Source organism: Vitis vinifera, chromosome 3 (genome assembly GCF_030704535.1).
Source record: "Vitis vinifera cultivar Pinot Noir 40024 chromosome 3, ASM3070453v1".
Lineage (NCBI taxonomy): Eukaryota > Viridiplantae > Streptophyta > Magnoliopsida > Vitales > Vitaceae > Vitis > Vitis vinifera.
In genome coordinates, this window is record NC_081807.1 from 14,915,767 (window position 1) to 15,059,945 (window position 144,179).

General features: G+C 34.9%; 4 protein-coding genes and 1 pseudogene across 6 annotated transcripts; 3 read left to right on the plus strand and 2 right to left on the minus strand.

Annotated features, from left to right (window-relative positions):
• Window positions 1-12,197: 12,197 nt before the first annotated feature.
• Window positions 12,198-12,945, minus strand: LOC100852758 (copper transporter 3). Its single transcript, XM_003631673.4, has one exon. It carries the CDS (start codon window positions 12,831-12,833, stop codon window positions 12,453-12,455), a length of 381 nt encoding a protein of 126 aa, XP_003631721.1. The 5' UTR covers window positions 12,834-12,945; the 3' UTR covers window positions 12,198-12,452.
• A 6,010-nt stretch (window positions 12,946-18,955) lies between these two features.
• On the minus strand, window positions 18,956-29,883 carry LOC100265262 (phenylacetaldehyde reductase). Of its 3 annotated transcripts, XM_010649811.3 has the most exons (7): window positions 29,713-29,882; window positions 26,370-26,539; window positions 24,968-25,159; window positions 24,079-24,241; window positions 23,401-23,587; window positions 22,253-22,413; window positions 18,956-19,862 (listed from the first exon to the last, which is right to left on the minus strand). In XM_010649811.3, the coding sequence occupies exons 1-6, from the start codon at window positions 29,828-29,830 to the stop codon at window positions 22,269-22,271; spliced, it is 975 nt and encodes a 324-aa protein (XP_010648113.1). In that variant the 5' UTR covers window positions 29,831-29,882; the 3' UTR covers window positions 18,956-19,862; window positions 22,253-22,268. The 3 variants fall into 3 exon arrangements, with proteins under 3 accessions (XP_010648113.1, XP_059592012.1, XP_059592013.1); XM_059736029.1 differs by lacking the exon at window positions 18,956-19,862 and having other exon boundaries at window positions 22,031-22,413; XM_059736030.1 differs by lacking the exons at window positions 18,956-19,862; window positions 22,253-22,413 and adding an exon at window positions 22,869-23,049 and having other exon boundaries at window positions 29,713-29,883.
• Window positions 29,884-31,034: 1,151 nt separating this feature from the next.
• Window positions 31,035-66,579, plus strand: LOC100241134 (uncharacterized; annotated as a pseudogene).
• Window positions 66,580-87,633: 21,054 nt separating this feature from the next.
• LOC104878898 (copper transporter 4) lies at window positions 87,634-88,372 on the plus strand. Its single transcript, XM_010649810.3, has one exon. It carries the CDS (start codon window positions 87,645-87,647, stop codon window positions 88,170-88,172), a length of 528 nt encoding a protein of 175 aa, XP_010648112.2. The 5' UTR covers window positions 87,634-87,644; the 3' UTR covers window positions 88,173-88,372.
• Window positions 88,373-107,336: 18,964 nt separating this feature from the next.
• On the plus strand, window positions 107,337-107,747 carry LOC104878906 (copper transporter 4). Its single transcript, XM_010649820.1, has one exon. It carries the CDS (start codon window positions 107,337-107,339, stop codon window positions 107,745-107,747), a length of 411 nt encoding a protein of 136 aa, XP_010648122.1.
• The last annotated feature ends 36,432 nt before the right edge of the window (window positions 107,748-144,179 follow it).

Sequence of the window (144,179 nt, forward strand, 5' to 3'; positions counted from 1 at the left end):
GTACATATAAAAATTTAAATTTTATATGAGAGTATTTTATCCCAAAAAAAATGATAAAATATCCATTCTCAAATTTTAAAATCTAATTTCATAAAAATAATCTCCTTGTTCACACAATTCCAATTAATAAATATTTTGTCTAAGAAATATTTTCAAAGTAATTTATTTCCATCAAATTACTAAACCTCTTTGGTAATAACCTTTAATGATAAATTTTTTCTAATGAAATTTCCTAAAAAAAATTTTATTTTCCAAATTGGAAGCTTTAGCGTAATAAGGAAACTTCCAATTTATGAAATTTTGAAACTTTGATAACAGCTTATCCAAATACAAGAACTTGAGTTCTCATATTTAAAATTTCTCATAAATTTTATTTCTTTATTCCCACACCTTTCCAATTTAATAAATATTCTTAGCCATGGAATTCAATTTCCATAATAATTTATTCCATTAAAGTTACCAACAACATAACCTTAAGAAATTTCATTAATGGATAAAATATTATATATGAAAACTTCCAAAAATATTTATTTCCTAAAGAGAATTATGTTAGGAAAGATGCATACCCTAGCCTTATAGTGCATTCACCCAAGTGCCCACAACATTCTAACACAAGAGGAGCTTATGGACGTTGTCAACCCTTTGATCTGCCAACAATCTCTCTCTCTCTCTCTCTCTCTCTCTCTCTCCCCCCCCCCCCCCCTCCCCCCCCCCCCCCCCCCCCGTCTCCCCAGTGACACCCCTAGGGTTCGAACCCCATTTTCTTTCATAAGTTCCCATGGTGTTTTAAGGGAAAAAAAAGATTCTTGGAAATTCTTGATTTTAGATCCTTAGCAACCTAATTTCATCATTTTAAACTTAAAATCGAGATGGCCTACCATGATATTTTTGGGGAAAACCATATATGGTTTTGAATCTTAGGAAGTCATGAACCCAACGCTTCAAATGGATCGCAATTCAGAGTTGAAACATAGGAGTTATAGCTAATTGAAGCTAGGTTGTGCAAAGAACATGGCAGCACAGTGATGCTAACTTCAACTCAAAATAGGGGCTACCTCCCGTGAGTTTTTTTAAGTAAACCACATATGGTTTTGAATCTTAGGAAGTTAGAAATTCAGTGCTTCAAACGGATTGCAATTCAAAGTTGAAACAAGGGAGGTATGGTTGAGTGAAGCAAGGCTGCACAAAGGGCATGCAATTAAGAGATTGAGTTAAGACCAAATTGTTTTTGGTTGTTTGGGTTCAATTTTTGGGCCTCTTTTTGGGTTCTTTTTGTGGAAATTGGGCCCATTAGGTTTTTCTTTTTTCACTAACCCTACGTTTGGTTGCAAGGCTATTTTGGTAATTTGGATTTTATCCAAGTTTTAGTTACACAATTTGCAACAAGATCCCCAAGGCCATGAGAATTATTTATTTAATTTTCTTTCATGTCTTTTATGCTTTTTTATTTTTGGCATAGAATATATTTTGATATTCTTAAGTTAATGAATTTTCATTTTTTTTCCCTTTTTTAGATAATTTATTAAATTGGAATGTGCTAGGAATTAGGAAATTTTTATTTTAGGTAAAGACAAGTTGGAAAGAAATAAGGAACTTACTTCATTTTCAAAATTAAACTCTTAGAGATTTTTTTAAAAAAAAAATCTTTTTATATTTTAAATCTCTAAGAATCTTTTTATTTTAAGGAAGAAGTTTTATTTTTCCAAGTCTTTATAAAATAAAATATTTCCTATTTAACACAAAATTCTAATTTAAAGAAATAAATTATTTTTGAAAAAAAAATTGAAAAAATATATGATGGATAATTCATGATTAAGATAGCTTACCAAGATATTATAATTTTGGATTTTCTTAAAAGAATAAATTTTCATGAGTTTTATTTCCACTGTTATTTATTTAAGAAATTGGTTGTTGTCATTTGGAATTTCAAATTCCTTTTGGGACTTACCTTTATTTGGGTTAGATAGTTCTCCAAGCTCCCCCTCCCCCCAATAAAAGGATGAAACCATTTAGCTTGAAAAAGAAAGTTCAAGGATAAGAAATATGAAAGATATCCTTATTTGGCACAGGAGTCCAAATTCAAGTAATAAATAAAAGTTTTGGAAAATCTCACGATAGATAATTTATTTTAAGATAGTTACCAAAATTATCTTAAAATCTCTCTTCCAAAATATTAAGTGGGAACGGGCCATAGGCATAGCCTCCAAGATTGAGCCCATCTTGATTTTGGGCTCATCACCATCCATAAGATGGGGTGGCCCAAGGAATCAAGGGATATGGACTATCATTTATGGAAAAGACTATATATGTTTGTAGTGGGAGTGGTCAATCCTAAAGATGGAACTCTTCACTTGGTAACGTTGATGTCAAGGATCGTGGTTACACAGTTAACTTAGACATGAAGTGGTAGAATCACCTAAAGTGGTCCCACTTGCATAGGCTAAGGGCTAAACATAAAGGTAGGTTGATCAATGCCTTAGGATAACCATTATAGGTTTAAGGCAAGTTGATTAATTAGAGAGTCCCTGCCTAGTAATAAGAGTCATGACTTGCCTAAAGTAGGCTTTATTCTTATGATACTAGAATACCTTGTATGGATATATGTAGTTTGAGAACACTACATTTTTGCTAAATTAATTACTAACTTGCCTTGAATGCTCAATTTCTTTTTATTAATACATGGAATCATTATTTTTATTACAGATATCATGTCTTTAACCTATCACCAATTATCTTTTGCTTAAATTGAATCTAATTATATACTGAAAATAATCTGGATATAGTATTAATTGCATAGAAGCTTATTTTGGTAGAGTTTTTTATTTCCTTTGAACAAACCTATCATAAAGTAAGAGAAACATATCGGAGGTGGCATAAGACGAATCAAAAGACTAAGTCGCTCATACTTGGGTCTTTAGATAAAGTGTTGCAAAAGCAACACATGTCTATTGCCATAGTGATATGCTTTTTAAAGTTGTAAGGGTTATTTGGTGATAGGGGAAAATCAACTAAACAAGTTGCCCTTAAGACTATTATGAACACCAGGATTCATGTTATCTTAAGGATCTTACTAGATTCCTTTGGGATGGGTAAGAAGATTCTCAAATAGTAGAAAGGGTGTTCATATGGAAGTCAAGGTTCTTCAAGCTCAAGAAGAAGAACAACACCAAATAAAAAAAGTTTAAGAAAATAAATAAGAGAACAAACTCATGGCCATTAATTCTTTTGGGACCTTTTAAGACACTAGAAAAGGAATGCTCAGAGTGCCTAAGGATAGGCAAGTACACATCATATTCTCATTGTTAAATAAATAGTGGTGGATTTCACCAATTGTGGTAGATAGATTCCTGCCCCCACTATTTGTAGTTCTTTATAAGGCTTTCAACAAGTGAAAAGATCACATGATGGGATTATTCTTACCTTAACTTCAGTTGTAAGGTTAGTTGTGAAAGCTAGTGGGAGGTATTACTTTTTTTTATGTGAGACTTTATTATCATTTTTCCAAGTAAGGAGAATAGTCAGATCTCATTAAAAGAAAGAACCTAACACTAATCAAACATTTGGCTTCTAACGTCTAGGTCATATTAATCTATATAGGATCCAAAGACTAATTAAGTTTGGACCTTCTTAATCCAGAAAATCTTTCATTCTATGAATCCTATATAGATGGTAAAATGACTAAGAGGCCCCATTATTTTTAAAGGACCATAACCAAGGAATGTTTGGAGTTAGTGCATACTCACGTGTATGAACCCTTTTGGATTTATATATGGAAAGTATGAGTATTTGATCATTTTATTGATAAATACTCTAGGTTTGGATATGTAGATAGGAAATTTGATACCTTAGATAAACTCATTGAATTTAAGGCAAAATCGGATAACCTATGGAGTAAACATATCAAGGTAGTTCGATTAGATCGAGGTGGTTTGTCTAGTAGGTTCGATCCTTTCCATATGGAGCATGAGATGATATCCCAGTTGTGTGCACCAAAGACTCCATTTCAAAATGGAGTAATGGAAAGAAGATATTAAACTTTGATAGACAAAGTGGGATTGGTGATTGGTTTCTCATTACTTCCCATATTCTTTGGGGATATGTCTTAAAGACTGTAATACCTCTTATTTTTCGAAAGAGATGTATCAATTTAGACGATTTCAGGATTATTACTTTATAGTCAGGATTATCATAACGTGCTTGTTGCTACAAATACCATATTTCTGATGTAGAATATATGATATGCAATAAGGCAAATGATGATATAGATTGGAGAATATAGAAGTAGTCCCATTATACACAAGATACTATGGATCCAATACCAAACATTCCCATTTCTAGTACACTGATGCCTCATCGTGGTGGGAGGGTTGTTAAGCAACCAGACCGATTCATGTATTTGGGAAAGTCTTTCGAGGCCATTCTAAAAGAACATGAGATTGATCCCATAGATTACAATGAAGCAATGATCGATGTGAATTCACATCTTTGGCAAAAAACTATGAAGGCAGAGTTAGAATCCTTTTTATTCTAATTTAGTCTGGGTTCTTATAGAAGCACCTAAAGGGATAAAACCCATAGGTGTAAGTTGGTCTACATGAGGAACAAAGAAGTAGATGGAAAAAGTTGAGTTTTATGTGGCTAGGTTGTAGCTAAAGGTTATAGTTTGAAACATTGTTATGAATATAGGAAACCTTTTCACCAGTAGCCATATTTAGATCCATTAGAGTACTCCTACCCTTTGTGGTGTATCTTATTTATGAGATATTATAATAGGATGTCAAGATAGTGTTCTTAAACGATTATCTTGATATTATCATCTATATGATGTAACCAAATATTTTCATAGCAAAGGGTCTTGTGTGTACAAGAAGGCGCAAGGAAGAACGGTGGTCTTTATGATCTTGTATGTTGATCACATTCTACTCATTGATAATGATGTAAAGGTATTGTCATCAATCAAGATTTGGTTGTCTACTCAGTTCTCAATGAAGGATCTAGAGAAGCATGGTATACTCTTGGGATTAAGGTCCTTAGGGACTGCAAGAATAAGAAACTAGCATTATCTCAAGCTACCTACATAGATAAGCTTTTGGTCAAGTATGTGATGTAGGATTCCAAGAAAGGTTTGTTATCTTTTAAGCATAGAATTCCATTTTCTCTAGATTAGTGTCCTAAAACACCTTATGAGAAAGAGCGCATGCAATTAGTACCCTATGCCTTTGTAGTGGGTAGTCTTATGTATGTGATGCTATGTACTAGGCTAGATATTTACTTTACAGTGGGTATGGTGATTAGATATTAGTTTAATCCAAGTCCAGAACACTAGATTGTTGTCAATCATATACTCAAGTATCTTAGGAGAATAAGGGATTATGTGCTTGTGCTCTAAAGTGTTGAGATAGTTTAGAGGGTGACATGATGGTTGACAAGCTATCTTTTGTGGAGACCCTGGTGGATCCCTTCACCAAGACATTGACAGGGAGAGTCTTTGTTGGTCACAAGGATAACATAGGTTTCAAATGAGTATCTATTCTGCTTTATAGGCATGGTGCTTTAAGGGCTAGTAGGAGAATGTTAGGATAGAGCCCTTAAAAGCATGACATGACGAAATAAATTTGGAATTCATTATTTATTTAATGATGCTCTAGTTTCACTTTTATCTATCCTTATTATGTGTATTATACTGTATGAGCATTCTTGTCTTCATCTTTTGCATTATACATAACTTAAGTGCATTAGGAGTTGCATAGAAGATCTAAGTCATGGGTTCCTTACAAATAGATGACTTGTTCACCAACAATTCATGGACCTAGGCAATCCATTAGAGGTTGTAGTGCACCACATCCTAATTGGAGGGATGGCTGGTCTTGGCTATTAGGATGGGTTTCCCATGGTGAGTGCACTAGTGTGTATGGTTACACATTAGATAGGACCTACGGTGAGTCATGACTTAAGGTTATCAAGTAGTCATAACCTCATCAAGTTGCTTCATTGTGTTGTCTCTCAACCTTAAAAGAATATTGAGTTTGTGCTAAAGTTAGCAATGACTTTATCCCACATGTGAAATCATAAGTTGATCATCCCTATGGATTGGGTCATTGTTGATGGAAACCAATACCAATAGGTATTCTCAATAGAGGCACTATGATATCTCTTAGGATTGAGACAATGTGTCCTCTTGGGTGATCCTAAGGAAGTGTGTTCATAGAAACTATAGTCATAGTAGTTCCTTAAGTGGAACTCGACATAAACTTTTTGAGAGCTAAGATATGTCAATTGAACACACAATAGGAGGATCTGTAACTCAAGGATGGTAGAGGCAGTCTTGAAAGGTTGATAGCTTTCACTTTGTTAGACTATGGACACCAATTAATGGGGAGACTGAACATAATAGATAGCAGGTCACGGACTCGAGCATTGGGTGTCTCGATGTTACTTACATAGGATACTAGAGTTCAGTTGATTCTCTATAGTGGGATGTTGAATTAACTTTAGAATTGAATTCTAAGGGAGTCAATATTCCTATGGGTCCCAATGGTCCCCGCTCTGAACTCATATACCTTATTACCATGGGTTATGAGGGTCGGATTGACTCTAGGTTCACTTTTGTGCATAAGGGTATTTTTGGTAATTACATAAGGTTGCATAGAGGTACGTGAACAAGGTCTTTGGATTGGGCTAATTGATTAATTAGTTGGCCCTATTAGGATAATTAATCAATTAAGACCCATTTTAGGCTAGATTAAGTGACCCAAGCCCATGTGGCCTCAAGTCACTTAAGCCCACTTAGGAACCTTATAAATACCCCCTAGGGGTTAGGGTTTCCATAGTTTTTTCTTCCACCATCCAGAGAGATAGAGAGTCATAGCCTCCATCTTTTTTTCCTTCCCACTGGAAGTGTGTCAAGATCAAGGTTCAAGTCATCAAGCGGAAGACTTTATGAGACTTCTACGATTTCGATCTTCATGTTTACCATGTGAATTTTATTCGAAAACATCATAATCTAAGGTAAGGTTTTCGTTAGCACTTTTTGAATCGCTTTAAACTATAAAATTGTTAATTTTCCATTGTGCATAAGATTTAGAAAAAAACCTAGGATAGTTATGCATGTTCCTAACCTGATCTAGGCTTGGGAAACAGAAAGATCCAAGTTTTTCCCATCAAATTAAAAAATCTATTTTAGAATATTTCACCTTTCTGAGTTGTTTCAAGTGCTTTGAGTTTTCGTTTCTTTGATTCTTGAGGTCAATTTGTTTAGTTTTTCACATTTTCATTCGTATAGTATTGTTCTACACCTCATTTTTAATATTCCTAATGGTTTAGTTTTCTTTCGGATTTTTATATGTTATTCTTGATTTTAGTGTCCTTTCATATCATTTATGGCTAATCGTAGACGTCCACATGAGATGACTCCTCCTAGGTTACCTAAGCCTATCTAGGGCATTGTGTTCTAGGTTCCTTTTGAACTAGGAGCTCTTATAGTGGAGTGTTTCCACTATTAAGAGGCACAAGCCCAATTCTACGCCTCTTTTTGTGACCGATGAGTTGAGGTCAAGCGCTTAGTCAATCTCATAGCCTTCTAAGACACTCCTCTCCCTCCTATCATTAGAGAGCAAGGATGGGAGACGTTATTCTCTCTTCAAGGGACTTACTACCTTGATCTTGTTCACATGTTCTATGCGAACATGCATTTTGTTGTCGTCAGAGTCACCTTTCGGGTGACTATGTATGACTAGCATGTCATGACTTAAGTCCTGTCTTCCGTCTTTCTCTTCTAAGGTTCAAGCTCTCACAAGAGGTGAGATTGATACCATCTCTACCTCTCTTTTCAGTGTTCCTCACCATCTTCCATTGTATATTTCGATTGTTAGCTTCTCCAAGCCAGCATGGCCACTTGGTACCTTTTTCACCTACTCTTACCCTTCTACTCACCATACCTAGATTTGCCAATTGTCTACTCGTTTTATTCATGTCATACTCTCTGGCCAGCAGTTTTATCTCTTGTTTTCTTTCCAATGGTTATAATTCATATACTTTGCCATTTTTTGTGACAAAAAGGGGGGATCATTAACCATATTTAAGACCATATTTAACTCACTTAAATAAAGGGAGCATAGGCATAGAGATAATTGAAAAAAGTTAAAGCAACTCCTTGACAAATAGAGTTAGTAGTAATTTTTGAATTCTTGAATTTAATTCATTCTTTTATTCATTTAATTCTTGAGGGAAAATAATTGAAATATTAGATGAAATTAAACCTGAGATACTGGGGTAGATTAAATCAACTGTTGAAAAATACCTAACACGGATGTTTCTTGTAAGATATTTCTATTTGAATTGTTTGTCTTTCTAAAACTATTTTGAGTCATAAAAGCTTCTTCCCATGGTTTTCTCTACCTATTTTCTATTTAAAGGTAGAATTCTAGACTTTATTATTGATCTATTATGTTTTATCAATCTTCTGTTATGTTTGGTTGATTTGTGTGGATCTAGATTTCTCTCAAACTTTACCTCATACTTTGGTGTCTCTACAAGGATTTGTTCCTCTTTCATGCTTTCAATGCATCAAGCAAAATCTCCAATTATCCTATTCTGATTTCTTGATCATATTTTATCCCACTCATTACTTTACTTTTAGTATAGTTTTCTGTATGTGTGCAAGTTACAGGATTGGAAGATAAGTACCTTAAGATTGTGAAAAATATTCCCTTATTTTCTTTTTAATTGAGCATTAATGTGTTTTATGTAAACTCCTTTATGAGAGTACATGTGAGTTTATGTAATGATGTTTTGTCACAAAATTGCCAAAGAAGGAGATTTTTAGGACATTGAGTCTTGATTATTTGTTAGCAATTTTGGTCCTTTTTATGTTTGGCCATAGAAGTCTTTTTAGATAGTGACTTGCTCTCCATTGAAGATCATGGGTTGTTGTTCACCCAACCGAGAAGTCAAAAGTACATCTAAAAAGGTTTGACTTGTGGCAAGTTAGACTTCTAAAAAGTATAAAGAAAATCGGTTTTGTTTTGAACTTAAAAAGATTTAAAATTAACTTTTTGAAGAAGGCAAGACCGCTCAAGGGGCCTGAAGCACTCAAGTGCTAAGGATTGCTCAAGTGCCCAAGGTGCTCAAGTGATGAGTTAGTTGGCTCGAGCGGTCATGTTATTTATGCCAAGAATTTTTCACACAAAATTCAATTGAGAAATCTCCCAAAACCAAAACTCTTCAGCTTAGTTGCCTATATATACCTCATTATAACCCCTAGAAGGTTAGAGATTGGAAAGAGATTAGAAACTCTTTTAGAGAGTTTCATTGAGGAAAAGCCTAATGAGCCACACCATTCTCGATCTCTCATTCGAAAGATTAAAGTGTTGAATCTAAAATTGAAGACTTGTATTCCTTTAGTGAAACTGAGGTGTATTCACTAGAGCAATCGGAGGTTGTTGTGTCTCAGACGTGGATCAAGTTGTAAGTACTGGAGAGTTGGTCTTTAGAGTAAAATGACTAGGTAAATTTGTGTAACTTGATCTCATATAGTGGATTTAGATTAGCAGTCTCAGATCTCATGGTTTTTTCTTCACAATTAGTGTGGGGTGTCCACGTAAAAATCTCTTGTGCCTCATTGCTTATCATTTGATGTCTTGTTTGAATTGCTTGCAATTAAAAGAATTGATATACCCCAATATCTCTTAGGATAAAAATTGGGTATAACATTTATATCTTTATTTAAATTTTTTAATACACCCATTCATCCCCTCTCTGGGGGGACCATTGGACTTAGGGCTTTTTCAATATTATACTTATAAAGTATAATGCATGAATTAAAGATAGATAAAATTGAAGTTAGAATATCAGTAAAGGAATAATGTATTCCAAATTTATCACATCATGTCATACTTTTAAGAACTTCATCCTAATATCATGTCATTTTAGAATAGTTTTGGTTCCTCAATTTTACATTAATTGACCTGATTTTTGAGTCCCAATTTATTTCTAAAAATTGTTACACTTATAAATCAATTGAATGTGTTAAGTCATGCTTGATTTTGGAGTCTATTTTTACCCAATAGAAAATTTTGGGGAATTTAAGAGAAATTTATGAGAAGCTAGTTGTAATTATACTTAGGAAGGGTGAAATTAGACACACATAAAATAAATTTCAAATATAATTAAAATAAATAAATAAAATAAGTCCATCACCCTTTGTTTATGGGTGTACTACCTCTTTTTCACATGTAATGTTACTTCCATGCTCTGACTATTGAATGCTCTTTGTAAACTCTCAATGGGTTAGCTAATTTCTCCAAATTTTCTCACTTTTTAAATGGATCACAAATCAAGAAAAAATATATACAATAAATTCATTAATTATTCTAGTAATTTAAAAAAAAAAATTTCAAACACAGAAATTGATCTAAGTAGTATAACATTTTCAAACAAATATATAAGATGTTGTTAGACTAATATCATAGGATGTATTTTTTTATTGTTCTAACTAGATAAACAAATTTTAGATTAAAACACATATATGTATCAGATCATTATTAATTCTAATAATTTTAAATAATAATTTAGAATTCAAAAAATAAGCTAATTAATATCAAAAAATTGCGGACCAAATTAAACTAGTCCAAAATTACTAGACTTAATACTAGAATTCATAGTAGTTTGGTTTGGAAAAATTTTGATATTAATTGGCTTGAATTTTAGTTTTAAATTATTTTTATAAATTATTAGGCTAATTAATAAATTCAAACATTAAGCTTATATGGAATTTGTTTGCCCAGTAAAACTAGACGAAAAAAAAAATTGTAAACAAGAAACTAACATAGCTATTTTTAATGGAAAATTTGGATCCATTTTTTACTATCAACTTATTTTTGAAAATTTGTAGAATTGCTAACAAATATAATCCATATTTTATTTTGAAAATTTTTTACTGATCAAAAAATTTAGAAAAAATAGCAATTTATTGACGGATCGATTACAATGAGCATTCAATGGTCAAGGTATTACATTCCTACCCATGGGATAGGCTTAGATAGGTTGTATATGAAATGGAGTTAAAATAGATCATAAGTACTTTCTCAAAATAGTGATCATTACGAAGTTTGTTCTCTCATTTTATTTTCCAGTGAAACAAACAACTCCAAGGATTATAAGAAACGAAAAAGTGCTTAAATTCATTAAATTCCGAGTTTTAATAAAATTGCTATATATTTATTATTTAAATAAAATATTTTTTTCAACTAATGAAACACCAAATATTCAATCCATCTAATCAAATACTTGATCAAAGGACTATTAGATGACTCCTTAAATGTCAACATACAAGTCCAGATTTTTTAAGAAAATGGTATTAAAAAAGCTTGAGAGTTTGTTAACAAATTTAAAAAAAAAAATCATATTTAAAAGAACCTTTCAAAGAACTAGTTGAGAAAAGAAAATATTTTGTTTTATAATTGAGAAAAAAATAATAATTAAGGGTTTGTTTGTTCGTGTTATTTAAAAATAGTTTTTTATTTTTAAAAATAAAACCTATTTTAAAAAATTTTAACACTATTGGATTGTTATTCTTTGAAAACAATTTTTAAAAAACAAAGTAAGATAAAAAAAATAATTTTTAGAAAACAAATGAGAGTTGTTTTCGCTGATTTTTAAAAACAAGTTTAAGAAAACATGACTAAACGGTTTTTAAATTTTCTTTTTAAGGTTAGAATTTGTGTTGAAAGGATTCTATGAATCTTTGAAGTAAAACAAGTAATTAAGCTGACTTTGAAGGCAAAATAAATTATTAGGATGATTTTTCCATATTTTTAGACAAATGATTATAAGGATGAATTTTATAGATGAAGCGACTGTCTGCATATGATGAGATTTTCATTTCCAAAGTATACTTAGTACCGGTGAACTTAAAACCTTTGTCCCTTCCCTATTATTTATATATTTATATATTTTATACCAAAATGCACCATGGCATAATTTTGCTGGAAAGGAAAAGTATGGGTAGATCAGACTTGACATTGAAGAACCGATATATGTCTCTCGACTTTGATTCAATTCCTTTCTGCCTTGGGAATATTGTGGGAAATATGACACTCATGCAGCTTGGCTGTGGTACAAAAATGCAGGTTTGGGATAGAAATAATGAACTCTTTAAAGTAAACAACAGCTAGTCATACAATATATTGAGACATAGATTCGGAACAAAGAACTATATTTTTATTAACTAACACACTTAAAAGCATCAGTAGCATGTTCCAATTTCAACCAAAAAAAAAAAGTATAAGAGTAACAATAACCTGTGAATGCGCACACTACAGCTTAGTCTGTAATGGAGGAATAGAGACCTCTACTCTCAAGTCACCTCCCCATATAAATAGATAAGTATATAAATAAACGAAGTAGCCATCAGAATAAGTACTGATACGGAAACTCGGTGGCTAGAGGGTTCGTCAGGCTTTTTCATCGTTATCCGGGGCATCAGCGACGGGGGCCGGGAAGTGATAGTGGATGTACATTGTGAGAGCTACGTAGCCGCCTACGTGGCCCAGGAGTACTGTGATTAAGACTCCAAGGTTGAAGGTGATGACACAGAGGAGGACCAAGAAGTTGATGAAAGTACGAAAGCAATGGAGGGCGGCGTGCTGGATGAGACTCTTAGGAACCATCTTGGGGGAGGTCATGGGAGTCATTGCATACATCTGGGCGCACATCGACAGCATGAACACGAGGACTAGGGCCATGTAGAAATGGAAGTGGCCATGACCAGAAGGCCATCCAGCGAACAGGATGTCCACATCCGCACCAAACCAGAACCCTCCGTGCTGGGCCATGTTTTTGTTTTTGTTTTTCTTTTTTTCAAGTGATAAAACGAGATAAAAGAGTAATGGCCGTGGTGGCGCCTACAGATATAGATTGTAGGATGCACTTGCTGAGGTTCTGAGGTTTCTGCTCTCCCTATATATATACACCCAAAAGAGAGCGAGAATGAAGAAGTAGCCCATTACCCAAATGACATGACAACCAATATTGTGTTGCACCTCGGGAGACGGAGACGGGGCTTCACACAACGTGACAAAACTTCACTCAGCCCCCTCAACTTTTTCAAGATTAGGAAAGAAAGTTAAAAAAATAATAAGACCTTTAATTTTGAATGGCATAATGATATCACTAATTAAATAATTTGTCATCGAGAAGAAGGTGAGATTGAAAATGCATTTAATAATTTGATCATTTATTCAGGAAGAGAATTTGGCTACAAGGATGGATAATTTGGGGTGGAAGAATCAGACCGTGACTGTTGGTTTAACACTCACGTCCTATTCTTGGAACTTTCCTGAAACTCTTGGGGCGTATTCCTGGAAATTTCCTTAAATCATTTGGACTGTTTTAATTGAATAAACTGCCAGAAATTATTATTACTTCTTATTGTTGGATTGTTGGAATGGAAGAGAAACTTGATGTATGATTATTTGGTTTATGCTTGGTGCGGTATGGCTTGGGTCAAGTAGGAAACTGGCTTTGCTCTTGTATATCGTGCAATGGGTAGGTGCACGCCACAGATTTCTGTCTCCTTTTACTCCATGATTTGGACACTTCACCGTTTATTTCACTCTAGCGCTATTTCCGTAGTCGCTTTACACGGCAATCATGCCCACTTCTACTTTTCTTTCATTGTGATTTGTGACAACAAAAAGAATAATATCTATCCATCCCTTTTTATTAAGGTTATCTTTTGGTTACCGAGTAAAATGGCATGAAAAGAAAATAAAGGAGAAAGGTAATATATAAATTTTTTAATTATTTTAATTATATTTGACTTTTTTTATTTTTTATAACAAATCCAAACACGAGAAAATCATTTTTCCTAAAAAAAATTTTCCTAATATTTTCTAAAAATCAAACATAGTCTAACTGTTCTGAATAATTAATAACATTAATTTAGAGGAATGCAAGCATTTGGAGCACATATGATGTAGTCTATAATTCATTATCTATATTTGTTAATTAAATTAATTGAATCCATTTAAAGTTTTAAAATTTTCAACTCTAAGAATGCGTTTGATAGTGATTTTAAGAAGTATTTCCAATATTTTTAATACTTGAAAAATAAAACTTTTCAACTATTAGAAATGGCAGAAGCACTTTTTAAAATCACTATTAAACGCATTCTTAATTAAAGAAGCACGTGTTCTTTGGAATCAAGTTTAAGGGCTTGTTTGGTGGTTGTTTTTTAAAAACTGTTTCAAGAAAAAAAAAATTGTGTTTGGAAACTGAATTCTGGAAACAGATTTTGTTCTCCAAAAAAAAAAAAAACAAATGTTTGGTTGAGTTAATAAAAAAAAATAGAACAAGCAAAACAAAAAAATATGTTAAGAAGTTGTATTTTTTCAATTAATAAAGTATTTTTTTCAATTAACTTGACGTTATAAATATATAAATAATTTTTATATTCACACTTCATTTAAATTATAAAAAAAATTTCATTTTGAAATTTTACACCAGTTATAATTTTCTTAAACAAAAGATCACTTTTTGTAACTATGTGTAACTATATTAATTTCAATAATATTATATTTGTACATATGGTAAACTCCATATAGGCATAAATTTGGCATCCTAATTAATAAATTTGGCAGAATGCAACTAGTCTTTATGGGTAGCAATCTCTAGTTTTTTTTCCTAACCATTTCAATTTTACTCTCTAGTTTCGATTAGTTTTTTTTTTTTTCCTTAAGTTACAAACAAAAAAACACATGAGAGTATTTTTGGGATGCAATCTCTAGGAACTGGAAACACCAGCTTCATTCAGCTCATGCATTGTAATGTCATCATTGATATAGATTAGCAGTCTTATAATTTGAATCATAAACATCTTTATCCAATGGTACAAGTAAGTTATTTCCTTGATTTTGTAATCAATCAGAACAAACAGAGTTTAACCCGTCAATATGAAAGTCTTATAACTATTTGCTCAATTATTACAACACTGACTGCAACATTTACAAATTTCTTATCCAAAAGAATGCACTAAACAAAATAACAATTCAAACATAATTTGATTGTTCAACAATTCATAGGGCACCCCATCAAAATCACCTTTAACTCTAATTTAAATTGTTATGTGACAAAGTTTTAACCTCAGAGAAGAAGTTGAAGGAGGAAAAGGCATTACAAAATATAAATTACTAAATTAAAAATATATGAAAATTCAAAAAACCAATAAATATTCAATAAACAAGAAAGTGGACATAGGATTTCAAAATGCATAAAATCAATCCAAAATTATCAAACAAACAACGAAATAAACAAAAATCAGAAAATTCCTCCATTTTCACTTAACCAAAATAAAGGTCCAACAGCATCCTCACTCCGCCCTATCAGTGAAACAAAAATTTTCAAACTTGCAAACAGAGAGCAAGGAAGAATACTCTATTTCGTTCCCTTGAACAAAACAACCCAAGAAAAATCCTACTCTTATCAAATTCTTTTCCTTCTCTTTTCTCAGTTTTCTCAGCATCCAAATGGAAAAAACAAAAAACTCCTGATTGAATAAATAAATAAAAAAAACTCAAATCCCATTTGAATAACAAAACTGAGAAATGATTCCCATAATCCCATTTCAAACAAAAAAAAAATCAGATTTCAAAAAAAGAAAAAAAAGAAAAAAAAAAAAAAAGGGTTTCATTTTGGAGAAGAAACCACAGGTAAGGAAATGTGAGAATAGGGAGAAGAAAACATGGATAACAGTTGTTCTCTGATACCTTTTTTTTCTTTAAACAGTCAAAAAATAAGGAAAACAACATTTTTTTTCTCTAAAAAGATTCATTTTGAGAACACAAGGAGCAATAAAAACAAAAACTACTCCCTTTATCAAACATGTTTTTTGTGTTTTTTATTTTCAAGAACAAAAAATAGTTCTTGAAAACAACAATCAAACAAGCCTTAAGCCACTTCAATAAATGAATTTTATCCTTTTTGTTTTCAGCATATGATATAAATACAATAACCGTGAGTAATAATTGTGGACCCCGCACTTTTCACGTGCGTTCCCACTCGACGACTTGACTTGCTTTTTATTTATTTTGTGAAAATTTGATTTTTTTTTTTTTTTAAAAAAAAAAAGACTTGGAGTTGCCACTTATTTTTGTTTTATTTTTTGAAGAGAAAAAAAAAATAAGAAAGAAAAACCCTAAGTGTGAGTCCTAAAGGAAAAACAGGTCTGTGAAAAACCGAATCTAGGTCCGAGGGTCAGGTTACTTCCTCTAAGCCCTATAATAAGGTCTCTACTAAATAAGGTAAAGCAAGTGTGACAAGTGATAAGAAAAGTAATGGATACCAATGAAATGATTAAATAATAAAATGAATCATGCATAAGAATAAGCAAAGTGGGAGTAAGATCGTACCTTATCAGCAAGTAATAGTGTGATATCATGGAAATAAGGTTAGCTCAAGTACAAAATTATTGCATGTATATCAAATAGCAAACCAAAGATCAAGTAATATCCATTAAACATGACAATCGGCGGTCAAAAAAGAAAAACTCATATATAGGGCCCCCACCAAAGCCTAATTGATCTTACATGAATTAATCCCACAAATTTCATTGTCTTGGAATCATAAAAATTATCTTCATGCTTATTAAAAATCAAGGAAAACGGAAAATTATTTTAAAATCAAAGAAAATTTGTGAAAGTGCTCAATTGAAAGGAAAGTAGCAAGTTTATTAAAAACGAGATAAAATCCTAATAAAGAATGAAAAGTTGTAGGATTAATGAAAACTGGAGTGGACTTAAAATTATTTGAAAGAAAACTAAAACTTTGAAAATTGAAATTTTGAAGATTGGAATTTTCGGAAATTAGATTTGAAAGAAATTGGAAATTTGGAAATGGAAGTTTTGAAAATTGGAATTTTGGAAAATTATTTGAAGATTAAAGTTTTGAAATTTGGAAATTTGGAAAATTATTTGAAAATGGAAGTTTTGAAAATTAAATAAATAAAAAAACTAGAATTTTGAAGATTTATTTGAAGATGGAATTTTTAAAAATAAATAAATAAAATAATAACAAAAATAATAATGAATAAATAAATGTGAAAAATGGAATTTTGAAAATTGGAAATTAAATTTGGAAATCGGAATTTTGGAGAATTATTTAGAGATAGAATTTTTTTTAAATAAATAAATGGAATAATAATAATAACGAATAAATAAATAAAATAATAGTAATAACGAAAATACTAATGATTAAATAAATAAATATGAAAATTGGAATTTTGGAAATTGGAAATTAAATTTGAAAATTGGAATTTTGAAGAATTATTTAAAGATGGAATTTTAAAAATAAATAAAATAATAATAATAACAAAAATAATAATAATTAAAGGAATAAATGTGAAAATTGGAATTTTGGAAATTGAAAATTAAATTTGGAAATCGGAATTTTGAATAATTATTTAAAGATGGAATTTTAAAAATAAATAAATAAATAAATATAATCTAACGAAAATAATAATGATTAAATAAATAAATGTGAAAATTGGAATTTTGGAAATTGGAAATTAAATTTGGAAATCAGAATTTTAAAGAATTACTTAAAAATGGAATTTTAAAAAATAAATAAATAAATAAAATAATGATTAAATAAATAAATGTGAAAAATGGAATTTTTGAAATTGAAAATTAAATTTGGAAATCGGAATTTTGGAGAATTATTTAGAGATAGAATTTTTAAAATAAATAAATAAATAAATGGAATAATAATAATAATAACGAAAATAATAATGATTAAATAAATAAATGTGAAAATTGAAATTTTGGAAATGGGAATCTTGAAAAAATATTTGAAAATGGAACTTTTGAAAATTGAATTCGAAAATAATTAAGGTTTAGAAAATTAAACTAAAAAAAAGGAGTTTTAAAAACTTAAAGTAAAAAATTGGAGTTTTGGGAATTTATTTGAAAGTGGAAGTTTGGAAAGCTAAAGTTTTGAAAATTAAACTGAAAAAAAAAAAATAGTTTTGAAGTTAAACTTAAAAAATTGGAGTTTTGGGAATTTAATAAAATATCAAGAAACAAAAAGATGATAAGTGGCTATGCAAAGTTGGATCACTTAGGGGTGGGCCTAAGGTGGAGAGAAGCTTTTAAATAAAATTCATGGGCCTTGAGCATCATGGCAACCCAAAACAAACAAAAAGAAAAGAATTGCAACCTATACAACATGCCTACAAGCATGCAATTTACATATGTGGCTCCACCATTAGTATCCTATATCCTATTGGACTCTTGATTCAACTGTAGTGCAGTGGAAGACAATTACTCTATGAATGATGGATAACAGGTGGCCTTCAAACTTTTCATCAAACCCCATGATCCAAGTGCCATAGCAGGTGTTGCACAGATTCCAGCATAGAGCTACCCATCAGCAGCATGCTTCTTTACCACGCTTTCCAGAACACCACGATTTCTGAGAGCGGCATCACCTGGCATTCTTCCTAGCAGTGAAACAAGATCGAAACCAGTTCAAAGGCACAACATTGGGTTCGGAGAAGAAACGGAGGTCGGGGCTTGATGATGGATCCAATGGATATGAAGGATGGAAACATGAAAGTGGCCATGCTTGTTGAACTCCATGAACGTGGGAAGAAGATGGAAATGAACCTAAAACGAGCTAGGTGGTGGGTTTGGGAAGGTGATGAGCTGAATGCATCGTGATGATTTGGTTTGATGGATATGAATTATGGAAACCAGTGGGTATGAAAGGTGTGGGTTATAGTGGTGGAATGGTGATGGGTACAGTTTAATGTGGTCGTGCATGGCCATGCGAAGGAGAGGGAGATGCTGGCTTCATTAGCATTCATGATACCCAACACTCCAAACACATCAAAAAAAAAAAAAAAAAAAAAAAGTAGGAATAAAAACAAAGACAGGAATTAGAGTGAACACTGAGAGTAGAGTAAATAGAAGAACATGCGACCCATAAATGTGTAGGGCCCTATTTCAAGTGACGTCCATGGGCTCAAAATAGGTGAGATTAACAAAGAAAATAAGCACGAGTCTCACATGTCAAGTTCAGAAACAAATTCATGCGTCAATCTTGTACGGGGAAAGGAAAAGAAAACCCAAAAACAGAGCATGCACACAGAAGATTGGGTTCAACAAAAACAAACAAATAGCTCTTCTATCCACACTAAAACAGAAAATTGATGCTCGGAAAGATAGCTGAAAATGAGAATAAAGCAGTGTAAAAATGAGAAAACAAGAAGCTATAGTAGTCATAACTGAAAACATGTTTACTTTATATTGTAAAACATGTTAGTCGGCTGGTGGTAGAGTGGTATTGTAAGATTATAATTTTTTACATATAATGATATTAAAAACATTATAAAATAAAATGAAAATTTTATTTTATACATATAATGATATTAAAAACATTACAAAAAAAAATTATGATTATAATTTTTATATTTTTGGTAAAATAAAATGAAATTTTTTTATTTAATTATAAAATAATTATAATTAATTTATTCTCTAAAATATTCTTTTAAGATTTTGTTTATATGTTGACTTTTAATATATATATGTTTAGAACAATATAATTAAGAAAGGGCAAACCTGCCCTAGTGGTAGGCTATGCCTTTTGTTTGGGGTCTGGATCCCCTTATCTGTTGCAAAAAATTGAAGGCATGAGCAGGGGCGCACTTTGACTGGAGCTGGAGCAGGGAGCAGGGAGCGCTTTGACCGGAGCTGTAGCAGGGGCGCGCTTTGACGGCCGGAGGACGAATTTGGGCGATTTTTCGCAGAAATTTGTCGGTTTTTTCTGATAAATCGCCTCTCCGACGTATCAACCCTCCGTTACAATACCTTCAAGTAATGAAGTTGAAAATGATAAGTCCTTGCATTGAAAATGATACTAAATTTATTGGAGAGATAATTGATAAAAATATCACAATTTTTAAAAGAATAATACCATCTTAATATTGCATCAAGTTGGAAAGCAATTTATGTTGGTGTTAGATTTATTTATTGCATATTACATATTGTAAGGTTTCAAGTTCCTTTAGAAATATAAACCAGAATGAAGAGTTAAAAATTTTGAAACATTAAATATATAGTTAAAGCTATGTTTAGATAGTTGAAATCCCTAAAAAGTAAATAAATAAAATAAAAATAAAAACAATTAAAGAAGTTCAAATTTTCTTTGATTATCTTAAAAATATGAAGGAAAAAAAATTAAATATAATAAAAATTATTTAGAGTTTTATATACTTTTTAATATTTATTCTTCATAGAAAAGAAACACAAATAAATTTTTGTGAGTTTTTTTGAAAAACATTAAACTTAGTTTTTTTTTTCTCTTGATTTTTCATTCCTTCCATAATTTTCCTTTTTGATCTTTGCCACTTTCTCCAAACGTTCCAAGGTCTAAATTTTATTCATGTTTCCTCTTCTTTTTAATTAAAAAGTTCTAAATTTTCCAATTCAAATTTCAAGAAAGGGTAATAAAACCTTAAAATTAACATTACATCTTAAACGAATTTGATCAGTTTGGTAACCAACTCCAACCAAACCTTATACTAAGAAACATTCAACCATAACCCAACCAAATATAACCTTTAACATGAGGTAATTAGTTCAAACTCAACTCCAACTCATTTCTATAAATTAAAGTTGTTAGGCTTTAAATTGACTTCATTATATCCTTAGTTGAGTTGAGTTGCTTAGGTTGTATGATCATAACTAGGTTTGGTAAGATTGAGTTAAGGTGAACCTCTTCATAACTTTTTTTATATCATAATTTAAATAGTAAATAGGATAATATTTAAGCATAATAACAAATAAATAAATTAATAAATAAATAAATTTATGTATCTTTCTAACAAAAATAAAATAATGTAATTAAAAATTAATATTTTTCTTTAAAAACTAAAAAAACACAAAATAAATATTATTATATAAATTAAATTAAATTAAAAATACTATAAAAATATAAAATTTGGGTTTAGGTTAGCTTGGGTTTTGCAAACCTTAGCCTATGTCAATCTAAAATTTAGCTTAGCTATTAAAAAGAAAGGCACTAATGATTCATTTATACATATATGTGTGATGAGTGTTTGCTACTTGTAAAAAGTAGCAAACGTTTTTGCTAATTTTTTGTATAGAAATTAATAAAAAGAAAAAGAAATAAAATGTTTTCAAAAATATTAAATGCATAACTAAAGGTTTTTATTCTTTGTAATTTAGAGTTGTCTCATTCATATTTTAAGGTAAACTAATAGAACATGAAACTTCCTAGTAATTTATGCATCTACATTTTATCATCATTTTATCTTATATCATATCATAATGATTTGGAAAATCAATCTTATCATAGTTATATTTATTTTTTAGGTAAGAAAAATTTATTTATATGTTAGAAAATATTGAATAGATGTTATTTTTTAATGCTAATTAATAATTTTTATTTTAATCTTCAAAACATTAATGTATAAATTCTAGCAATTATGACACATTGGTCAATATCTTTTAATATTTTGAACATTAATACATAGATTTAACCTTAAAATGATGATTTAGAGTACATTTGTCAGTAATTCTAAAAAGCGTTTTTAACTTTTCTAATACTTGAAAGATTAAAATTTTCAAGCATTAAATATGTTAAAAACACTTCATAGAATCACTATCAAATGTACTCTTAAACTAAATAAAATTACTAAAATCCGAGTTTGATCGATTAAGAATGATATAAAAAAAGAAAAAAAGAAAAAAAAAAAAGAAAACCATTTTTATCACATGATTACTTTTCATTAACTTATCACTTTTCGATATGGAATCGAAAAACTCATTTTAATACCATAAAATGATCAGAAAAATAATGATGGTACTACGATTTTAATCGCGTCTCTCTTCAAACGATGGATTAATATAGATTGACAATATACTCTTTTCTACATAAAAATAGAAAGAGTAACTTTCACATATGCTTCTCCAAGTTTATTTCTTATTTCTAATCATGCATAAACAATAAGAAGTGCAAAAATATATAAATTTCTAAATTTGTAGTATTTTAGTTTTGTCATATTTTCCATACTAAACCCAATAAGAAATTTTAGATTGTTACTATTTCTTTTTCTTTTTGTTGGGATTTTCCATGATCCAAACGAAGTCTTATAGAACCAATTAAGTCTGCCTTCAATTACAAGGATAAGAAACTTGAAGAGAACATGTGTATAATTAAGTTGAAGGACTCGTACCATTAAACTCCAAGAGTCAGAGACTGAAGAACTTCTTTTCCTTCAAGCTTTCAACAGTGTCATTGAAGCTCACCTCCACAGGAATGAAGTTGATGCCCAAGCTTCTTGCTCTCTCCTGGGACACCTGGTAGGTTGGCTCGAAAGGCTTGTCATCTGCACATCTGCAATACATGAAACACAAATGTAGATATTCTCTAGAATCACTCGTGAAACTGCCAATAGGGAAAAAAATAAAAAATATAGAAAACAGGTTCATTAGTTTATTTTGGTATCTTCGAAGTTCTTAGAGCAGTGTAAACTTAAAAGGTACCCCCTTTTGAGACCTTCATTTACTGTAGCTTCATCCAGAAAACATAGTGCAAGGATGCCAATATACCAAAAATAATTTTCCAGACTTAATCCATCAATAAGCAAATTTTCAATAGCCTGGATAACCCAAGTTCAGCACCAGCTCGATTTATTCTGATTGGGTTGAGTTGGATCAGTTTTCAGGTAGACCAACTTATTCTTCAGTTCAAGCTTTCCTCCATCGGGCCCAAGCTCACAAAGTTGCATCCTTACCCCTTAACTTGGGCAAACCTATCCTTGATTGGAACCAAAAAAAGTGGAGCTAAAGTAGTCCAATAATGAAGTGCCATAATTATGTGCAGCCAAATACTAGTAGTAATAATAGGATTACAAAAAATTTGGCTTAACCAAATCAGTTCGGGATTTTTGAAAAGTCAACATTGTCCATTTTTTGTAGACATGGGGACCGGGATAAGAAGTAACAAATCATCCTCAAATTCAGCTATCTCCTGTTGTATTACAAATTTCAAGCACAGAAAACAAATTCCCTCAGTGACATAACCATGTACAACAAGCATGACATTTTTCTGAAATGAAATTGACAGCTAATATGCTGATACCAACTACTAAGATGTTTAGCTACTTGGGAAATTGGAATAGAAAGAACTCACTTAAAATAATAATAATAAAAAAAAGAAGTTAATAATTGAAATAATAGCATGGCCTGACATATAATACTAAAATGTGGCAAGAGGCCTCATTTCTATTGATGACACTAACAAAATTTGATGGGATCTATTAAGGGCACTAGATACTACATGCACTACATTAGAAATTTGAAAGGGAAAAAGGGAATTTACTTGTCAGGAAGATTGGATGTGGGGTAGAGCTCATGTAAAATCTTCACAACCTCAGAACAATGTGTAACTCTGGAAACTAAACAATATCTTCCATTAGCTGAAGGAACCTCAAATGCTTGGATATGTGCATTGGCAACATCTCTAACATCAACCCATCTATAAGTTATATTAGGAAATGTTTGTGTACCTGCATCAAATAAGCCCAACCGCTTGAATCAGAAGCATTGATGCGCGAGGGTCATAAGGATGAGTTAAGAAGGAGAAGGATTACTTTTATTGGGCATTCAATTCAACATTCCATGTGCTTGATCCTAATTCCTACCCAATTTCTGAGCTAAAAAAATCCTCTGTTGAACTTTATGTAACTTTGGAGAGCAGAGACTCTAATTTTGAAGACTTGCTTACTCACACCTTTGCATATATCACTCTGTTTCTACATTTTCTTCCTCAAGGTGCTTTTTATTTGGTTTGAATTTTTTAGGGTGCTCTCCCTTCTTTGCATATAATCAAGGGATCCAAATTGCAACCCTTTTTTGGTATCTTTTTATTGGATCTTACTTTGCTTATAAGAATAAAAACAAATGCAAAAAGAGAAAGCAGAAACTAAAATTTTTTTTAGTGATATTGATGCACAATGACAAAACATAGGCATTGTACTAACTATTTGCTAAGCATTACCATTTATTAGTTTCAGAACAGGCTCCACACTTGTATTGAGAGTTGGCTGTAAGAGAGGACCAATCACCAGCCCTGGATTTATGGCAACAAGGTCAATCTTGTTCTCTTTTGCAAATTTCCAGGCAGCCTCCTCGGCCAAGGTCTTTGAAAGCATATACCAAAGCTGGTAGAATCAACATTTACTAAACAGATAAGAGAAACCATCTCAACAATTGTTCTTGATACATATCATATTTTCAAGCATATATATCTTTGTTTATTCTCTTTTTCTTTCCCTCACTTTTGAGCTTGGGATTCCAAATTGCAAACATAGGAATATAACCTATAAATTTTTTATTTATAGAAAGAATCAAGTTCAAAGTGCTTGCTAAGAAAGTCAAAGGCAACCATATTACCTTGACATATAACAATCAAAGAAAAGTGTGAAAAGGCCAAACTTGTATTTGGTTCAATGAAGAATATGTTGAAACAACTTCATTACAATGAAAAATGAATATAGAAATACTCTTTTTTTCATTCTCTTATGGCAAGAAGTAAGACTCAAAGATTCCAAGAACATGAACATGAGTATGCTCATGAAGAAATATTTGAAGATTGACAACCTGAAAGCTACTTTTGCATTGTAAAGGAAGAAAAAAGTTAAAGAGGAAAAAAATGGAAATAAAAAAATGATGGTTCACATGTTTTATGAACAATACCCTATCCATTCCAAGTTCCAGGTTCTACGCTCAAGCTCAAATACATGCTAAAATCTTGAGGACATGAATTATATTATATCATCTTCCTAGTAACCTTATCCTTTAACTGCTAAATTTTTTGCATGCAAAAGTTGAAAAAAGGAAAACTTGCAAAGGAGACAACACCCAAAGAAAAGAGCAAAAACACACACCTTCAGTTTCTCACAAACTGCAGGATCAGAAAACCAAGTTTCATCAACTACCACATCAGGAGTTAAAGTTTGTCCAGTGAAAGCAACAGCTGCCATAGAAGATGTTACGACAACTCTTCTGATAGATGGAACTTTTGCACATGATCTGAGAACATTGAGGGTTCCCTTCACTGCAGGGTCAATTAATTCCACCTGAGATATGAAACACAGTTGAAAGGAGCCCTTATAGAAAGTTCTGAGAATGCAACTGATAAAAGAACTTATAATGCTATAGGATAGTGGATGAAATTCAATCATGATATTAAAAGGAAAAATCTCAGCCAACAACAAATTTATTAATATATTCACGACTACTCTTCAATTGTTGTTTGGAAAACAAGCTGCCACCAAAAGGATCTTGAAAGATTACGTGCCACTGGTGGTCTGCAATGAACACATTAGGAGAAAATGGAGTAGCAATTGGAAATATTTGAGCCAAAACACTCCCCCTACACATGGAGTGCTATGCAATTGTTTACTTTGAAGTTGGAAAAAATATTTGGTCCAATGAAAAGTTACCTCTATTTTGATCATGGAGGTTTAGACCACAGAAAAAACCAACACAAGCTAGCTACATGGCAAATAAAGTGGTTGTACAAACTAAAAGAGTATAACTTCATGGAGATTTTATATTAGAGCAACTGAACAACACAAGCTAAATCCTTGACACAAAAAATGCACTCACAAATTACAAAAGTACAACATCAATAATTATTCAGCATAAGGTGGGAATTTTAGGATTAAGTGGCTGATCCTTTAAGTCAGAAAACCATCTTCTTCACTACTTTTGAGGCAGAAGTCCAACAATTTGAACCTTTGAAAGATCTGAACTGACAGACTTAGAAGGTCCCAGGGATAGTTAATTGTGCTTGAAAGGTTTCTGCTGGAAGTCAGCAAGCTGACAATTCCTGACACTTTTGCAGTGTGGGCCTAAAAAACTCCCTGAGTGAGATAAATCATATAGCCAAGCGCATGCTTACTGAATGGACCTTTAGATTTTGCTACCTCTGCCAGGAAGAGGTCCTATCCCTTCATTTGAAGCCAAGATGTAGATTTAATTTCGATAATAATTTACAATTGTGTAGAATAATTTTGTGTAATAGAAAAACATTGTATGGTAGTCACATGGTCAATTTATTTTTCAAAGCAAGTGTATAATCACACAATGTTCATAGGACTATTAGCTATAGATTGAGGTTCAAGGTTTGATAGTCAGTTTTGGGTGGATTTCTAGATGAAGATAATAATTTGGTTGCAACTTTATGGTCCCATAACTGCCAAATGGATGGTTAAACAAAAAGCCAATAACAAAAGCTTGGATAACATATTTACAATAAAGCGAAAGAAGTGATGTAGGACGAACCTGTGGATTAGAGACAGTGTGATAAAATGGAGATGCTGTGTGGAAAACACCTTCACATCCATCAACCATAGAATCAAAAGCTCCTTCTTCCAGTAAGTTGGCTTTAAATAAATGAAGCCTCTCTTTAGCTCCATCAAGTGCGAGTAAGTGTTCTGTCTTCGTTGGATCATCTGTGGCGTTGATCAATAGAACAAATAAATTGTACAGAAAATCAATGAGAAAAAGGGCCTGTTGATCATGAAGAAAGCTTAATGGTACATGTTTCCAAGAAATAAAATTGAATTGCATGACATTCTGAGTCCATCCAAAACAAGATACATACAGCTTGCTGAATTTATTGGTAAGACAATAACATAGACGGTGTTCCTCTGCCTAAGCCATTTCATGACATGTAGAATGTTACTTCTTGTTTCCAAAACATGAATCCAAATGCAGGACTGTCAAACAAACAGAACAAACCTCAAAGGAGTATCACACCGACAGATTTTGGTGTTTTGTTCATGAAAGATGGTGTTGCTATAGAAATTATGCAATATCAGTCTTAGTAAAAGTTTTCACCAGATAGCATATTTGGGCAGTTTCAAAAACATGGCACATTGACCATTGGAAAGCTTGTAGAAAATGCTGTCTAAGGAACCTATGTTGCTTTTGCTAAGATAAGATGCAAAAGTGATGATTACCCCTACCTAAAAAATGGGAAATTCCTTATATTTTAATCATATGATTACAGATATATGATGATCATATTGAACTTCAAAATAAAATCCTTATATCTTTCTACACAACTTTGTTGACCAAATTATCCTTCTAAGATTTGGTAATAAAATATATTTGAGAATATATCCTCTATCACTTGGGCATAAAATCAAACTCATTTCTTAAAGTAATGAGTGATTCCACAAATATACCCATATAGTATTTATGGCTTTAATGGATAATGCGTGCCAAAGGCAGCATCAAAATCTTACCATATTTCTTAACTTCACATTTATGATTTATCCCAATCATTTCCACTCCCACTACTCATTTCATATCGTGTAACAATTGAGGGTTGAAAAAGGGAAAAGAATGTTACTTTATCAAACTTTTATTTAATTTATTTGTTTTTTATTATTGAATAGTTAATTTTTAATTTAGACCTTTATAATCGAGGAATTTTTCATAACCAAGTCCTTAGAACTCTCTATGAGGACCCAAATCTCGGGGTGCTGGTCTCTATTACTAAGAAATAAATCAAAAATAAAGATTGAAATATTGTGATTCATTCACATTTATTTTTATTCATATTCTTACTTATAAAGTGCATGCTAAATGGAAAAGAAAAGCATAGTGGAATGATAAAAGTGGTGTTGCAATTGGAAAATTAGACAAAAAAAGAAAAAAAAAATGGAGGTGGGAGGTGAGAAAAATACATGAATAAAGTAATAAAAAGAAGAGAAGTGAGAGCATGAATCTCTGATGTGAATGAAAGAGCATACATGGTAAGATTGATATGAGAGAAAGGGGGTGAGAAGCAATGAATTTGGGCTTAAAAGATCATAAGATGTCTTGAGTTGCTTGGTTTGATGTGGACAAAAGGTATACCATTTCTTTTTTAAGAAACTTCTGGACTTTCCCTTTTTTTTTTCTTTTTTTTTTGACCTTTTGATACATTGTCTGGTGATCAAACCCTAAAGCCACTCATCTGGTGTAAAGGGAAATCAAAGAAAATCCAACACCAATTGTTTTGGTAGCCCATCATCTACACTAACATGCACATGCGCCGCCTCACTTGACATTTTCCGCCTACAAAGTTTTGCCTTTTAATCCATTGTATTTTTAAGATGAAAACTTAATGTATACACATCCGTTATATAATATTTCAAAAAAGTTTAATAAAATTTTTTATAATTATTGATCTAGGATTATGATAGGATCGGATTTTTTTATAGAATTAATTAGATGAAAGGGGTGGAATGATCCCTCAATTTGCAAATCTAACTATTCATATGTTTTGACTTGAAAAATAACTCATTTTTGACATAAATGCTTTTACCATTTCAAATATGTACATGTGGGGTTTAAAAGCGAGAGTGATTTTTAGAAGAAAATAATAAGGACATTTTTGTCCAAATGAGATCAAAATAAGATGAAAGGTTAAATTTTAAAATTTGGGTCTTCAGTAACCCTTTTAATCAAATAATCATTTTTTATATGTGGTTCATAATTTCTAATTACCCTTTTAAGTTAAAAGGTCAAATTTTATTAATGAGAAGTTGAAGATGTAAGAGCATGTGCTAGCATTATTTTTGTGGTATTGATTTGGCATTTAAAGGTGGGAAATTCATGAAAGAATGCTGAAGCAAAGTTTGTGACTTATACACATGATTCCTAATCTCCCTTGCCCCATGAGAATATATCCTCTACAATTTAGCTGTGCATGATACAAATTCGAACTATTTATATAACAGAATGATGAAAGGACTTAATGCATGATAGACTATTCAATCTCTAAAAATTGAACCCAGCCATGATCAAGCTGGGCTAACTAACGGGTTCAAAAACCAAAATGAACCCAATCTCTCGTTCATAGTCATTATAAACCAGTATCAAAACTACTAGAATCGTAACATTGTCATGTTGTTGTGAGTCCCACATAAAAAAAATACGCCTTCAATGTCCATCCCTCAAGCATTCACCAAAAATTTAGCCAAATCACTAATTCACATGCATTTTCAATTTGGTCACTGCAATTAAATCCTAAAAATCATAAGAACAATAAATTGTTAACAGATCAAAATCAGGACTAATCAGTTAAATTTGAATCATGGGTTATTCATGATTTGGTCAAAAGACTTAAAACACAGAAAATGTCTCATTTACATCGCTTATCCTTTAGTTTCTTGGCATCAAAACATTATCCATTAAAATTGGGATCATACAGAGAAGTTTACAATAATAAAAGTAATTAACACTTGGGTTCTGTCTGTGATTAAAAATTTGAATCATGGGTTATTCATCATGTGGTCAAAAAACTCCAAGCACAGAAACCCCCTCCTTTACTTTGGCATTTCCTTCATATTCTTAGATCAAAATTGGAATTGCACTGCCAAAAATTGAAATTTGAACTAAATTAACAATAATAAATCCCTTTTTACCATGTTTGGATGCTGAAGTAGTGATAAAAAGAAAAGAAGCTAGATATTGAATCTTGGGTTACTCATTATTCCGGTTAAAAGACTCAAAACATGGAAACTAAACCCCTCTTTACCGCAATTTCCAAGGTTTTCTCGGCGGCCAAACACAGAGTATTTGATATAGATAGACAGAAATATGGGAATTGTAGGAAAGATTGGATACATACCTGGGTCGCGAACTGAAGCATTGACGGTGTAGCCGCGTTGGAGCAGGAGCTTGACCAGCCATGAAGCTATGTACCCAGAAGCCCCTGTAACGCACACCACTTTCTCAGCTCCACTCATTCTCGCTTTTCACTTTTGCCTCCTCTCTCTATCAGTGACCAAGAAGCATGAGAAGCGAAATAACAAAAATTTATCATATTGTATTGAATAATTTTTTTACATTTTTTATTTTCTCAATTTAACTCTTTTTAAAAACATGTATCAAAAATTGTTTGTTTCGGCTTTGTACGTAAACTAACCTTAGAGCTCATATTTAATTTTTGTCACTTCCTTATGTATATTTTTTTCATGTCGTAACAAATAGTCATTTAAGGGTTCTACTACTTGAAATAACATAATTCTCTTTAAATTAATATTCATTTATTAATAAATTAATAAATATTTATCTATCAATAAGTTAATAAATTATTTATTTATTGATAAGTCATAAGTCAATAACCTTTGTAAGATAATAATTTCTTTTAATCCTAAGAGTATTGAGCTATAATAACTTTTCGGTGTAGTGGAAACTTTTCCCTCTAGTTAATATGTAGAAATTGACGTTTTTTTTTAAGGATAAAAGTTAAGGGCATGTTTGGTAATTATTTTTAAAATAATTTAAAAAAAATATAAAATAAAAGTCGGTTTAGAAATTTAAAATATTTTTAATATATATTAAAAATAATTTTTATATATGTTATTTTATTTTTAATATTTTTATATATTTGTATAATTATTTTTTAAAATAACTCATAGAAAATAAGTTAAAACAATTAAAAAGTATTATTTGAGAACATTTTTTTTTTTTGAAAGCAGAAAACAAAAAATAGGTTTGTTTTTTTAATTTTTAATTTTAAAGAATTAAAACCGTTTTCGAAACAATTACCAAATAGGTGCTAAGAGATGACATTGTATCCATAGCCAACCTACGGGAGGAAGTAAAAAAGTCTGGGCATCAACTTAATTTATTTTATAATATTTTCATAGCTCATAAATAATAATTTAATTTGAAAATTCATTAAGTAATATTTAAATTAAAAAAATGAACCCGGCCTGAAGCCAGAGCCCAAAGCAAGGTTTGGGAAACTCAGTCCAGCCTGGCTTCGCCCAAATTCTCATCTTTGAAGTCCAAAATGCCCGCCTGAAGCCCGAAGCTTCGGGTTGGGCCGGGCGGGCAGGTGGAATGGAGACCCCCTGACCTGACCCTTGATATAAAATACAATAAATTTCTCCATAAATCAAATAAAACATAAATATTACAACAGTACTGGGAAGAGAGCGAGGGATGAGTGGGCAAGGCAAGGTGGTGTGCGTGGCTGGAGGTTCTGGCTACGTCGCCTCATGGCTGGTGAGGCTTCTGCTCCAACGCATCTACACCATCAAAGCCACAGTTCGAGACCCAAGTCAGTTCTCTTCCCAATTACAAAACTTCTCATTCCCAAACCCCAATTGCTATTTGTTGAGGAAATTTAATAATTTGCACGTGAGTTGTCCTAGTCTTTAGTGTGTTTGTTTACCTAGTCATAGGAGTTTGGTTTTAATGTGGGATAGTGTCTATTTTCATGTTGCTCACAGTTATGTATTAGCCTATTTACAGGCAATTTGTTTATCAATAAAATGTGCAAAAAGCAAGCATATCCTCTACTTACCATTGTTAGAGTGAAAAACGTTGTGTTTGTTGTTTGTTTATATCAGTGGCATCAGAGCAGGGTTGCGAGGAGAGTAAAAGTGAAATTAATGGCTTCCGAAAGTTTTGTACAGTTCGCCATTCCACGCTTTGATGGTCACTATGACCATTGGAGCATGCTAATGGAGAACTTCTTGAGGTCCAAAGAATATTGGACAGTTGTTGTTTCTGTAGTAGCAAAACCAACAGAAGATGTTGTCCTGACAGATGCACAAAAGACAGAGCTTGAAGAGCTAAAGTTAAAGGACCTTAAAGCAAAGAATTATATTTTCCAAGCTATTGATCGCTCAATCTTGGAAACCATTCTTTGTAAGGACATCGTCAAGCATATTTGGGATTCCATGAAGAAGAAGTACCAAGGTACAACAAGAGCTAAGAGGCGGCAGCTTCAAGCACTTCGTTCAGAGTTCGAAATGCTGCGAATGAAGTCAAGAGAATCAGTTACGGACTATTTTTCAAGAACAATGGCAATCGTTAACAAGATGCGGATCCATGGCGACAAGACAGAGGATGTTCTCATTGTTGAGAAGATTCTTCGATCTTTAACACTAAACTTTAATTTTATTGTCTGTTTTATAGAAGAAGCTAATGATGTTGGTTTATTGTCAATTGATGAATTACAAAGTTCTTTGTTGGTTCATGAGCAAAAAATTAACCAACAGGAAAAAGAAGAACAAACATTGAAGGCTTTATCAGAAAATCATTCTACACCCAATAGAGCTGATAAGAGGACGAGGAAGAGGCAGGGGTCGAGGTAGAGAAGGCAGAAATAACAATGATCGTGGGAACCAACAACAAAATCATTGTCATCAAGAGAGTCAATTTCAAGGAAGAGGCAGAAGACGTGGAGGCCAACATTCAACAACTTATAGATCAAAGTCAACAGACAAGTCCAATGTTGAATGTTATAGATGTCATAGGTATGACCATTATAAATCAGAATGTCAAACTGATTTGAATAAACAAAGTGGAGATCAAACTAACTTTGCAAAAAAGGAAGAAGAGGTGTCTCTTTTGATGGTATGTCACATGAAGGAAGAAACTCAACAAAACATGTGGTATTTAGATACTGGCTATAGCAACCACATGTGTGGAGAAAAGAAGGCATTCTCTGACTTGGATGAATCATTTTGCAACTCTGTTAAGTTTGGTGACAACTCTACAATTTCTGTTATGGGAAAAGGAAAGGTAACAATCCAAACCAAAGGAAATTCCACTCACACTATCGCCAATGTTTTTTTTGTTTTTTTTTTTGTGCCAGATTTAAAGACCAATTTGCTTAGTGTGGGTGAATTACAAGAAAAAGGATACGAGATTTTTATCAAATATGGAGTATGTCAGATTCAAGATGCAAAGTTGGGCTTAATTGCTCAAGTTAACATGACGGCGAATCGTATGCTCCCACTTTATCTCCACAACACTGCTCATTTGTGCTTCTTAGCAAAATTAAAAGATGAGGCATAGCTATGGCACTTTTGCTATGGGCATCTGAATTTTGGCGGATTGAAAACACTACAACAAAAGAACAGGGTGACAGGGCTTCCTCAAATTACAACTTCTTCTCAATTTTGTGAAGAATGTGTTGTTAGAAAACAACATCGTAATCAATTCCCATAAGGAAAATCTTGAAGAGCGAAGAAGGCGTTGGAGCTTGTTCATTATGACTTTTGTGGGCCAATAATACCACATTCTAATGGAGGTAAAAGATATATAATTACCTTCATTGATGATTATAGTCATAAGATATGGGTTTATTTTTTGCAAGAAAAATCTGAAGCCTTTGAAGCTTTTAAAAGCTATAAAGCACTTGTTGAGAAAGAAGTTGGCAACCCAATAAAAGTTCTTCGCACGGATCGCGGTGGAGAATATAACTCACATGAATTTGAAAATTTTTGTGAGAACCATGGAATCAAGAGACAACTTACAACAGCTTATACACCCCAACAGAATGGTGTATGCGAGAGGAAGAACCACACTATTATGAATATGGTGCGAAGCCTTTTGACAACAAGTGGCATTCCAAAAAGTTTCTGGCCTGAAGCAGTTAATTGGAGCATTCATATATTGAATAGAAGTCCCACACTTGCTATTCAAAATATGAAACCGGAGGAAGCATGAAGCGGAAGGAAACCTGTTGTAGATCATTTCCGGATTTTTGGGTGTATTGCCTATGCCCATATTCTAGATGAGAAGAGAAGGAAGCTAGATAACAAGGGAGAAAAATGCATTTTTCTTAGTGTTAGTGATAAGTCAAAAGCTTATAAACTATACAATCCTAGCACCATGAAAATTGTCATCAGCCGTGATGTGGTATTTGATGAAAAAGGTACCTGGTCATGGAAACAAAATGGTGTTAAAGAAAATATTCCAGTAGATTTTGATGATGATGAGAAAGGGCAGCAACCTATGGAGAATGAGCAAGAAGAGGAAGGCACTCAAAATGTTCTAATAGCTAATCAAAGCCCACTTGCAGCTGAGTCACAAAGGCCTCAACGTGTTCGAAGAAGACCAACATGGATGACTAATTATGAGGTAACTAGAGTTGATCAAGGTGATAACCCACTTACATATTTTGCTCTGTTTTTTTTATTGTGATCCTACCATTTTCGAAGTGTCTGTCAAAGAACTTAAATGGAGAAAGGCTATGGATGCTGAAATTACAGCCATTAAAAGAAATGATACATGGGAGCTATGTGATCTTCCAAAAGGGTAGAAGACAATTGGTGTAAAGTGGGTTTACAAGACAAAGTTGAAGGAGAATGGTGAGGTTGACAAGCACAAGGCACGCTTGGTAGCTAAGGGCTACAAACAGGAGTTTGGTGTTGATTATAAAGAAGTCTTTGCTCCGACTGCAAGACATGATACAATCAGATTGGTGATTGCAATGGCAGCTCAAAACTCATGGCTTATCTTCTAGTTGGACGTGAAATCAGCATTCCTCCATGGAGATTTGAAAGAAGAGGTATTTATCGATCAACCTCCTGGTTATGCAAAACTTGGCAATGAGCATAAAGTGTATAAGTTAAAGAAAGCTCTATATGGATTAAAACAAGCTCCACGGGCTTGGTATAATCATATAGAAACTTATTTTTTGATGGAAGGATTTCAAAAATGTCCTTATGAACATACACTTTTTATAAAGATTGAAGATGGAGGAAAAATGCTCATTGTTTTCTTATATGTAGATGATTTAATCTACACGGGAAACAATACAACCATGTTTGGAAGTTTTAAGAAATCCATGATGATTGAATTTGAGATGTCTAATCTTGGAATGATGCATTATTTTCTTGGCATTGAAGTGATGGAGTCTTCTACTTGAATTTTTATTTCTCAAAAGAAGTATGTGCGACAAATCTTGGACATGTTTTAGATGAAAGATTGTAATCCTGTAAATACTCCATCTGAGTTTGGTATGAATCTAAACAAAGATAATGGAGGAAATAAGGTTGATGACACTCTTTACAAACAAATAGTGGGGAGTTTATTGTATTTGACGACAACAAGACCTGATATAATGCATGTTGTAAGTGTGATTAGCAGATACATGGAATGTCATATAGAGATTCATCTCTTGGCTGCAAAAAGAATTTTTCGGTACTTGCAAGGTACTAAGGAGTTTGGGCTGTTCTACAAGAATGGAGAAAAATCAGATTTGTTTGGCTTTACAGATAGTGATTATGCAGGAGATCTAGATGATAAAAAAAAGCACATCTGGGTACATTTTCATGATGGGGACTGGAGCTGTTTCATGGTCATCAAAGAAGCAACCTATTGTCACATTATCATCCACTGAAGCTGAATTTGTTGCTGCAATAGCTTGTGCTTTTCAAGCTATTTGGTTAAAGAAAATCCTTAAAGAGCTGCATTTAATAAGGATGGACCTACTTAGATTTATTGTGACAATAGTTCAGCAATAAAGCTTTCAAAAAATCAAGTTTTACATGATCGAAGCAAACATATAGATGTAAAGTATCATTTCTTAAGGGATCTCACGAATGATGGAGTCATTAATCTTATCTATTGCAAAAGTGAAGATTAGATTGCTGATATTCTAACCAAGTCTCTCAAGTTTCCTACATTTCAGAAGTTCAGGAAGCTACTTGGTGTTTGTACTTCAAATATTTGAATTTGAGGGATGGAGCTTTAAAGTTTATCTCTTATTAAACTGGATGTTATGTCTAGAACATCAATTTAAGGGAGGGATTGTTGAGGAAATTTAATAATTTGCACGTGAGTTGTCCTAGTCTTTAGTGTGTTTGTTTACCCAGTCATAGGAGTTTATTTTTTAACGCGGGATAGGGCCTATTTTCATATTGCTTTCAGTTATGTATTAGCCTATTTACAAGCTATTTGTTTATCAATAAAATGTGCAAAAAGCATATCCTCTACTTACCATTGTTAGAGTGAAAAACATTGTGTTTGTTGTTTGTTTATATCACTATTACCCCCAATTTTCTTCTTTCTTTATTGTTTTGGTACTTTTCAATCATAATGTTGGTTTTATGCATGTGGTTGGGCGGTTATTTAGTAGTTTGAAGCTTAGATTGAGTGGTATTTTGATGGGTCTTTGTCCCTTTTCCTTTTTCCGAAGTTCAATCTATGATAGAAAGACAATATTCAATGCTTAGTTCTTTGTGTTGTCCTACTTTTCTTGGAATTGTACTCTCTATATGGTTCTACAGGACAAATTGATAAAGTTTATGCTGTTAAAAATGATTTGAGATACTTTCAGAATCAATTCATCTCAGATTCTTCTTGTGTTCCTTCTTAATTACTACTATTATTGTAAAATTTTTTGCATTTAATTAAAGGCTTCTTTGATCAAACGATGTTACAAGACACTGAGGAGGTCTCAAAAACAAAAGGAAAGAAAATGATTTTCCTTCAGCCATACCATATTGTTTTTGAACCAAAAACTCTAAATATAAGCCTTTGTTCTTTTTGGAAGCCTATTCCTGAAAATATTTTCAGAGAAACGAACCAAACTGGCCATATATTCTAATTACTATTTTGCTTCCCTAGCAGAAAATCAACAAATTTTTGTACGATTATTTGGCTTTATTACAAGGTTTTGTTGTTCTACAAACAAGACAATAAGACAGTTTGGGCCTTAATTTTGTTTCTTCGGTTTCCTCTTGAATGCCTTTAGCTCTATCCTCTTGTTAGTATTTCAAGAACTTGTCCATCACTACTGAAGTTTCTTGCACTTAAAAATTCCAATTATCTTGCATAAATGATCCAAAAGCTTTCATTTGCTGTTGAGAAAATGACTACTCTACATGCCTCATCCATTTTACTTCAATCCTCATTCTTCTAAGGGGAGCATTATTGAACTTCTTAATATTCTAGTGATGCTTCCATTTTGGCCTTTTTTCTATGACATAATATATATATTCTTATCAAAATAAAGTTTTTGTAAGCTTTCATTCTTGGTATTTCCATTTAAAATGCAAGTTCTGCTTATATACGCCACAGATGATCTAACAAAGACAAAACACTTGCTTGCACTTGAAGGTGCTAAAGAAAAGCTTCATCTGTTCCAAGCAAACTTACATGAAGAAGGACCCTTTGATTCTGTGGTTGATGGATGTGATGGAGGATTTCATACAGCATCCCAGTTGTTATGATAGTTGATGACCCCAGGTTTATTCTATATTGTTTCCATCCATATACTGCAAAATTTAGTATTGTCCGTATTCTTTTCCAATCAATTACTGATCTTGAAATTACTAACTAATCATAAATCATTGCTTTGCATGATTCTTCTTTCTGTATGCGGTCTTGTTAACTGATCCAATGGTAGTGAATGCTGATTTCATTAAACCAATACAATGGAGGAAAATATTTAAGATCCATATAATGTGACTTGTGTTTGCTTCTGTACATAATTATTAGCTTTTTATCAGCTTAGCTTCATTGAACTACTTATGTTTGCTTCTGTACATGATTATTAGCTTTTTATCAGCTTAGCTTCATTGAACTACTTATGTGGAGACCTGTTTTAGCTATTTATCCGTGTTTCAGGCACAACTAATTGACCCAGCACTGAAAGGAACAATGAATGTTCTAAGATCTTGTGCAAAAGTTCCATCTTTCAAAAGAGTGATTGTAACATCATCAATGACTTCAGTTGCATTCAATGGGAAACCTCTAGCTCCTGATGTGCTAGTTGATGAGAGTTGGTTTTCAGATCCAGTTTTCTGTGAGAAATCAAGGTGCTTATATGAGATGATTTCCCATCACATACTATCTCTTTTCTATGTTCTTGTTTGTGGCTTTACAAAATGTTTCCTTTTCATGGTTCTCACTTCTTTTACCTTGCAGAAGTAGCTGCCAATCGCTCATGCCTTCTTGTTTTTACACTTTTCCTACTAGCTAGCTTAGGGTTAAATAACACGATGGGAATGGGAGGGGTAAATAACTCTCCCTGTATTTTGCTAAGCCTCCCATTAGACTAAATAATCCTTCCATTTATGTCTAATATTTCACTAATATGGTGTTGGTAGATGTCTGATTCATATAGTTGCATTCCTCAAACGCGAAATCCAATGAGAACTCTAATTTGGATATTATATGAATGGGATGGATGTTAAATCTCTGATTGTCTTACTGTCCGTTAAACATGATGGGCACAGAAACAAGGTTTGACAAAACATAGGTCCATTTTTTCTAGGGATATAGGGATACCAACTATTGTGACATATCTTGATAGTTTTAATGCGTGAATGCCTGCACAGCCTCCTATTGATTTTGCTTGAGTTCCTAAGTTCATTGCATGTTCTCTATGTTCCATTATCTACTGGAAATGCTTCTCTCTATATGTTTTCAAACATATTGGTTTCTACTAGCTATGGTATATGCTTTCAAAGACGTTAGCTGAGGAAGTTGCTTGGAAGTTTGCAAAAGAGAATAGGATTGACATGGTTACAATACATCCAGGGTGGGCGATTGGTCCTCTACAGCCTACTTAAATCTAAGTGTGGAGGAATTTCTGAAGCTACTAAAAGGTAACCTTCAACAATTGATGAGAATCTCCTTTTTATGTTTATCTTTCTACTTCAATATATCAATACATGCTTCACTTCAATATTGAATCAACTCTATCCAACAGCCCACCAAATAGAAACCCAGAAGTTTAAGTCGAAACTTATCAATGAATTGTCACAAAACCTCCACAGTTCCACATAAAAGTACTACATATGCTTTTTGATATATGCTGCCTAATCTTCTAACATTAAAAAATTGTTCTCTCCTCTGGTCATTATAATTGTGTCATTGAGATACTCATTTAGGGTATTTGCATATGAGATTAGATATAGATATATTTTATTTTGGCCTCCTATCCCCATCTGGTTTGAAGGACCTCTGGACTGAAAGGACTCAAAACATGTGTATGCAATTACTATCCTGAACTTAAGGTATATTTGAATAAAAATTCAAGCCAAGGGCAAGAACTTCTCAAATAACCCACTAATCCTTCTGCTCCACCCCAATGTAATGATTACTGTGGATCAACAAACTTAATTAACCTAGAGTGGGGGTTCCCCACATTCAACCCCATTGCAAATGATTTGTTCATGTGCAACTCACTTGATCAATATTTTTAAAAACTTCTAATAACCTTTCTTTTTTTTGAGTATTTTACAGATCTTAGCATTTTTAAAACATTTCTAATAGCTTTATATGGAAATATCATGTACTTTATTTACAACTCTTGAAATAATCAATACTACTTTTAACCATATAGGCAATATGGTTTTGTTTCCTTAGTAGCCAATTGCTCTTGGCTTATGGCCTCTGTCGCCTCCAATTAACCTCCCCTGTATTTTGCTTCAATTATTAGGGGGTTACCATTAGGTTGAGAGTTGGTCATAAAATAAACCTGTGCCTTGAGGGGTTGTACTTTGATTCATGGATCCAGCCCACAGTAATTGGGATAAGGCTTGTTGGTAGTTGTTTTAGTTCAATGATTGTAATAACCAAAGTAGTTTGCTGTGCTGCTTTAGAACTATTCTATCTTTCCTATGAAATAAGAAATGAGGTATTTTGTACAATATAGTGTTGTCATTTGTAATTTCCAACATTACATACAGCAACAAATAGAAGTTTATTTGCTAAGTGTGATTGCATCATCTTCTAGGCCTTTCTTTTTAAGACAAACAGTCAAGGTGAAAATATGTGCTTCAAAATTTTTAGCTGTAATACTTTTGAGATTGTGCCAAAAACTGGTGGTGGATTCTCTTTCTATGAATCAGTTGACAATGGCTATAAATATATGAATGGAAAAACATCAGATTATCACTAAGCAGATTGCACGCTAAACTGAAATTGGCAACAGAAAATGATACTTTCAGTACACATGTGATACTTGTGATGTAAGTGTCTAAAATTTGTTTGTTGCAGGAGATACATTTCCTAGTAAAACATAGTGTTTTGATCTAATATTTCAATTCTTCCATGTTTCAGTAGTAGCATATTGTTCCATGGAGCTAAGGTCCAAAATATGGAAGAAACAAGTGTTTCCACGACTCTACCACACAGTAAATTCTGTTCCACTTAATCCCTATTTCATGGCCACATATCTTTCCGGCTAAGGAATGGGAGATCTTTCTCCTATTACATGAATCCAATTTTCATTTCATCCAGGAAAAGCCATCTTTTTCTCAACAATGTCTTTGTCATTTGATCCAATAGCCTTGCGTTAGATAGGAACAGATTTGATAAATACTAATAACTCTCAGACGGAGTATTAGAACGGAAAGCGTACTCATAACTCAAGTTGGATAACTCTCAAATAGCTTAAAGGACAACCCTTAGGCATTTCATTTATTGAGCGGTCTCTAACCCCATTTTTGTTTGTCTCGTTTAAAATCTATTGTATTCGTTATTTTGATCATAATCCTAGTTTTTGAGACAATTGAAAACGGTGTTTCCTTGTTCCAGGATCCTTTATTTCTATTTTAAATCATTGGGCTTAGACATTACTTCGATGATCCTTAATCCTTTCAAAATGGCAGCAACATACCTTTTTTGTGATTTATTTTTATCAAAGAATCATATCTAAATGCATCCAGAACATATTGTTGGGAAGTGATTCAGTAATTAAACCTTCATGATACAACACAGATCTAAGGATAAGAAATAGAGATGCCTGCTAAAAGAGGAGGCAAATGCTGGTTTGTAGTGGACTCAAAGTCCTTTGAAATTTCTGTGGAGGTGTATGGGGAGAGACTTAAGGGAATCATTGTGGAAAGGAGCAGAGGTTTTACTTCGTGGATCAGGTTTGGAAATCTCAGTTTGTGTTGCTTGTTGGAAGGAGTGGAGGCTTGCTGTAGGGGTGTTATTGTGCAGGGTTTTGTTAAAAGTTGGGAAGATGAAGGAAGGAAGTTTAAGCTGGAAAGTCATGCAAATGAGGTAGGTAGGTTCTTATTGTGCTCTATGGTTGACTCGGAATCAAAGAGATATTTAGTGTTTCCAGAAGAAAAAGGTATTTTGGGAGGTTGGGTCTTGTTGGCTGAAAAGCTTCGCTTTCTTGGAGTTTTGACTCGGGATGATCCTAGGGTAACTGCTACTTTCTATGTGACAGGGAGTACAGATGGGGAATGTGAGGGGAAAGCCAAAAAATCCTATGTTGATGTGGTGAAAACAAAAGCGAAAAAGTTAGGGGAAGTAGTGTGGTTACAGTTGGGGGAGAAAGATATCCTAAGTGAAAGGGAGTTATTGGACTGGTGCCTGGTTGGGAGATGGGGACAGTCTCCAGTGTTGGCTCCAGATATGCCCGCTCTCAAAAGTTAGGGGAGATCCCTGTGGAATATTAAAGGAGGGGTGAAGTTTGCGAGGTTGGGGGGCCCTTTCTTGCTGATCGAATTTGAGAATAAAAAAGAGGCAGATAAGGTGCTTTTAAGAGGACACCGATGGTTCAAGGAATCGATCTTGCACTTGGATAGATGGGACCCAAAAGTGGGGTGTTCTTAAAATGGCGAGAGGGCTAAGAGTGTTTGGGTGAGAGTTGTGGGCTTGTCGTTGCATTTTTGGAGCCAAGAAGTATTTAGAAAAATCGGGGACTATTGTGGGGGGTTTATCATAGTGGACGAAGACACTGCTAACTTTAAGGAACTACAATGGGCCAGATTATTAGTGAGATCTGAAGGTTTAGAGTAGCTGAGCTCCTTGCAAGTAGTAGTTGGGTCTTTTTGTTATGCTTTCCAGCTATGGTGGGAGGTGAAACCAGGGATGTCAAAAGTGGTTTTAGTGATCAGAAACGAGAAGGGTAAGGAGCGGGAGGTTAGGAATGATGGAGAAGGAGATTCACGCGCTGGATTCAAAATGGTGAAGGTACAGAAGCATGGGGAACCTACAAAAGTGGCTAAGCCGTGCGAAGTTGGTGAAGGGGGATGTAGAAAGAAAGCTAAGTCCTTTAGTACTGTGTCGAAAATAGTAGTAGAGGCTGATGGGACAAAAGGAGGCCAACGATCATATTGGGGGAAGAGTTCTTGTTTCGGGCCTAGAGAAAAACTTTCGTTGGGCCGGCAAAAGGAGTTGAGGTTGGGGAGAGGGCCCGCTGAGGAGGGCCAAGTGTTTGAAGTCTTTAAAGACTTAGTGGAGATGGGCTGACCCATGACGGAGCCTTCTAAAGGCCTTGTGGTGGCGGGACAAACCAACTTGGAGAAATTAAAAGGGGTTAGGGCTTGAGATGGGAGTCTGTGCGTCTGTGGAGAGCAATAGGGGAAAAGTTTGGTTCCAAGTTGGGGTCGCTTCATTCGACCTTTAATCTCACAGTGATCACCGATGAAGCGTTGATGGAGGAGGCTTTCAGGTACTTTGATCGATTCTCTTGTTCTTTGTTTTCTTTGGGGAAGCGGGAAATCTCTCTTTCTTCTACTCCTTTTGGGCGGGATAGGAAAGGTGTTGCCATTGCCAGGGTTTCCGATCAAGGTAGTGGTTCAAAAGCCGTAAGGGGAACTGTTATGGGCCCGTTAAGGATGATATTGGCGGATGGGAGGGAGGTCAAGGTCTCAGATTTGGAGGGTAGGGAGTCTGGGACTTTCGAGGAGGCATTAGAGGGGGTTTCGGAAAGAGTCTCCCAAAAGGATGAGGAAGAGAGGGACGAAGAGGGGGAATTGTGTTGGCATTCTAGTAGCTTGGCTAAGTTTAGCCGCTATCTTGGAATGCCGATGGAGGGCTTCGAAGGGGAAATTTTGTTTTTTCTTAAAAGAATGAAAGAAAGGAAACTTCAAAAAGGAAAGATGAATGGTAGAAAAAGGAAAAAATTGGAGTCATCAAAATTCGAAAGAGAATTGAGAAATTTGGAATGGACAATGAACTATCTTGGTGGAGGACGAGAAGGGGGAAGGGGGGGGGGGGGGGGGGGGGGGGAGGAGGAGTACGAGTAGGTCTAAATGAAACTCCAATTGCTTGGAATGTAAGAGGGGCCAATAATTGCGATAAGAGGAAGGTGATCAAAGCTTTGATAAAGAAGAATAAGGTGGATCTAGTTTGCCTACAGGAAACCAAGATTCAGGAAATGTCAATGGGCATTATCTGTAGTTTAGAAGTGGGAAAATTCCTTGATTGGGGAGCTGTAGATTCAAAGGGCGTATTGAAGGTATAGTGGTGCTTTGGGATAACAGGGTGTTGGATTTGGTTAACCTTCAAAAAGGATTGTTCTCTATTTCTTGCATTTTTAAGAGCTGCGAGGATGGTTTTATATGGACGTTTATAGGGGTTTATGACCCAACATTGAGGAGGAACAGGGAGAGTTTTTGGGAGGAATTGGGGGCCATTAAGGGGCTTTGGAATGGGTCGTGGTATGTTGCGGGGGATTTTAATGCCATTCTAAGTCTGGAAGAGCGCAATAGAGGAGGGAGCTTGAATTTAAACATGAGAAGGTTCTCAAAAGTTATAGGAGATCTAGAGTTAAAGGATCTGCCTATGGTTGGGGGTCCTTTTACTTGGATTGGAAGGGTGAATAACCAATATTTTTCAAGGCTGGATTGTTTTTTGGTTAATGAGGGGTGGGACAGTCATTTTGGTGATGCAAGGCAGTTTGTTCTACCAAGACCTATGTCCGATCACTTTTCGCTTCTTCTGAATGTAGGGGACCTGAGAAAAGGCCCTTCCCCGTTTGGATTTGAGAATATGTGGCTGAAAGTGGAAGGTCTTAAGGACCTTTTGAAGTATTGGTGGGAGGGAGGTAGCTTCAGTGGATTCCCAAGTTTTATCTTGGCCGAAAAACTAAAATTTTTGAAGGCTAAGTTGAAGGAGTGGAACAGAAACACCTTTGGTAGGGTTGAATATAGAAAGAATTTGGCTTTGGAGCAGATGGAGTTTTGGGATGCCAAGGAGAAAATTAGTAGACTGTCGTTCGAAGAGTTGGAAGCTAGAAAAGAAGCGAGGGGAGATTATAAAAAATGGGTCTTACTTGAAGAAATCACATAGAAGCAAAAATCTAGGGAAGTGTGGTTGAAAAAGGGGGATAAAAATACCGATTTTTTCCACAAGATGACCAATGCTCACAGGAAGAGGAATAATGTGGACATAATTAAATTTAATGGAGCTTGGCTTACGGAGGAGAATGGAATTAGGGAAGGGATTGCCAATGCTTTTAGGTTGTTGTTGTCCAATTCGGGGGAATGGCGCCCTTCTGTTTCCGGGCTGCAGTTTGAGACTTTGGAGCCTTTGGACGCTAGTGCCTTGGAGATTCCTTTTACAGAAGAGGAGGTCTTTGATGCACTATTGGGCTATAATGGGGAAAAGCCCTTGGGCAAGATGGATTCTCTATGGCCTTTTGGCAATTTGCTTGGGATTTTGTGAAGGCTGATGTGATGTGTTTTTTCAAGAAATTCTATGAAAATGGAAAATTTGTTAAAATCCTAAATGCAACTTTTATGATCCTAATTCCAAAAAAAGTAGGGGCTGAAGCCTTAGGGGATTTTAGGCTTATAAGCTTGGTGGGAAGCTTGTACAAGTGGCTGGCCAAGGTCTTAGCCAAAGGCTAAAAAATGTGGTTGGAAAGGTGGCCTCTAAGGCTCAAGGGGCGTTTGTGGAAGGTAGACAAATCCTAGATGCAGTGTTGATAGCTAATAAAGCCATTGATTCGGTCCTCAAGAATAATGAGAGTGGCATTTTGTGCAAACTGGATATAGAGAAGGCATATGATAAAGTGGACTGGACTTTTATTCTCACAATTATGCAGAAAATGGGTTTTGGGGAAAAATGGATCAGGTGGATTAAGTGGTGCATATCCACTGCAAGTTTCTCCATGTTGGTCAATGGAACCGCTACGGGTTTCTTCCAAAGCTCCAGGGGTTTGAGACAGGGCGATTTCCTTTCCCTTTATCTCTTTGTGATAGCTATGGAGGTCTTTAGTGCTTTTCTCAAAAGGACTGTAGAGGGAGGTTTCTTATCGGTTGTAGGGTGAAGGGTAGGAGTAAAGAAGGGATCCTAATTTACCTATCTATCTCATGTCATTGTTGTTCTTACCAAGCTCAGTCAGACGGAGATTAGAGAAAATCCAAAGGGACTTCCTTTGGGGTGGGGGCAATTTGGAGCGAAAGCCTCATTTAGTAAGATGGGAGTTGGTGTGTTTAAGTAAGACGAAAGGAGGTTTGGGGGTCAAATGCCTTTCCATTCTCAACAAGGCGCTCCTTGCTAAATGGAATTGGCATTTTGTAAATGAGAGAGAGGCTCATGGTATGGGGTTGTTAAAAGGAATAAGGATGGATTGGGAGTTGGTGAGCGGTAGGATGGTTTTCATTGTTGGTAATGGGAGGAGGGTGAGATTTTAAAGGGATAGATGGTGCAGGGATTCTCCTTTGTGTATGTCTTTTTCTTCTCTTTTTGCTTTGATTGTTGAGAAGGAAGCGTGGGTGGCAGATATTTGGGACCCTTTGGCTGAGGGGGTTTGGGGGGTTAGAACCCTTGTTTCTTAAGAGCTTTCAATGATTGGGAGGTAGAGGAGGCGGAAATATTTTTGGAGAGGCTACATGGTAAGAGAGTTATTGAGGATATGGAGGATATGGTGTCTTGGACTGAAACTAAGAGTGGTAAATTCTCAGTCAAATCTCTCTATGTTGCCCTTGAAGCGGGTTGTTCATCTCTGTTTCCTTCAAGCTATATTTGGAACATGAATGTGCAACCCAAGATTAGTTTCTTTGCATGGGAGGCTACGTGGGGCAAAGCTTTAACCTTGGATATGGTCTAGAAAAGAGGACGGGCATTGGCAAATAGATGCTTTATGTGTCTTGAGAAAGAGGAGACCATAAACCATCTTCTCCTTCATTGTTCAAGAACAAGGGTGTTATAGGATCTACTTTTTACTTTATTTGGGGTGTCTTGGGTATTGCCTTCTTTAGTTTGAGAGACCCTTCTAAGCTGGAATGGTTTGTTCGTGGGCAAAAAACGCAAGAAGGCATGGAGAGCTGCTCCTCTTCACATTTTTTGGAAGGTTTGGAAGGCGATGAATAGATTGGCATTCAAGGATGATATGTTGTCAATTTAGTGATTGAAACACTCTTTTATCCTTTCTTTTTGGTCCGAGACTAAGTTGTTCATAGATGATTGCCCTCTAACTATAGCTAATTTTATTGATTGCTTGGGCTCTAAGTAGGATTGTGTTGTTGGGCTATTTTTGTTTTTTGGCCTTGTTGGAGGCAGGTATATAGGTATTATATACCTTGAGTCGCTTTTTTAGCGTCTCTTTTATATATGAAATCTTATTTACTTATAAAAAAAAATGAATCCATTTTTGTTATTTCATTCCAGGTAAAACCCCCTTAAAGTATTAATTAATGGAGGAGTAGTGATATTAGACAACCTGTCCTTTCTTTTTTTTTTTTTTTTTTCACAAATAGGAAGTTCCGGATCCAATTCAAATTTCAGAAGGATTACCATATATAACACAAAATTTCTTTCTGTCGAACAAAGATATATTTCTAACCCCTCAGTGACTAATGATAAAGTGATACACAAATTCTTTAGTTCTGATCTTTCTGGTAAAAAAGTAGGTAGGATTCCTACTTATTCAGAACTTAATCGAATCATATATACTGGTCGTTATAATCTCATAGATCCTGCCATTCTACACGAGAATTTATCGATGGGTTGATGTAAGAGATGTTTCCATTGCACATATTCAAGCATATGAGCTTCCAGCAGCTAATGGCAGATACTGTTTAGTAGGGAGCATTTTGCATTGTTCTGAGACAACGAAGATTTTGCGCAAGCTCTACCCGCTTTAAACCTACTTGAGAAGTAAGGTTTTATTATTTGCAGGGAGTTATTTCCAGTTTGCATTAGCGCCCTTTGAAATCAATATTGCGGCCTTCTTTTTGTTTATTTGGGTTTCTCTTTTTATTTTTTGATAGGCTAATATATACATATAATGTAAAGAAGTACCTAGAAGGTTAGAAAAAGGGGCCCACAACTCTGGTGCAAGTAGTAGTATGCCATTAGCACTAAAATGTAAAAATTAAACAAGGGAGATCATCTTCCTCACCTTTCTAATAGACTAAACTAACAAACTATTGGTCTTATAAGACTGAAACAACACCATCAACAAATTATGGAGATTGAAATGAACTTTCACAAGAGGCACTATCTTGAGAATCAAAATTTGGGGAGGTGAAACTAGAGCTTCATTCCTCTCCATCTGAATGAGTCGGGAAGCTGCAAACTCGCCTGCCATGTCAATCTGTCATCTTCTATGATGTGAGTTGCTATATAATAATGGGAGATCATATTTGATCTCATGCCTGTGAATCCAGCAGGTTGCAGCCTGCAGTTACTTGGGCATGGCTGGACCACTGTGTCTTACTTTAAATACGATTGTATAGTTGAAATAGTTCATGTGTATGTGTAGGCTTTATCTGTTCATGGTGATTAAAAAGTGTTTCAGTGATCATAGCTCAGGAATTTGCTGATTTTTATTATTTATTATGTTTTGGCTGATCATATCCATAAATGTGTTCTCTTGTTGAATGAAGTTGTTGGTGAGCTATGGGAACCTTCCCTTGTTTCAAACTTCTGTCATCAACATTGGATTTGGTGGAGTTTCTTTAGATTCACTGAATACTTTCCGCCATTCAACTCTAGCTAAACCCATGTACTTCATGTTTCTAGTACAAAAGAACAGATCCCCATTGGTTGGGGATCTTCTCAATTACCCAAAGAGATGTGTTTCATGCTTTTTAACTTTGCATTTAGGATTGACATTGAGGTCCAGTTCCTGAGAGTTTTCTTTTCTTTGGTATCAGCTGTTTCACTGATTGAAATAAGAAATTCTGAGATGAACTGGGGGATGTGTTTCTATTTCATTTGTGGCAGATGTGCAGACGACAAGCCTTATGAACCAACCTATATGGTGTCCCAGGAGAAAACTAAAAGTTTAGGCATCAACTTAACTCCTCTGGAGGTGAGCCTCAAGGACACTGTGGAAAGCTTAAGGGAGAAGAACTTTGTCAGTTTCTGAGATGTGGTATTTACCAGCTAGTCATGCAAATTAATTATAAAAAATGGCATCTTCTCTGTAATTTCATTGTTAGGTGTGTTGGAGTCTTATACATTCTAGTATGTTCATTGTAACCATTCGCAGGACATGCTACAAGTTGGCATCCAATAATCATAATGGCCTGGGAGGTCTTGTTTCAACTTATGTTTGTGGATTATGCCAAGCCCATATGAACCTGGATATATGATTGAGTATGATTTTAGCAGTTGATTGGCATTGGGAGATGATGTCGAAGTAGAAAAGGAGACTAGTTATGGATTTTTCTTCAGTCAGAATTCACAGACATTGAATTTATGCTCTAACAGAATATAAAAGCAAATAAATTCAATAGAAAAGATTGAAATTTCTGGAGGAGAGTCATGAAACAATGTGGGGATTTGACATGGAAAACATTTGGTATTGAAAATTAAAATTTTCAATATCAGACTCAATGACTGTAAAATAATTTTTAACCATAATCTTTAAAACAAAATTATTGATCTAACCTTACACATTAATAAAGCATATTTTTAGTTCAAGTACAGGTGTTATTAAAATTATAGTACCCATTTTTACATTGTGAGAAATTATAGTAGCAGGTCGGCATGCACCAAGCAGATGAGCTATGCCTTCTCTAAGTGCCTCCTGCACAAACATCAGTATCATGGAATGAAGAACCAGGACTTATTTCAGAAAAAATCAAAGGAAAATGTACGTCTTTGTGGAATGAAAATTGAGGGAAAGAGCAAGGGGATCGTGGAAGCTAACAGTGACCAAGGAGGTTCAAATGCTGATGTATTATCATACAGCTATCAAGGCAACTGTTTGAGACCCAAGTCCATTCTCTATCTCAAGTCTCAACCTTCATTTTTACTTCTATATGCTTCCATTTAACTCACTAGTTGTGCTTACATATATGTATGTATTTGATCGCTTGCTTTTTCATCGTTTATTGGATCAAAACAAAATTTATAACTTAATTCACTATTCTAGAGTAGCTTGTACCCGATCAAAAATGGTTTTAGTACAAAAGTATAGTGGTTTTTAGGTGTCGTCCACTAGGATGGATTATTCTTGGTAATTAAGGCTTGAATGAGAGGATAAGAAATGATTGTGATAAAGTGAAATTGATTTAAAAATTCATTGTGAAAAATCAATGTAACAATGATCTCAAATTGAGAAGAAAAATAAAATGTAAAATAAAAGAAAATTAATAGGAGATGAAATTCTTGCAGTTAGAATTTTCTAGAAAATAATTTCCATGGTGAATAGATGTTGAGATCTAATTTTCATCAAGTTAGATTGAAAACCTAAATTTTCATCTAAACCGATTTTTTATTTAGCTTTAGGTCTAGATCTAATTTTTCTTCAAATTAGGTCATTTAATCCAAGAGATTAATTCAAATCATATATTCAATTCATCTTAAATTATCTTCCAATGATTCACATAATGCAACTAGTCAATCTCATCAAATCTAGCTTTAAGAATTTAATGAATCTACCTAGTTTGCATTGTTGAAGCCATTTAAGACAATTTGAAGAGAAAAATCCCCCAAATTCAATTAATCAATCAATTGGATCAAATTACCTTTGCAATTCAAACTAATTTCTTTAATTCACCATGGATCTTCCCTCTAGATCCTCCTTCCTCCGATAAAAACGAGATTTAGCCACTCATGCTTGGAGATTTGGTCTCACAAGGTATGTTTGGCTAGTGAGAAAATGAGAGAAAATGAAGGAAAGTAGAGAATTCTATAGAGAAAGGAAATATGGAAATTTTTACAATTAGAAATGTAAAAAAAAACCTTTTTTCATGAGAAAATCAAGTTTCTATTTATAGGCAAGGTCAAGTGGAAACTTGGCCTCATCTAAGAGGTCTTCTAGAGGCTTCTTCACCAAGAAATCTGGAGTTTAGTAATAACATGGCCATTTCGCACGAGCTCCAGCAATTTCGCATGTTTGTGCGAAGTCAAAAATGCATCAACACCAATTTTCACCTTTTTGGAGCATTTTGCATGACTGTGCGAAATTTTCGCATGGTCATGCGAAATCAGCTTTGAGATTTCCCTTTGATTTGTAGCAAAAAATTTCTTCTGGTCCATTTCACATGATCATGCGAAATTTTCTTCAATTTCTTTCCTTTGAATCCACCTCAACCACCTCCAAGTCAGCTCCAAAGCCCGGTCCAAACCAACTGCATTACTTCTTTCATTATGCATTTGGATCATCATCAACTTTATTTGTTCTCTTCAATTTGAGTCATCTCTTTTGCCACCAATTTATCAAAATCATACCTTGAAATGACTCCAAAACTTCATAAAACTTGTTAGTAACTCTTGCAAGGGCAACAACATGTTAATTGAGTGTTTTAGGCATAATTACTACTCAAAAGATGTAAAACTCATGAGAATTATCATTTAAAATATGCTCTTTTTGAGTAGTAATCAATATATATGCTACAGATAACCTTGAGGGGTAGCTCAGTTGGTTCGGCCTTGGGTTTGTTCTCCAATGGTCACCAATTCGAGTCCCCTCAAGGCCACTAGAGGCTTATTTGGTCATTAACTTCAGGCCCCGTGGGATTAGTCGAGGTGCGCGTAAGCTGACCTGGACATCCACGGTTATAAAAAAAAAAAATGTATATATGCTACAGATGATCCAAAGAAAACAGAACACTTCCTTTCACTTGATGGAGCTAAGGAAAGACTTCATTTATTCAAAGCAGACTTATTGGAAGAAGGGTCTTTTGATTCTGTTGTTGATGGATATGATGGTGTTTTTCATACTGCATCCCCAGCAACTTCTGTTTCTCTTTTCTTTCTTTGTCTTCAGGCAGAATTGATTGACCCTGCATTGAAGGGAACGATCAATGTCCTAAGGTCCTGTGCAAAATTTCTGTCTGTCAAAAGAGTGGTTGTAACATCCTCTATGGCTTTGGTTGTATTCACTGGAAAACCTCCAACTCCTGAGGTGCTAATTGATGAGAGTTGATTTTCAGATCCAGTTTTATGCAAGGAATCAAAGGTATGCATCTGAGCTTATTTCTTATCACATACCATCTCTTTTGCATGTTTTATGAAACATTTTACCAGTTTTTCACTTGAAGTACTAGAAATATGAGAGGGTATCTATCAAATCATCGATTTTTTTTGTTTTTTCACCTCACATTTCATGCCAACTCCTTTATTAGCTAGAAGTTGATTCAAACATGTGCTTTGTGTGCACAAGCCTTCAAATGTGTTGGGAAATCCATGGTCAAGTTTTTGTATTGATTAGTTGTTGCACTGCATTCTGAAACCATTTCTAACTGAATGTTATTGAGTTTTTGATAGCTATGGTATGTGCTTTCAAAGACCTAAGCTAAGGAGGCTGCTTGGAAGTTTTCAAAGGAGAATGGGATTGACATGGTCATGATAAATCCAAGATGGGTGATCAATCCTCTCATATAGCCTACTCGTAATCTAAGTGCAGAGCTAGTTCTGAACTTCATAAACGGTACTCCGTCAACTGATGAAAATGTGTTCCATGTTTAGTTTCTTGTTTCTCTACTTGAATATGTGACTCATGCCCAATTGGTGTCTCAGCTGATTTGTGTTCAGCTGGTGCTCCTTGATTGAGGAAGTGATCAACAAAATTTATACCTATAACACCATACACTAGGGTAGCAAATACAAAGCTACTATAGTATAGTGGCTCTAGGATCGTTCACTGGGAATGATTTGCAAGCAATCAATGATACCAATTCCAAGTGAATTGGTCTTGTTTCATTTCACGGTTAGCTTAAGGAATAAAACACAAACTTTGATTGGTAAAGGTTGAGACTTAAACTAACTAACTTAACAGAAGTTTGGAATAATTTAGAAAGAAAAGCATTCCTTGGAGATTTAGGTTCACTGGGGTGGTTCCTCATGCAAAAGACATAGCTCCGGTCAGATGGTTCATTTCCTCGCATTAGAGATTCAACTTAGAGTCAATTCTCTAACCGGTGATGTACAGAGACTCCTTCAATTAGATTTCACTTTAATTCTCTCACTGATGCAACTTGCAATGGTTCATGCCTCTCACGAGCACTTACCATTCAAGGTGATCTTTAACCTTGGACTTCCCTTCACAAACTCGCAAGAGATAACTAATGGATGTCTCCTAGGAGTCCAAAAGCTTACCAAGTGTTGGTAATTCCAAAAAATCCTACCTTGAAGTCACCTACCAGAGGCTCGCAAGGGGTAAACTAGTGCATTTCCACGGTTGGAAATCACTTGCCTTACCAAGTGTTGGCCCAGGTGACTCCAAGGTGTTTTAAGTTAACTAAAAACATTGAAATCACTAAAGGATTTCACTTCCTCTTCATTACTAGCTAAAACCACAGAGCTTTGCATTCTTGCACTTGGAACCTTCCCCGGCAACCTTAGCTCCAAGGAATTGGAGGTTTAGTTACTCATTCTCTGGGGAAAACTCCTCAGAGAATTCATAACTTAGAAATAAAATGAAAATACAAAGTGAGAAGGTAAGGCAGTAGAAAGAAAAAACCTTTACTTGCTTACCCAAACGGTTACAGAAGGAACTCCTCCCTGAGAACAGGCTCCCGAGAGGTATTTATATCAAACTAATATAAAACTAATTCTTACAAAGATATTTGGTCTTTTTACTAACTTAAAAACTAAGGAATCATGTAATTGGTGGTTTACAAGGAGTATTTTGGGATTTAGACAACAAAAATCTAATGGAAAATATCTCCCAATGTCGGTAGCAAGCTTCGGGAGGCTTCAGGAGCCATTTCGCAGGTGAAAAATGAGGTCTGCGAAATTTCGCAGACACCCAAGAGGGCTGCGAAATTATCTTGCAAGACCGAGCTATCTTTACTAGGCTGCAAAGTTGGCTTCCATCTTGAGGTTTCCATCTCCCTTCTCGCGGCATGGTTCGTGCATCGTCAGAAGGAGAAACACCTTACTATACAAAAGTGCTGCGAAATTCTCGCAACAAAAGGCTGATTCCGCAACACTTTAGAGTGATTGACTTGTAATGGCTGCAACTTCTTCGTTTCAACTCCGAATCGCGCACCGTTTGAAGCATTGGATTGTTGACTTCCTGAGCTTTGAAATGGTATATATCTTGCATCATTTGGACTTCAGAAAGTGCTCCAAAAGTGGCTGCTACAACTGTCATCAAGAATAGGCTTCATGGCAGATTCTCTTTGCTTTTTCTCCTTGCAATCCGGATTCACTCTTGGCAATTGAATTCTAAGCTTTGCCCAAGATTCCTCATAGCTCTCCTCAGTCTTGACTTGATTTGGTGATCAAAATACTAACAAAAACACCAAAACTTACACAAAGTGATCAAAATTGCTTTAAAGGATCCTTAACATGCCAATTGAGTTAAAAGGCCTAAACTACTACTCAAAAGTGTTAAAAAGGATTAATTAAAGGCTATCAAATAGCACTTTTTGAGTAGTAATCACTCCCCCCAACCGACATATTGCTAGTCCCTTAGCAATATAGGAGAGAAAATTAAAAATAAATAACAAACTAATCTAAAATTTACAACATCATGCTGAAAGGAAATAATTCTCAAGTGGCATGATGATCTATTTCTCACATGAATCATTAAAGAAATACAAACCCAAATCTCAACAAGAGTCATAACAAACTATGTTAAACACTGTCAATCAAGGGAGTGCATTATGCAAACTGAAGTTTTAAAATCATTTCCACTTTCTAAGAACTAAACTTCAATCTTCCACAAAAATCTATGTGTATTGGTTCCTTAGATTCCGAGAATAATATGCTAAACTAGTCTCTCCCCCCAACCTATCTCTTTTCAACACTTTAGCAAACTGACCAAAATCAATAAGAAAAGAACACACTTTCATCTCTTTTTTTTTTTTTTTTTTTTTTTTTTTTTTTTTTTTTCAAGGTAGCTTTATGGGGTACTCTTTCTGACTTGTCCATGTAATGGGGGTCCATCGATGACTCCCAACCAATTAAGGTTTAGGGCATCAAGTTTTAAGGATCTTTCAATCACTAACTCCTCGGATTTTTCCCCGGACTTTTAAGAATGAATTTCTAATACCCAAGCATCTACCATATGCTAACTCTACCTATTCACCCTTGTAACGAGCATTGAGGTCAGTGACTCCCAACCAATTAAGGCTTAGGGCACCAGGCTTTAAAGGCTTTCACCATATGCCCCTCAGACCTTGCTCGGGTTTCAAGGCAAGCAAACAACTTTCTTTATTTCAAAGGCTCATTGGCCTTTTGCAGGGTGTTTCAATTTTTATCAACTGAGGTCAAATATACCAAGTCTCAAAATTATCCTAAGTCAAGAGGGAAATAGCTTTTCATCTTATAATCGGAATCTAATGTGCACAGTGTGTGGATAGCTTAAAGTGGAAGAACTAACTTCAATTACAGTAGAAGTTTCAACAATTGAACCACTTTAGTAAGCATAATCCATACTCTAAGTCAAGTGAAAAACAACAGTTCAATTTCTCTTGGTTTAATTTGAAAATTTTTCCTCAAAATTCATGGAGAATAGAGTAACACTCGTAAAAAGTAAAAACTACAACTAATTAACCAATATAATTGCAATACCAAAAAGATTTAGAAAACTTCCTTCCTCATACCCCCCAACCGAACTGAGCATTGTCCTCAATGTGATTTGAGTGACTGTAATAAAAGGGAGGAAGTGGTACCTCCATGCTGATATCAAATTCGAATATTGATTGGGGAAAACCACATGTTTCAAAAAGAATAGAATATGTGAGAAAAGGAAATAAGGAGAACTTTAATGCTAACTTTTAATAAGAAATAGTCAACTTGTATTACTTTGAGTTCATTCAAGTACAGTGCAAAAGACAAGTAACACAAGGAATCCCATATATATACCAAAATACTGGGATTTCTTTTCAACTAAAACAAAACAAGCAAGCATAAAAACATAAACAGCAAATATATATAATGTTTGATGAGTGGGGTGATGATGCTAGGCAGAAGGATCTGCCTCCTCAATAGGTGGATCAGCTGGGGCTTCTGGCTCTGGAGGATGAGACTCTGAAGGCTGAGAGTGTGGCTCTGGTGGAGTATCAGTGGAGGGCTCTACAGCTTGTGGCAGATCGAAATGGACTTGGAGCTGCCTTAGGATGGCAGCTTGTTGAGCCTGAAAGGCTAACATCTGCTCCTGGCATGCTTTGATGGCTGCCAACTCCTGAGCAAGATTGCTCTGTGAAGCTGTAAGAGTCTCCAATGCACGGCACAGCTCTCGATATTCGGATATAGGGATGGCCATCCTCGGCTCAGCTGATGTGGATGGCTGTGATGGAGCAGGTGCAGCTGGTGAAGCTCGAGGGATGGCAGGAGTAGCAAGTGTTATACCTTCAGGTATATGTCTTGGGGAGGCTCTCCTTGCTGCTGGCTGAGGCTGCCCAGGCTGATCAATTTTGTAGGCCGTCATATTATTCCATTTATCAAGGGTAAATGGCTCATGGCATATTCTCTTTCTTTCCTGCTGAGGCTCAGAGGGGTATCCGAGATGCTCCAAAACTTGGCATAGCAGCCTTGGGAAGAGGAGTGGAATGCAATCTGCTCTTTGAAGCTTCTTCTTGTGAACCTTCTCCTCAAAGTATAGAAGGGCTGCCATGATCAGATGATGAGGCCCAAAGAAGAATCCTTCAGACATCTTGTATAGAGCTTCCAAGAGAACTCCCCTTCTTTGGGTCCAATGCTGCAGGGGATAGATATTATGCCTCAAAAAGGCATCAATCAAAAACATCACTGGAGGTAGCTCCCTCCTCAACAGGTGTGATCGATTTGCAGCTCCTCTAGTTAGTGTGCGAACCATCTCTAACTCAGTAGGATTTGCCCAAGCTTTAAAATTGTCGAATTGGGTTGGCTCAAAAGGAATTTGCAGAGCTTCAGCAATATGTCTTGCTCCCAAAATTCCATGTCTTCCATCAATTATGAAATGGATCAGAGTTGGATTTCTTACTTCTTTGGTTGTCATGGTCTGGTAGAAGTCCGTGACTACCCGTGGATAGAAAAAATCCCTTGGAGCTAGCAGATGCTCCATATGATACCTCCTCAGCAGCTGGAATGGTTGGGCAAGCTCTGGCCTCACTCTAAATGCTGTTAAATCGAAGCAAAGCTCAGAATGGAATGCCCGTGTTCGACAATCCAAATTTCCTTCGATTGGGGGCTGGGGCAGCATTGGCCTTCGGATCACTTCTTCCAGAGGTGCTTCAGCTGCAATTTGGGGCTCTGGAATTGGCGCTTGAGGCTCCTGAGCTTTTTCTTGGGGTGCTGGAGATGGTACCGGCGATGGAATTGGAGTTGCTTCTGGTGAGGGAATTGGCGAGGGAACCGGTGACGGCACTGGAATTTGTACCGGTGAAGGATTTGGTGAAGATACCGGAGATTGAACCGGTGTTAGCTTTGGGGATTTCTCAGGGGATTGCTCAGTCAAATCAATTGGTTCAGAGCTCTCAACCCTGGGCTTCTTCTTCAATGGCCAACCGCCTGACCTTGTTAAATATCGCCTTGCCGGCGGCTTTGGTGGCGCCGGCTTCACTGGAGGAGGATTTGATCTCGACGGCGAAGGCTTTGGAGCAGGTTCTGGAACAGAACCTGGACTTGGCTCCTTTCGCAGACTCCTTTTGCGGTTCGAAGGGGATGAAGACTTTGCCCCTCGCGTTCGTGCCATTTTGGGCTATCGATCTTTGGCCGGCGCTGCTAAACGGAGAAGACGACCGGAGACACGGACGGCGCGGCTTGGTGAAGAAGACGAAGGGGCTGCGAGAATGGTGCTCTGATTTTTGAAACCCTTTTCGCAGCACTTTTGACCGGTATAAATAGGAAAAAAAGAAGCCCAGGGGTCAGTTTAAGTTTCGCAACAAAACGCCAACTTCGCAGCAAAATGCCATTTTCGCAGCAACTTCACAGTGAGTTTCGCAGCTGCGAAATTGATGTCACTGTGCTGCGAAGTGGCACTCGTGTGCCAAAACCACTTTCGCAATTGCGAAATGCCCTGCGGAATAGGACTTTTAGTGCGAAATCACGCTTTTCCATTTCGCAATGGGTTTCGCAGCTGCCAAATGGATGCTACTGTACTGCGAAGTGGCACTCGTGTGCCAAATTCACTTTCGCAATTGCGAAACATCCTCGCAGAGGCTTCTACAGTGCTGCAGAGTGGTTTGGCAACAAAATGCCAATTTCGCAGGAGTTTCCTTCACCCTGCGAAATTTCGCAGAGCTCTGTTTTTCCCCTGTTTTTGCTCTGTTTTGGCTCCAATTTCGACCCGATTTTTTTTCTTTCAATTTCCTTGAAATTTCTTCCACCTGGGACCATATAAAACAATTAAAACACACCTAAAAACATGATTTAAGATCAAAAACTAAGATCAAAAGTATGGAAACAACTTGAAAATTTACAAAATTTACAAAAATTTTGGACTGTGGTTAAACCACGCCCAGCAAACCCATTTCACTTAGGCTTTTTGAGGCTCAAGGAGGTTGATTGCCTCATTTTCTGATTTGAATGACTCCATGAACGGCTTAAGACGATATCCATTGACTCTAAAGCTATCCTTGCCATTGGAATTCAAATAAGTCTACCACTCCATTGGAATATACTCGGTGAATAACAAATGGACCAATCCACCTTGATTTGAGCTTCCCAGGAAAGATATGGAGTCTTGTGTCATACATCAAAACTTTTTGCCCTTCCTGAAATTCCTTGTTGGAGATGAGTTGATCATGCCACTTCTTCATCCTCTGCTTTGCAACTTTGGAATTGATATAAGCATTATCTCTTAATTCCTCCATCTCATTAAGGTCTAGAAATCTCTTTTCTCCGACCTTGATCAAATCCATGTTCAGCTTCTTTATTGCCCACCAAGCTTTGTATTCAACTTCCACAGGGAGATGGCATGCTTTGCCATAGACAAGACGATAGGGAGACATCCCAAGAATAGTCTTATAAGCTGTTCTATATGCCCACAATGAGTCATGAAGCCTAATAGACCAATCTTTTCTGTTGGAATTCACCACTTTCATCAAGATGTTCTTGATTTCCCTGTTAGCTAGCTCAACTTGCCCGGAAGTCTGAGGATGATAAGGTGTGGCCACCTTATGCTTCACTCCATACTTGGATAACAGGGCTTCAAAAGGTTTGTTGCAAAAATGGGCACCTCCATCACTGATTATGGCCTTGGGCACCCCAAATCTTGAGAAAATATTCTCTTTAAGAAACTTGAGAACCACCCTATGATCATTTTGCTTACAGGGGATTGCCTCAACCCATTTAGAAACATAATCTACCCCCACCAAGATGTAAGAATTACCAAAAGACATTGGGAAAGGTCCCATGAAGTCAATGCCCCAAACATCAAATATCTCAACTATCAAAATGGGGTTCATAGGCATTTGATTTCTTTTTGTTAGCTTTCCAAGCCTTTGGCATCTATCGCAACTTCTACACATGATGTGGGCATCTTTGAAAAGAGAGGGCCAAGTAAACCCTGACTGCAATACCTTCATGGCTGTTTTCTGAGAGGCAAAGTGGCCTCCACATGCATTCTCATGACAATGAGATAGAATCCCTTGCTGCTCATCTTCAGGGACACACTTCCTAATAATCTGATCTGCACAATACTTAAAGAGAAAGGGCTCTTCCCAATAATAAGCATGAATTTTGGCGAAGAAGTGCTTCCTGTCCTGTGCATTCCACTCACTTGGAATTTCACCAGTTACTAAATAATTAGCAATATGAGCATACCAAGGAGTTTTTACTAGGAACATGAGTGATTCTTCAGGAAAATCATCATTGATAGGTAAGGGATGGGAATTATGTGCTATAACTAACCTTGACAAGTGGTCAGCTACTACATTCTCCACTCCTTTCTTATCTTTGATTTGAAGATCGAATTCTTGTAACAAAAGAATCCATCTAATCAACCTTGCTTTTGCATCTTGCTTTGTCAATAAATACTTCAAGGCTGAATGGTCAGTAAAGACAATGATGAAAGACCCCACTAAATAAGCTCGAAATTTGTCCAAAGCAAATACCACAGCTAACAATTCTTTCTCTGTAGTTGTGTAGTTCCTCTGAGCTTCATTTAGTGTTTTACTTGCATAGTAAATCACATAGGGTTTCCCATCTTCTCTTTGGCCAAGCACAGCTCCTACAGCAAAGTCACTGGCATCACACATCAATTCAAAAGGTAATTGCCAGTTAGGGGCTCTCACTATTGGAGTTGTTGTTAAAAACTTCTTCAGTTGATCAAAGCTATGCTGACACCTTTCATCCCATATAAACTTAGTATCCTTAGCTAACAGCTCACAAAGAGGTTTTGAAAGACTTGAAAAACCTTTTATAAACCTCCTATAGAACCCTGCATGGCCAAGGAACTGCCTTACTCCTTTCACAGTTGTTGGAGATGGTAATTTGGCAATAAGCTCCACCTTTGCTTTATCAACTTCAATGCCTCTTTCAGAGATGATATGGCCAAGGACAATTCCTTGACGTACCATAAAATGGCATTTTTCCCAATTCAGCACCAGATCTTTTTCAATGCATCTATGAAGAACTGCTTCCAAATTAACCAAGCATTCCTCAAATGTACCTCCATATACGGTGATGTCATCCATGAAAACCTCCATAATTCTTTCCACCATATCACTGAAAATACTCAACATACATCTTTGAAATGTAGCAGGTGCATTGCATAAACCAAAAGGCATTCTTCGATAAGCAAATGTTCCAAATGGACATGTAAAAGTGGTCTTTTCCTGATCTGCCAAATCAATTTCAATCTGAAAATACCCTGAATACCCATCCAAGAAACAATAGAATGGATGTCCAGAGACTCTCTCCAACACTTGATCAATAAATGGCAATGGAAAATGATCTTTCCTGGTGACAGCATTCAGCTTTCTATAATCAATACACACCCTCCATCCTGAAGTGAGGCGTGTAGTAATTTCTTCCCCTTTTTCATTTTGAATCACTGTGATCCCTGACTTCTTTGGTACCACTTGAGTAGGACTCACCCAAGGGCTATCAGAAATAGGGTAAATGATTCCTGCTTGAAGTAGCTTCAGCACCTCAGCTCGCACCACCTCTTGTAGATGAGGATTCAACCTTCTTTGAAATTGACGAATTGGCTTTGCTTCCTCCTCCATATATATATGATGAGTACAAACTAAAGGACTAATGCCTTTCAAGTCAGATATTTGCCATCCTATTGCCTTCTTACACCTCCTGAGAACTTCCATTAAACCATCCTCTTGATGACTGGTCAGAGATGAGGATATCACAACAGGACATTGATTATTTGCTTCAAGATATGTATATTTCAGCTCCACAGGTAAAGGCTTCAAATTGAGTTTTGGAATTTCTTTTTCAACAGCTGCCTCCTCTTCCTCATTGAACAAAGGTAGAATTCCTTCTATCTTTCTCCAACTTTGTAGAGTAGCAAGCCCATTAGGAGATTCAGAAAAACCTTCCTCAATATCCACAAGACTTTCATTCAACTTGTCTTGCATATGTTGATTGCAGTGCTCCTCCACCAAAGTATCAATTATACATAGCTCTTCTGGACCTTCTTCTTCTTCCGGAGTGATTTGCTTTTTAGACATATAGAAAATATTGAGATCTAGTGTCATATTACCAAAAGTGAGTTGCATAAGCCCATTTCTACAGTTGATGATTGCATTTGAAATTGCAAGAAATGACCTTCCAAGGATGATAGGAACTAAATTAGCTTCCTTTACAGTAGGATCTGTATCAAGAACAATAAAATCTACTGGATAGTAGAAATTATCCACTTGAACTAATACATCCTCAATTACCCCTCTTGGAATTTTCACTGATCTATCTGCTAGAGATAGAGTAATTGCTGTTGGCTTCAACTCTCCAAGGCCCAATTGCTTGTAGACAGAGTATGGAAGCAAATTCACACTTGCTCCCAAGTCTAGCAAGGCTTTCTCCACTACCTTTCCTCCAATCATGACTGAAATGGTAGGACTTCCAGGGTCTTTGTACTTCAAAGGAGACTTACACTGTAAGATTGCACTTACTTGCTCAGTCAAGAAGGCTTTCTTGTTTACAGTCAACCCTCTTTTGATAGTACACAAGTCCTTTAAGAATTTTGCATACGTTGGAACTTGTTTGATCATATCCAGCAGTGGAATATTAACTTTCACTTGTCTCAATACTTTTAGGATTTCAGCTGCATTTCTAACCCCCTTTTTCCCCTGTAATGCTTGAGGAAAAGGTGGAAAAGTTGATTTCTTCAGCATTTCTTCCTTCAAAAGCTCCTTCTCTGGAATTACTTTCATTGTTGCATCAGAGTCCTTCTTTTCTTCACTGATCTCACTCTCTTTATCTTCCATTTCCTTCCCTTTCTTCATCTCTTCTTCTTTTTCAACATGTGGCTTGGGTGTTGGCTGCTCAATTTTCTTACCACTCCTTAGAGTGATCAAGGCTTTGACATCTTTCACCTGTGATGATTCTCCCTCATGGCTTTCCACTTCATGGACACCTTTGGGATTTTGGTTAGGTTGAGAAGGAAATCTTCCTTTTTCTTGCAGTGTGTTCAAATTTGTAAGCCTGGAGATTGAATATTGGATGTTATCAAATTTTTGATTCATATCATTTTGCATTCCATCCATCCTTTGATCAAGTCGAGCATTGGTGGCTTCTTGCTTTCCAATAAAATCTCCCACTACCTTGCTGAGATTAGCTATTATTTGTTCAAAACTTGAAGATTGCTGAGATGGTGGATCCGGCTGTTGGTATTGAGTTGCTCTGGCCTTCCATGAGAAATTTGGATGATTCCTCCAACTTGAATTGTAGGTATTTCCATATGGAGCATTGTTATTGGGCCTGAATTGTCCAACAACATTTGCTTGATCTCTATACATTTCTCTTTCAGCTGAAATTGCAGGGCACTCCTCCATCAAATGTTCAAATGATTGACAATTGGGACACAACTTCACTTGCACTGGTGCTTCAGCAACAGCTTGCACTTCATGCATTCTTTTCAGCTCCAATTCCTCCAATCTTCTTGTCATAGCTGCCAACTTTGCCTTCATATCATCATCTTCCCTCAAAGTATACATCCCAGCCTTTGCATTGTAAGCATTCAACTGAGACTTCATCTTTCCCACTTCTCCTTTGGTTGGTTCATCCCATCCCCTTGAAACATCAGCTACATAGTTCAAGAAATCCATAGCTTCCTCTGGATTTTTGCTCATGAAATCTCCTCCACACATTGTCTCGAGGAGTTGCTTCATTGAGGAGGACATACCATCATAAAAATAGCTCACCAATAGCCAAGTATCAAAGCCATGGTGAGGACAAGCATTTATAGCTTCCATGTATCTTTCCCAACACTCATAGAATTTCTCATTCTCTTTAGCTGAGAAGTTTGAAATTTGCCTTTTCAAGCCATTTGTTCTATGAGTAGGAAAAAATTTCTTGAGGAATTCAGCTTGTAAATCAGTCCAAGAGCGGATACTCCTTGGCCTTAAAGAATTAAGCCAAATTTTGGCCTTATCCTTTAAAGTAAAAGGAAATAACTTAAGCCTCATCAAATCAATTGAAGCTCCTCCCTCTTGGAATGTATTACAAACATCTTCAAATTCCTTGATGTGTGCATACGGATTCTCACTTTCCATCCCATGGAAAGTTGGTAGAAGTGGAACAAGGTACGGTCTGATCACTAGCTGCTCTGTAGGGGGCACTATACATGATGGTGCACTCATACGAGGTGGATGCATACGGTCCCTCATTGATCTGAATTCATTGAGATTGTCTTGACGACCTTGGTGACTATGCTGATCTTCAGGTGCAGCCTCCATGATATTCAAGATTACTTCAAATTCTCCTTTCTGAGGTGTATCACACTTAACAAGCCTACCTCCAATGTCTCGTATCCACTTGGGCATATACAACTAGTATTCAGCTACAACTAAAATAAAAACAGAGGACACAAAAACAGAGGACAACAAGAGAAACAGGGCTACAATAGCAAAATTAAACTAGACTAAATTTTTAAAAAGATAAACTTAGATTGTAAATAAACAAAGAAAGAATGAAAATTAGTAAAGTGAAAGAAACTTTACCAACTTGTGATGAAAATCACAAGTGCTCAACAATGGTATCACAATGAACTTGACACTCATTCCCCGGCAACGGCACCATTTGACTCATGCCCAATTGGTGTCTCAGCTGATTTGTGTTCAGCTGGTGCTCCTTGATTGAGGAAGTGATCAACAAAATTTATACCTATAACACCATACACTAGGGTAGCAAATACAAAGCTACTATAGTATAGTGGCTCTAGGATCGTTCACTGGGAATGATTTGCAAGCAATCAATGATACCAATTCCAAGTGAATTGGTCTTGTTTCATTTCACGGTTAGCTTAAGGAATAAAACACAAACTTTGATTGGTAAAGGTTGAGACTTAAACTAACTAACTTAACAGAAGTTTGGAATAATTTAGGAAGAAAAGCATTCCTTGGAGATTTAGGTTCACTGGGGTGGTTCCTCATGCAAAAGACATAGCTCCGGTCAGATGGTTCATTTCCTCGCATTAGAGATTCAACTTAGAGTCAATTCTCTAACCGGTGATGTACAGAGACTCCTTCAATTAGATTTCACTTTAATTCTCTCACTGATGCAACTTGCAATGGTTCATGCCTCTCACGAGCACTTACCATTCAAGGTGATCTTTAACCTTGGACTTCCCTTCACAAACTCGCAAGAGATAACTAATGGATGTCTCCTAGGAGTCCAAAAGCTTACCAAGTGTTGGTAATTCCAAAAAATCCTACCTTGAAGTCACCTACCAGAGGCTCGCAAGGGGTAAACTAGTGCATTTCCACGGTTGGAAATCACTTGCCTTACCAAGTGTTGGCCCAGGTGACTCCAAGGTGTTTTAAGTTAACTAAAAACATTGAAATCACTAAAGGATTTCACTTCCTCTTCATTACTAGCTAAAACCACAGAGCTTTGCATTCTTGCACTTGGAACCTTCCCCGGCAACCTTAGCTCCAAGGAATTGGAGGTTTAGTTACTCATTCTCTGGGGAAAACTCCTCAGAGAATTCATAACTTAGAAATAAAATGAAAATACAAAGTGAGAAGGTAAGGCAGTAGAAAGAAAAAACCTTTACTTGCTTACCCAAACGGTTACAGAAGGAACTCCTCCCTGAGAACAGGCTCCCGAGAGGTATTTATATCAAACTAATATAAAACTAATTCTTACAAAGATATTTGGTCTTTTTACTAACTTAAAAACTAAGGAATCATGTAATTGGTGGTTTACAAGGAGTATTTTGGGATTTAGACAACAAAAATCTAATGGAAAATATCTCCCAATGTCGGTAGCAAGCTTCGGGAGGCTTCAGGAGCCATTTCGCAGGTGAAAAATGAGGTCTGCGAAATTTCGCAGACACCCAAGAGGGCTGCGAAATTATCTTGCAAGACCGAGCTATCTTCACTAGGCTGCAAAGTTGGCTTCCATCTTGAGGTTTCCATCTCCCTTCTCGCGGCATGGTTCGTGCATCGTCAGAAGGAGAAACACCTTACTATACAAAAGTGCTGCGAAATTCTCGCAACAAAAGGCTGATTCCGCAACACTTTAGAGTGATTGACTTGTAATGGCTGCAACTTCTTCGTTTCAACTCCGAATCGCGCACCGTTTGAAGCATTGGATTGTTGACTTCCTGAGCTTTGAAATGGTATATAGCTTGCATCATTTGGACTTCATAAAGTGCTCCAAAAGTGGCTGTTACGACTGTCATCAAGAATAGGCTTCATGGCAGATTCTCTTTGCTTTTTCTCCTTGCAATCCGGATTCACTCTTGGCAATTGAATTCTAAGCTTTGCCCAAGATTCCTCATAGCTCTCCTCAGTCTTGACTTGCTTTGGTGATCAAAATACTAACAAAAACACCAAAACTTACACAAAGTGATCAAAATTGCTTTAAAGGATCCTTAACATGCCAATTGAGTTAAAAGGCCTAAACTACTACTCAAAAGTGTTAAAAAGGATTAATTAAAGGCTATCAAATAGCACTTTTTGAGTAGTAATCAATATGAGTACATGCTTCATCTCAAATATTGATTGAATCAACTCCATCCGAGAGTCCTCTAGTTAAACATGGAGTTATAAGCCCAACTAAGTGTTCATCTAGATGCTAAATTCGAAAACATTTCATATGCTATTTGATAAGATAGTGTTTGTTTAGCCTCATAAGCCAATATGGCCTTGGAGGATTTAGGGGGCTATTCAAGGGCTAAAAATGAGTGTAGAATTCCCTGATAGCATATGGCTGAAAGAACATGTATATACAATCATCAATCCCTCTGACTGACCCCAAAATAAAGGACTGATTATCAAATTCTGAGATTGGCTGGATCCAACCCCATTAATCAAATTAGTTGATCAGGTCCTACAAACTTGATCAATATCTTCTAAAAATTTTTAATAGCTTGTCAAATATGTTTTACTGGTTTTAACATTTGTTCAAACATGTCAAGTAAATTTACTTCATGCAGTAACTATTTCTTGTTTGGATGCGTTTAAACTGATCATGGGCAAGGTTTGCACCCTCCCCTGCCACCGCCACCCTAGAATTTGGCAATAATCTTTGGAGAACTAAAGTCAGTTTGAGGGTTGTTCATTAATGCTCTTGAACCTTCATGCTCTATACTTCAATCGATACTGGGGATGTTATCCAACAATGAATCACTACACACTGTCCCAGAAAATGAACGACAAAACGTCAGAATATCAACAAGCAGATTGCATACTTTATATCAAGCTACTGAATTCTTCTGATGCAAGCATTTGAAATTTGTTTGTTGCAGGAGCTCAAACATTTCCCAATAGATCATATAGGTGGGTTGATGTTAGAGATGTTGCCAATGCACACATTCAAGCATATGAGAGCCCAGAAGCTAGTGGAAGATACTGCTTAGTAGAGAGGGATTTACACAGTTCCGAGACACTGAAGATTTTGTGCAAGATCTACCCTGATTTACCCCTACCTGAAAAGTAAGTTTCTATTAGTTACTGCTAGTACTCGTTAGTGCCATCATTAGAAGCAAGTGAGATCAACACGATATTACTTCTATTTGTTCCATTGGATTCATTGAAGAGTACTTGCCATCTTGTTTCCCCTTAAATAATTATGTCTTGGTATCATGTATAAATTAAGACCTAAAATCCAAGTTTACTTATTTGAGATAATCTCCTTCAAATCTATTTCCCCCACCTTACAAGACAGGGACTCGTGTAGTTGACTGAAACTGTCGAGATATCAGCACTTGTTTCTCTGACTAAGCAAAAAATTCTGAGATGGACCCACATGTGTTTGATTGGTGGCAGATGCGCAGATGACAAACCTTATGCACCATCCTTCCGGGTATCCCAGGATAAAGCTAAGAGTTTAGGCATTCACTTCACTCCTCTGGAGGTGAGCCTGAAGGATACAGTTGAAAGCTTGAAGGAGAAGAACTTGTCAGTTTTTGACTCATGGTATTTACTGGCTAGTCATGCAAATAAGTCATAAACTAATGGTGTTTTCCTGCTAATTTTATGTTTATGATGAATCCAGTAGGTCTACAGCTTGGATTTACCTGGCCATGGCTTGACGACCAGCTTGTAAGTACTGTATGGTTCAAAATGGCATATCTGTGCTGTCGTCAACCTATTGCCTTATTGATTGCCCCCAACTCTTGGGATCCAACATTTATTAGTTTCCATCAAAGTGCTAATGATCTAAAAGTGTTTGAGCCATCAGGTTCAGGAATTTTATTAGTTTTATTTCTATTATTTGCTGCCTAAAGTTGTGGTGAGACGTGAACAGTTCTCAATCACCGGGCTCTGTTCACTCAACAAAACCATAATCATAACCACTTAGGTTACTATGGATTATGGAAAGCTCGAGGGAGAACAACTTCATCAGTTTCTGATCCATGGTATTTATACTGACTCTAGGCATGCAAATAAATCATAAACAAATGGTCTCTGGTAGGAAATCTTACTGTTATGGCCTTCTTACAGTAGAAGTCACCGTCAGTCCACTATATATGCCAGGGGAAATCAACAACATGCTTAGCAAGTTGAAAGCTCCTTGAAAATTTATTCTAACACCTGTATCAGCTGGTACAGAGCCTGCAAAACTCAAATCAGAAGTGCGATGTTGTACCTATTGATTTTAGCTGCCAAGACAATATTCATTTCCTCTTAGCCGTTATATACTGCTAAGGCAATGTTCTTGATTATACCATATGTAAGGGCACGGTGATCACTTCCTTTGAAATCGTAAGTAGTGCGGTGGCATGGTTCATGAACTTGATTCTGTGATTGCCTGCTCTACCATTCCAAAACAAGGGAAACTTAGGGCCCCTTTGATGGTGTTTTTTAAAATAGTGAACATAAAACATTTAAAAAATTTTTTTTTTTAACAATAAGATCGCTTGGCAAGATATTTTAAAAATAAAAAACTTGTTTGGATGAAAGAATTTGTATTGTTGTTAAAAACAATGTCTTATTTTTATTTTATAAAAATTTATAAATTTAATTTCTATTAATATGAAATCAAATTCAAGTTAAGTCTTATTAAAAAAAAGAAAAAAAATAAATTTACAATTATGTATGAATTAAAGATAAATGATTTTTTTTTTTAATTATGAAACAATTTTTTTATAGGTGGAATCATGTAAACATGTCTTGTTTACAAAATATGAATGAAAAAAGAATCTAAAAAAGTGCATGTTCCTGAAGAGCATATTTTGGGGAAAATAATTCTCATTTCATGCATTGGAATAGTGTCTTATCTTACATTACCCTAAAATGCCCTTATATAGTTGCTCAACTCACATGAGGATGGTACATTATTTAACCAACAAAGGTACTTTAAGCTTAAAATAGTGTTACTTTAAGACCAAAACAATGTTACTTTAAGACTAAAACACATGTAAGGGTATTTTGCTATAATGTAAGGTGAGCACTATTCCAATGCATGGAATGAAAATTGTTTTTTTTTTTAAGTTTTCTTCATCCATATTTTGTAGACTGGGCATGTTTACATAATTCTCTCTCTCTCTCTCTCTCTCTCTCCCCTCCCCCCCCCCCCCCCCCCACCTTTTTTTATTCCAATGAAACAAAAATTACTATAAGATGAAAATAATTTTAGTATTCATTTTTAATACAAGTCAAACAAGTACTCCATTTTTTTTCTATGGGTAAAATAAATAAATAATGAATTAAAAGTAGCTGGCAAAAAAAAGCATAAAGATGCGTATAAAGTAGTTCAAGTGAATAACAATAGTTGCATAATTTTTCATACTCCCATACATTAATAAAACTATTTAGCTATCAATGTTTACAAATTATTCACATAAGCATTCCACATTTGCTGAGAATATGATCTCAATAAGCTATCGTAGCTATTGCTTCTTCATCGAACAAATTCATTGTATGACTTCTTTCACTTGTAGTGTCTTTTGTATCTTCAACTTCAAAATATGCTTCTTCTCATCGTCTAAATATGATATCATTTTGAGTTCACTTATGAATGAAATTATGAATAGTACAATAAGCTACAACTATGAATGGTTGCCTACTTGATTTAAAGGATGATATCATTTTTAAAATTGGAAAATGTGCTTTCAACACACCAAAACAACGCTTAATTATATTTCTAAGTGAAGAATGCTTATAATTGAATAATTCTATGTAAATAATTGGTTGACAACCTTTACCACAAAAATCTTGTAAATGATATCTTTCACCTCTATATGGAGGAAGAAAACCCATAGTACATGGGTATCCAAAATCAACCACGTAATATTCACCTATTAATATAGCATAGCAAAAACAAAATGATAATCATAGACTTATATAACTAATTAATAAAGTAGTAATTTAAATGGTTTTATCATTTACCTTCTTTAGGCCATGGGAATTTGTTTTTAGATCTTGTAATTGCATCAAGAAACTCTTGAATCATTTGTAGTGTCTTCCCAACCCATATAAATAAATGTGAACATCATATCAAAATTGCATGCACACAAGACATTTTGAGTCACTACAACCTTTCTTCCTCTGTAGCTAACTTGTTTTTCAATAGGAACAAATGCACTTATGTGTGTGCCATCAATTGCACCAATGCATTTCTGTTGACAACAAAACATGATGACTTTTAGTTTTGACTTGCAACTTAAAACACTTAAAATATTTAAAAAATTTATAATATATATAAAGTCTTTACTTGAAACCATGGATAATACTTTGAGTTGTTGACAATATCAGAAGATAATGAAGAGCTAGTATGACAAATCAAGTCTTTTGCAAGTTTACATATTGCCCTCAAAGTTAAAGTGAAATGTTTATCCATGGTCTTAAGAGAATGTTGAAAACGATTCGCTATCACTCTTATTCCCATATTATGACCAATAATTATTAGAAACATAGCAAGTGCTTCTTCAACAATGACTTCTCAGGAGTTTTTTAAATACTCATTTTCTTTGAAAGAGGCACAAAGAAGAAGAAATGTGGTTTAATCCTTCGAAACAATTCATAACATGTTCTTTCATGGCCATTCAATAGCTCCTTCACAAAATCGTCACCTCTCAAAATGGATGTCCGTTGAGGCATCTTATCCAAAAATGTTTCATCATATTCACATACATGGAGTAGCATTATAAAATCTTCAAAATCGTTACTACTTGAAGAAGATGAGGAAGATGAACTAATAACACAATGTGATTTATGATCTATATCAAGGGTTATCTTTTTATCCTACATATAATATCACCACATATATTATCATATATGATAGTTTTATTAAATGAATTAACAACAATATTATAATCAAAATATAAAGATAAAACCTAAAATAAGACAAAAAACACAAGATAAGATTTTATGCATGTTTATACTGTACCAAACACACAAGATAATGATTTAGCACACAATAGGAAATAAAACGCATCAAGTAAACAACCAAAATTGAAAACAAAACCATGAATGAGGACTATCTATATGTAAAAATAAAAGCAAACATATCCTAAATATGTCATACAAAATAAATCCATCCAACTAATTAAATCCAAGTGTATCCAAACAACTTAATAAAGTGCAAGTATATCATATCCAATCAAACAAAAAACCATAAATAACTACAATCTCGCTAACCAAACTTTTTTTCTATCTATAGACATATTAACAAAAATCTCTCTTCAATCTGGATCATTAAACTTTTCCATTGCTTTCATGTAAGTATCATCATCAATTTGCTCAATCCTCTTAAGGAGATGCACATGATTAGTGAGGGAGAAATCTAAATTGTTAGTAAAATTATTTTCCTATAAACTTCTAGCTTTTTTTTTTTGGTATCTTTCCGCTTTAGCTAAATAAGCTTCCATTTTTACCTTAGCTACTTTAGTCCATGCTTGAAGCGCATCACCCATCTGTTGTGATCAATTATCTTTTTTAGTTTCGCACTCAACACTTGTTGTTCGTTTTCCATGTTGACTTGTTGATCCATCAAAGATATTAATGGGATCACTTTGGTTAGTGCTATTAGCATCAAGATCAACATGAGTACTTGAGTGGAGAAATTGCTTCTCCAATACTATCTCATCACTCATATTAGGTGGATCTTGAGTAGATGCATGGTGAAACACTCCAGTAGCAGTAGCTTTATCAAATATGAGTCCCAATAGCTTATAATGTTCACATCATTTCTTTTGAAATTGTGATGATTTTGGATGTGCCTAACAAAATAAACAAAAATATATGAATATATAATATGATGAATCAAGGCACATTATGTGTGTATACATATTCTAGAGGTTTAGCACATTTACCCTTAAATTGTTTTGCCATATTTCCTTTGTAGCTTGCACAGTGTTTGTTTCAGTATTCCAACCAAGCCCCATTTGTTTTAAAAGCTCACTGAATTCTCAATGCTTGGTGTGTAACCTATTAAATTTTTGCTTAACTTGTTTTAATGAGTAGTTCCAATTTCTTTTTTAATTTAATTTTATTTGTTTTAAATTTTCATGAATAGAGTCCATATTTTTTTGTCCAAATATGGATTGAGTCATTTGCATCATTTAATTCAATAGATGTTGTTGGTATGGATTGATCCATTCGACGTTGTTGCAAATAATAATAATAATAATAATAATAAAATAAAAAATCATTGATGCATATAAGATATTGCATTATATTTAAGTATAATTTATAGAATAAATTTTATTACTACAACTCTATAAAATGAATAGTGTTAGATGATGAAAATAATGTGAACAATAGCATTGCCATTAGTTAATTCTTTTTTCAATAATTAATACAAAAATATTATAAAAGAAACCATAAAAAAAGTGCTAGAAGAAGGTATTCATTCTATAGAGATGACATCAAAGAAACAAGTACATGATAAGGGGCAAAGCGAGAGCAAATGTTAGATTCAAGTGAAACAACAAACTCAAATTCAGCAGAAGGCAATAGATGATAATGCGTAAGATTTTTCACCCTAATTAATAACTACATTAGTCAACAAAATTGTGAGAGCTATTGCAAAATCACTTTGAGATGGACCGGAAGATGAGCGAGGAAAATTAAAAATTCAATTTAGAAAGATGAGATACTAAGTAGGTTATTAGTCATGCTTGGAACTTTTAAAATATTATTGAGATGTCAAAGTATTGAATAAGCATTAGCAGATAACTTTTGAAATTTTAAATTGATAGAGATAGTCCTAAAATGATAGTACTTTAGAATATTCAACAATTCAAAAGAATTTCTTGTTATGATTTGCACACATTTCATTTTTATTCAAAAGCTTTTTTATATTGTATATATTATTATCAAGCCATGGGAATATAAGCATCTAATATTTTAATTAAGCTACTTCATGGTAAGACTATAGTTTTATACTGTCTTGCCTATCAAAGTATCACATGTAAAGCATATACATATAAAATTATTGACATTAGGGTAATATTTTAATAATGTCTTGTACTATGTACAATGAGTTGTAGCAATCAAAGTCGCCCATGAATTGTAGTATTGGACCTTACCTAACATTGTATACTAGAACCAGTTCAGGATTAAGAGTACCCTTGACTCAAAACTATTAGAAGTCCATATTTGAAGCTTTCCAAAAGTTACCATTTGAAATTTAATGGCCCAATTTTGTGGAAAATAAGACATTCTTGAACTAGATTCTTGAAAGTCCCACTTTATTTTTATGAAGGTCAGATTGGGTAGTTTAGAAGTGACCTACATTCTAAAACCATGGTATTACTGCCAATTCTAGTCTTGTTACTTCAAATATTACTTCAAAATATCAATATTTCATTTTAGTTAAATAAGATTAAAATTCATAATAAAAGTTAAACCGAAAAGAGAGAAAAAACCTTTTTGGATGGAGGATTTGAAAATTTATGTAATATGAAGAATATAGAAATAGTATTAACTTTTTCTAAAATATTAAAAGTGAAATTCTGTAGCAAGTTGTTTTTATGCGTGTTGTTAAGTTCTTAAGCACAAATTCTTTAAGGTCAAGTTAGCCCTCATAAAGTACTTACAAGTTCTAGGGCTTGTTCTCAATGTGTTCCTAAGCTAGGTTAATTCCTAGATGTATAAAGTTTAACAAACATTTAGAAGAAATTAAAACACTTAGGTATACTTTATCTATGACCCTCTGGCTCGTTATATGTTTTTAGTACATGATGGATGAAGCTCTTTTACCTTGTCCATTCAATTAAAATTTGGAAGTTAGTATGGGGAACATGTTTTTTCAAGCATTACTTGGTTGAAAGGATCCAAAATAATAACCACTTTTGATAAGGTTTGGATGTTATTCTCACTAGTATTGATTTTATATGATACTACCTTACCATTTTAAAATCCCAAATTGCTTAGTTGGATGGTTCAACATGGAGATCTTTGAGGGAAATGGATAGTATCAATAAATTAGAGGACAATCCATGGGATTTAAGTCAAGGAACTAACTAACAACTAACATTATATCCATAGAAAATAGAGAGATTCTGATTTTATAAAGTAGGTAAAATGGTTTCGCTAGCTAAGTTAAAGAGTATGCATATTGGCCATTTTGCCTTTTAAGAGTTTCAAGTTTATGATAACACCATTATACCCTAAGAAACACCTCTACTTGATATATTTTTTCTAATTCTCCAGAGGTCTCTTGTATATTCTTGTATATAGGTTTGTACATAGAATGGTGTAGGGTGTTCTAGAATATTCTTGAATTGTAAGGAACCCTCCAAGGTTCCAAAGAGTTCCATTGGTGCCTATAAATAGGTGAAGGCCTTATTTGGCCAAGGCACCAAACAAGTGAGTCCTCAAAGCACTTGTAAAGGTTTCCTTGAGTAATAAGAGCTTCTATTTTTTAAGAGTTGCCTACTACGCCTTCTACAACTTCCGAGTCACGAGTGTCTTAGCCTAGCAAGCTAAGGATTGGGAGTAAGGCTGACTTAGCAAGATCAAGCGTCCTGACTTATCTAAGTGTCGCACGAGCTTAGTAAATGATTAAGTCCATGAAATTTAGCTAGCTTAGCTTCTACACATGTCTTGCACTTGTGATTAAGATTAATATGAAAGTTTGACAATAAATTTAAATTTCTTAATTTGCATAAAGAATTAGAATTCACATGTCCTAATTTGTCATGCCACAAATTAAAAAACTCAAGCAGATAAGCAAAAGAACTAACTTTATTATCATTGAAATCTCGCAGGAGAGTCATTACATTAATCTTAAAGAGTCCATTTGTGAGATATCTTTTGCCCACATACATTCCATTCTTAGTGATTATAAACTTATTAGATTCAAAAACCATTTTGAACCATTTTTACGTAATAATAAGCCAAACACTAGATCCTTACGAATATCAGGAAAATGTAACACATCATTGAGAGTGAGTTCCTTTCCTAAAGTCATCTTCAGTATCACCCTTCCTATGCTTTCAATTTTGGAAGTAGTTGAATTACCCATGTATAGTTCCCTTCCATCTACTTGTACATAAGAAGAGAACATCTTTCTATTTGAACATATATGATGAGTAGCTCTTGTGTCTATCCACCATTCCTTAGGGTTGTCCACTAGATTGGCTTCAAACACCACAATAGAAAGCATTAGATCTGACACATCATTTGCTAGCTTCTCTTTTTTGGTCATATGGACTTGGGATTTCTTGTCATGTCCTTTACAGTGGCAATCTTTAGCTTGATGCCCTTGTTTGTTGTGCATGTAGCATTTTCCATTAAATTTTTTGAACTTGCCTTTCCTCTAATTAGGGCCTTCACCTGAGTACTTCATTTTCTTGCTAGTTTTCTGCTCTATCAAGTTTGCCTTATATTCTATAGGAAGCTTCCCTCACTTCTTATCAAAAATTTGATTGTCTTATTCAATCCTTAATCTCACATTCAAGTCCTCAAGTCCCATTTCCTTGCACTTATGCTTCAAGTAATTTTTAAAATCTTTCCAAGAAGGTGGTAATTTTTCAATTATAGCTACAACTTGGAAAGACTTGCTCAACACCATTTTTTTTTTCATGTATTTCATGAAAAATGATTTGTAGTTCTTGGACTTGACTCATAACTGACTTGGAGTCTATCATTTTAAATTCCAAAAATCTGTCGAGTACAAATTTCTTTAAGCAAGCATTCTTTATCTTGTATTTTTTCTCTAAGGACTCCCAAAGTTCCTTAGTAGTTCTTATTAGACTATACACACTATATAATGTGTTGTCCAAACTGTTGAGGATGTAATTTTTGCATAGGAAGTTAAAATGATACAAGCTTCTAGAACTGCTTGCACTTGTTTATTAGTTTCAAACCCTTTTAACATAGTGGCATCCTCATATAGGACTCGAGCAAGATTCATAGTTGTAAGGTGGAACAACATTTTTTTTGTTGCCACCTCTTGCAGTTCATCCTAGTGAACTTCTCAGGTTTCTCACCATGTGCAGTAGCAGGAGATATATAGAAGATACAGAATCCATCTTCACTAAACAAGATATCAATTTAAAAAAAATAAAAATAAAATTCATCTTAAGATTGTTATCCAAATCACTGAAAATATATGGATAATAAATATATGTAATAAATATACAAATAAAATGAAGTAAGTAGAAAATTGAAACTCACAAATAAGGTTGATCGAGGCTAGAATTTGATTTTATATCCTTAAGATGAATTTATCCACTACTACAAAAATTGAAATTAATGACGCTTTATTTTATGACGCTTTCTAAAAGCGTCATTATTGAGGGTATACAATGACGCTTATAAGAAGTGTCATAGTTGTATTATTTATCTTGATACTTATTATAAGTGTCATTATTTGATGTCATCTTTTTCCTTATAACTGTGTATATAATGACGCTTATAAGAAGCGTCATAGTTTTATTATTTACCTTGACACTTATTATAAACATCATTATTTGATGGGTATGTAATGACGTTCTGAGAAGTGTCATAGTTGTATTGACTTTTAAAATTTTTGTTTTTAAGTTAACTTATACAAATTTTGATATTAGAATTTTATTCTATAAATTAATTATGGTAAATTGACATTAATATTAATGACATAAAGTTGCTACATTAAGGTTTTTTTAAAAAAATTTGGATATAAATAAAATAAAATCCTAATAAATTATTTTTTTATTGTTTGATATTAATTTTTTTATAGTTTGTATCAATACAATCTATTTTCATAAACTATTTTTCATTTTTATTAAATTAGAAATTATCTTATATTTCATTTAAAAATAATTTGTTAATTTATCTGTGAACCACAAAAAAGTGGCCTATTTTGAGCACTTGTTCAAGCCTTAGGCCACATTTATTGGGTTTAACCCTTTTATTTGAGAAGGTTTTATAGTTAATGAATATAAATTTGAAATTATTTAACTAAAATGAAATAAATTAATATTTAAATTAATTTAATGATGATTAGACTCACAATAAAACTAAATGCAATAAGAATATTTATAAAAACTTTCTAATATTTATGGGAATTAAGCTTATTCTATTAAATTAGTTTTTTTTTTAAAATATCAATATTCAAATTAAACCAACATCAACCTAAAATATCAAATAATTAAACAATATAAATTCATTATGAGTTCAATATATAAAAATTATTATTGGAAGATGAAATAAAGAATACTATTTTAATTTATTGAAAAAGGACATGTATGGTATTTTAGAATTTGTTATAAAGTCTCCCTTGAAAACCCTAACTTTTGGAAGACAAGAAAGAAGGGAGAGAGCCACCGTTTTTAGTGAGAAAGAAGAGAAGAGAGAAAAATGTAAGTTTTTCTCATCATGCACAGATTTCATCAAAGGTTTGATCCCACTTCGTCTGTGGTCCGATCGAGCTGAAATTTGGAGGAGAGTTTCGTGACTCGTTTATCTTCAATCTGGACGGTGAAGATCGGATTTGGAGTTTCGGAAAGTCATTAGAAAGAAAGAGGAGAAGAGAGAAAAACGTAGGTTTTTCTCATCATACCCAGATTTCATCAAATGTCCGATCCCGCTTCGTCCGTGGTCCGATCGAGTTGAAATTTGAAGGAGAGGTTCGTGGCTCATGTATCTTCAATATGAACGGTGGAGATCGGATTTGGAGTTTCGGACAGTCATTAGAGAGAAAGAGGAGAAGAGAGAAAAACGTAGGTTTTTCTCATCATGCCCAGATTTCATCAAATGTCCGATCCCGCTTCGTCCGTGGTCCGATCGAGTTGAAATTTGAAGGAGAGGTTCGTGGCTCATGTATCTTTAATATGAACGGTGGAGATTGGATTTGAAGTTTCGGACAGTCATTAGAGGGAAAGAGGAGAAGAGAGAAAAACAGTAGTTTTTTACATCATGCCCAGATTTCATCAAAGGTCCGATGCCGCTTTTTTCATGGTCTGATTGAGCTGAAATTTGGAGGAGAGGTTTATAAGTCATTAATCTTAAATTTGAACGGTGAAGATCGAATTTAGAGTTTTGGAAAGTCATCTTTCAGCCAAAAACAAAACCTTTATTTTATCAAAGATGGCGCTTCCTGAAAGTGTCATTGTTGCCTAAGACATACAATGACAGAGGCGAAGAGAACGCTTTAGAGAAGCGTCATCTGTTACCTTTCTTGACGCTTAAAAAACGTCATTGTTTCCCATTTTTCTTGTAGTGATCCTGTTGAGGTGCCTACGGTTTATTGATAATGGTCTCCCAGGATACAATGATCACTTTTTTGTGATAGTAGCACTTCAAATAACAAGAAACAACGAATCACCAAGTGATTTATACTCTCTTATATACCAAATATTTGGTAGAAAAGATAAATGACTAAACTTGAAGCTAAAGAAGACTTGAATGATAAGAAATGAGAAAGAGTGGAGAGAATGGATGAATGAATGAAAATTCCATGAGGGGTCCTTATTTATAGATTTGATGGTGACCTTTAGAAGGGACGTGTCTTTAAAATACTACACATTTTATTTATAGATTTGATGGTGACCTTTAGAAGGGACGTGTCTTTAAAATACTAGACACATTCTTTGAAGGGTTGTGTCTTAAGACACCAAACATGTCCTTTGGAAAAGGATGTGTCTTTTAAATACAAGACACATCGTTTAAAACTAGTTGAATTTATTAAGAAACAACATGTCTTCCAAGAAAAAGAAAATCCTAATTTCCATTCACTTATGTAAATTCCAACGTATACCATGCCAAGTGCCTTAACTAAAAGGAAATTGTAAAAGGAGAGCTAGAAATAGGCATTGGTTTGGGAAAAAAAATTGAAGAACAAAGAACTAGAAATGATTTAAATCAACAGTTTTTTACCAAGAAGGAAGAAGGAGAAACAAATACAATTCATAGTAGTGGAGACAAGTCATGCACTAGATATTTATTATTTCTTTTTCCATTTTTGTTAGTTTTGACAAGAAAAAAAAATAGAGAAAAAGAAGAAAAAGAAAAAGAAAAAAACTTGTTCAACGGCTCTCTCCAATGGGATTGTAGCTAAAGACTCTTCACCAATATTTGGAAGAGAAATTCATGGGTAGACAAAGAAGACAAAATGAGAAGAAGGTTTGGTTCCTGAGAAAGGAACTTTATAACAGAGGAATGTGTGAGAAGTAAGAATGAAGAAGATGTCTCTGCTTTGCAGAGAATCAAGGAAGAAAGAGAGAGAATTGTGAATATGATTTTTTAGTTTTCACCTTTTTGTTGCCTATCTATATCTATTGAATCTACTGAATCCATTAAAGAACAACTCTTTCCATTTCATCTTAAAATATATTGACCAACAATAGTACAAATAGAACACAAATTCATATATAGGCTTTTAAAAGCTTGTACAATATCTGTCACCAATCTTGCTATATTATAAGGAACTTTTCAATCCCAAATACAATCATTTATTACAGAATGACCAACATATGATAGGATAGGCTAAGGCATCAACAACTTATTAGTTTTTCTTAACATATGACAACACCCAATAGCTTTAGGGAAAAAAAAAACCCTGAATATAAATAAAAGCTTTAATGCATAGAGGTAGATTCCCAATTCAAAAATCATATAGGTGGGGTGTCAATATTTTGTTTTTTTTTAATATCAATAAACATATTGGTATTCATTCAACAAATCAAGTTCCATAGGTTACTGGAATTTCCTTCCACCCTTTTTCTCTTATTTATAAAGATGAGTCAACCTAGAATCCCCAAATCAAATGGGTTTAAAAATTAAACCACGTGATGAAAATCAAGCATTTCAGTCAAATAAAATAACACAATACTTTCAATCAAACAAAGACACAATCTATTTAAAAAAAAAATAGCATTCAAATAACCAAAACCTAGAGCACATCTTACCTAAATATCAAAGAAACTTTCCTTTAAAGCCTCAAAAGTCATATTCCTCTAATATTATAAACAAAACACACAAAATGCAAGGATCAAATGCAAAAATAAAATAAAATAAATAAATAAAAAGAAAAATAAAAACCCAAAAAAAAATAAAAAAGAGAAAACCTCAAAACCAAAAGAAATCTCCATGAAGAAACCAAAAAAATGGGATAGAAACAATGAAAGAAAAGAAAAACATGATAGAAAAGCCCTAACCTAAGAGATGGGTCTGTTGTATGTGTCTTCTCTGCTTTATGCTTTTCTCTCTATGCGTTCTAAGGATTGGAACCTCTTCTCTCCATCTAGCCTCTCATCCACGATTTCTTCTTACCCTTTTTTTTTTAATTTTCTTTTATTTTAAAAAACAATAGAGAACAACCTCGGGTTGTTCTCTGAATTTTGTTTTTTTTTTAAATCTTGTTTTTAAAAAACTATAACTTAAAAAAAATTACCAAACATGTAAAAATATTTTTTTTTCTATTTTTTAAAATCGAAAACGGTTTTTAAAAACTCCACCAAATAGGCTCTTATGTTTATTGAAGTTTTACTATCTATTGGGTTTGATATAATCTCTAGTAATTTTTTTTCTTATAGTTGAAATGATTAGAGAAAATAAGATTGAAACCCCAAATTTTTGTTGGTAACTTAAACAATTACTATTGAATATAAATATATTTTATAAAAATATAATTCTCACTAATAACAATTAAGGATATATTTGAGAGTAGCAGTAGAAACAATTCATCTTAATAGCATTTTTATTATAAATGCCTTTTTAGAAAATGAGTTGTTATTTAGATACAAATAAACAAAATGGTAATATGTTTAATGATAGAAAAATAGAACTTATTAAGTGTTTATTCAAGAATGATTTCAAAATTTTCAAAGATAAATCATTTTAAAAACATTGAGCATTGTTTCTAATTCTTCTAAAATCAATCCCAAATAAACTCTAAAATTGTGATAGCATGTAAATGACCGAAGAATAACATACAATTAGGATATTCTTAATTTTGTGTGAAACAATAAAAGAAATATAACCATGCACCCATTTTGACTTAATTGCTTTGAACAACTCATGAGTTTTTGGAAGAAAAAAAAACTTGTCTTTTAAAAGGAAAAAGAATCCATGAGCCTAACTATAGACCCTCTATTTTGTCCTCATAGCACATGATTTTAATCATACTTGGTGCCTCTTGATTCATTCCCTTGCATAGTATGCGCATAGAATCCTTTTTGACTTTTCTGTTCTTTGCGCTCCTTAGTGGTTCACTTGTTACTTGGCTTTGGCATTGACTTTTGAATTGCTTTTAGAGACCTTTTAGAGGGATTTTTTTGGATCCATAGTGTGACTTTAGTAGCACCTTAGGTTTTTTTTTTTTTTTTTTTTTTTGTAGGAGTTCGCTAGGCTTGGTTTAGGAGTCTTAACTTTGGATTATAGCTTTTTGGGAGTTTGGGCTTGGTTTGAGGGGTTAAGATTTGGAGAAGATGGGGATAAGTGTCCAAATCTCTACCATCCTTTGTGTAATGACTTGCACCCAATCGTGTAGATATTGCTCACTTTGAGCCCAAAAGGGCTCTTATAGCGTTAAAACACGTCTACAAGGTTAAGAGAAACCCATACTTATATCGCACCAAGAACTTTCTCCCTTATTCATTGTGGGATATCACAATCACCCCCTATGTAGACACAACATCCTCGTTGTATCCCATCAAAATCGATTGTGGAGCCAAATAGATAAACAGATACCCCTCACTAGACTAAACAACATCTCACACCATGGTAAAAGATCGACTTTGATACCATTTATAATAACCCACACCCAACCATGTAGACAGTGCTTGCTCTAAGATGAAAGAGGCCCTCACGTAAGAGGAGCCCATACTTATTTAGCAATAGGAACTTTCTCTCCTATCCGATATGGGATATCACAATCATCACCCCATACAGACACAACATTCTCATTGTATCCCATGGGATTATGGGGCCAAAAAAATAGATAGACACCTCTGACAGATCCAAACAAACTATTACATTGGGATTGAGGATCGACTTGATACAATTTATAACAATTCACACCCAACCATGTAGATATTGTCCACTTTAAGACCAAAGGGGCCTTTACGACTTTAAAACACGTCTTTAAGGTTAAGAAGAGCCCATAATTATATAAAGCCAAACACTTTATCCCCTATCCGATGTGTGATATCACAATTTGTAACGACCTGTACCCAATCGTATAGACATTGTTTGCTTTGGGCTTAAATAGGCCCTCATGGCTTCAAAATATGTTCACTTGGTTAAGAGGGGTCTCGGGGGTCTCGGGAACTTTCTCTTCTATCTGATGTGGGATAAAAGAGAACATAAAGGCATAGATTTGCATAATCCAGGGTTTTGAATTCACTTTATGAGAATTTTGGATTCAATTGAGAATAACATGCAAGGAAGCCCTGGAAGATTTGTATTGAAGGCCAGTCATCAAGTGTGATCAAATGTGGGAATTGACAACTATTGGGATTAAGCCCTTAAAAGTAAGACATGATGTAACAAAGTTAGACTTAACTGTTCCCTTGTTTTCCCTATGATGTATTGACATTGATTTGAGCATTCAACCCATGTCTTTTTGGGTGCATTAGGAGTTGCATAGAGGATACAAGTCATGGATTCCTTATAAGTAGATAAGTTGTCCACAATCGGTTCATGGATTTGGGCAATCTAGTAGAGACCATAGTGCATCACCTCCTAATTGGAGGGATGACTTGTCTAGGCCATCTGGTTGAGTTTCCCATGGTGAGTGCACTAATGTGTGTGATGTACACTGGACAGGACCTACGATGAATCATGATGCAAAGCTATCAATTGTCATAATTCACCAAAATACTATACTACATGGACTTTCAACCTTGAAAATATATTGAGCTTGTGCCAAAATTAACATGAAACTCTAACCTATGGGTGAGACCTTAAAGTGGTCATATGTCCCTATGAATTGGGTTACTATTTATGGAGGTTGGTGGCAATAGGTATTCTTAATAGAGGCATCATGATATCTCATGGGATTGAGACAGTGTGTCCCATTGGGTGATCCAAAGGATATATGATCATGAAATTTGTGGCCATAGTAATTCTTTTAGTGGAATTTGACATATGCTCCTTGATGTTAGAGTATGTTAGTTGATCACATAATAAGTGAGACTTGTAACTCAAGGATTGAAGAGGTAATCTTGATAGGTGATAAAACTACCTTGTTAGATTAGGGACACCAGTTCATAGGGAGTCTATTTGCAATGGATAATAGGTCACGAATCCGAGTTTTGTCTCATTGTTATTTACATAAGGTACTAGAGTGTAGTTGATTTTCTTTAGTGGAATGCTGAATCAACTTTATAATTGGATTCTAAGAGAACCAATACTCTTATGGGTCCCAATGGTCCCCGCTTTAAGCTTATATACTATGATGACACTATTTATGAGGGTTGCATTGACTCTAGGTTTACTCTTGTGCATAAGAGTGTTTTAGTAATTACACAAGGTTGCATAGGGGATAGTGAACAAGGTCTCTAGATTGGGCTAATTGATTAATTAGATAACCTTATGTAGTTAATTAATCAATTAGGACTTGTTTTGGGCTAGATTAAGTGACCCAAGCCTTATTGGGCTCAAGTCACTTAAGCCCAATAGGGGAACCCTATAAATAGCTTTTAGGGGTTAGGGTTTCTATCATTTTTTAGGTGAGAGCCTTTTTCCATCTTTAGAGAGAGGGAGAGAGAAAGAAAGCCATAACTTTCTCCTTTCCAAAGTCCACACTTTAGAGTGCCAAGATTGTGGTTAGAGTCATTAGTTAGAAGATCTTGGGTGTACGAGACCTTCAGGCATCTGCTTCACTGTGAGGAATTGATTTGAGAACATCCAGATCCAAGTATGAGCATCATATCTCTAGATCTTTATTCTAATATGATTTTTATAGTCATATGTTTCCGCTATGATGGATTTAGAGAAGCCTAGGATAGTTTGCATGCACCCTATGAGATCTAGGGATAGAGAATAGAGAAATTTGAATATTCCTAACAATGATAGTGGTCGGAGGTGGAGGAGTGGACACATCTAAGATTTTTTTTTTTTTTTTTTTTTTTTTTTACCATAAAAAAAGTAAGAGGAAACTTATTGAGGAGGTGATTGATGGGGAAAATTTGAGTTTGTACTAGGATGAATGGGTGGTGGAATTCATGGAAGAAAGCAGAGAACAACGAGATTCACCTAGTGACGTTTCTCTCAAGTCGAGTGGCTAAAAATGATGAGGTTATGGGAATAAGGGAACAAAAAAGCAATCTCTGAAAGCCTTTTGGGAATAATAAGATCCTTCCAATTTGAGCGGTGCTGGGAAGATTAAGGGTGCGCTTGTTTGGATATCAACAATGCTAAAGAAGACACATTAATTTATAGGTACGCAGAGCCTTTTGGGATAGTTTTACACAGGTACATATGGTAGTGGTCAAGGCTACATGGCTTTAAACGCCTATATTTGTGGCTTTAGAAAAATTGCATCTATAACACGCTATTTGGTAGCAGTCAATGAACCTCTGTAGCTATAAAACCATAAATGGGAATTTATCCAATATTTTTAAGGGCAATCAAAACGGGTATGCAACTATAGATTAGCTTTAGTTGTAGATTTTTCTACCCTCTACTAAAACCATGTGACAATATCCTTATTTTCTAGTAGTACTAGGTGGAACATTTACATTTTTAGTTATCCTAGAAGGTGCATTATCCTTCGATGCTTGACTACGTGATATAGTTATATGCCTAGGAACCATAATAACCTAATCTTAAGGCACAAGGGGATTAACAACAAAAGAAATATAAAAAGGGTTTCGAATAGTAATTGAATTACTAAAAGGAAAGCAAAATTGAAAAAAAAGAAAAAGAAAACAAATTAAGATTCTTTTCAACATAATCTAACCCAACCCTAAGAAATCTACATGACCATATTCTTTAGCTTGGAGACCACTCCATGACAACTCAAACTTGGAGGCTAGGACTCTACAAATTTCACATGTAAGGCTAGAGGGTTGACATGAGACTAACCCGATAAGCTAGAATAATTAATGATATGCTAATCACAAAACATGTTTGCACTTACTAAGCCAATCAAATATCTTAATAAGAAATCTCTTCTATTCAAAATCCCTAAATCAAACTATGAAAAATCTTGCAAAACAATAATTGAAAAAATTAATAAACACTTAATAACAAAAGGAAAATAATTAAACTAGTCTCATTGGCAAAGATATAAAGAGACTTCTAGAACCCCTCTTACCCATATCACTTCTTCCAAAAATCAAGTATACTTGAAAACATTTAATAAAAGGAGTGAGCTCAAAAGTCCAATAAAATTGTAGATCAAATACATTTATTTTTCAAAAATGAAATAAAGAATGTTTGTTATTTGAATCTGATCATACAAAGTAAGCATGCATTACATGTGTTATTTTTAGAATAGTCTCAAATATTTATTTTTAATAAAAATGCATATATTAAAAAATTCAAATTGCTAACAAAAATGTCTATCGTAGTAGGACTTATAGAGATAGCTAGCTTCAGATGTTCATTACATGTTGATGGGTGAAACCAATGCCAATCTACTGGTATATTATATATAATTAACTACCTTACGAATTGGGTTTATAGATTGTAATTATTCCCACTAAGCTTATTGACTAGGGTCACATAAACAAAATGAACATACAAGACAAAATAAAAACAATTCAAAAATAATTCCCGATTTTAGCACTTTAAAAATATTCTAACATTGTTTCAAAATTTACAAAAGAATAATAATAATAATAATAATAATAATAATAAAAATCATATTTTCACATAATCCCTTTGCATGAGCTCCATAATTCCAAAAGAAAAAATTGCAAAATTTCCTATGAATCACCTAAAAGATTTCAAAGAATTCTTTAGACTAAAGTTCTAAAAATTATTATACTCTAGAATATATTTAATTATTATTTAACCTCATGCCAAAATCAGGTGAATTAAGTTATGTAGGAAAATATCCAATTTTAATTATTTAGGTTTAATTGAATTTGTTTTCCTAAGAAATTACTCAAATTTCTTCAATAAAGAATAAAATTTATTTGACCTTTCATTCAAATTAATTTTTCTATTCAACAAAGGTATAGTCTCCCAAAAGAAAATTAATAATACACGAAAATTGCATGAATGCTCATGTCAATTTCCCCAAAGAACAACACCACACCAAAATTAAACACCTATAAAACCTCCACTTTTATAAATATCTACCTCAAAATACATCATATCCAAACTTATAGCCACATGGCACATATACCTCAAAATACCTTAAAATACTCACCAAAATAACATCATAGTATTTTATAACCTCAAAATACAACACAAAAATTCTTATAGCCACATTGCACTATTCTCAAAGTTCCCCACAATCATCATATAGTCTCTACATGCATACCTTATGAATTCACCCCTAACAACAAAAAACAACAAAACATTCATGGACATGAGATTTGATCTCATCATTACAACCTATAATAAAAATATATAAGATTAGTATTTCCATCATATCCAAACTTTCATTTAAGGTTGATTTTTTCTACTCAAATCTTCACAAACAAGTTCTAGGTTTAAGATTTTTGAGTTTTTAATTTGCCTAAACACCGCAGTTTATTTATTTAAATATTTTCCCATTAATTATTCCTAGTTAATTTTTTTCTAAATTATAATACCAATACATTCTAAAGAGATGGAAACTGTTTTTGAAGTCGAGTTCTTACTTGAAAGTTTTTAGTAAGGAGAAATTATGCTTTCTCTTCACCTTCGACGGGAAATCCTAATAATATATATATATATATATAAAAGGTTATGGACCCAAAATTATATATTTGGGCTAAGTTCACCTTTGGTTGTTACAATATGAGACAAAAAAAATTGACAATCTATAATTAGTTTCATTGCAATTGACAATCTCACTTTGGTTGCTGCCTTTCTCAATATTAATTGATTATCATCAACTTTCATGTTTTTTCTCTTTTACTAATGCGAATGGCTCTTTGAGCGTTGAGTTTCATCTTTTCCCTCCTTTTCTTGAGACTGATTTCTTGTTGTTGGTGCGTAACAATCAAAGAAAGGGGTTGAGGCAAATTTATAGCAGCAAGCCCATTCTTGACACAGCCTGAATTGTGGGGGCACCAATGTGTTTCCCTTCAATCTGTTGGTCGGCCTTGGACCAAGGCTAAGTCTTTGGTCTAGATACTTGGATTGACCCAAATCTAGCTCCACGAGCAATTATACGTGTGGATCAAGAATCATTTTATCAGATTAGGCTCTCTTCAGTGTCTTGCATATTAACGCCCTATTTGCTTCAATACTACTGATGGTGCAATATTCCAGCAAAAGAAGCACTGCAAACGACATAATGACTGTTCATATGTGAAATTAATATGAACAGTTTGATTGGTGAATGGACGACTCCCCTTTGAATGCCTACACCTGCATATTTATAAATTTCCTAGTGGTTGATTTTGTATCATCCATGTTGGTGGGTCAATCTCCCTTGAAACGAACTCCTAATTCATATTCCCATTTTGAGATAAAATACTTAAATTATCTAAGACCAATAACTTCCAAATTGTCCAGGTTCCCTTTTTCTTCCTCAAAGCTTTTGCATGCTTACACTTCAACAGATCTCCTATAATTTTACCCCCTTTATACCTCTACACTGTTGCAGCATTGTTTACCGCATTGCTCTCTTAGATTATGCCACATCGGCTTCCGAATGTGCTCCAAACAAAAGTTGTATAAGATACAATGTCACACGCTTCCCAAAATTGGAATAGGTCAAGAACACAAAGATAACTCTAATTAAAGAGTATTAAATTATAGTCAATTTTCTCTACCAAAGATCAAAATTAACCATCCTATAAGAGGTCTTAATTAATGCGAGGTTGGTTGTGACAATGAAATAATGACACATTGGGCATAATAGGAGCGCAGAAGATGTGCAAAAATAGGATTAGAAGGGAATAATGACTTAAGAGTCCAAACCTAAGTGAAAGACAAGAGGTAAAATAAGCTATTTTCACATGTAAAGTCGTGGAAGGAACTAAAACTGTTTAAAATGGAAAAAGGAGAGGGGGACATCTCTCACATCTTTACCATTAAAAGGTGGAAGCTAGGAAGTCTCTTAAGCTGGCCAAAGCATAAAGCAGAGCTGCATATATAGTACTCAGTTAAAACAGTTTATATATGTTCTATTCTTTGAGATTCCCTAATTTTCTGCATTGCACAAGATTTTTCTTTTTCGTATATTAACCAAATCATGCACATATATGAATAGAAAATAAAAAAAAATACAAGATTTTTAATGTTGTTAACTATCAATGTGATTTTTACATTAATGGAATACACCAACACTTAACAGTCCACCGGTCAAAAGGAATAAGAACGATTATATTAATGGGGCAAACTCGTCATTCATTTCATAAAAAATGTTTCTCCCGAGGGCATTGCTCCCTTCAACTCCCACAAGCTGATCGGGTAATCGATGCATTCCAAGTGAAGTGCAACAAAACTGATTTAGGCTTCGGAATCTAATAGCATAGAGGAATATAGTGAATCGAATGCTAAAATAGACATAAGGAAATTTTGAATACGCCCTGAAATATAAAGAAAGAGGCGTAATTTAGTTCTGCCAACAGAGATGAATGGTGATACACTCAAATCCAAGTCACTCCTCACCATGGCCAACACTTTGCTTTTCTTTTGGATTTTGAGTTTCTCTTCTATTTATAAACCTCATCACTGCATCACCATTACCAAATTTCCAGAGTTTTGTCGAAGATTTTCCTTCCCAGAAATGGCTTCCTCTGGCGGTCCCATGCCAGTGCTGCCCACCGAGAAGGCAGTGGCACACACAAGCTTCTGGGTCGGGACCAATGTGATGGTCCTGTTCCCTGGATGGCCTGGTAATTACAGCCTCTTGCATTACTACTTGGCTCTACTTCTGGTCTTTGTGCTTGCCCTCCTTACTCCGATTTGTGGAATGTGTTCCATGCCTGCCAACGAACAAATGGCCCCTATGACCCTGCTTCTCTACGCCATGAGGCATGGCCTGCGCAAGTGCCTTTTCTACTTGGTGGTGCTCTCGGTCGTCACCTTCAATGTTGGAGTTTTCCTTGCAGCTATCGCTGGACATGTGATAGGCTACTTTGCCCTCTCCACATGTATGCTCTATCACCATTGCACTACAACTGATACCAAAGTCTGATGGGCTGGGCACCAAGCTTGTGTCTTTCATTCTTCTAGGTCCTACACCTATATAAACCATATATGTGGAGATGACTTGAGAGGAGGGTTCTGTATTCCTCCATTACAGAACACGTTGCATGTTGCATGCACTAGTGATTCTTGTTACTTCTATACTTTTTTATTGTTGAATATGGAATATGCTACTGATGCTTATAAGTGTGTTTGGTGATAAATGTGTTATTTGCTTCACAAAATGGATCCCCTCCAGAGAAAATTCTTCATTATAAGCGCAGTAGTGATCTGATCAGAATTTGGATTTCTGCATCATCAATCAAGAAACTCAGTCATTCCAAGTCTGTTCAAGGAGACAGAATTCACTGCCCAATGCTCTCTTTTCTTGTGGCCCAGACCAAGTCCTTGGTTCCCATAGAAAATTTCCCCAATGGGTATGTCACGACCCAAATTCCGAGCAGCCCAGAATTTGGCCCATGACCCCATGTCGAAGGTTTGATCCTAAGGATTACTCCTAATCCAAGCTGGCAGAGAAAATATTATCCTGCGGCAATGACAATCAACAAGCGCTCTATATACTGTCAACCAATCCATTCCCAAGATAACATCATACCCAGTCATATCCAAAATCCTGAAATTCACCTTAAGTGCTCATTTGCCAAGGTAATAATGCAACCCTTGCATATTCTATCAACTCTAGAATTCGTACCCATAGGGGATTCAATAAGTTATAGATTTTCTACCCTTTCCGTTTTCAACCCAAATGCATTAGCATAAGATGCAGAAATGAAAGAATGAGTTGCACCAATATCAAACAAAACATACACCCAAGTATTATAGACCAAAATCATAGCATCATCCTCTGCCTCTATTGGGGTCAAGGCAAAAGCTCTACCTATCACCTACCTCCCCCTGCCTCTAGCACTCGACCCCTGAGAAGATCGAGTCTGACTACTCATAGTGGTTGTCCAGGCTCCTTGCACTGTTGGGGTTAACTGCGACATATGGTAGTAGGGTAGGTGAAACCGAGGGGGTTGGAAAGGCAATGTTGGCTGCTATTGAGGGCCTCCTTGAGGTTGAAATTGAGCCTACGGTGCGTCCCTTAATGGGCAAGCCCTCAATAAATGATTTCCTGCTCCACAACCATAACATACTCTAGTAGTAGCCACCCTCTGAGCACCTTGCTCACCTCCAACATAGAACGAAGAATGTCCCTTATATTGCTGGCCTTGTTGCCTCTGCTGTTGATGTTGGGACCTCCTTTGGGAACTTTCCCCCACTTTTTGTTTCCCTTTTCTATCTCCTCTTTGTTCTCAAATTTGATTGGTGTCCTCTATGTCTTGCTCCACTAATAAAGATCTCTTAACCAACTTAGAATAGTCCCTTATAGCTAGTGGGACCAATCTATTTCTAATAGTAGGCCTTAACCCTTGTTGGAATCTCCTAGACTTCTTTCATTTCTCATTAATCATCCCTATGGCAAATCTAGACAACTTCGAAAAATGAGATTCATACTCCAGTACTGACATAGTTCGTTGGATGAGGTGCTCAAATTCCATCATCTTGGCATGCTTAGCCACCTCTCCAAAATATATATCCAAAAATAGCCTTTCAAATTCCTCCCAAGTCATCACATCAATGTCATACACCCTCTTCATTGATTCCCACCAAAATTTGTTTATCTACTAGCATGTTTGCTACTAGGCTAACCTTTCTCTCCTCGGGTATATCTAACCCCACCAATATTCTCTTCATGCGCCTTAACCAGTGTTCTGCTACTTCAACATTTGGTTCTCCATTAAAAGATGGAGGTTACATCACCATAAATCTCTTCATTGCCTCCATCCGGCTCATTACTGGACTGGCAGAGTGGCCCCTCCTCTGGGAGTGGTCAGAATCCTCCTACCCTTGGGAACCCTTAACCTCCTGGAACCTTGGCCTCTCATTAATTGAGCAATCTCTTACAGTTCCCTTCTAACTTCCTGGAGCTCCTCCCTTACTAACTTTAGCTCCTCATCTCTTTCAGTCCTTCCTCTTCTTGACCTTCCCGCCATTTCAAATCCTAACAATCCTTAATCCAACCACACTTTCAAGGTGAGCAAAATAAATTCACATATAACAATTTAGCAACTTCAATAATTATTAAAAACTTCCATTTTCATACAATCATAATACATAATTCAACATAATTAACACCATAACATTTCTTACTATCATCAACAAGCACCATAACAAGATTTTTCAAACACCAAGAATAAACAATTAAATAAATAAATTAATAACCAGCTCATTAACTAATTACATATAGCAAATCATAAACATAACAATACACACAAACACACATTGACCCCAAGGTATTATTGCAACCTTGGCTTTGATACCACACGAAATGGAGCTCGTTTAGCCGTCAAAATCATTGAACAAAGAATGATAGTGCTTTCTCCCTTGTAGTCCGCAACTCACTGCCACTCCCCCTCCTTTTTCTCTTTCTCCTTCCTTTCTTCCTTTTCTTTTCTTTTCTTTTTCTTTTTAACCTAAGCCTAAAGTGGTTGGCCGCCCCAAGACCCCAAATCCTTATTTGTTTATTCATTTACTTTTTTTTATTCTTTTGTTTTGTTTTGTTTTGTTTTTTTTTCTTTTTAAATTCGATTTCATTTCCTTAATTAATTTTTCATTTTGTATATTTTTTTTATTTACAACACTCAAAATAAATTATCACACACCAACACAAATATTTAACTATTCTATAATTTATTATTAATTAATTTAATTTTTAATTAATTAGTTTAATTATTATTATTTTTTTTCGTTTTTTGTTATCGAAAATTTTCAATTTTTATGATCCTAAGAAATTTCCTATTAAAGATTGACGTGACACAAAATTAAACTCGCTTGGTTGATCAATAAAATCTTTTGAATTTCGCCAATCTAAATTGACACGTATTCTCCAATTAATTTTTTTTTTTTTTTTTTTTTCACACTTTTGAACCACGCCAAATTGAAGAATTTTAAAACTTGAAATTCCAACGTGGCCTAAAATACTTGGTCATTATAGGGTAATTGATAAGTGTTTGCACTAAATGAATCCATAACAATAACAATTAATAAAGATGTTTCACTAATGTTGCAATTTCTCATGGATGTATAATGTCTTCTTATTCCCTTTTCATCGTTTCATAGGTTTAATTTCAAAAGTAGGAATCTTCTTTATTTATCTCTTTTTATTGTTTAAAAGTTGTGGTTTCTCTTTCCTGAATCATTCGAGAAATTAATACAAAATTTTTGGCTCACTTTAACCTTTATAGTAAAATGACTATTTGCAATACATCTATGCCAGAATTTTTTATGAAAATAATTTATTCAACTGGATAGACAATCTTGCTAAAGAATGACCCTTAATTCTAACAACATAGATCAAGAAAAAAGAGCAATCCAGAAAAATTTATGGAATTATAGTGATGAGAATTCCGAATACAATGGAACAATCTCATAACAATCAACACTCCTATTAACCTGAAAGGCGGAGTAATTTATTGATGAAGTGATGAGACATCTAAGGGAGTTTCTAAAGATGAACTTTATCAATTCTAAGGAGAACCAAATCTTTTGAATTTGGTTATTTATTATTTATTAATAAAATTTTCTAGATCTATTCACTTTTATCTATCATAATTTTATGCATTATACTTGTAAGCATTTTAGCCCTGATCTCTTGCATTGTACGTGACTTGGGTGCATTAGGAGTTATACGGAAGATTCAAGTCATAAGTTCCTTGCAAGTAAATGACTTGTTTACAATCGAAATTGGTGTGAATCTACATTTTTCATGTTTGTTCTCATTAGACAGTGAAACCCATTTTTTATTGTGAAAATTTGATTTTTGAAAAAATTAGAGTTGCCACTTATTTTTTATTATTTTTAAAAGGAAAAATAAAATAAGAAGTAAAACCTTAAGAGTAACTCTTTTGAATGGAAAAACATATCTATGAAAACCGAGTTCAAGTCCAAAGGTAAAGTTACTTATTGAGAATGTACCATAGGGTAACACTCATTTAAGCCCTAAAGAGATCTTTACTAAACAAGTGAAGGGAATTAAGGCAATTGAATGATAGACCAATGGATATCAGGAGACAAAAATAAGAATATACATAAGGCAATGGTGATAAAAAACAAAAGCACTAAGAGCATGGCATGTATATTAAAGAACAAATAATCATAGAAGGAAGAAAGCATACTTCAATAATGTCAAAAACAGTGTAATGTGCTTACATAAGAGAGCAAGATTTAATTCACAAAGCATGATATGAGATATAATATCAAAGCAAGGTTGGCTACCAAACATATAAAACATATATACAACTAAAATCAAGAAGTAAATATGGCTAAACTAGAAGTAAAGTAAGTTAAGATGCACTAAACATGCATAGGATTCAGAACTGGTAGCAAGTATGCAATCTCAAAATAAATCCAAATAAAATAGATAAAAGGGAAATATGATACAAAGGTGAGCTGATCTAACATGTACAAGATTCCTATAATATAAATCAATAATCAAAGAAGGTCAAAAGCATGCACAAAGGGATTGGAATAGCACATTTATACAGGATATAAAGTAACAGGATAGATCATAGGTCTTACAAAATAATCCAAATAAAATAATTAGAGATGAAATAAAATCAAATAAAACATTATAAACATGCTCAAAGTGTTTGTAATACAACCCCAAAGCCTAAAGTTCTTAAACATGCACAAATTATCTCATATTTAACCAAATATATTATTGCTTATAAACAAGGTAGACCGTACAACACATCATTCAAATAAGAATTTATTTAACAAGCCTAGACGTGAGATAAAATCAAACCAAAAAAAAAAAAAAAGCATATTTAAAGTGTCTAGATTACATGAAAAATACTCATGAAGCTCAATCATGCATCAATAATCCTAGATTTTGAAGAATATTTCATAATGTCAGATTCAGGTCAGTATAGTAAACAAGGAAAGATGCACTTAATTCTCAAGCTTTGAAAATGATTTTTGAGTGAAATCAAAGCCTAAAGCCTTACTTAAGAAGTCTAAATATAGAAAAAAGTAAATACAAAAAGTAGTTAAAAACCCACAAGCTAAAATAGATTTATAAAAACATTTTGAGTGTAAAAAACATGGTAGAATGTGGATATCTTGAAAAACCTATTTAGTTCATAAGCTTGGAGGAGGCTTTTTAATCAAAATAATTTTTTTTTGATACATTTAATAAGTCCAAAAAATCATACAAGCCTCGAAAATATTTTAGAGTGAGCCAAAAATCCCAGATTTTAATCATTACTATCAAGATTTAGTGAGTAGGTATCAATATTGCCTCCAACAAGATGAGAATCTTTCCTCTAACAACTCCATTGAATCACATTGATCATCATTTTGATACTAAAAGATCATTATAATGTAATACGTACAAATTATTAAGATTTAATGAAATCAAATATTTAATGTAACTTAATAATGAGTGTACACTTACAAAATTTATATTTCTTATTAACCCATTCGAGATAATTAAATTTAATATCACAAATTGTATCATACATATATCAATTTATCTAATAAAACAACGTTAAAATATATATTATATTTCTAAAAGTTTTTCTCAACTACTTTTTCATGACTTTTGATCTCTTTTTTTTCATCTCATCAATATTATGTTAAAATATCCAACAATATTTCCTATCCCAACATATCTGTAAAACTGAGTTACCTATATATCTGTCGAAATTGAGATATTTTTTATCCTTAATTATAATATGTGACATATGACCCCACACAAAGGGAAGGCCCGTTGTCTTCAAATTACATAAAGAAATACAAATAATAATTTAGTAATTAAAATATAATTGTCAAAACTAATAAAAAACATGAATTTGATAATTCAAAAGTAAGTATCAATTCTCATTAAAAAATTAAATTAAACTGCATTCAAATACTCTTTGTCAAGTTTTCTAAATATTAATTTTTAATTAATAAATAATATTTTAAAAGTGAGGACTATCCAAATATGTTTCAAAATCTCTTTAAATATTAATATTAACCAAAGAATAATATTGGAAGAAAGAAAATTATCCAAGTATGTCCCTCTTAACCCGTGTAAACAGGTGCTCTCCTTAATTTTCAAAATCACATTAGAAGATGTAAGAAGTCTTCTTGAGAAGAGTTAGAGAAAGTTCACCTTGAAAATTTAAGAAATGTTTCAAAGCCATTGAATATTCAAAAACTAAGGTTAAAGGTTCAAAGAACAAGTTCAACGATTCAAAGATTAATCCTTCAAAAACTCAAAGATCAAGTCTTCCAAGATTTGAATACCAAGTTTAAATATTCGAAGATTGAGTTTTAATATTTAGATTTTAAGTTCAAGATATCTTTGATAGGAGGTTAAGTGTTTGCGTCCTCAGTGAGTGTCATTCAAACTGAAGTCCAATCAAGTCTAAGCAAAGCCAAACCCTAATTAGGCCTAAGTCAAGCCAAAATCTAAGCGTAGGACCAAAATGCACCAAAAAGCCCAATTTAAATTTGTTCTCTATAATCAATTACAAAAGAAAAATGAGAGGATTCTAGAGATTATATCTCATCAATCAAATTAATGAAATTGAAATTTAATCAATATGTTTCTTCAATAAAAATTTGTGTACAAGGTATTTTAAGCATTATTGAGGTTAAATGTCCTTTAAGTCAATTCTATATATATCAACTTTTTGGTTTGGGAGTGAATTATGCATCTATCGTATCTTTTGAATCCATTATATCTCATTGCTAGTCCGAGTCATTATCCTTGTGTTTGGTTGCAACTTGCAAGAAGCAAATGGTCCACACGTCCCTACGGAAGAGCCGGGGCCCATATGATCGTAAATTGAGGAGGTAGTGCCACAATTGGTATAAAATAATAATGTTTTTAGAATCAGACTAATTATTAAATAAAAAAAATTATCAATTCATAATTCATTGGGTTGATTGTGGTCCAGATGATGTAATAATTATATAATTTATATATTATATAAAATAAAACAATAATTATAAGAAATAAAAAATATATAATTAAAATTTTAATAATATTTTAATTTTATATTAAACATATCAAATTAAAAATAAATATAAATATATTAATAATTTAAGCTTTATTAAATAGAACATGTATAACATTTAAATATAAAGATACGTTTAAGATGAATATAAAATCATGGCATTTAATTTATCTCCTTATTTTATATTTTATTATTTTAAAATTATTGTATTAATTATTTATATTATTTTCATAATTATTATTATAAAAATAAACATGAATATAAATATCTACATGATTTTTTTTTTTTTTAAACATTAATCTTGCTATATATTTAGTTTTACAGCACTATTACACATGAATGAATAGTTCAATGGCCTCACCCTTGCTTTTAAAGTTGGAGGTTAGTAGTTCAAATTCTCCTGCAACATATGTACAGCCTTTTCCTTACCACCTGGAAACAAATCCCATATCCGAAGAGAACCACTAACTAAATGCAGGTACAAATACCTTCACATTGGGTTGGACTTTGGTGCTCGTTTAAACCCTCTTAGGCCCAACTGGTTTGGGCTTTTAGTGGGTGTCCAGTTTGGGCCAGTTTTGGCCTTGATCGGGTGGCTGATTGTTAGGAAGCCAGACGGTCTGTCCGGTTTGACGGTCTAATCACAGTTTCAACACCGGTTTAAAATAAAAACGATTCCTTAGGGTAAACCAGGCTGGAAAGATGGCCGGTCCATGATTAGACAAGTCAAAACATTGGAAAATAATGAATTATCTCATTTGTCATGTGCAATGTCATACGGAAGGCTTATTCCAGATTTTAGGTCTTAAAACACAGTAAAAGAAGGAAGACCATAAAAATAATAATCCACTGTGATATGAAAACCCCAAATCATACATATAAATGCAGAAACAAAAGAAGGAACTAACAATGCTCGGATACATAAATTCAAATGATATGAAAAGGTTGAAAAGCCTCAAAATAGCTCCCCGAACGAGCACTAAAAATAGAGACCTTCAGAGATAGCCAACTGTAGTGGCACCGTGTCTTCTTAGGAGAGTACATGAATATTCTCAAGGACTAGTGGTCGCCGGTGGGGGGGAGAGAAATGGGATTGAAGGCATAGTAGTTGGGATGGTTGGCAAAGTTGTAGGGAGTGGAGGCAACGTGAGCTTCGGGATAGAGGGCATGGTGGGCATGCTAGGAAGTGGAGGCAGTGTGGCCTTCGGCAAGGATGGCAATGTGGGCTGTTGCATAGTTGGAAGAGACGGCAAAGGAGGAATTGAAGGGTTGGATAGAGTTGGGAGTGAAGGCAAAGTCGGCAGAGTTGGGAGTGATGAAGGCAAAGGTGGCAACGTTGGTTTTGGCAGACTGGGTATAACAGGTATCGTTGGCGCAGAGGGCGGAGTAGTGTCCAAAAGACGACGTGCCGCTAGGCTAACATCAATGCTCGAGAATGAGAGTAGAACGAAGAGAGATAAGATGAAGCAATTGCAAGAGGCCATTGCTGAATGAGATTAGAGTGGTGCGTATGTAGATTTGAATGAAGCTGCGTTTTACTTGAAACTCGAGTTGCGAATCCATAGCTTGGTGTTGGGTTTTTATAGGTGGATGTGGGAAACTTTGGCCTCTAGGTAGGTGATTTGGCCATCGTGTTTGGTGGGAAAACTTGGAAAACCATTTGAAGTAGAGGGGTAGTTTTCCTATTCAACTAAATTCCATTGACAAAGAATGCCAATGTTGTAGGTGAGTTGGGCCAAATAAGTTTATTAACCACAGTTTGACTGCTAAAATACACGTCACTGGAAAGATTAGGGTAACAAACTTTTAGGGGTTTGTTGTTTAGTTATCTAACAATATTCAGTTCGTGGTGAGGAGTCATTAACACCTCATGATTAAGTCTCCAAGATGAAATTCAGTTGTTTGTCCACCTCATGATTAAGTCGAAGTACTTAATTTATCTATTAGTCAGCCAAGCTAAGTAAATTTTATGCATCAATCTTTAGTGCCCATTTGCTACATTATCTTTGAATTTATTTAGCAATTATATTTTTTGTGGCCTGGCCTTCTTAATTAACAATACTTCAATGTTTTGGTCGAGAGGAAGAAAATCTTCGGTTACGTGTCCAAAAGATGCTACACAAATCCAATATAAAATTAGGAATGGTCAATGAGTGGGTATTTTTGGAGACCTAACCCCATTCCACCCCATTCCACTCTTAATCGAATAAGTTTGTGGTTTTATAATTGAGTTTTTTTTTTTCATTTTGTCCTTTTTCAACACAAAATAAAAATGTAATTTTAATTGGTCATAAAATAAAATATAAAATTCTATGAAATTTAATTAAATTATTTATAAATTATATTTATTTTATAAATAATAATAATAATTAAACATTTTAAATGAGGTGGCGTAGGGCTATTATATATGAATTAGCTTTCAAAGCCCCTCTTGTTTTAAAATTGGAATTGGGATGATAAAGCATTTAGATGGTAAAGGATGTAATGGGATGCGAGTTTCTATCCGGAGCCAACCCAATTCGTGTCATTGAGAATTGTGCTTTAGGGTCTCCTTCATAATGGGCTGAGGTTAATGAAATATTGTTAATTGGGCCCAAAGGTTATATAAGTAAGCATAAAATTGACCTCAAGGACTTCTCAATCCTATTACGAACAACACATGCCAAGAATACCCTTAACACATTGAAAAAAAAAAAAATCTTAAATGTAAATGAATTGCCACGTAAGAAATGGTGAGGTGACAAGAAAAAAAAAAACAATCTTAACTTCCTCAATCTCACATTTATGTTTGAGGCCCTAAGCAATCATATTTCGGTCCATACAATTGTTATCAGTCCTCAATAAAGGCAAAATTTCCCAAAATGTCAAATCTCATATTCCTTTTCGAAACCCAAAATAACTCCGATTTTGGTCTCTAACCATAGATCTCATGCTGCTCCCCCACCAATCCTATAAATCCTTATTATTTATGCTCCAACTGGACAAGACAAAAGGCAAGAGTTGACGGTAGAAGAGGGGCACAGAGAGACAAGTATAAAGAGAGAGGCGTGATGGAAAAGAATCGCTTCAAGTATATTCGCTTTCGTGATTTTGTTATTGCTCTTATATTATATGGCTTAGTTTTAGTTTAGATTTGAGATTTTTTGGGTCTACTGTATGAAATTGATGATTTGCTAAGAAATATGTGCAACTTTTAGGTACAAAATAGATGATTTTGTATAATATGATCATGATTTTTTATTAGTCAAGATTTTTACCTCTTTAAGGTTGGATATGAAGTTTTTAGCTCTATTGAGGTGTTTTCACAATCTTGAGTTGATTTTATCTAAAATAAAAGAGATTGTCCAAAAGGAGGTCATTCAACAAAATATCTATTATAAAATATAGATTTTATACAAGTGAATTAAGAAATATTCAAAAACAACATTTTTTGCTTTGAATTTCTTATTTTAAAATTTCATCGGACATGCATAGATATCTTATTCCTCGTTGTTATGGTATATATATTTGTTTAGTTTTCGGACATATATATGCAAATTGTGCATTTTGAAAAACCACAAAAAGTCCAATAAGGAACACTCAAAGAGGGTGAATAGGTGATTTTAAAATATTTAAAATATTATGCCCAATTCTTTTAACCTAATAAATTTCAGGGAAGTCCTCGATATTCAAAACTTATAAAAGAAATTGATTTTTACCTTTTTAGAAATATCATGTGATTAGTTAGGGATAAAATAATATAGTTATTAATATCCAAAATATATCTTTAGAGAAGTTAGGGAAAATAATAATTGGTTATAGGTATAAATATCATAACCCCCAAGATAATTAACGCAACAACCTCATTAACAAACTAACCAATCATTCAATAAGATACCAATATCATTAAACATAATATGACTAGGAAAATAAAAATATGAAATGAGACACAAGATTTTTACATGGAGAACCCCCAAAAACCGTGGAGTTAAACCATGAGGTCTAAGACCTACTAATCTAAGGTGGTGTTTGTTTTTTTACTTAATTCTAAATAGAACCTTAATGCTTAATAGTGTTAAATATTAGGTTGTTTGTTTTTGTAGTATTTTATTTCTATTAAGTATTAAAAAGTAAAAAAAATCAATATGTTATTTTTTCTATTTAGAAAAAACTACATATTTTGGCTTTTTTTATTTAGTAAAAAGTTTATAATAAGTCATGAAAAAGTAGATAAACAAACAACCTAAATTCTAAAACTAAATTGCTTTTAGCAAAAAGTCAAAAAAACAAACACCACCTAAATCTAGTGTTCAAAATCAAGTTACGCAGATTTATCTGATCACTTTACCTTAAATACTTACCCTCCAATACCTACAACTTGATTCACGTTCGTGACGTAGCAACTCTTTGTTGCTCCCTAGTAGATCCTTCAACCACTCTAAAGGGATTAAAGTCTTCAATCCACGATTCAAAGATCAAATCCTTGAATGAAAGATTGATAATGGTGTGGTATATTAGACTTTCTCTCAAGGAGTCCCTCTCTAAAATTAAATGATATATCTCCAATATTTAATATCTTTAAGCCTAAATTTCAAACCCTCAAGGGGTTATTAGGGAGGTATTTATAAGCAAAAACTATAAAGAGTTTTGGTATTTTAAGTTTCCAAAATAGATTTTGAGTGAAATTCATCCAAAATTAGTTTATAAACTCGACAGGACTGTCATAACCACTTGAGCAGACTTACACCACTTGAACAATCCGCCCGTGCATTACTGCTTGATCGGGTTGATCGCTTGAGCGCTTCCTACTTCTTTTAAAAATCCTTTTAAAACATTATAAGTCCAAAAATGATACCGAACCATTTTATACTTCAAATGAGTCTAATATGCCACATGTCAAACATCTTTAAATGTACTTGTGACTTCTTGGTTGGACGAACAACAACCCTTGATCTTCAATGGAGAGCAAGTCACTATCTAAAAAGACTTCTATGGCCAAACATAAAAATGAACAAAATTGCTAGCAAAAAAACAAAGACTTAATGTCTTAACGATCTCCCTCTTTGGAAATTTTGTGACAAAGCATTAGTACATAAACCCACCCGAACTCTCATAAAGGAGTTTATATAATACACATTAATGCTTAATTAAAAATAAACTAAGGGAATGTTTTGCATCACTTTGTAGTACTTATCTTCCAACCTTATAACCTGCACATATACAAAAAACTATACCAAAGGTAAAGTAGTGTGAGGGATAAGATATGATCAGGAAAGCAAAATAGGATAGTTAGAGACTTTGCTTGATGTCTTGTGAAAGCATGAATACAGAATAGATTCTTGTAATGACACCAAGGTACAAAGCAAAGCTTCAGAGGAATATAGATGTATGCAAATCAACTCAATAGAATAGAAGCTAGATAAGACCTAATAATTCAAAAATTAAGAACAAAGTTGAAAATGTGATTATTGTTGAAATAAAGGACTATTACTTTGTAAACTAGTCAAAAGCCCCCTTGTCCAAGCTTATTCAAATTTGAAAAGTTATCTATAGTAGCCAAGATGTCTTCTAAGTTGAAAAATGGTACATCAATCCCTTTCTTATCATCATCTTTGAATTTCTTCAAGTCTATCAAGTGTTTCACATTGCTGTCACTATCATACAAGTGCAACACATGATTTGCCTTGTTTCTTGAATTGAAAGAAAAAAAGAAAAGAAAATATTGTATAGAAAACCTCTACAATTTTCTCAATTATGCCAAGTATGATTTGAAAAGAAAATAGCAGAAGATCTATGGTAGAGCTTATGGCACAAAATTACCTTTCCTTTTGGTGATGTTTCTTTTGCGCAAAATAAGCAATGTATATAACCAATGGTGCTTAAATGCGTAACTCGAACAACAACAATTGGCTTTAGTAATATGTAAAATGATTAGTAGTACCACAATCCAAAGGCAAATATATACTTGAAGAAGATAATCCTCAAAGGTTTGAGGCTAGTTGAACTCTTGAAAGCAAGTAAGAGTTCCTTGAAAAGATTTAAGGAAAAAACAAGACCAGGAAATAAGAAAACTATAAATAGAGCACTAGCTGAATAGGATACTTTTGATTCTTACCTTATCATTCCTGCATGAACTATGGCTCTCTTTTGATCTTCTATATATTTGAAGAGGTCCTCGATAATTTTTAATCGATGTGCAGAAACCAAGCCTCTATACGTAATCACTATTGGCCAGTCCATTGATGCCACCATTTATGATTTATATGATTAAATGATTCAATTCTTGCATAAATTTAAACTCATTTATATAGAATTAGAAAAGCATACAAAAAACCAATATAAACATAAAAAATGTATACAAAAAACCTTTATATTTAAACACCAACAAAAAACAAGATAGCAATTAAGAAATCTAAATAGATGCCTAAAGCCAAAAGAACCTTTCTTTATAAGTGTGTAGTACTTTAATTGGCAAAGCATTCAAATTGATGAGTAGGAAGATTCATTTCTACAAAAACATCAATCATGAACAAAAAAGTTTTATGTCAAAGCTTAAACCATTGCATACAGAATAAAAAATGACATTGAAATCTCCTTTATCCCAAACTAGAAAAGCCAAAAAAGAAAAAAAAACGTGTTGAAATTGGAAGAGGGGCCTTGTTAGCTACGTTGCCTATTGCAACCTTTTCTATATCGTTTGTTGCATTTGTTGTATGTGTTGTTGCATCAACTCCATTTGTTCTTATTGCTATTGAATTCTTGTTTGCATACTTTCTTCATGTTCTCGATGCATTTGTTTGAAATGCATTAATTCTTCCTATGTATCCTTAAGCTTTGATGCAAGGGCAACATTTGTCTCTCTTCTACTTGTGGCTTCAAAAATTGATGTAGGAGTTGGACCAAACCCCAGACCATGTCCACGACCATGTCTCTCTCGACCCATTACCTATGTATATATGTCATCCACCAATAGTGGAGTGGATGACACAATTGAGGATGGGGTGGATGTTGAAGACTCCTTGGTGTGTGATTACATTTGAGCTGCTAAAAGCTCATCAAACCTAGCCTACAATGAATATTATGGAAGATTAATTGTTAAAACGTATAATGAAAATGTACCATAAATTTTCATTCCATAAGAATTATTAGAAGATAACCAATTATTCACCATAATTTCATGAAACACTTCATCAACTGGTGTTCCATTCTTATGTGCATGCATAAGCTTAAACATCTCTATCCAATTAGGTTGTATGACATCTTCCCTCAACTGGCCCTATCATCCTCAATTATTACATTATAATAAACTTGTCATAATGAACACAACATATTATTAAAAAAAATTGCTAACATGTTCATAGCGAAGTTATGCAAAACTCTTGGATCTTGAGGTATGATTGATTTTCTGTTTAGCTCTACTTTCCTTGTTCCTTGTAGAGATGGCCTGCATTTAAAACAAATACATTACATAATATATTGGCATTCAATTTAACATTGTATTATACAAACATTTTAATTACTTGTGCCTTTTTTGAGCTCTAAAAATGGATAAGCCACTTCCAATCAACATCAAAGACAAATGGTGGTTTGTGCATCAACCTTTCTGCATCCATATGCCAAGAGTCATAGTATTTTGCTTTCATCCTACAAATGATTTCAAATGTTAGTCACAAAATAGGATAACAATGAAATGACATATTTGTTGGGAACCCTAGATTACTCCGTTCCCATGCCCTGGATTGTGTAGGGTGCATGCAAATCTATCTTAAGCTCTTTAAATCTATCACAACGAATAAATAAGTATTCAAACACAATATGAATACCATAGAAAACATAGATCTAGAGAATAAAGTCACATACCTTTGATCTAGATGTTCCTAGATCAATTCTAATCAATGTAAATAACTCCAAAGTCATAATGAATCTTGTAAACATCATGATCTTCCGCCCGATGACTCTTCCTTATAACTAGGCACTAAGATGGTGAAGATATCAAGGGTGGAGACTAGAATTCTCTCTCTAGACTGAAAGGGAAAATGATAAGACTTAGAAACCCTAACCCTTAAAGGGGTATTTATAGGCTTCCTATTGGGCTTAAGCGACTTTGTTAAGTCTAACTTTGTTACATCATGTCTTACTTTTAGGGGCTTAATCCTAACAATATCATATAGTGAGAAATACAACATACCAAAACAAAGGCCTATACTTTCTTTTTTGCATCATCGGAAACATTTTTCCAAACACTAGCTTGGAAAGGTACATTATGTTGGTTACGTACAAGGGTCTATATGTAACTTGGTAAGCGTTTTCCTTTTTTCTATTTAACCAATTGATTGTATTCATTAAATGCAACTTTTACCTTCTTCCCTAGCGTTAACCCTTGTAATGCAATATTGTGTGTGGGAGCTCGTTTCCTTTTTTGACTTGATGAAATCCTTGTTGAAACCATCATAGAATGAAAAATAAGAAAAATATATCAAGATCAATATGAGATTGTATTGCAGCAACTACAATCCATAACCACAACAACTCATACACCAAGAAGGAACATCTCCTTTTTTTCTTCCCCATTCCTTTCTATAAATAATATGTATATAAAGAAAAAAAAAAAAAAACTTTTGCCAGAATGAATTTGAAAAGCCCATCTTTGGCATTAGGATTAATAATTAATACTAATTTCCTTCCCTATCCCTGTCCTTATTGGCCTCTTATTTTGCAGTACAAAACTAATAAAAGAATATAAAATGAATAGTCTTCCTTTGAGTACATTTGAGATTAGAATTGTAATATGGAAATTAAGGGTGTATCCTTAATTTTGAACTAGCTAGTATTTGTGTTTCTTTTCTTCTTTGTTCTCTTTGTCTCTCTATCTCTGTCTCTCTCTCTCTATATATATCTACAAATTTATCTATCATGTATATGCACTCATACCAACTAAAATATGACAAGAAATAAGTGGCATTTTATTTTTTATTGGTTATAACTTAGGTGTATAAAGAATATTGAAAAAGCATTGAATAACATACAACAATCCTAGCCCCACCTTAGAGATTGAATTCAATTAGAACATTGTTGTCTTGGTTTCCTCCTTTCTCAACATAGAGAAGGTTAAGCACTCTACAAAAGAAAACTAAAGGTTCTAATAAATAAATAAAAAAACTAGTCAAGCAAAAGGCTTAGTAAGAAATTGTTAATTACTCAGTTGAACATGACTTTGGGAATAGTGACACTTTTGTTTTGCTTGTATATTAGGGGAAAAAAAACCATTTGCCTTTTTACTTATAAAAATTATAGTTGCTTTTGTTTATATATTGAAAGATATCTAATTTTTTAGGATTTCAACATTGGGAAGAAAGCTAGAATGATTTTAGGGAATAGTGACACTTTTGTTTTGCTTGTAAATCATGGGAAAAAAACAATTCCTTTTTTACTTATAAATATTGTAGTTATTTTTTTTTTCATACAGTGAAACATATCTAACTTTTTAGGGATTATGTTATTCCATTTTGTAGTAGATGCAATTGAAATTTTTAGTTCAACATTCTTAATGATGCCAATTCATTCTTGTAAAAAATAAAGTTTAAGAATATTCTTTAGACTAAAGTTCTAAAAATTATTATACTCTAGAATATATTTAATTATTATTTAACCTCATGCCAAAATCAGGTGAATTAAGTTATGTAAGAAAATATCCAATTTTAATTATTTAGGTATAATTGAATTTGTTTTCCCAAGAAATTACTCAAATTTCTTCAGTAAAGAATAAAATTTATTTGACCTTTCATTCAAATTAATTTTTCTATTCAACAAAGGTATAGTCTCCCAAAAGAAAATTTATAATACACGAAAATTGCATGAATGCTCATGTCAAATTCCCCAAAGAACAACACCACACCAAAATTAAACACCTATAAAACCTCCACTTTTATAAATATCTGCCTATTGCCAAATAACGTCATAGTATTTTATAGCCTCAAAATACAACACAAAAATTCTTATAGCCACATTGCACTATTCTCAAAGTTCCCCACAATCATCATATAGTCTCTACATGCATACCTTATGAATTCACCCCTAACAACAAAAAACAACAAAACATTCATGGACATGAGATTTGATCTCATCATTACAACCTATAATAAAAATATATAAGATTAGTATTTCCATCATATCCAAACTTTCATTTAAGGTTGATTTCTTCTACTCAAATCTTCACAAACAAATTCTAGGTTTAAGATTTTTGAGTTTTTAATTTGCCTAAACACCGCAGTTTATTTATTTAAATATTTTCCCATTAATTTTTCCTAGTTAATTTTTTTCTAAATTAAAATAACAATACATTCTAAAGAAATGGAAACTGTTTTTGAAGTAGACTTCTTACTCGAAAGTTTTTAGTAGGGAGAAATTATGCTCTCTTCACCTTCGATGTGAAATCCTAATAATATATATATATATATATAAAAGGTTATGGACCCAAAATTATATATTTGGGCTAAGTTAACCTAGCTTTGGTTGTTACAATGAGACAAAAAAAATTGACAATCTATAATTAGTTTCATTGCAATTGACAATCTCACTTTGGTTGCTGCCTTTCTCAATATTAATTGATTATCATCAACTTTCATGTTTTTTCTCTTTTACTAATGCGAATGGCTCTTTGAGCGCTGAGTTTCATCTTTTCCCTCCTTTTCTTGGGAAGCACTGCAAACGACATAAGGACTGTTAAATTTCCCTTTGAAAAACTGTAAGTGTGAAATTAATATGAACAGTTTGATTGGTGAATGGACGACTCCCCTTTGAATGCCTACAACTGCATATTTATAAATTTCCTAGTGGTTGATTTTGTATCATCCATGCATGTTGGTGGGTCAATCTCCCTTGAAACGAACTCCTAATTCATATTCCCTTTTTGAGATAAAATACGTAAATTATCTAAGACCAATAACTTCCAAATTGTCCTGGCTCCCTTTTGTATGCTTACACTTCAACAGATCTCCTATAATTTTACCCCTTTATACCTCTACACTGTTGCAGCATTGTCTACCGCATTGCCACATCGGCTTCCGAATGTGCTCCAAACAAAAGTTGTATAAGATACAATGTCACACGCTTCCCAAAATTGGAATAGGTCAAGAACACAAAGATAACTCTTAATTAAAGAGTATTAAATTATAGTCAATTTTCTCTACCAAAGATCAAAATTAACCATCCTATAAGAGGTCTTAATTAATGCGAGGTTGGTTGTGACAATGAAATAATGACACATTGGGCATAATAGGAGCGCAGAAGATGTGCAAAAATAGGATTAGAAGGGAATAATGACTTAAGAGTCCAAACCTAAGTGAAAGACAAGAGGTAAAATAAGCTATTTTCACATGTAAAGTCGTGGAAGGAACTAAAACTGTTTAAAATGGAAAAAGGAGAGGGGGGCATCTCTCACATCTTTACCATTAAAAGGTGGAAGCTAGGAAGTCTCTTAAGCTGGCCAAAGCATAAAGCAGAGCTGCATATATGTTCTATTCTTTGAGATTACCTAATTTTCTGCATTTAACAAGATTTTTCTTTTTGATATATTAACCAAATCATGCACATATATGAATAGAAAATAAAAAGGAATACAAGATTTTTAATGTTGTTAACTATCAATGTGATTTTTACATTAATGGAATACACCAACACTTGACAGTTTACTGGTCAAAAGGAATAACAACAGTTATATATAATGGGGCAAACTCGTCATTCATTTCATAAAAAATGTTTCTCCCGAGGGCATTGCTCCCTTCAACTCCCACGGGCTGATCGAGTAGTCGATGCATTCCAAGTGAAGTGCAACAAAACTGATTTAGGCTTGGGAATCTAATAGCATAGAGGAATATAGTGAATTGAATGCTAAAATAGACTTAAGGAAATTTTGAGGAATATGCCCTGGAATATAAAGAAAGAGGCGTAATTTAGTTCTGCCAACAGAGATGAATGGTGATACACTCAAATCCAAGTCACTCCTCACCATGGCCAACACTTTGCTTTTCTTTTGGATTTTGAGTTTCTCTTCTATTTATAAACCTCATCACTGCATCACCATTACCAAATTTCCAGAGTTTTGTCGAAGATTTTCCTTCCCAGAAATGGCTTCCTCTGGCGGTCCCATGCCAGTGCTGCCCACCGAGAAGGCAGTGGCACACACAAGCTTCTGGGTCGGGACCAATGTGATGGTCCTGTTCCCTGGATGGCCTGGTAATTACATCCTCTTGCATTACTACTTGGCTCTACTTCTGGTCTTTGTGCTTGCCCTCCTTACTCCGATTTGTGGAATGTGTTCCATGCCTGCCAACAAACAGATGGCCCCTATGACCCTGCTTCTCTACGCCATGAGGCATGGCCTGCGCAAGTGCCTTTTCTACTTGGTGGTGCTCTCGGTCGTCACCTTCAATGTTGGAGTTTTCCTTGCAGCTATCGCTGGACATGTGATAGGCTACTTTGCCCTCTCTGCATGTATGCTCTATCATCATCGCACTACAACTGATACCAAAGTCTGATGGGCTGGGCACCAAGCTTGTGTCTTTCATTCTTCTAGGTCCTACACCTATATAAACCATATATGTGGAGATGACTTGAGAGGAGGGTTCTGTATTCCTCCATTACAGAACACGTTGCATGTTGCATGCACTAGTGATTCTTGTTACTTCTGTACTTTTTTATGGTTGAATATGGAATATGCTACTGATGCTTATAAGTGTGTTTGGTGATAAATGTGTTATTTGCTTTTACATTTGCTTCACAAAATGGATCCCCTCCAGAGAAAATTCTTCATTATAAGCGCAGTAGTGATCTGATCAGAATTTGGATTTCTGCATCATCAATCAAGAAACTCAGTCATTCCAAGTCTGTTCAAGGAGACAGAATTCACTGCCCAATGCTCTCTTTTCTTGTGGCCCAGACCACGTCCTTGGTTCCCATAGAAAATTTCCCCAATGGGTATGTCACGACCCAAATTCTGAGCGCTAGAATTTGGCCCATGACCCCATGGCCATATCAAAGGTTTGATCCTAAGGATTACTCATAATCCAAGCTGACAGACAAAATATTATCCTACGGTGATGACAATCAATAAGCACTCTATATACTGTCAACCAATCCATTCCCAAGATAACATCATACCCAGTCATATCCAAAATCCTCAAATCCACCTTATTTGCCAAGGTAATAATGCAACCCTTGCATATTCTATCAACTCTAGAATTCGTACCCATAGGGGATTCGATAAGTTATAGATTTTCTACCATTTCTGTTTTCAACCCCAATGCATTAGCATAAGATGCAGAAATGAAAGAATGAGTTGCACTAATATCAAACAAAACACCCACCCAAGTATTATAGACCAAAATCATAGCGTCATCCTCTGCCTCTATTGGGGTCAAGGCAAAAACTCTACCTATCACCTGCCTCCCTGATGACTCGACTCTTGGTAGCTTGGCATGTAAGGGTATCAACAAAATTTATACCTAAGGTCCTTACACTAAAGTAGCAAAGCTACTATAGCATAGTGGCTCTAGGATCGAACACTGGGAAGGGTTTTTACTTTAACTGGTGAAGTTCGGAGGATGGAGTGAACTTTTCTTAATAAAAATTAGGTTAAGATGAAAACATAAAAAGATAAAGGTGTTGTAAACTAAACTAACATGAAAATAGGTTAAAAGATGGAAAAAGAAGTTTCTCAAAGCTTTGGGTAGCCATGCTTAACTCACTGTGTAAAAATGGAGATTTTGGGACTTTTCACCTCGAGTTGGGGAAGCAACTAAGGTGATGCTTACTTCCCGAACCGGTATGAGTTTAACAACTGAGTTTTAGTCCTTGAAAACTTACAAAAAGGGTAGCTGAACCTCATAAATGCCCTTTTAATGATATAGGTCATCTCCTCGACTTGCAATACAATGGCTCGTAGGAGATAACTAATGAACGTCAGTGGATCTAACAATAAGAATCCACTGAGACCAAAAGGTTATCAAGTATTGGCCATTCAAAGCAAGTCAGAGGGATTAAAAGCTTTACTTTGAATGAAAACATTTATGACGCTCAGCTACTTACATTCATGGCTTGGAAATCTCCATCCTGACACGGGAGCTTCACATGGCATCCATTACTTCAAGAAACTAAAAGGTTTTAGCCTCTCATCCTTGGGGATTTCATCCTCCAAGGATGTTTGGCTACTAAGAAAATGAGAAAGAAAAGAGAAAAGAAACATATGAACAAAAGTGCTCTTATAACTTATAAAGTTACAGGTTACAAGATTCTTTTCATCTGAGGCTCTTCACCTCTATTTAAAGACAATAACAAGCTAAATTACAAGAGCTATTACAAAAACAACCTATTCATTGGTTGATTACAAGGGTAAAATAGGTATTTACAAAGCTAAAAATCAAGCAAAATATCTTGGAGAACCGGTAGTGGAATATCATCAACACCGTCTCAAAACAGGGGATTTCAGAGGTATTTCGCAAGGTGCCTAAATCCACCTTGCGAAATTTCGCAAGGGGGTTCTTCATGGTGCGAAGTGGCTAAATTTCGCACCATGAAGAAAATCTCCTTGCGAAATTTTCGCAAGGTGAAATTCACCTTGCAAAATTGGTCATTTGACATGATGCAGTTGTCTTCCGAAGGCCATATCTTCCTCATTTCAGCTCCAAATCATACACGGTTTGAAGCGTTGGATTCTTGACTTCCTAAGCTTTCAAATGGTATATAGAATGCAAAAAGTGGACTTCAGGAAGTACTTCAAAAGTGCAAAATAAGACTGAAGCTGTTTTCTTCACTCTGTTTTCCTCTTCTCCATTGCTTGTGCTTATGTTTCCACTTGAAATTCAAGCCTATAATCATCCAAAATCCTTGCTTAACTCGCCCAAATAGCTCCTCCATCAATTGGCATGCTTGAATCGATTCATAAGCTAATAAAAACATGTAAACTTGCCACAACATGGTTAAAACCAATTACTAAGGACCTTAATGAATTAATTGGGTTAAATGAATATGATTACTACTCAAAGGTGCTTAAAACCATTATAATTAGGTCTACAAAATAGCACTGTTTGGTAGTAATCACACCCCCCAACCGACTCATTGCTAGTCCCTTAGCAATGGAGGAGATAAAAACTAAGTAAACTATAATAATATACATAAAAGGGATCATGCAAATCACTCCAAAAAATAATTGAGTGGCATGACTGATATCAAAACACATCTCACATGGTGAACTAAAGATATGAAGATTCAAAATGCAATAGTAGTTGTCAAAGCTAAAACTTAAACAAAAAGTACAAAGAGTGAAGATTATGCAATTAAGTATCAAAAGAATCTCTACTCTCAAGGTTCCGGATCAAACTCTTCCATAATGAGCTAAGTGTTAATGAGATTAGCTTCCGGATATAGTATGTACAACTATCCTCTCCCCCCAACCTAAGCTTTTCTCGAACATTGGCAAAATTAACCAACTCTTAATAGGTTAGGAACGCACCTTCTTATTCACAATTCTTTTCACTCACTAAACTTAACCAATTCACCTATATAGCAAGCAGAGGATCGATGACTCCCAACCAATCAAGGTTTAGGGCATCGGGTTTTAAAGGCTTTCGCCACCCCTTCGGATCATGCTTAGGTTTCAAGGAAAGAATAGAAGCTTATTCTCTTTTTCTTTTTCTTTTTCTCTTTTCCTTTTTCTTTTTCTTTTTTTCTTTTTCTAAGACTCATTGGTCTTTTTGAGGTGTCCCAACACTATTAAAAAGAGGTTAAGTAATAAACCAAGTCAAAATTTTCCTAAGCTTAGAGGGTGAGAAAGTTTTACATCATAAATCCGGGATCTAATGTGCACGGTGTGTGTAAAGCTTGAAATGGAATAAATAAGTTCGAAATCAAAGAGGGCTTCAATAGATTATCAACTTTGAAAGCATAAAACAAACTCTAAGACTTAAGTAATTAAGTTAAAACTCGACTTATCCTATTTTATTTTGAGAAATTATCTTTAACAACCATAGAGAATGAAACAAAAAATTTTGAAAAAGGGCAAAAACTACTAAATCAACAAAATAACTAACTAAAATAGGAAATACTTACTTCCTCAACTCTCCCCCCAACCGAGATGAACATTGTCCCCAATGTTTCTATCGAAAAAGACGAGGAAGGAATGATATACCTTATGGTGATGTGGTATTCAAGGCGTGTGAGTGCATCCATATGATTCAAAAACCATAAGAAACGTGAGAGAGGAAATAAGATACAAAAAATGATGCTTATATAAACTGAGAGAGTTGAGTACAAGATATAAGCATGAGGTACATACAATCTCAGAATATAAAACATGTACATATACAAAAAAAACATATACAAAATGGAGATAGAAATATCCAATCATGGATGTGGCTCCTGAGGTGGAGGAAGTGATATGCCCAGGTGATGGTGGATCTGAGAGAGCATGGCGGAGTGCTGGAAATTTCGCAAGGTGAAAATTCACCTTGCGAAATTTTCGCACTGGCTACTCCCCTTAAAAACCAATCTCGAGAGGTTGCATTTTGATATTTGCTTTGAAAACAATTTCGCAAGGTGAAAAATGACTTGCGAAAATTTTCGCACTGGTTACTCCTTGCGAAAGTGCAATCCCAAGAGGTTGCATTTTGCATCTTGCCAAAATGTGCATTTTGCATCTTGCCAAAATGTGCATTTCGCAAGGTGAAATTCACCTTGCGAAATAGGCTTTTAAGCTTGGACTTAGGTATATTTCTCCCCTATTTCACCTTTCTTTCCACATTTGTGAGCTTGTGAGCTTTCGTACCTGCTATTGGACATCAAAGCTCCATTAAAAACATAAAAAATCAAAATCAAAACTAGTAATAAAACAAAAAAGATATGGACTAGCTAGTCTTTAAAAAGACTAAGTCCATCAAAAAATTTGATCCTTGGTTTAGCTTGCCCGGATCCCATATGAAGTTTGCATCCCTCACTTGAGACTTGCTTTGTATGATGGTGCCATACAAAGCTTGGGGGAAAGGTGGAGGGATGTGATTCTTCATCATTTCTTCCTTGATGACTATCCTTTGTGGTGCTCCTTGTACATTAACATCATAGCCATCTTCCTCTGTACTTTTCCCATTTTTCTTTCCTTTGATTTTCTCCCTCTTTTCTTTCTCTGTTTCACTTTCTTCCTTGTGCTCTAGCTTGCATGTGGGCAGATCAACCTCTTTATCTCCCTCCTTAGCCTCCATTTCATGGATACCCTTTTGATTTTGATGAGGTTGAGAAGAAGAGTTTTCTTTCTCTTGCATTGTGTTGAGGTTGGCAAACCTTGAGATTGAATCTTGGAGATTATCTATCTTCTGAGATAGATCATTTTGCACTTCATCCATCCTCTTAATTTGAGAACTCTCAACATTCTCAATCTTTTGGTGCAATTGGGAGTTGATTTCCTTTTGTTCACCCACAAAGTCACCCATGACTTTACTTAGGTTCACAATGGCTTGCTCCACTGAAGAGGTTTGTTGAGGTGCTTGGGTTTGGGCTTGGGGTTGGTATGGAGATGGCCTTGGTTTCCAAGAAAAATTTGGATGGTTTCTCCAGCTTGAATTATAGGTGTTGCAATCACCAAACATGTCTCTCGCCACTGGAATGATAGGACACTCCTCCACCAAGTGCTCAAAAGACTGACAAATGGCACAAAGCATAGCTTGCAATGGTGTCTGAGAGATAGCTTGCACTTCTTGCATTTGGTTCATTTCTAGCTCTTCCAATCTCCTTTCCATAGCTGCAATCTTTGCCTTCATGTCCATGCCATCATTCAAAATATACATCTCACCCTTAGCTTTAGGTTGAGACGCCATTCTTCCCATATCTCTAGCATTTGGTTCACCCCATTCTCTTGAAAATTCAGCCACATAACTGATGAAGTTCATGGCTTCCTCTGCTATCTCATATTCAATATGGCATGCACAACTAGCAATTTGTGAATTAAAAACAAAGAAAACAAAAGAAAATAAAAGAAAATAAAATTCTAAAGAAAAAAGAAAATTATTAAGATTAACTAAATAAAAGATATACTAACACATGAAGAAAGAAAAATAAAAAATAAAAATAAAAAAAATTAGTAAAAGGAAAATGAGATAGAATTCACCTTACTCATGAGAAGTCTCACAAGTTACCTCTGGCTGATGTATTCACAGTGAAGTAGCACCTTCCCCGGCAACGGCGCCATTTGATGACCCGACTCTTGGTAGCTTGGCATGTAAGGGTACCACAAAATTTATACCTAAGGTCCTTATAGTAAAGTAGCAAAGCTACTATAGCATAGTGGCTCTAGGATCGAACACTGGGAAGGGTTTTTACTTTAACTGGTGAAGTTCGGAGGATGGAGTGAACTTTTCTTAATAAAAATTAGGTTAAGATGAAAACATAAAAAGATAAAGGTGTTGTAAACTAAACTAACATGAAAATAGGTTAAAAGATGGAAAAAGAAGTTTCTCAAAGCTTTGGATAGCCATGCTTAACTCACTGTGTAAAAATGGAGATTTTGGGACTTTTCACCTCGAGTTGGGGAAGCAACTAAGGTGGTGCTTACTTCCCGAACCGGTATGAGTTTAACAACTGAGTTTTAGTCCTTGAAAACTTACAAAAAGGGTAGCTGAACCTCATAAATGCCCTTTTAATGATATAGGTCATCTCCTCGACTTGCAATACAATGGCTCGTAGGAGATAACTAATGAACGTCAGTGGATCTAACAATAAGAATCCACTGAGACCAAAAGGTTATCAAGTATTGGCCATTCAAAGCAAGTTAGAGGGATTAAAAGCCTTACTTTGAATGAAAACATTTATGACGCTCAGCTACTTACATTCATGGCTTGGAAATCTCCATCCTGACACGGGAGCTTCGCATGGCATCCATTACTTCAAGAAACTAAAAGGTTTTAACCTCTCATCCTTGGGGATTTCATCCTCCAAGGATGTTTGGCTACTAAGAAAATGAGAAAGAAAAGAGAAAAGAAACGTATGAACAAAAGTGCTCTTATAACTTATAAAGTTACAGGTTACAAGATTCTTTTCATCTGAGGCTCTTCACCTCTATTTAAAGACAATAACAAGCTAAATTACAAGAGCTATTACAAAAACAACCTATTCATTGGTTGATTACAAGGGTAAAATAGGTATTTACAAAGCTAAAAATCAAGCAAAATATCTTGGAGAACCAGCAGTGGAATATCATCAACACCGTCTCAAAATAGGGGATTTCAGAGGTATTTCGCAAGGTGCCTAAATCCACCTTGCGAAATTTCGCAAGGGGGTTCTTCATGGTGTGAAGTGGCCAAATTTCGCACCATGAAGAAAATCTCCTTGCGAAATTGGTCATTTGACATGATGCAGTTGTCTTCCGAAGGCCATATTTTCCTCATTTCAGCTCCAAATCATACACGGTTTGAAGCGTTGGATTCTTGACTTCCTAAGATTTCAAATGGTATATAGAATGCAAAAAATGGACTTCAGGAAGTGCTTCAAAAGTGCGAAAGAAGACTGAAGCTGTTTTCTTCACTCTGTTTTCCTCTTCTCCATTGCTTGTGCTCGTGTTTCCACTTGAAATTCAAACCTGTAATCGTCCAAAATCCTTTATTAACTCGCCCAAATAGCACCTCCATCAATTGGCATGCTTGAATCGATTCAGAAGCTGATAAAAACATGTAAACTTGCCACAAAATGGTTAAAACCAATTACTAAGGACCTTAATGAATTAATTGGGTTAAATGAATATGATTACTACTCAAAGGTGCTTAAAACCATTATAATTAGGTCTACAAAATAGCACTTTTTGGTAGTAATCACTCCCCCTGCCTCTAGCACTCGACCCTTGAGAAGATCGAGTCTGACTACTCATAGTGGTTGTCCAGGCTCCTTGCACTGTTGGGGGTAACTGCGACATTTGGTAGTAGGGTAGGTGAAATTGAGGGGATTGGAAAGGCAATGTTGGCTGCTGTTGAGGGCCTCCTTGAAGCTGAAATCGAGCATACGGTGCGTCCCTTAAGGGACAAGCCCTCAATAAATGATTTCCTGCTCCACAACCATAACATACTCTAGCAGTAGCCGCCCTCTGAGCACCTTGCTCACCTCCAACATAGAACGAAGAATGTCCCTCATATTGCTGGCCTCGTTGCCTCTGTTGTTGATGCTGGGACCTCCTTTGGGAACTTTCCCCCACTTTTTGTTTCCCTTTTCTATCTCCTCTTTGTTCTCAAATTTGATTTGTGTCCTCTATGTCTTGCTCCACTAATAAAGATCTCTTAACCAACTTAGAATAGTCCTTTATAGCTAGTGGGACCAATCTATTTCTAATAGTAGGCCTTAACCCTTGTTGGAATCTCTTAGACTTCTCTCCTTTCTCACTAATCATCCCCATGGCAAATCTAGACAACTCCAAAAAACGAGATTCATACTCTAGTACTAACATAGTTCTATGGATGAGGTGCTCAAATTCCATCCTCTTGGCATGCTTAGCCACCTCTCCAAAATATATATCCAAAAATAGCCTTTCAAATTCCTTCCAAGTCATCACATCAATGTCATACACCCTCTTCATTGATTCCCACCAAAAATTTGCTTTATCTACTAGCATGTCTGCTACCAGGCTAACCTTCCTCTCCTCGGGTATATCCAACCCCACCAATATTCTCTTCATGCGCCTCAACCAGTGCTCTGCTACTCAACCAGTGCTCTGCTACTCAACCAGTGCTCTGCTACTCAACCAGTGCTCTGCTACTTCAACATTTGGTTCTCCATTAAAAGATAGAGGTTGCATTACCATAAATCTCTTCATTGCCTCCATCTGGCTCATTACTGGACTAGCAGAGTGGCCCCTCCTCTAGAAGTGGTCAAAATCCTCCAACCCTTGGGAACCCCTTGACCTCCTGGAACGTTGGCCTCTCATTAATTGAGCAATCTCTTGTAGTTCCCTTCTAACTTCCCAGAGCTCCTCCCTTACTAACTCTAGCTCCTCATCTCTTTCAGTCCTTCCTCTTCTTGACCTTCCCGCCATTTCAAATCCTAACAAGCCCTAATCCAACCACACTTTCAAGGTGAGCAAAATAAATTCACATATAACAATTTAGCAACTTCAATACTTATTAAAAACTTCCATTTTTATACAATCATAATACATAATTCAACATAATTAACACCATAACATTTCTTACTATTATCAACAAGCACCATAATAAGATTTTTCAAACACAAAGAATAAATAATTAAATAAATAAATTAATAATCAGCTCATTAACTAATTACATATAGCAAATCATAAACATAACAATACACACAAACACACACTGACCCCAAGGTATTATTGCAACCTTGGCTTTGATACCACACGAAATGGAGCTCGTTTGGCCATCGAAATCATTAAACAAAGAATGACAGCGCTTTCTCCCTTGTAGTCCGCAACTCACTGCCACTCAACCTCTTTTTTCTCTTTCTCCTTCCTTTCTTCCTTTTCTTTTCTTTTTCTTTTTAACCTAAGCCACTTAAAGTGGTCGGTTGCCCCAAGACCCCAAATCCTTATTTGTTTATTCATTTACTTCTTTTTTATTCTTTTGTTTTGTTTTGTTTTGTTTTTTAAATTCAATTTCATTTCCTTAATTAATTTTTCATTTTGTATTTTTTATTTATTTACAACACTCAAAATAAATTATCACACACCAACACAAATATTTAACTATTCTATAATTTATTATTAATTAATTTAATTTAATTTTTAATTAATTAGTTTAATTATTTTATTTATTTATTTATTTATTTCGTTTATTGTTGCCGAAAATTTTCAATTTCTATGATCCTAATAAATTTCCTATTAAAGATTGACGTGATACAAAATTCAACTCGCTTGATTGATCAATAAAATCTTTTGAATTCCGCCGATCCAAATTGACACGTATTCTCCAATTACCTTTTATTTTATTTTTATTTTATTTTATTTTTTTACTTTTGAACCACGCCAAATTGAGGAATTTTAAAACTTGAAATTCCAACGCAACCTAAAATACCTAGTCATTACAGGGTAATTGATAAGTGTTTGCACTAAATGAATCCATAACAATAACAATTAATAAAGATGTTTCACTAATGTTGCAATTTCTCATGGATGTATAATGTCTTCTTATTCCCTTTTCATCGTTTCATAGGTTTAATTTCAAAAGTAGGAATCTTCTTTATTTATCTCTTTTTCTTGTTTAAAAGTTGTGGTTTCTCTTTCCTGAATCATTCGAGAAATTAGTACAAAATTTTTGGCTCACTTTAACCTTTCTAGTAAAATGACTATTTGCAATACATCTATGCCAGAATTTTCGATGAAAATAATTTATTCAAATGGATAGACAATCTTGCTAAAGAATGACCTTTAATTCTAACAACATAGATCAAGAAAAAAGAGCAATCCAAACAAATTTATGGAATTATCGTGATGAGAATTCCAAATACAATGGAACAATCTCATATCAATCAACACTCCTATCAACCTAAAAGGCGGAGTAATTTATTGATGAAGTGATGAGACATCTAAGGGAGTTTCTAAAGATGAACTTTATCAATTCTAAGGAGAACCAAATCTTTTGAATTTGGTTATTTATTATTTATAAATAAAATTTTCTAGATCTATTCACTTTTATCTATCATAATTTTATGCATTATACTTGTAAGCATTCTAGCCTAGATCTCTTGCCTTGTACGTGACTTGGGTGCATTAGGAGTTACACAGAAGATTCAAGTCATAGGTTCCTTGCAAGTAAATGACTTGTTTACAGTCGAAACTGGTGTGAATCTACATTTTTCATGTGCGTTCTCATTAGACAGTGAAACCCATTTTTTATTGTGAAAATTTGATTTTTGAAAAAGTTAGAGTTGCCGCTTATTTTTGTTTATTTTTAAAAATAAAAATAAAATAAGAAGTAAAACCCTAAGAGTAACTCTTTTGAATGGAAAAACATATCTATGAAAATCGAGTTCACGTCCAAAGATAAAGTTACTTATTGGGAATGTACCGTAGGATAACACTCATTTCAACCCTAAAGAGATCTTTACTAAACAAGTGGAAGGAGTTAAGGCAATTGAATGATAGACCAATGGATATCAGGAGACAAAAATAAGAATATACACAAGGCAATGGTGATAAAAAAACAAAAGCACTTAAGAGCATGACATGTATATCAAAGAACAAATAATCATAGAAGGAAGGAAGCATACTTCAATAATGTCAAAAACAGTGTAATGCGCTTACATAAGAGAGCAAGATTTAATTCACAAAGCATGATATGACATATGGCTACCAAACATATAAAACATATATACAACTAAAATCAAGAAGTAAATATGGCTAAACTAGAAGTAAAGTAAGTTAAGATGCACTAAACATGCATAGGATTCAAAATTGGTAGCAAGTATGCAATCTCAAAATAAATCCAAATAAAATAGATAAAAGGGAAATATGATACAAAGGTGAGCTGATCTAACATGTACAAGATTCCTATAATATAAATCAATAATCAAAGAAGGTCAAAAGCATGCACAAAGGGATTGGAATAGCACATTTATACAAGATATAAAGTAACAAGATAGAGCATGGGTGCTTACAAAATAAATCCAAATAAAATAATTAGAGATGAAATAAAATCAAATAAAACATTGTAAACATGCTCAAAGTGTTTGTAATACAACCCCAAAGCCTAAAGTTCTTAAACATGCACAAATTATCTCAGATTTAACCAAATATATTATTGCTTAGAAACAAGGTAGAACAATACATCATTCAAATAAGAATTTATTTAACAAGCCTAGACATGAGATAAAATCAAACCAAAAAATAAATAGCATATTTAAAGTGTCTAGATTACATGAAAAATACTTATGAAGCTCAATCATGCATCAATAATCCTAGATTTTGAAGAATATTTCATAACGCCAGATTTAGGTCAATATAGTAAACAAGGAAAGATGCACTTAATTCTCAAGCTTTGAAAATGATTTTTGAGTGAAATCAAAGCCTAAAGCCTTACTTAAGAAGTATAAATATAGAAAAAAAAATACAAAAAGTAGTTAAAAACCCACAAGCTAAAATAGATTTATAAAAACATTTTGAGTGTAAAAAACATGGTAAAATGTGGATATCTTGAAAAACCTATTTAATTCATAAGCTTGGAGGAGGCTTTTTAATCAAAATAAAAATTCTTTGATACATTTAATAAGTCCAAAAAATCATACAAGGCTTGAAAATATTTTAGAGTGAGCCAAAAATCCCAGATTTTAATCATTACTATCAAGATTTAGTGAGTAGGTATCAATATTGCCTCCAATAAGATGAGAATCTTTCCTCTAACAACTCCATTAAACAACATCGATCATCATTTTGATACTAAAATATCATTATAATGTAATACGTACAAATTATTAAGATTTAATGAAATCAAATCTTTAATGTAGTTTAATAATGAGTGTACACTTACAAAATTCATATTTCTTATTAACCCATTTGAGATAATTAAATTTAATATCACAAATTATATTATACATATATCAATTTATCTAATAAAACAACGTTAAAAAATATATTATATTTCTAAAAGTTTTTCTCAACTACTTTTTCATGACTTTTGATCATTTTTTTTTTCATCTCATCAATATTTTATGTCAAAATATCCAACAATATTTCCCTCCCAACATATCCATAAAACTGAGTTACCTATATATCTGTCGAAATTGAGATATTTTTTATCCTTAATTATAACATGTGACATATGACCCCACACAAAGGGAAGACCGTTGTCTTCAAATTACATAAAGAAATACAAATAATAATTTAGTAATTAAAATATAATTGTCAAAGCTAATAAAAATTGTGAATTTGATAATTGCAAAGTAAGTATCAATTCTCATTAAAAATTAAATTAAACTGTATTCAAATACTCTTTGTCAAGTTTCCTAAATATTAATTTTTAATTAACGAATAATATTTTAAAAGTGAGGATTATCCAAATATGTTTCAAAATCTCTTTAAATATTAATATTAACCAAAGAATAATATTGGAAGAAAGAAAATTATCTAAGTTTGTCCGTCTTAACCCATGTAAACAGGTGCTCTCCTTAATTTTCAAAATCACATGAGAAGACGTAAGAAGGCTTCTTGAGAAGAGTTAGAGAAAGTTCACCTTGAAAATTTAAGAAATGTTTCAAAGCCTTTGAATATTCAAAAACTAAGGTTAAAGATTCAAAGAAGAAGTTCAATGATTCAAAGATTAAGCCTTTAAAAACTCAAAGATCAAGTCTTCCAAGATTTGAATACCAAGTTCAAATATTCGAAGATTGAGTTTTAATATTTAGATTTTAAGTTCAAGATATCTTTAATTGGAGGTTAAGTGTTTGCGTCCCGAGTGAGTGTCATTCAAACTGAAGTCCAATCAAGTCTAAGCAAAGCCAAACCCCAATTAGGCCTAAGTCAAGCCAAAATCTAAGCGTAGAACCAAAATGCACCAAAAAGCCCAATTTAAATTTGTTCTCTATAATCAATTACAAAAGAAAAATGAGAGGATTCTAGAGATTATATCTCATCAATCAAATTAATTAAATTGAAATTTAATCAACATGTTTCTTCAATAAAAATTTGTGTACAAGGTATTTTAAGCATTATTGAGGTTAAATGTCCTTTAAGTCAATTCTATATATATCAACTTTTTGGTTTGGGAGTAAATTATGCATCTATCGTATCTTTTGAATCCATTATATCTCATTGCTAGTTCGAGTCATTATCCTTGTGTTTGGTTGCAACTTGCAAGAAGCAAATGGTCCACACATCCCTACGGAAGAGTATGGGCGTAAATTGAGGAGGTAGTGCCACAATTGGTATAAAATAACAATGTTTTTAAAATCAGACTAATTATTAAATAAAAAAAATTTTCAATTCATAATTCATTGGGTTGATTGTGGTCCACCTGATGATGTAATAATTATATAATTTATATATTATATGAAATAAAACAATAATTATAAGAAATTAAAAATATATAATTAAAAATTTTAATAATATTTCAATTTTATATTAAATATGTCAAGTTAAAATAAATATAAATATATTAATAATTTAAGCTTTATTAAATAGAACATGTATAACATTTAAATATAAAGATACGTTTAAGATGAATATAAAATCATGGTATTTAATTTATCTCCTTATTTTTATATTTTATTATTTTAAATTTATTGTATTAATTATTTATATTATTTTCATAATTATTATTATAAAAATAAACATGAATATAAATATCTACATGAATTTTATTTATAAAAAAAAATATTAATCTTGCTATATATTTAGTTTTACAGCACTATTACACATGAATGTATAGCTCAATGGCCTCACCCTTGCTTTTAAAGTTGGAGGTTAGTAGTTCAAATTCTCCTGCAACATATGTACAGCCTTTTCCTTACCACCTGGAAACAAATCCCATATCCGAAGAGAACCACTAACTAAATGCAGGTACAAATACCTTCACATTGGGTTGGACTTTGGTGCTCGTTTAAACCCTCTTAAGCCCAACTGGTTTGGGCTTTTAGTGGCTGTCCAGTTTGGGCCAGTTTTGGCCTTGATCGGTTGGCTGATTGTTAGGACGCTAGAGGTCTTGAAAACATTAATGAATTGTTTTGGATTTGGTGTCTTCAAAATTTTATATTTAAGGACTTATTTGCCTAAATTTTAATTTATTGACTTTTCTTTGAGTAGTTTTTGCAATTCTTTATTTTAAAAGGAAGGCCATAAGAATTTCTTATTATTATTTTTCTGAACTCGTAATACAAATTTCTCAGCTGTCAAACGAGGCTTATTCCAGATTTTAGGTCTTAAAACACAGTGAAAGAAGGAAGACCATAAAAATAATAATCCACTGTGGTATGAAAACCCCAAATCATACATATAAACGCAGAAACAAAAGAAGGAACTAACAATGCTCAGATACATAAATTCAAATGATATGAAAAGGTTGAAAAGCCTCAAAATAGCTCCCCGAACGAGCACTAAAAATAGAGACCTTCAGAGATAGCCAACTGTAGTGGCACTGTGTCTTCTTAGGAGAGTACATGAATATTCTCAAGGACTAGTGGTCGCCGGTGGGGGGGAGAGAAATGGGATCGAAGGCATAGTAGTTGGGATTGTGGGAATCGTGGGGATGGTTGGCAAAGTTGTTGGCAGTGGAGGCAACGTGAGATTCGGGATAGAGGGAATGGTGGGCATGGTGGGCATGCTAGGAAGTGGAGGCAGTGTGGCCTTCGGCAAGGATGGCAATGTGGGCTGTGGCATAGTTGGAAGAGACGGCAAAGGAGGAATTGAAGGGTTGGATAGAGTTGGGAGTGAAGGCAAAGTCGGCAGAGTTGGGAGTGATGAAGGCAAAGGTGGCAACGTTGGTTTTGGCAGACTGGGTATAACAGGTATCGTTGGCGCAGAGGGCGGAGTAGTGTCCAAAAGACGACGTGCCGCTAGGCTAACATCAATGCTCGAGAATGACAGTAGAACGAAGAGAGATAAGATGAAGCAATTGCAAGAGGCCATTGCTGAATGAGATTAGAGTGGTGCGTATGTAGATTTGAATGAAGCTCGAGTTGCGAATCCATAGCTTGGTGTTGGGTTTTTATAGGTGGATGTGGGAAACTTTGGCCTCTAGGTAGGTGATTTGGCCATCGTGTTTGGTGAGAAAACTTGGAAAACCATTTGGAGTATAGGGCTAGTTTTCCTTTTCAGCTAAATTCCTTTGACAAAAAATGCCAATGTTGTAGGTGAGTTGGGCCAAATAAGTTTATTAACCACAGTTTGACTGCTAAAATACACGTCACTGGAAAGATTAGGGTAACAAACTTTTTGGGGTTTGTTGTTTAGTTATCTAACAATATTCAGTTCGTGGTGAGGAGTCATTAACACCTCTGTCATCGCCAACAAGTCTCCAAGATGAAATTCAGTTGTTTGTCCACCTCATGATTAAGTCGAAATTCAGTTGTTAGTCAGCCAAGCTAAGTAAATTTTATGCATCAATCTTTAGTGCCCATTTGCTACATTATCTTTGAATTTATTTAGCAATTATATTTTTTGTGGCCTGGCCTTCTTAATTAACAATACTTCAAGAGGAAGAAAATCTTCGGTTACGTGTCCAAAAGATGCTACACAAATCCAATATAAAATTAGGAATGGTCAATGAGTGGGTATTTTTGGAGACCTAACCCCATTCCACCCCATTCCACTCTTAATCGAATAAGTTTGGGGGAGGGATAATCGGGTTGGAGGCAAGTTAAATAAAATATAAAATTCTATGAAATTTAATTAAATTATTTATAAATTATATTTATTTCATAAATAATAATAATAATTAAACATTTTAAATGAGGTGGTGTAGGGCTATTATATATGAATTAGCTTTCAAAGCCGTTATTGTTTTAAAATTGGAATTGGGATGATAAAGCATTTAGATAGTAAAGGATCTGATGGGATGCGAGTTTCTATCCGGAGCCAACCCGTCATTGAGAATTGTGCTTTAGGGTCTCCTTCATAATGGGCTGAGGTTACTGAAATATTGTTAATTGGGCCCAAAGGCTATATAAGTACGTATAAAATTGACCTCAAGGACTTTTCAATCCTATTACGAACAATGCCAAGAATACCCTTAACACATTGAAAAAAAAAAATCTTAAATGTAAATGAATTGCCACGTAAGAAATGGTGAGGTGGCAAGAAAAAAAAACAATCCTAACTTCCCCAATCTCACATTTATGTTTAAAGCCCTAAGCAATCATATTTCGGTCCATACAATTGTTATCAGTCCTTAATAAAGGCAAAATTTCCCAAAATCTCAAATCTCATATTCCATTTTTAAACCCAAAATAACTCCGATTTTGGTCTCTAACCATAGATCTCATGCCGCTCCCCCACCAATCCTAGAAATCCTTATTATTTTGGCTCCAACTGTACAAGACAAAAGGTAAGAGTTGACGGTAGAAGAGGGGCACAGAGAGGCAAGTATATAGAGAGAGGTGTGATGGGAAAGAATTAGGGATGGCAATGGGGCGGGTCATTTCGGGTACCCGCCCCGCCCCTAATGGGGTGGGATATTATTTTCTTAAACGGGTATGGGACGGGTTTGGGATTTTTTTTTAAACCCGGGGCGGGTTCGGGTATTGCCCCACCCCGCCCCGCCCCGCCCCGACCCGATTATATATAAAATTAAAATTAAAATTAAAATTAAAATTAAAATTAAAATTAAAATTAATTTAATTTAATTTTTATTTTATTATTTTTAATATATAGATAATAATAAATTATTTTTAATAAAATAAGTTATAAAAATATAATAATTTAATTATTTATAAAATATATTTATTTTAATATAATTAAAAAAATTTAAAAGTAATTTTTTAAAAAAATTAAAATTAAAATTAAATAAAAAGTTAAACGGGGCGGGTATGGGAATGTAGCATACCCGCCCGCCCCGCCCCGCCCCGCCCTGTTTAATTTTTTAAATGGGACGGGGATGGGAATTGGTTTAAATAAACGGGGCGGGGTTGGGAGGGGGGTGCCCCGCCCCGAACCCGCCCCGTTGCCATCCCTAGAAAGAATCACTTAAAGTATATTCGTTTTTGTGATTTTGTTATTGCTCTTATATTATATGGCTTAGTTTTAGTTTAGATTTGAGATTTTTTGGGTCTAGTGTATGAAATTGATGATTTGCTAAGAAATATGTGCATTTTTTAGGTACAAAATAGATGATGTTGTATAATATGATCATGATTTTGTATTAGTCAAGATTTTTACCTCTTCAAGGTTGGATATGAAGTTTTGGCTCTTTTGAGGTGTTTTCACAATCTTGAGTTGATTTTATCTAAAATAAAAGTGATTGTCCAAAAGGAGGTCATTCAACAAAATATCTATTATAAAATATAGATTTTATACAAGTGAATTAAGAAATATTCAAAAACAACATTTTTTGCTTTGAATTTCTTATTTTAAAATTTCATCGGACATACATAGATATATTATTCCTCGTTGTTATGGTATGGGGCCTTGTTAGCTACGTTGCCTATTGCAACCTTTTCTATATCGTTTGTTGCATTTGTTGTATGTGTTGTTGCATCAACTCCATTTGTTCTTATTGCTATTGAATTCTTGTTTTCATACTTTCTTCATGTTCTCGATGTATTTGTTTGAAATGCATTAATTCTTCCTATGTATCCTTAAGCTTTGATGCAAGGGCAACATTTGTCTCTCTTCTACTTGTGGCTTCAAAAATTGATGTAAGAGTTGGACCAAACCCCAAACCATGTACACGACCATGTCCTCTCTCGGCCCATTACCTATGTATATATGTCATCCACCAATAGTGGAGTGGATGACACAACTGAGGATGGGGTGGATGTTGAAGACTCCTTGGTGTGTGATTACATTTGAGCCACTAAAAGCTCATCAAACCTAGCCTACAAAGAATATTATGGAAGATTAATTGTTAAAATGTATAATGAAAATGTACCATAAATTTTCATTCCATAAGAATTATTAGAAGATAACCAATTATTCACCATAATTTCATGAAACACTTCATCAACTGGTGTTCCATTCTTATGTGCATGCATAAGCTTAAACATCTCTATCCAATTAGGTTGTATGCCATCTTCCCTCAACTGGCCCTATCATCCTCAATTATTACATTATAAGAAACTTGTCATAATGAACACAACATATTATTAAAAAAAATTTGCTAACCTGTTCATAGCGAAGTTGTGCAAAACTCTTGACTCTTGAGGTATGATTGATTTTCTGTTTAGCTCTACTTTCCTTGTCCCTTGTAGAGATGGCCTGCATTTAAAACAAATACATTACATAATATATTGGCATTCAATTTAACATTGTATTATACAAACATTTTAATTACCTATGCCTTTTTTGAGCTCTAAAAATGGACAAGCCACTTCCAATCAACATCAAAGACAAATGGTGGTTTGTGCATCAACCTTTCTGCATCCATATGCCAAGGGTCATAGTATTTTGCTTTCATCCTATTTTTATAGCTTCTATATTTATTTGAGGCTATACCCAATATGTAATCTTTCCAGCCTTCATCTACTTCTATATTTTGCTTTCATCCTACAAATGATTCAAATGTTAGTCACAAAATAGGTTAACAATGAAATGACATATTTGTTGGGAACCCTAGATTACTCCGTTCCCATGCCCTGGATTGTGTAGGGTGCATGCAAATCTATCTTAAGCTCTTTAAATCTATCACAACGAATAAATAAGTATTCAAACACAATATGGATACCATAGAAAACATAGATCTAGAGAATAAAGTCACATACCTTTGATCTGGATGTTCCCAGATCAATTCTAATCAATGTAGATAACTCTAAAGTCATAATGGATCTTGTAAACATCATGATCTTCCGCCCAATGACTCTTCCTTATAACTAGGCACTGAGATGGTGAAGATATCAAGGGTGGAGACTCGAATTCTCTCTCTAGATTGAAAGGGAAAATGATAAGACTTAGAAACCCTAACCCTTAAAGGGGTATTTATAGGCTTCCTATTGGGCTTAAGTGACTTTGTTAAGTCTAACTTTGTTATATCATGTCTTACTTTTAGGGGCTCAATCCCAACAATATCATATAGTGAGAAATACAACATACCAAAACAAAGGCCTATACTTTCTCTTTTGCATCATCGGAAACATTTTTCCAAACACTAGCTTGGAAAGGTACATTATGTTGGTTACGTACAAGGGTCTATATGTAACTCAGTAAGCGTTTTTTTTTTTTTTCTATTTAACCAATTGATTGTATTCATTAAATGCAACTTTTACCTTCTTCCCTAGTGTTAACCCTTGTAATGCAATATTGTGTGTGGGAGCTCGTTTCCTTTTTTGACTTGATGAAATCCTTGTTGAAACCATCATAGAATGAAAAATAAGAAAAATATATCAAGATCAATATGAGATTGTATCGCAGCAACTACAATCCATAACCATAACGACTCATTCACCAAGAAGGAACATCTCCTTTTTTCTTCCCCATTCCTTTCTATAAATAATATATATATAAAGAAAAAAGAAAAAAGAAAACAGAAAAACTTTTGCCAGGATTAATTTGAAAAGCCCATCTTTGGCATTAGGATTAATACTAATTTCCTTCCCTATCCCTATCCTTATTGGCCTCTTATTTTGTAGTACAAAACTAATAAAAGAATATAAAATGAATTTTCTTCCTTTAAGTACATTTGAGATTAGAATTGTAATATGGAAATTAAGGGTGTATCCTTAATTTTGAACTAGCTATTATTTGTGTTTCTTTTCTTCTTTGTTCTCTCTCTCTCTCTCTCTCTCTCTCTCTCTCTCTCTCTCTCTCTCTCTCTCTCTATATATATATATATATATATATATATATATATATATCTACAAATTTATCTATCTATGTATATGCACTCATACCAACTAAAATATGACAAGAAATAAGTGGCATTTTATTTTCTATTGGTTATAACTTAGGTGTATAAAGAATATTGAAAAAGCATTGAATAACATACAACAATCCTAGCCCCACCTTAGAGATTGAATTCAATTAGAACATTGTTGTCTTGGTTTCCTCCTTTCTCAACATAGAGAAGGTTAAGCACTCTACAAAAGAAAACTAAAGGTTCTAATAAAAAAATAAAAAATAAAAGCTAGTCAAGCAAAAGGCTTAGTAAGAAATTGTTAATTACTCAGTTGAACATGACTTTGGGAATAGTGACACTTTTGTTTTGCTTGTATATTAGGGAAAAGAACCATTTGCCTTTTTACTTATAAAAATTATAGTTGCTTTTGTTTATATATTGAAAGATATCTAATTTTTAGGATTTCAACATTGGGAAGAAAGCCAGAATGATTTTAGGGAATAGTGACACTTTTGTTTTGCTTGTACATCACTGGAAAAAAAAACCGTTCCTTTTTTACTTATAAATATTGTAGTTATTTTTTTTTAATACAGTGAAACGTATCTAATTTGTTAGGGATTATGTTACTCCATTTTATAGTAGATGCAATTGAAATTTTTAGTTCAACATTCTTAATGATGCCAATTCATTCTTGTAAAAAATCAAGTTTAAGAATGTATGTTGAACTGTAGTAAAGTGTAATGTATGAACAAACATTTAGTATTAATACAAAACAATGGATGTTGAAGTATAATCTTATAATAACTAACTTGAAGAAAACAAGGATTTGGCCTGAAGCATATGGAAGTCCAAATTAATATGAAAAACCTCTTTCATATCCCACTAGTAAAAACCACCAGGCATTTAAAACGGTTAAAGTATAGGTACCAACTTCCAGTAATTTCCCATATAGTATGATGATAATAAATACGATCAGACAAAAAAATTGAAAATAGTCCTTAAAGATTACTTCTTATGTATACAATGCATAGTAAACAAAGGCAAAATGGCCTCATATAACTCCCTTGTGTGTAGTGCACTGTAGACCCTCAATTTTGTCCCTTTAGCACATGTCTTTAAGTTCGTTTTCAGTGCTTCAAAATAGTTCCTTGGTGGCCCATGGCTACTCATACCACTTACCTTTTTCTGAGTCACCTCGGAGATTTTGGTTGAGGGATTATTTGATCCTTATTGTGACCCTTGGCAGCCCTAACTTAGACTTAGGCTTTTCTTGTTTTTTTTAGGATAGCTTTTAGATACACTTGACCCACTTAGTCTCATCATAGGCCGTTTAGGCACACTTGGCCCATTTGGACATTTTTAGCGTGACTTGTATGACTTACATGGTTACATGGCTTTTGGGCTCGACTTTGTTTATTGGTTTACTTTTATTTTATTTTATTTTTACCGTTTCCTAATTTATTTACTTGCTTATTTACTCATTCAATTATTTAACTTCAAAAATTTCATGTGTTTGCAAGGAAACTTACCATTGGAGTTTAAGGAAGGTGGGACTCTCGTTGGAAGGTTTTGGAGGGGAATTTGAAATTGGGAAGATTTGTGGAAGATTTAAAAAAAAGAAGAGAAGAAGAAAGGAAATAGGAGAATTTTCCTTTTTGGAAGCAAATTTAGGTCTTGAGGGGTGATATATATAGGTGAGAAAAAGGAAAAGAAAAAAGGGGGATACGCAAAAAAAAAGAGAATTCGGAGGATTATTCTTGGAGGCAGAGCACGCATTGGAGTTTGAGGTAAGGGAGAAGAAGAAAGATAGCAAAAAGGGGATTTTTTTTTTAAGAAGACGACTTTTAGCACGCTGAGGAGAGGGAAGGAGAAAGGTGATTCATCAACCTGCAGCTGCCTAGAGGTAAGTCCTTCATTGCAAAATATCTACTCCTTTCCAGATTTCTTTTGTTTGATATTACTAAGATTCGTTGGATGCTGTTGCTTTAGTCATCAGAGACGTATTTGCTAGTCTTAGGTTTGTTTGGGCAAGGCCATAGCGTGTTCATGTTTCACTTTTATTGATCTTTGTCAAGATTAGTTTGATACTGCTTTAGTCTTTCCATGGGATGTCTTCGGTTATGTTTTGATTTCTATTTGAGATATGTTTGATTCCTATTCGAAATACGTTTGATTTCACCCACCTATTTAAACTTGTTGATTCAAAACATGAAACATCGCTTTTATTGGTTTCTTTCGTTTATTTTCTATGTGCCCTGTTTTTGGATACCTTCCCCTGTTTCTGGTGTTGTTTATATGTGGTGACTCTACTGGACATCGCTGGAGCATGGTTTTTCTGGACCTGGCCCGTGTGCAGAACCACCAATACATAACACATTGGGACCCTCCCACTGAGTGCTTGCAACAAGAGATCAGTTCACGGCTCTTGCTCTTAGTAGGATCTGGAGGTTCTCTTATTTGGTGATCAGATATTTACAGTGCTGTGGATGCTCGCACAGGAACCAATTTCTTTAAGGAATATTTGTTGTGTCTCTTGGGTTCGAAAGCAGTAATTTATGTTACACATCAAGTAGAGTTCTTACCTGTTGCTGATCTCATACTGGTCATAAAAGATGTAATCTTTTGTTCAGAGCAAGAACCCATGTCATTCATGCTTTCTTCCGCACAGAATTTATACCCTGGTCAGATGGATAAGTTGCTCCAACATCAATATCTCCTAATACTTTGAGCACAACGTCTACTCTAACATTTCAAGCACCATTTGTTGATATTGTCAACCTCTGCTCAATAGTCTCTGAAGTCTACTATGCAGTTCACTGAAGAATTCAGTTTCATAGTGAATGAATGAAGGAAATGAGTCAACGGGTGGACTCAAATTTTTGGCCTTATGTCTTTTATAGTGATGACAGAGTTACACAGATTCAAGTTAAGGGATTGGGATTAAAGGGACCTCTCTCTCAGAATTTCAATCAGATTTCAATGTTCTGCAATTTGGGGTTTCAGAGGAACCATTTCAATGGAAAATTGCCTTCTTCTCGCAGATTACCTGAATTGTAATTAGCCTTCTTGGATTACAATGAAGTCGACACCATCCCTGCTGATTTCTTCGATGGCCTTACAAGTATTCGGATCCTTGCTCTGAACGACAATCTGTTCAATGTAACTACTGGTTTACATTATTTGAAGGGACAATTAGAAGGCTGTCAGTCACCAAAACAGGAACGTCAGAATGGGATCTCACTGGCTAGAACATTGTTGGTAGTTAGTTTAGTTTCTCCTACGATGGCTCCAGAAGGGACAACACAGACTGCTGCTAAAGAACTTCTTGATTCAATTTTGGACATTGTCGTTTGGATATTTGAGAACCATGATACTCACTTGTTATTCTTATAATTTACTTGGCATTAAATCTCTACAAACTGGTGGGTTAGCTGGGTTGCATGACTCGTGAACCGAATGCTAACAACCTCTATTACTATTTCTAAACTGGTCCTTTGTATGAAATGACCAGCCTAGATTCGAGGCTTATTATCAGATTGATTTGGTCATGAAAGATGAAGTGCTGCACTCATTAGCTTGGTTGATTGGCACCAATGCTAGCGAGTTTTGGAGCATTCCTTTCAGCTTTAAAGAGCCTATGAAACGGTATATTGGAGTCAGTTCTTCATGCATGAAACAATGATGGCAATATTATGCAGCAGTGGCTCAGGACCCAGAACTTGTTCCTACGCTGTGTTTAATGGGTACAAAATTTAACTTACGGGCCAAAATATGCAAAGACAAGAAGGCTACTTGGTTCCAAGACCAGAAAGTAGTCCATAGGTTAAGTAGTGGAAATGTGAAGCACGTCGAGAGGCAGCTGGGTTGTGTTTATACTATTGTTCTCACGAGTTTCTCATGAATCAGTTCTCGTGACCCGTGACAAAGGATCTTCACTCATTAACAGGCTACAAGTGTGGACGCTGTTGCTTACCTTTTGAAGAACGATATATTAACTTTAGAGGCACTTGTCAGAGAGATGGGGATGTATTTGCCCACTACAGATAATATAACCCGTGCAAGAGATGGACTGGCAGATTGGAGAGCTTTGTGAGGTACACTCATTGGTTGCCTGGCATTAATGAAGGAGAACAGAGCTGCTTGGAAGACTGTACAGTCGCTGTTTATCCTTGAATCTGGAGAGCGGAAATGCCATCATAATCTGTAGGTAGAAAGATGAAATCAGAGATGCTCAACCTATAATTCCAGCTTCAGAGTATGAGCACCAATTCGAACCGTGGTAAAACTTCTCCCAGGAATGAAAATCTAGAAGAGGCAAAATCTGGACAAGCGGATGGAAATTCTGAGAGGGGTGATCTGGGAAGAGTAATGAAGAGAAAGCTGACATGGATTTAGAGGCACCAAGGAAAGATGTCTTGAGATCTGGAAATTTTGACTTCACTAGTGATCATGTGCTCAATACAGAATTTGTGACACAACTAAAGGATGACTTGCAGGCTGCAGATTTAAGAAACAACGGGACCAGAACTCTAATAGCAGTAATATTCACAATAACCTTGCACCTGTAAATGGCTTACCTCCCAATGATACTTCTGAGATGGAGATATTGGTGGCTGACTCATCTATGGACGGGAAACTCATCAATGATCAATCCAAAACTCAATTGCCTCAGCAAGATTCTTCATCCATCCAGAAAACCCAAGCCAACCTTTACCATGATGCTGAGGATGCACTTGAAGAGTGGAGAGAAGGAGCCGGAATTGTCTTCCAATCTGCAGGAAGATAACACAGAGTCTCTAGATAATGTGGACGATGAGAATGCAGATGAATATGGATATTTTTTCTGAGTTTGAGAAAGGAACTGCCTAGGGTTCAACTCACCAAAAAAGAAGAAGAGACAGAGATTGGAGATATTGGTTTATTGAGAATCTGCTGAACCTTGACAACGAATTGGATGATGAAGACATCACTATCAAAAAGGTTGTCTTGAAAGTTAAAATGGGCAACAAGATGATAATCAACAAGTCGAAGCAAATCAAATCAGCCCAAGTTGCGCAATTGATGAAAGCAGAAAGGGATGTACAGAAAGCTATTGTCATATTTGATTCCGTAACAGCAGAGTGTACTAATGAGTTCCAGCAAGGAACAGTGGGTTTTTGTGTATCCCATATCAGGACAAACTGGCGAAGAGTTTAATCTTGATATTGCAAAGAGATTTGTTTGTGATCTTAATACTACTGAAGCATTTCCCAATGTGTTAGATCTAAAATGCAGCCCTGTAGAGCCAATATTGATTTTTGCAGCAGCACCCAGAGGTCATTCATTCAGAGGCACTGAACAAGTGTCGTCACCTAGATGCTAGGACATTTAAAGAGACTCCTCGATCCCTAGTGTTGAAAGAATCATTGATACAAGTCTCAAATAGTTCTTTTGAAATGAAAGATTCACGTTCTTTTGTATATAAAGCACTATCGAAAGAACTTTATGTTGTCAAAATATATTTGAGAACTTATAATGATCAACCAGACTTCGAGATCAGTGAACCAGAAGCATGATTCATGCCCAATTGGTGTCTCAGCTGATCCATGTCCAGCTGGTGCTCCTTGGATGAGGGAGTGATCAACAAAATTTATACCTATAACACCATACACTAGGGTAGCAAATAAAAAGCTACTATAGTATAGTGGCTCTAGGATCGTTCACTGGGAATGATTAACAAGCAATCAAGGATACCAATTCCAAGTGAATTGGTTTTGTTTCATTTCATGGTTAGCTTAAGAAGTAAAACACAAATTTTGATTGGTAAAGGTTTAGACTTAAACTAACTAACTTAACAGAAGTTTGGAATAATTTAGGAAGAAAAGCATTCCTGGGAGATTTAGGTTCACTGGGGTGGTTCCTCATGCAAAAGACACGGCTTTGGTCAAATGGTTCATTTCCTCGCATTAGAGATTCAACATATAGTCAATTCTCTAACCGGTGATGTACAGAGACTCCTTCAATTAGATTTCACTTTAATTCTCTCACTGATGCACTTTGCAATGGTTTAAGCCTCTCACTAAGCCTTAGCCATTCAAGGTGATCTTTAACCTTGGATTACCCGTCAAAAGCTCGCAAGAGATAACTAATGGATGTCTCCTAGGAGTCCAAAAGCTTATCAAGTGTTGGCTATTCTAGAAAATCCTACCCTGAAGTCACCTGCCAGAGGCTCGCAAGGGGTAAACTAGTGCATTTCCATGGTTGGAAATCACTTGCCTTACCAAGTGTTGGCCCAGGTGACTCCAAGGTGTTTTAAGTTAACTAAAAACATTGAAATCACTAAAGGATTTCACTTCCTCTTCATTACTAGCTAAAACCACAAAGCTTTGCATTCTTGCACTTGGAACCTCCCCCGGCAACCTTAGCTCCAAGGAATTAGAGGTTTAGTTACTCATTCTCTGGGGAAAACTCCTCAGAGAATTCATAACTTAGAAATAAAATGAAAATACGAAGTGAGAAGGTAAGGCAGTAGAAAGAAAAGACCTTTACTTGCTTACCCAAACGGTTACAGAAGGAATTCCTCCCTGAGAACAGGCTCCCGAGAGGTATATATATCAACATAATATAAAACTAATTGTTACAAAGATATTTAGTCTTTTTACTAACTTAAAAACTAAGGAATCATGTAATTGGTGGTTTACAAGGAGTATTTTGGGATTTAGACAACAAAAATCTAATGGAAAATATCTCCCAATGTCGGTAGCAACTTTCGGGAGGCTTCAGGAACCATTTCGCAGGAGAAAAATGGTGTCTGCGAAATTTCGCAGACACCCAAGAGGGCTGCGAAATTATTTCGCAACACCGAGCTATCTTCACAGGGCTGCGAAGTTGGCTTCCACCTTGAGGTTCCCAGCTCCCTTCTCGCGGCATGGTTCGTGTATCGTCAGAAGGAAAAACACCTTACTGTACAAAAATGCTGCGAAATCACTTCGCAACAAAAGGGTGATTTCGCAACACTTTGCAAAATGCTTCCTTCAGCTCGGAGTGATTGGCTTGTAATGGCTGTAACTTCTTCGTTTCAACTCCGAATTGCACACCGTTTGAAACATTGGATTGTTGACTTCCTGAGATTTGAAATGGTATATAGCATGCATCATTTGGACTTCAGGAAGTACTCCAAAAGTGGCTTCTACGACTGTCATCAAGAATAGGCTTCATGGCTGATTCTCTTTGCTTTTTCTCCTTGCAATCCGGATTCACTCTTGGCAAATGACTTCTAAGCTTTGCCCAAGATTCCTCATAGCTCTCCTCAGATTTGACTTGCTTTGGTGATCAAAATACTAACAAAAAACACCAAAACTTACACAAAGTGATCAAAATTGCTTTAAAGGATCCTTAGCATGCCAATTGAGTTAAAAGACCTAAACTACTACTCAAAAGTGTTTAAAAGGATTAATTATAGGCTATCAAATAGCAATTTTTGAGTAGTAATCACTCCCCCCAACCGACATATTGCTAGTCCCTTAGCAATATAGGAGAGAAAAATGAAAATAAATAGCTAATTATACTAAAATTTACAACATCATGTTGAAAGGAAATAATTCTCAAGTGGCATGATGATCTAATTCTCACATGAATCATTAAAGAAATACAAACCCAAATCTCAACAAGAGTCATAACACCTATGCTAAACACTGTCAATCAAGGGAGTGCATTATGCAAACTGAAGTTTTAAAATCATTTCAACTTTCTAAGAATCAAACTTTAATCTTCCACACAAATCTATGTGTATTGGTTTCTTAGGTTCCGAGAATAATATGCTAAACTAGTCTCACCCCCCAACCTATCTCTTTTCAACACTTTAGCAAACTGACCAAAATCAATAAGAAAAGAACACACTTTCATCATTTTTATTTATTTATTTATTTTTTATTTTTATTTATTTATTTTTTTTATGGTAGCTTTATGGGGTACTCTTTCTGACTTGTCCATGTAATGGGGGTCCATCGATGACTCCCAACCAATTAAGGTTTAGGGCACCAAGTTTTAAGGATCTTTCAACCACTAACTCCTCGGATTTTTCCCCGGACTTTTAAGAATGAATTTCTAATACCCAAGCATCTACCATATGCTAGCTCTACCTATTCACCCTTGTAACGAGCATTGAGGTCGGTGACTCCCAACCAATTAAGGCTTAGGGCACCAGGCTTTAAAGGCTTTCACCATATGCCCCTCAGACCTTGCTCGGGTTTCAAGGCAAGCAAACAACTTTCTTTATTTCAAAGGCTCATTGGCCTTTTGCAGGGTGTTTCAATTTTTATCAAATGAGGTCAAATATACCAAGTCCCAAAATTATCCTAAGTCAAGAGGGAGATAGCTTTTCATATTATAATCGGAATCTAATGTGCACAGTGTGTGGATAGCTTAAAGTGGAAGAACTCAATTCAATTTCAATAGAAGTTTCAACAATTGAACCACTTTAGTAAGCATAATCCATACTCTAAGTCAAGTGAAAAACAACAGTTCAATTTCTCTTGGTTTAATTTGAAAATTTTTCCTCAAAATTCATGGAGAATAGAGTAACAAGAGTAAAAAGTAAAAACTACAACTAATTAACCAATATAATTTCAATACCAAAAAGGTTTAGAATACTTCCTTCCTCATACCCCCCAACCGAACTGAGCATTGTCCTCAATGTGATTTGAGTGACTGTAATAAAAGGGAGGAAGTGGTACCTCCTTGCTGATATCAAATTCGAATATTGATTGGGGAAAACCACATGTTTCAAAAAGAATAGAATATGTGAGAAAAGGAAATAAGAATAACTTAATGCTAACTTTTAACAAGAAATATTCAACTTGTATTACTCTCTGTTCATTCAAGTACAGTGCAAAAGACAAGTAATCACAAGGAATCCCATATATAGTACCAAAATACTGGGACTTCTTTTCAACTAAAAAAAATGAAATACATAAAAATATTAGATAGATAGTAGTCTGATGAGTGGGGTGGTGGTGCTAGGCAGAAGGATCTGCTGCCTGCTCAGTGGGTGCATCAGCTGGGGCTTCGGGCTCTGGAGGATGAGACTCTGTAGGCTGAGAGTGTGGCTCTGGAGGAGTAGAAATGGAGGGCTCTACAGCTTGTGGCAGATCGAAATGGACTTGGAGTTGCCTTAAGATGGCAGCTTGTTGAGCCTGAGAGGCTAACATCTACTCTTGGCATGCTTTGATGGCTGCCATCTCCTGAGCAAGATTGCTCTGAGAAGCTGTAAGAGTCTCCAATGCACGACATAACTCTCTATATTCAGATATAGGAATGGCCATCCTCGGTTCACCTGATGTGGATGGCTGAGATGAATCAGGTGCAGCTGGTGGAGCTCTAGGACTGGCAGGAGCAGCAACTGTTATACCCTGAGGTATATGTCTTCGGGATGCTCTCCTTGCAGCTGGCTGAGGTTGTCCAGGCTGATCAACTTTGTAGGCCGTCATATTATTCCATTTATCAAGGGTAAATGGTTCACGGCATATTCTCTTTCTCTCCAGCTGAGGCTTAGAGGGGTATCCCAAGTGTTCCAAAATTTGGCATAGCAGCCTTGGGAAGAGGAGTGGAATGCAATCAGCTCTCTGAAGCTTCTTTCTGTGCACCTTCTCTTCAAAATAGAGAAGGGCTGCCATGATAAGATGGTGAGGCCCAAAGAAGAATCCTTCTGACATCTTGTACAGGGCTTCCAGGAGAACTCCCCTTCTTTGGGTCCAATGCTGTAGGGGATAGATATTATGCCTCAAAAAGGCATCAATCATAAACATAACTGGGGGAAGCTCCCCCCTCAGCAAATGTGATCGATTTGCAACTCCTCTGGAAAGGGTGCTCACCATCTCTAGCTCAGTAGGATTTGCCCAAGCTCTAAAATTGTCGAATTGGGTTGGCTCAAAAGGAATTTGCAGGGCTTCAGCAATATGTCGTGCTCCCAATATACCATGTCTCCCATCAATAATAAAATGAATCAAGGTTGGATTCCTGACCTCTTTGGTTGTCATGGACTGGTAGAAATCCATGGCTATCCGAGGATAGAAAAAATCTCTTGGAGCTAGAAGATGCTCCATATGATACCTCCTCAGCAGTTGGAATGATTGGGCAAGCTCCGACCTCACTCTGAATGCTGCTAAGTCGAAGCAAAGCTCAGAATGGAATGCCCGAGTTCGACAATCCAGGTTTCCCTCAATTGGGGGCTGAGGTAGCATTGGCCTCCGGATTACTTCTTCCAGAGTTACTTCAGCTGCAATTTGGGGCTCGGGAAGTGGCACTTGAGACTCCTGAGATTTTTCTTGGGGTGCCGGAGATGGTACCGGCGATGGAACTGGCAGGGGACTCGGCGAGGGTACCGGAGACGGCACTGGAGTTTGAACTGGTGAAGGATTTGGTGAGGATACCGGAGATTGAACCGGTGATGGCTTTGGGGATTGCTCAATCAAATCGATGGGTTCTGAGCTCTCCACCCTGGGTTTCTTCTTCAATGGTCGACCGCCTGACCTGGTAAGGTATCGTCTTAGCGGCGGCTTTGGTGGCACGGGCTTCACCGGAGGTGGAATTGATCTCGACGGCGAAGGCTCTGGAGCAGAATCTGGAGGTGGCTCCTTTCGCAGCGTCTTTTTGCGGTTCGAAGGAGATGAAGATTTAGCTCCTCGCGTTCGCGCCATTTTGGGATACCGAAACTTGGCCGACGTTGCTGAACGGAGGAGATGACCGGAGGCTCGGACGACATGGCTTGGTGAAGAAGACAAAAGGGCTGCGAGAATGGTGCTTTGATTTTTGAAACCCTTTTCGTAGCTCAAATGACCGGTATAAATAGGAAAAACGGAAGCCTAAGGGTCAGTTTGAGTTTCGCAACAAAACGCCAATTTCGCAGCAAAATGCCATTTTCGCAGCAACTTCGCAGTGAGTTTCGCAGCTGCGAAATTGATGTTACTGTGCTGCGGAGTGGCACTCGTGTGCCAAAACCACTTTCGCAATTGCGAAATACCCTGCGGAATAGGACCTTTGGTGTGAAATCACGCTTTTCCATTTCGCAATGAGTTTCGCAGCTGCGAAATGGATGCTACTGTACTGCGAAGTGGCACTCGTGTGCCAAATCCACTTTCGCAATTGCGAAATACCTTTGCAGAGACTTCTACAGTGCTGCAGAATGGTTTGGCAACAAAATGCTCATTTCGCAGAGGTTTCCTTCACTCTGCGAAATTTCGCAGAGCTCTATTTTTCCCCTGTTTTTGCTCTGTTTCGGCTCCAATTTCGACCCGATTTTTTTTCTTTCAATCTCCTTGAAATTTCTTCCACCTGGGATCATTTAAAACAATTAAAACACACCTAAAAACATGATTTAAGATAAAAAACTAAGATCAAAAGTATGGAAACAACTTGAAAATTTACAAAATTTACAAAAATTTTGGACTGTGGTAAAACCACGTCCAGCAAACCCTTTTTCACTTAGGCTTTTTGAGGTTCAAGGAGGTTGATTGCCTCCTTTTCTGATTTGAATGGCTCCATGAATGGCTTTAGACGATATCCATTGACTTTAAAGCTATCCTTGCCATTGGAATTCAATAATTCCACCACTTCATTGGACCATACTCGATGAATAATAAACGAGCCTATCCACCTCGACTTGAGCTTCCCAGGAAAGATATGGAGTCTTGTGTCATACATCAAAACTCTTTGCCCTTCCTGAAATTCCTTGTTGGAGATGAGTTGATCATGCCACTTCTTCATCCTCTGTTTTGCAACTTTGGAATTGATATAAGCATTATTTCTTAATTCCTCCATCTCATTAAGGTCTAGAAATCTCTTTTCTCCTGCCTTGATCAAGTCCATATTCAGCTTCTTTATTGCCCACCAAGCTTTGTATTCAACTTCCACAGGGAGATGGCATGCTTTGCCATAGACAAGACGATAAGGAGACATCCCAAGAATAGTCTTATAAGCTGTTCTATATGCCCACAATGAATCATGAAGCCTAATAGACCAATCTTTTCTGTTGGAATTCACCACTTTCATCAAGATGTTCTTTATTTCCCTGTTAGCTAACTCAACTTGCCCAGAAGTCTGAGGATGATAAGGTGTGGCCACCTTATGCTTCACTCCATACTTGGATAACAGAGCTTCAAAAGGTTTGTTGCAAAAATGAGCACCTCCATCACTGATTATGGCCTTGGGCACCCCAAATCTTGAGAAAATGTTCTCTTTAAGAAACTTGAGAACCACCCTGTGATCATTTTGTTTACAGGGGATTGCCTCAACCCACTTAGAAACATTATCCACCCCCACCAAGATGTAAGAATTACCAAAGGACATTGGGAAAGGTCCCATGAAGTCAATACCCCATACATCAAATAACTCAACTATCAGAATGGGGTTCATAGGCATTTGATTTCTTTTTGTTAGCTTTCCAAGCCTTTGGCATCTATCACAATTCCTACACATGATATGGGCATCCTTAAAAAGAGATGGCCAGGTAAACCCTGATTGTAATACCTTCATGGCTGTTTTCTGAGAGGCAAAGTGGCCTCCACATGCATTCTCATGACAATGAGATAAAATCCCTTGCTGCTCATCTTCAGGGACACATTTCCTAATAATCTGATCTGCACAATACTTAAAGAGAAAGGGCTCTTCCCAATAATAAGCATGAATTTTGGCAAATAAGTGCTTCCTGTCCTGTGCATTCCACTCACTTGGAATTTCACCAGTTACTAAATAATTAGCAATATGAGCATACCAAGGAGTTTTCATCAGGAACATGAGTGATTCTTCAGGAAAATCATCATTGATAGGCAAGGGATGGGAATTATGTGCTATAACTAACCTTGACAAGTGGTCAGCTACCACATTCTCCACTCCTTTCTTATCTTTGATTTGAAGATCGAATTCTTGCAACAAAAGAATCCATCTAATCAACCTTGCTTTTGCATCTTGCTTTGTCAATAAATACTTCAAGGCTGAATGGTCAGTAAAGACAATGATGAAAGACCCCACTAAATAAGCTCGAAATTTGTCCAAAGCAAATACCACAGCTAACAATTCTTTCTCTGTAGTTGTGTAGTTCCTTTGAGCTTCATTTAGTGTTTTACTTGCATAGTAAATCACATAGGGCTTCCCATCTTCTCTTTGGCCAAGCACAGCTCCTATAGCAAAGTCACTGGCATCACACATCAGTTCAAAAGGTAATTGCCAGTTAGGGGCTCTCACTATTGGAGTTGTTGTTAAAAATTTCTTCAGTTGATCAAAGCTATTCTGACACCTTTCATCCCATATAAACTTAGCATCCTTAGCTAACAACTCACAAAGAGGTTTTGAAAGACTTGAAAAACCTTTTATAAACCTCCTATAGAATCCTGCATGGCCAAGGAACTGCCTTACTCCTTTCACAGTTGTTGGGGATGGTAATTTGACAATAAGCTCCACCTTTGCTTTATCAACTTCAATGCCTTTTTCAGAGATGATATGGCCAAGGACAATTCCTTGACGTACCATGAAATGACATTTCTCCCAATTAAGGACCAGGTCTTTTTCAATGCATCTATGAAGAACTGCTTCCAAATTAACCAAGCATTCCTCAAATGTACCTCCATATACGGTGATGTCATCCATGAAAACCTCCATAATTCTCTCCACCATATCACTGAAAATACTCAACATACATCTTTGAAATGTAGCAGGTGCATTGCATAAACCAAAAGGCATTCTTCTATAAGCAAATGTTCCAAATGGACATGTAAAAGTGGTCTTTTCCTGATCTGCCAAATCAATTTCAATCTAAAAATACCCTGAATACCCATCCAAGAAACAATAAAATGGATGTCCAGAGACTCTCTCCAGCACTTGATCAATGAATGGCAATGGAAAATGATATTTCCTAGTGACAGCATTCAGCTTTCTATAATCAATACACACCCTCCAACCTGAAGTGAGGCGTGTAGTAATTTCTTCCCCTTCTTCATTTTGAACCACTGTGATCCCTGACTTCTTTGGTACCACTTGAGTAGGACTCACCCAAGGGCTATCAGAAATAGGGTAAATGATTCCTGCTTGAAGTAGCTTTAGCACTTCAGCTCGCACCACCTCCTGTAAATGAGGATTCAACCTTCTTTGAAATTGACGAATTGGCTTTGCTTCTCCTCCATATATATATGATGAGTACAAACTAAAGGACTAATGCCTTTCAAATCAGCTATTTGCCATCCTATTGCCTTCTTACACCTCCTGAGAACTTCCATTAAACAATTCTCTTGATGATTGGTCAGAGATGAAGATATCACAACAGGACATTGATTATTTGCTTCAAGGTATGTGTATTTTAGCTCCACAGGTAAAGGCTTCAGATTGAGTTTTGGAATTTCTTTTTCAACAGCTGTCTCCTCTTCTTTATTGAACAAAGGTAGAATCTCTTCTATCTTTCTCCAACTTTGTAGAGTAGCAAGCCCCATAGGAGATTCAGAAAAACTTTCCTCAATATCCACAAGACTATCATTCAACTTGTCTTGCATATGCTGATTACAGTGCTCCTCCACCAAAGTATCAATTATACATAGCTCTTCTAGACCTTCTTCTTTTTCCGGAGTGATTTGCTTTTTAGACATATAAAAAATATTGAGATCCAGTGTCATGTTACCAAAAGTGAGTTGCATAAGCCCATTTCTACAATTGATGATTGCATTTGAAGTTGCAAGAAATGGCCTTCCAAGGATGATAGGAACCAAATTAGCTTCCTTTACAGTAGGATCTGTATCAAGAACAATAAAATCTACTGGATAGTAGAAATTATCCACTTGAACCAATACATCCTCAATTACCCCTCTTGGAATTTTCACTGATCTATCTGCCAGAGATAGAGTGATTGCTGTTGGCTTCAACTCTCCAAGTCCCAATTGCTTGTAGACAGAATATGGAAGCAAATTCACACTTGCTCCCAAGTCTAGCAAGGCTTTCTCCACTACCTTTCCTCCAATCATGACTGAAATGGTAGGACTTCCAGGGTCTTTGTACTTCAAAGGAGACTTACATTGTAAGATTGCACTTACTTGCTCAGTCAAGAAGGCTTTCTTGTTTACAGTCAACCCTCTTTTGATAGTACACAAGTCCTTAAGGAATTTTGCATACGTTGGAACTTGTTTGATCATATCCAACAGTGGAATATTAACTTTTACTTGCCTCAATACTTCAAGGATTTCAGCTGCATTTCTAATCCCCTTTTTCCCATGTAATGCTTGAGGAAAAGGTGGAAAAGTTGATTTCTTCAGCATTTCTTCCTTAAGAAGCTCCTTCTCTGGAATTACTTTCATTGTTGCATCAGAGTCCTTCTTTTCTTCACTGATCTCACTGTCTTTATCTTCCATTTCCTTCCCTTTCTTTATCTCTTCTTCTTTCTCAACATGTGGCTTGGGTGTTGGCTGCTCAATTTTCTTACCACTCCTTAGAGTGATCAAGGCCTTCACATCTTTCACCTGTGATGATTCTCCCTCTTGGCTTTCCACTTCATGGACACCTTTGGGATTTTGGTGAGGTTGAGAAGGAAATCTTCCCTTTTCTTGCAGTGTATTCAAATTTGTAAGCCTTGAAATTGAATATTGGATGTTATCAAACTTTTGGTTCATATCATTTTGCATTCCATCCATCCTTTTATCAAGTCGAGCATTGGTGGCTTCTTGCTTTCCAATAAAATCTCCCACTACCTTACTGAGATTGGCTACTATTTGTTCAATACTTGAAGATTGCTGAGATGGTGGATCCGGCTGTTGGTATTGAGTTGCTCTGGCCTTCCATGAGAAATTTGGATGATTCCTCTAACTTGATTTGTATGTATTTCCATAAGGAGCATTGTTATTGGGCCTAAATTGTCCAACAACATTTGCTTGATCTCTATACATTTCCCTTTTAGTTGGAATTGCAAGGCATTCCTCCACCAAATGTTCAAATGATTGACAATTAGGACACAGCTTCACTTGCATTGGTGCTTCAGCAACAGCTTGCACTTCATGTATTCTTTTCAGCTCCAGCTCCTCCAATCTTCTTGTCATAGCTGCTAACTTTGCTTTCATGTCATCATCTTCCCTCAAAGTGTACATCCCAGCCTTTGCATTGTAAGCATTCAACTGAGACTTCATTTTTCCCACTTTTCCTTTGGTCGGTTCGTCTCATCCCCTTGAAACATCAGCTACATAGCTCAAGAAATCCATAACTTCCTCTGGATTTTTGCTCATGAAATCTCCTCCACACATTGTCTCGAGGAGTTGCTTCATTGAAGATGACATACCATCATAAAAATAGCTCACCAGTAGCCACGTATCAAAGCCATGGTGAGGACAAGCATTTATAGCTTCCATGTATCTTTCCCAACACTCATAGAATTTCTCATTCTCTTTAGCTGAGAAGTTTGAAATTTGCCTTTTCAAGCCATTTGTTCTATGAGTAGGAAAAAATTTCTTGAGGAATTCAGCTTGTAAGTCAGTCCAAGAGCGGATACTCCTTGGCCTTAAA

Excerpts from the sequence above, each read along its gene's own strand:
- LOC100852758 (XM_003631673.4), bottom strand. The coding sequence starts at position 12,833 with ATGGCCCAGCACGGAGGGTTCTGGTTTGGTGCGGATGTGGACATCCTG.
- LOC100265262 (XM_010649811.3), bottom strand. The coding sequence starts at position 29,830 with ATGAGTGGAGCTGAGAAAGTGGTGTGCGTTACAGGGGCTTCTGGGTAC. Across the intron at positions 25,160-26,369 it reads ACACTGTCTCTAATCCACAG|GTGGAATTAATTGACCCTGC; the intron begins GTTCGTCCTACA and ends TTCATATCTCAG. Across the intron at positions 24,242-24,967 it reads CAGTTTGTGAGAAACTGAAG|CTTTGGTATATGCTTTCAAA; the intron begins GTGTGTGTTTTT and ends TGATTCTACCAG.
- LOC104878898 (XM_010649810.3), top strand. The coding sequence starts at position 87,645 with ATGGCCAACACTTTGCTTTTCTTTTGGATTTTGAGTTTCTCTTCTATT.
- LOC104878906 (XM_010649820.1), top strand. The coding sequence starts at position 107,337 with ATGGCTTCCTCTGGCGGTCCCATGCCAGTGCTGCCCACCGAGAAGGCA.